Source organism: Apodemus sylvaticus, chromosome 5 (genome assembly GCF_947179515.1).
Source record: "Apodemus sylvaticus chromosome 5, mApoSyl1.1, whole genome shotgun sequence".
Lineage (NCBI taxonomy): Eukaryota > Metazoa > Chordata > Mammalia > Rodentia > Muridae > Apodemus > Apodemus sylvaticus.
In genome coordinates, this window is record NC_067476.1 from 46818029 (window position 1) to 46962207 (window position 144179).

Genomic DNA, 144179 nt, shown 5'->3' on the forward strand with positions numbered 1-144179 from the left:
ATGCAGCAATATCAATATTTATACAAATAAATATATTAATACAACTTATTGAGTTTATATAGTCTTGCTTGTACTTATATGATGACTTGGTAGCTTCATATCTGGGGAAGACTAATAGTGCTCCCTCAGCAGTTATTGAATACCTATAGATCTTTATCTAAGGTTTAGACTCTTTGGTATTTCCCCTATTCATGTTGACACACTAATTGATATTATGATTGTTCAGATTCTCTTCGGATAGCCAGATTATTGAGAGTTCATGGGTGTAGCTTCTCTGTCATATTTAGAAAACAACCTCACAGACAGACTTCTTGGTCCTCTGGCTCTTAGAGCCATCCAATTCCTTCTTCCACAATGCTCTATGAACCTTAGGTGTAGAAGCTGTTTGCTAGACTTAGCAACTGGGGCAGTGAAAAATTGTTCTGTGTATTTTGTCCTGGTGTAGCTTTCTGTAAAGGTCTTTTTTTTAATGTAGAAAGAAGAGTCTTTGATGAGATATAGAGCTGTACTTCTCTGTGAATATACAGATAATATTTATAATGCTGTTAGGAATAGTTGAGGAAGGCAGCAAGCTGGGAAGTGGTGGCACATACCTGTAATCCCAGCACTTGGGAGGCAGGGTCAGGTGGATTTCTGAGTTCGAGGATAGCTTTGTTTACAAAGTGAGTTCCAGGACACCCAGGGTGATACAGAGAAACCCTGTCTTAAAAAGAAAAGAAAAGGAGGCAGGAGTAGTGGTTTCTCCTCTAAAATTTATGATCACTCTAGCCATGGGAGGTTGGCTGAGTTCATAGTACCAGACTTGATTATCTTCCTGTTGAGCAACCCCTAAATCCAATCGGACTGCCGTTGGATATCTCTGAGACATAAGTGCTGCTATTGAACTTTTAGGAATATCTCCCCATGCTGGACATTATTGTGGTTCTTAGGCATCACAACTGGGTAAAAATGTCAGTCGCCTTTCTCCTTTAAAAGTATGAATATCAATTGCAATACTACAAAAGCTAGTCCTCAGGGAGTGGTTTCAGGTCAGGTCCAGCTCCATTCCTTTATTCTCTGCTCTAAGTGGTTGTTGTCTTCAGCAAAAGGGATATATCTTCAACATTATGAAGGCAACAGAAATAGTCTATATTGTTTGAGAGTCCCTTGATTTCCTCTCACCAACATCCCAAAAGCAAGCATTATCACCCAAGTGGCATCATGACATTTAACACAAAAAATAGTTGATACATTGTAACTGTATGTCTCATAGGAGCAGCTTCGCTCATTCACTAGCAGTATGGTACCATCTGAGCAGCAGTCCTGCTCTGGTTCTGCTAGGTTGAAGCTTTGAAAGCAGGGAAGTGGGAAGGGGTGGATGGAAGAACAGGGGGACAGAAGAGGACTTATGGGACTTGCGGGGAGTGGGGACCCAGAAAAGGGGAAATCATTTGAAATGTAAATAAAAAATACATCAATAAAAAAATGGAAAAAAAGAAACTGAGGTCAAAGGGTGTAAGAAAAAAAAGAAAGCAATAAGACATATTACTCATAAAAATAAATTGTTCAAGTAGTCAGTTGTGGCTTTGATACTATGGAAATGATTTTCTCAGGAAAGGACTCAGGTAACTGGAAGTTGAAGTGAGAGAAGAAAATGAATTGTAAAAGTTGTCAAAAACATTTTCACTTTAATCACATATAGATATTTTTGATGTGGTCAAAGACTGGGTCAAGTTCCGTATGCTTTCAGCACAGCAACTGTAGCATATGTAATTCCATTAGTAATTAAGGTCGAAATATTTTTATATCACTTTCTTTGAGGACTGTTGCGTTTACTGGATAGCAACTGTTGAGGTGAGAAAATTTGTTGTTCATAGGTTTATTTGTTGGTTGGTTGGTTTGTTTTGTGGCTGTTTAAATCATTTTAAAACCCAGTAGAAAGGGGAAGAGCCAGAGGTCACCAATAAAACAAGGCCCTCTAAATCAATACCAGTAAAGATCCTATGAACTCACAGAGTTGAAGTCAGCATACACAAGGCCTATACAGTTTGTACCAGGTCCCCTGTGTGTATACAGTTGTTGGTAGTTTAGTATTGTTATGGTATTTCTAACTGTGTGCAAAAGAGGTGATATGTGATTCTTGAGTCTTCTTTTTGACTAATTTGCTCTGTCCATTTGTTCTGTCCAACTCTGATCTATTCGTTTTTGTTTCATTTATAGCACATTGCAGTACAGTATAGTATAGTATCTTATAGTTCTTTAGAAGACTATTTGTTTTATAAGTGAAACAGAAAGCTGGAGAGGTGAGGAGGTAATGAGAGGAGTAGAGAGAAGCAAAATCATAACCAGGCTATATTATGTGAAAGCATATCTATTTTTAATAAAAGGAAAATCATTTTAAAAATAAAATAAAACAAACCATTGAAAATATATCTCAAAAAATGTGATTCCAAATAAGAAAAATAATAACAGGTTTATTGATATGGATTCTGTTGATTCTATTCTGCATACATTTTGATATATAAAGTTCAGAAAAAATGACTCCATGGTGGTATTCTACAATGAAGAAGTAATAACAACCCATTGTAAACACTTTCAAAAAGTTATATACAGGGAATATTACCAAATTTATTTTTATGCCAACATTTTCTGATATAAAATTAAGACATAGTGCAACAAAAGAAAATTTTACATCAATGTCTGCAATTAACATGAATGCAAAATTCATCATTGAAATATCAGCAAGCTTAGGATGGTCACCACTGGATTTATCATGGAAAAAATCTATGTTGAATCAACATCTCTTTTTCTGTATGACACACCAGATCAAAAGACCAAAAGTTTAAAAATTATATTTACCTAAGTCAATAGTTACAGAAAATGCATTTGACAAGATTCAACACCCTTTTATAAGACCCTCTAGAACTATGAAATATATGGAAGTACAATGAATACCATATGTGATAAACTTGCAATCAACACACATTTAATGATAAAATGTTGAAAGCATTTTATTAAATTATCTGGAACAACAGAAAAAGAAGCATTTCACCCTCTTATTTATCACATAACTGAGACATCTAGATAGGACAGGAAAAATTAGACATCAAAATAATAAAAGAAATAGCAATGTGTCTGTGAAAACATGGCAACTGAATCACAATACAATTCTGGAAGCTTGTTGTTGATTTTGTAGTCTGTTAAGTAAAGGGGATCAAAGAGCATTTGTTAAAATTTAAGACTTAAATAAAATCAAAATACCGTTAAAAAAATCCTACCCCAAGCCAGAGGAATCAAGGAAGTTCCCTTTTCTTTTGTTCAATGATAGAGAAAGCAATTTTGAAAGCAATGCAAGGCTACAGGAAATGTTAAAAAGGTTCTTCATGTAACTGTGTGATTTTAGTGAATCATTTCAATTACTGCAGCAAAATATTTTTATTTATTAAAGTAGGGTGAGCTGGAGGAATATTGTTTTAATTGTAATATCACGATCTTTGATAATAAGTTCACTGTGTACATGTGTCACATGAAGCAAATCTTGTTTCATACAGATTGATGTTAGAGTACTTAGTTAAGAAATGCTAGTGTATGTGCCGCATTGTGGAGTGGTCATCATTGCTCAGTTCCAGATGGTTTCTCTTTTTTATTATTCAATATATTCTTTATTTACATTTCAAATTATTTCCCCTTTCTGGATCCCCTCTCCCCTAAAGTCCGATAAGCCCTCTTCCCTCCCCCTGTTCCCCAATCAGCTCCTTCCCACTTCCCTGTCCTGGTATTCCCCTACACTGCTGCACTGAGCCTTTCCAGGACCAGGGCCCTCTCTTTCCTTCTTCTTGGGCATCATTTAATATGTGAATTGTTTCTTGGATATTCGAGGTTCTGGGCTAGTATCTGCTTATCAGTAAGTGCACACCACGTGTGTTCTTTTGTGATTGGGTCACCTCACTCAGGATGACATTCTCTAGTTCCACCGGCTTGCCTAAGAATTTCATGAATTCATTCTTTTTAATAGCTGAGTAGTATTCCATAGTGTAAATATACCACATTTTATGTATCCATTCCTCTGTTGAGAGACATCTGGGTTCTTTCCAGCTTCTGACTATTATAAATAAAGCTGCTATGAACATAGTGGAGCATGTATCCTTATTACTTGCTGGGGAATCCTCTGGGTATATGTCCAGGAGTGGGATAGCACAGTCCTCCAGTAGTAGCATGCCCAGTTTTCTGAGGAGCCACCAGACTGATTTCTAGAGTGATTGTAGCCAGCTTGCAACCTTACCAGCAGTGGAGGAGTGTTCCTCTTTCTCCACATCCTTGCCAGCACCTGTACTTGCCTGAGTTTTTGATCTTAGCCATTCTGACTGGTGTGAGGTGAAATCTCAGGGTTGTTTTGATTTGCATTTCTCTGATGACTAAGGATGTTGAACATTTCTTTAGGTGATTCTCAGCCATTCGATATTCCTCAGGTGAAAATTCTTTGTTTAGCTCTGTACCCCATTTTTAATAAGGTTATTTGGCTCTTTGGAGTCTATCTTCTTGAGTTCTTTGTATATCTTAGATATTAGCCTTCTGTCAGATGTAGGGTTGGTAAAGATGTTTTCCCAATTTTTGGTTGCCGTTTTCATCACTTTGAAGGCAGCCCATGACCATTCCCAGCCATTCCCCTTTCTCTGTAGAATTTCTAGCTAACTCACTGTTGTTAGACTCCAGATATTCTCATCTAGAGTGTTTCTACAAATGAAATAATGCCATATGTACTGTTAGTGTGAAGCTTCTTTTATTTAGTCTCCTGTCTTAATGTTGTACTCTATGTTGCTACTTCAGACACTTTTGTTGCTGAATAATTACCACTGTATGAAAATAATTCATTTTACTCACCCATCAGCTGATGAAGTTAAATCATCTCTATATATTTATCTATTTTAAATAATGGTATTCTAAATATTTATGAACAAAAATGCACAAAGTAACTGCATTTCTTTACAATAATGACAACTTGTATGTAAAAGTTAATAGAATTCAATTCCATTTACAATGACAAAATATTTAAGTGTGAATTTATCCAAAGTGCTAAGATATCCATATACCATAGACTGTCAAATACTGCTGAAATATTTTATTATAGAATATATTACATAATAAGTGAAAATATTTTTATGGATTTAAAGAATCACAATTTAGTAATTATTTTAAAAATATATTTCCATATAAGAGGCAATTAAAATATTGAAATTATCCAAAGTTTTCTACAAATTTAATGTTATCACTACTATAATCCCAATGAAAATTTCTATTGAACTATGTGCAAAAAATGCCCCAAATTTCTATGAAACAACAAATATCATTGAAATAATCTTCAAGGTTAACATGAATAAAACTACAGAAGCTGGAAGCAGCCTACTACCAGATCTAAACATCTAGTAGAATGCTGGCAAAAAAGTATCCCACCACTTTCATTTTGACATGACATTGTGATATATAAATGCCATTTGTCACAAACACAGATATCCTGGGATGTATGCAGTTAATAGACTGCAGGTTAGATATACCTGTTAGTGATCAAAATACCTTATGGATGGCATAAATATTGACTAACTGACAAAAGACACATTATAGATAAACCAAATAAACCCATATTCTTATGGTCAATTGATTTTTGTCATAGTTGCCAAGAAGACACAGGGCTATACAGGGAATTCTTTATATTAAACGAGATTGGGCAAACCAAATAGTCACAAGCAGAAGAACAAAAGTGAACCCTTATCTAATGTAAAACTCAATTAAAAATGAACTAAAGAGTCAAACATAAGACACACACCATTAAAACTAGAATAAAACTTATGTGTCCTATGATAAAGGCATGGCCAGAGTACTTGAATCTGATTCCAAAACATAGGCAATAACACTAATCTAACATTATCTGTAAAACTTTATCCAAAATGCATTAAAGAGTCAACTATAAGACACAAACTGTAAAACTAAAACAAACATATGCCAATATTACACAATGTAGGCCTGCACTGAGTTCTTATGACTTCAAAGCATAAGCAAAAATGATAAAAATAAACAAATCGGATTGCATCAAACTAAAATCTTCCTCCATAGTAAAAGATTCTGTTTTTATAGAAAAGTGCTATTGGATTGAGAGAAAAGATTTGAAACTGATACTTTATAAGAAGCTTTTTTTCCCAAATATGTAAGACACATAAGCAACTCAGTAGAAATGAAACCATTCCATTGAAAATGTGCAATGGACCTCAAACAATAGTATCACAAGTGATAAATACAGCTAATACATTTATGAAAAAAACATTTCACTATTTCAGCAAAGGAATAGATACAAAAAATAATGGACATCACCCTACAACTGTTAGAAGGTCTTTTGGATGGTTCAATATACAGAAATCCATCAATGCAATCCACTACAAACTCAAAGAAAAAAACACATGGTCATTTCATTGGATGCTGAAAAAGCATTTGGCAAAATTCAGCATCCTTTCATGCTTAAAGTCTTGGAAAGAACAGGAATTCAAGGCCCATACCTAAGCATAGTAAAAGCAATATACAGCAAGACGGTAGCCAGCCTCAAACTAAATAGAGAGAAACTTGAAACAATCCCACTAAAATCAGGGACTAGACAAGGCTGCCACCTCTCTCCATATCTTTTCAATATTGTACTTGAGTTACTAGCTAGGGCAATTAGACAACATAAGGAGGTCAAAGGGATAAAAATTGGAAAGGAAGAAGTCAAACTATCACTATTTGCAGATGATATAATAGTATACTTAAGTGACCCAAAAAACCTCCACCAGAGAACTCCTACAGCTGATAAACAACTTCAGCAAAGTGGCCAGATATAAAATCAACTCAAGCAAATCAGTAGCCTTCCTAAACTCAAAGGATTAGCAGGCTGAGAAAGAAATTAGGGAAATGACACCCTTCACAATAGCCACAAACAATGTAAAGTACCTTGGTGTGACTCTGACCAAACAATTGAAAGATCTGTGTGACAAGAACTTCGAGTCTCTGAAGAAGGAAATGGAAGAAGACCTCAGAAAATGGAAAAATCTTCCATGCTCATGGATTGGCAGGATTAATATAGTTAAAATGGCCATCTTGCCAAAAACAATATACCGATTCAACGCAATACCCATCAAAATCCCAACTCAGTTCTTCATAGAGTTAGAAAGAGCAATTCTCAAATTCATCTGGAATAACAAAAAACCCAGGATAGCTAAAACTCTTCTCAACAACAAAAGAAATTCTGGGGGAATCAGTATCCCTGACCTCAAGCCATACTACAGAGCAATAGTGTTAAAAACTACATGATATTGGTATAGTGACAGGCAGGCAGATCAATGGAATAGGATTGAAGATCCAGAAATTAACATAAAGATGAAAGATAGTGTTGGGGAAGGTGTGAGCAAAAGGGAACCTTTGGGGTTGCTAGTAGGAATGCAAATATAATTATCATAGGGAATAATATGTTAAATTTTCTGAAAGGACTAAATTTAGAATTAGTATTTGACTCTCCAATCTCATTTCCAAGTACATATGTATCCAAAGGAATCAAAAATATTCCATGTAAATTCCTTTACTCTTGTGCTCATTGTAACATTATTCATGAAAGCCAAGATATAAAAGTATCCAAGTATGTCTATCATAAATGAATTTAGAAAATGCAGTAAGTGTATTACTGTAATACTTGTGGTGGGCTATTATTCATTTTACTGTTCTAAAAGTTTACTAATTCAGATGAATCTGGACAATATTACATTAAGTGAAATAAGCCATGAACAGGAAGAGAAATGCAGAGTGGCTTCTCTAACATATGATATCTAAAAATGTAAATGGACAGAACAGAATTGTGGAAGAATCCTACTAAGGGTGGGATAAAGGTATGCATAGGAGCAATAAGAAATACTCAAAGTGTACAGAATTCTGTTAGATAGCAAGAATAAGCAACAGAAATGTATTGAAGAAGATGCAGACAACAACAAATGATAATGTAATTTAAATGATATTTAAATTACTAAAGATTTTTAAATGCTCTCATAATAGAAATAAAACTGAGAGCTAGATTTATTCGGTAGCCTCATTTCACATTGTAGGCATATATAAAATATATTACACAAAACTAACATTTATAATTACTGGCATTAATTAAAAAATTAAATTTCAAAGGAAACATATTTTGTGATATTCCTTGGTACAAACCCATAATTTTTAGATTTTATTAATTCATTGTGAATTCCATGCAACTTAATTTAACCATTTTTACCCCATTTTTAACTTCTCTTGGATCCAACCCCACTTCCTTAACCATCCAAATTCTTGTTTGTTCTTTCTTTATTAAATCTTTCCAGTTGTTTGGTTTGTTAAAATACTCTTGAGAGTGGGATCTGTCCAGTGCATGGGGTTATACTTGCAGAAAAATGACTTTCCTTCTCTCAGCAGCTATCAAATGTCAATACCTCCTCTGTTAGGTAGGATTTTGTCGCCTCTTCCCTCCCTCCATTCTTGGATTTTGTCTCAGTTTATTTTGCACAAGACTAGGTTCCCTCTGTAGCAATCACCATGTGTTCATATATGCAACTAGCTTGTATATCTGAAAAACACTGTTTGTTTGTAGACTTACTCTATCTCTAGTACCTATAAGTTTTATGCTCCATATACCTCAATGATTACTGAGCCTTGTGAGAAAGAGTTTGATATAGATGACCTATTTAGGAAGGAGTGCTCTGTAGTTTTATATTCTCTGTACACTGACCAGTTGTAAGTGTTTGTGTGGTCATCTGTTACAAAAAGAAGCTTCTTTAAAGAGAGTTGAGAAGTACATTCATCCCTGAATATAATGTTAAGTCATTAGGAGCCTGGTTCATATTTCCACCTATCAGAATAATTGCAGTAAATTTCCCCCTAGATGGACCTCTAACCTATCCAGAAACTCATCCATAGCTCCAATTACAGTGCCAGCTTTCAATTCCATTTCTTGGAGTGGTCCATAAATCCAATGAGAAAGTGTTTGGTTACTCCTGTAAGATTCATATCATCACTATTACAGCAGTAGTTATATATAGCAGTAGTTTCCAGGGGAGTCATTATTGTGGTTTAATAGTGTTTGTTCCTTTTAGCACCATGAAAGCTACCCAGTATAGATGAAGCACTTGTTTTATTTCCAACGTTCTTGTCAAATTATAGAGTGTAACCAAGAACAGAAACAATAGTGGGCAATATTTGGAAATATATAGATCTCCTCTGGCCAACAACTCCAAACCATGATGATCCTTTACTAGAACTAAGGGTTTTATTTGGTAGTATATATTACCTTGGGGTATTTTTCCATCCTCGATTGCATAGTAACTCCATTTAGACTCCTTATATAGATGAATATGTATATGTTTGAGGAAGCTTCTACAGTTGTAGATTTCCATATGGCTTTTGCAAAGGTCCTCTTCTGGTTACATGGTACAATGATGGATTCATATCTTTGGCCTTTTATTTTACCCTTGCCATCCTCTGCCATTTTCCTCCCATGTAAGCAAAGAATAGTTTTTCTTCTTTTTAAACTCAAGTATGAGACAATACGAAAGGAAAACAGTGCCCATGTTTTTAAAAATACAGGATTTCTCCAACAATATATAAGATTTGAATGCATTTAAAGACTGAAGGGAAAATCTGAAAAGGCAGAAGATGAACATAATCTTTACTTCATCAGACTAAATAAGCTGTTCTTTGTGTTAAGTATAGGAGAGGGAGCTGGTTTCTTTTCAATGCAAAAGAATAAGAAATTATGCATCTGATAGAGGATTAGTATCTAGAATAAATACAAAACTGAAGAATAATGAACATCAAGAAAACAAATAACCATATTAAAATGGTGTGCAGAGGTAAACAGAGTTCTCATGATATGAAATAAATGAGTGAGAAATACTTTATAAATATCAAGTTGGGTTAGTGGGGAGGTGGTAAAGATATGTGAAAAGTTGTGGGAGAGGAAACTGTGATTGGAAAATATATTTTTCAATAAAATTATAACAGAATACATTTTTTTCAAAAAAAGAAGGTAGTAGATGCAGAAGTAAAAAACCCCAAAGGGGGAAAAACCCTAGAGAACAAATAATCTCAGTTTTCAGTGCTAACAAATCTCTAGGTAAATCTAAATGGTTGAATATACCAATTCAATGAAGTCTTCTTATCAGAAACTTCCAATCCAATGGCATATGAAATTAGTAATAAAAATGTTCAAAAATAAGGAAACGATTCACCAAACCAAACTTAATTCTTCAAAAAGAGCAGTGCAGATTATATTATGTGCTGAAGTCAATTTCAGGAGAAACATTTATGAGGTGAATTACACAATGAGAAAAATAAAGGCTTATCAGGGCAAAAATAGCCATCCTTAATATGAATGTGTCAACAACAGCCCTCCAAAATGAAGCAAAAGTCATTGAAAGGAAGAACAGGAGCATGAGAATAATTCCCTCTTGGAGATCATAAAGAAAATCAAGAAACATCAAATCAGCAAAGCCACAGAGGATCTGCACAGCCTAGCAAGTGAACAGCATGCAAGCACACACAGAATACTCTTCTCAACCATGACAATGCACAGGCTTTCAAGTGCCCATGAACAGCTTCTGAAACAGGCCAATACTTGGTCAACAAATGAACCATGACCAAATGAATCTAAATGACATGCTACATGTTCTTAGGCCATAATGTATCTAAATTATATATCAACAACATACAGGAAAGTTCTAAACATGGAAATAAAAACAACAATTCAGGGATCAAAAAATAAGCTCTAAAGAAAAATTTCAAATATTCAGAATTATGGTCTACTATAAATGAAGCACAGGCTAGAAGAGTGAGTCTATATAAAATAGAATGCTTTAAATGATATATAAATGAAACACTCTTAGTTCTATTTATAAAACATTTTATTTTGCTTATTTTAAGTATGTGTGTATGTGCAAGTGTGTGTGTACATGAGTATAGGTGCCTACCTACAGTTTTTAAGTATTTCCCTTTTAATTTTTACCTAAACTTCATGGTGATCAGAGAACATGATCTGTGTGACATTCATTCTTTGAAATTCACAATGATCTATTTTTAGAGACCAGATGGTCAGCTTTGATAAATCATCCATAGGTTCAAAGACAATGCATGTTCTGAACTTATTGGGTTGTGTCCTATGTCACACAAATCAAATTTATTTAATAAAGGCTTAGATTTTTGTATGTCTTCTAAAAAGAAGACAGAGAATTAAATTACAAAAAATGCAACACATTAGCATGTTAAGGGCACAAATAAATATAGAAATTGTTTTTTAAGACATATTAATCATGAAGGAATATGAAAACTAACAACTTAATTTTCTATTATATAAAATTGAAGATGAAGAATGGAACAATAGAAAGAAGGAAATCCTAACAATAGGATATAGAAATAGGATTTCTACAATACAATAGTAGAAATCAACAAAAGTGAGGAAAAGAAATGAGAAAACCAATGGAAAAAATATTGTATGCAAAGCTCTTAGAATTGGTTAGCCTCTACCAAAAACTGATATCCATGCTTTATTAGTGGAACAGAAGACTAAATTTGGCAACGATGCTAATACCCAAATGAATCTCCAAGTCAACATGAGTGCTATTAACATCCTAACTTGCTCTTTCATAGATTTGCTAGCTGATCATATACTGATATGTAAGCTTCAGAGATCCACAGGCAGCCTAACAATTCTCACTCTTGGGTTATGATGATGAACACATGAACAGATTTCTGTGTAAATATTGTTTTAAAAATTAACAATTCATATTTGCCAACGTGGCTTACAAAATAATAATATGAAAACAAAGACCAAGTATGTTTAACAGGTTATGTTTATTATTTTCTGTGGGATTTCAAAAGGAGGACATTCAGCAACAGTCGATCAGAAATGAAACTTTCTACTTTTTCAATGGCTATTGCTTGACATTCTTTATAAATAACAGCAAAATGATTTTCCATCCCAGTATGTTGTCTTAATGGGATTTATGGAAGCAAGTCATGATTTAGTCTTACTCTCTGTAGCACTTTCCTCATTAAGGCATTCCCAGAAGTTGGAAAACTGAGATATTGAGGTAACAGGGAAGCTGTCATCATGTCAACAGTTAAATCTCCCATGCTTCTCTTGTCTTTATCATATGACAGAGAGTGAACAGTGAAGGGGAAATACTTTAATAAAAACCAACCAACCAACAAACCAACCAACCAACAATTAACCAACCCCCCCAGACTCTAAAATTTCATTTATTTAAGTGATCACCCAAGTCAAGTTGGTAAAGTCATTGAGTTTCTGAGGATCAGAAGTAGATTATAGGAGTTAAGGCTCAAGTCCATGCGTCCATTATAAAATACAATCTCTAGGAGATAATGGCATTGAGTTTCATAAAACCCATTTAAAGCTTCTTATCTAAGTTAGTTGAATATATATATATTCTAAATCAGTAGAATATATAAATATATGTATATATATTTTCTTTTTAATTCTGGAGGACGTCATACACACAGGGAAATCAGTTTTTATACAAATGGAGAAAATATCAGATTCTCAAACTACATGGATGGGCATCAACAATTTTGTCAAGAAATCAAAGCTATTTATATTAACAAAAATAATACCAGTAGTTAAAACTAATGTCTGTTATTTTATAGATTCTCAAATATAAAACATTTGCATGAGTACTTATATGTATGACAAGATATAAAACAAATAAAGTAAAATATATGTGATCACTAAAACTAATTTGTATATAATGATGTTATAAAATACCAACCTAAGTTTCACCTGTTAATTCATAACCCCTATTGTCTGAAGGATCGCCTTTTTCTTTAAGTTACAAGAAATACAAAGTGCAATGGAAAGAACTTTCAAGTGGCCAGTTTCCTAATTAAGGGTCAGGGCACTGAAAAATCCCTAAACATGCTGGTTGCCCTCCACTCTTCTAATTTAAATGACAGCATGCACCTGCTATAGATAAAGCAGTAAAAAATACATTAGTTTTTAGAATAAGGTAAAGCTTCAGTCCATTAACATTTATCTCTATTTTATCCTCTTAGTAAATGTATACTTTTAAAAATATATAAATGTGAATCAAATACAGAAAATGTAGTCATATTAAGTGTGGTTTCATCTATGCTTCTTGCTCTGGAAATCTCAGTTGTTGCTGAGCTAGAGCTCATGGAGAGATTGCCTAGCCTTGAGGAACCAGGAGCAATGCAACAATGTCGGCATCTACTATCCAAAACTAAAGAAAGCAACAAAACAAAGCAAGCAAACAAACGCAAGAGGAAAGAAAACACAAAAAGGCAACAGGAAGAAAGCAAAAAAAAAGGGGGGGGAGGGGGAGTAGGGTTTCAGTTAAACAATAGATATTGTAATTTAGCCCAGGACTGAACTGAAAGGCACTTTCTGAACACCTGCACTTTCTGCCCCCTCCCACTCCCAGCATTTATGCATGTTTGTGAGTTAATGCGGTCCTTCTGTGCTTCTCTTTTTCTGAAGCACAATCACACTTTAAGGAAGCATCTCATATCAGCAACAAAACCCCAAGGATGGTGACCTGAGCTCTAAAATTACATATAAAATATATAAAGAAAACTGTTTAGCTGTTGAGATTGATTTCCCTTCCTTCCCCTTTTCTCCTACACATCTTCCCCTAGAGGCGATGCTAGACAAGCCAAGTAGAAACATTTTAAATAGCTAAATGGCAACAGTGTAGCTACCTGCAGCAAGGCTGGGCTGCTGTCTTTCCTGATGCATTGGATGACTAGACAAAAAGCTGAGCTTGTCATGGAGATGTGTGGGAACACAGATGTGATCATTACGTCTAGTCTCTGATCTCCACCTTCGTTAAGCATTTAGAGTTTGGGGAAACATGTAAAGAAAGTAGAAACAGGAAGTGCCATCAGATCTGGGTCTGAACAGACGCCTTCTCCTCAATTTTGCCAGAGCGAACACCTTTAGAAGTAAGATCCTCTCTGTCCTCATCTATTGAGGGGATATCTGATACATTCTTGTCATTTTGCCTTAGGCGGTAACTTTTGTACGCTCGCTGGATGATGGTTGCTGAAACTGCCTCTTGTTTGCGTTTCAAAGTAGTTGTAATTGGCTCATATGTGATTTTGAAAGGGTTCGCTAACATGAACCCTGATTCTATCTCTGAAAGGATCTTCTCCACCCTCTCATCCTTTCCCATTACTCTTTTCGTAAAGGCAAGTAAAATGTCAAGGCAATGGATTCTGTCTCCTGCAGCCATGGGGAGATCCATGGCCACAAGCTGGCCCTTGTTTGGTTTTGCCATGAAAAGTGGAGGATCGAGAGCAGCTGCAAAATCAGAAAGCTTGCTAGAATCTATGTACTGTGTCCTATCAGGGTCAAACCTGTTCCATACCTGGAAGAATCTCCTAAAGTCATCTTCACTCAAGGTCCTGGCTTTTTTCTTAGAAGGAATACTTAAGAACTCCATGATCAAAACAATGTACATGTTAACAATGATCAACCATGATATGAGGATGTAACTGACAAAATAAAAAATCCCAACGGAAGGGCTCCCACAATCTCCCCTGACCTGAGTCCCTGGATTAATTTTATCAGGATCGCAGTCAGACCACTGACTGATGAAAATGGCATCCAGCATCCCATCCCAACCAGAAAAGGTTGTAACTTGAAAGAGACAGAGCATACTGCTTCCAAAGGTCTCAAAGTTGGACACATCATTCATTCCAGCTTCTTTCTTCACGTAGGCAAAATTGTACATTCCAAAGATGGCGTAGATGAACATGACCAGGAAGATGAGAAGACTAATGTTCAGCAATGCTGGGAGTGACAGCATCAAGGGGAGCATCAGATCATGGAACACCTTTGGTCCTTTCCCAGGACGCAGGATGTGGATGACACGAGAGAGAAGTATCAGCTGCACAAGTGAAGGAGGCACAAAGTATTGTCCAATTGTCAAAGGTACCAGCAGTCCTTGTGTGACAGAAATACAAGGAAGAAACAAAATTGTCAAAATGCGACTGTATATAGAGAATAAAATTAATTTTGCAAGTGATCTAGTTTTGTATTGTTCATGACTCTACTATTACTCGATCACTTAACCTATCTCATGGAATGGCATATTGAACATTTGTTTAGTTAACTATTAATTGTATCAATGATCAGGTTGTGTACTAAAATTTAGAATAGAATTCTTCTGTGCTATTATTTTAAAGTAGTTTTGAAATCACAGATGACCAGATCCACATTATAGGTCAATACTCAAAGTATTTCTAACATTGTTGGATTGAGGAATTTTCCACAGTCTCACTAATATCCAATACCTTCACAATGCATCATGTAAATATAAAAAGATGGATAATAAGATGCATCCTCATGCTCACTACCAGGAAATTAAACCACTTATCTAAACTCTGACTCTGCTGATGACATTATTTTCCACATAACACTTTAAAGTTCAGAGTGCATATTCTCTCCCACTGTACATTTCTAAGGCAAAAGGGCAGCATATGTATCCTTGTAACTTTCCAGGGAGACTCCTGAGCACATTGTGTCCAATCATTTTTTATTTAAAGATATGACACATTTATGGATTATCTGTCTAACTCAATTCTTTCTTATCATTCACTTGCTCTGTGATTCACACTGCCCTCATCACCTACACATTGTTGAAGACTTAGCAAGTGGCTCATGGTCTCCTTGTTCACCTCAGTATCTTCTTCAGTCTTTAACCATCTCAACTTAGTAACGCTCATTATTTTAGTTCAGTTGACTACATCAGTGCCTTGGCCAGATGATTGCCTCAGAAGATTGGAAGTTCGAGTTTAATTGCCTTCTCTATGACTGCTTCTGTTATTCCTGCTCACTCTAACTCCTTCCTCAGTCCCTGTAGGTCTATAATTCACTTGTTGCTTTCCTGTTGCCTCTTCCTATCTCCATATACTTTCTATCAAGCTTATAGTTTTCTTTCAATAATCAGTGACATGAATTCACTATTCTACTGAAAGAGTAAAATTTCTGAACTCATAGTAGGCAGGTAGTTTATATACATTTTCTCTTAACAAATTTCTGGTTGATATAATCAACTTTGAATTTTTTCTACTTTTTGAGATTATAATAATATAATCCCACCAGATTCCCTTTCGTTCCTTTCATCTAAACCTTTCCATATACCCTTCCTCCCTTTTAATTTTATGGTTTCTTTTTACATTAATTGCTGTTATGTACATATATTTATACATGTATATATGTAACAATGTATATATACATTATATGCATAAACACAGGCAAACATTTGTTCCTTAATATGTAAATACAACCTGCCAATTCTGTGTTATGTTATATATGTGTGTATATATATATATATATATATATATATATATATATATATATATATATGTTTTCAGGGTTGACCATTTGGCATGGGATATCCAATTGGATTTGCTTTTCCCTGGAAAGATTATTTCTCCCACTCACAACATTCTTTGCTTCCTGTAGTTATTTGTGTATGGTAGAGATATCCTGGGCTTTCCTTGTATCATATCTATCATCCTTTTTCGCCTAATGTTTATACAGCCACATTGGTGAGACTTCATGGGTGTAGCTTCTCACATTCTTAGGAGACACAATCTCACAGCAGTTTCCCTGGTTCCCTGGCTCTTACATCCTTCCTACCTGACTCCTTTCTGCAATAATCCCTGAGCCTTAAGTGCAGGCATTGACATCTTTGATTTTTAAATGCTCCTTACTCTCATGGAGTTCATAGCTTGTTTGTACAGAAGCAAACACTAAAAAAAGTCTTTATTCCTGATATAATTTTGCTCTAAATCTATTGCCTGGATATGCCATTACCCAGTAGGTCTCTGCTTAAATGTGCTTCTTTCTATTTCCTTTTCTTTTCTTGGATATTTTCTTTACATTTCAAATGTTATCTGCTTTCCCTGTTTCTTCTCCACAAACCCCCACCTCATCTCCACACCTCCTGCTTCTATGAGGGTGCTCACCCACCCATTCATGCCTACTTCCACTACATTGGGTCATTGATCCTCCACAGGTCCAAGTCGATTCCGTCCCATTGATGCCAGATAAGGCAATCCTCTGCTACATTTGAGACTAGAGTCATGGGTCTCTGGGTCCCTCTTTGGTTTGTGGTTTAGTCCCTGGGTGTTCTGGGTGGTCTGGTTGGATGATATTGCTGTTCTTCCTATGGGGTTGCAAACCCCTTCAGCTCCCTCAATCCTTTCTTTAACTCCTCCACTGGGGACTCCCAGTTACTGATAAGGTCCTCTTTTCTTTGCCGTATGCTATGGTACTCTGTGCTTTAGCACATATGACAAAGTTCTGCTTTGCATATGTATGCCCTGATAGTCTTTAAATGATATGTATATAGAAATTTTCCTAACCTTAATATGCAGAGTTCTAACTATTTAGCAAGAGGATAATGTATTTGTCAACAAATGTAAAGTTACTCAAGTAAGAGAAAACCATAGATAAATTCAGAGACTGGTAACAAATACCTTTGAATACAAAAATGTTAATGCTGAGAAGATAAGGAACATTTAAAAATACTTAAAAATAAGGAATCTTAGTGAACTTTAAAAGTTATGCATTTTAATACATAGTGCTCCTTCTCACGGTGTCCTAGAATGTTACAGATTACAGATAACCAAGCACATTTCATGTATTTACAACACTTAAGTTTCTAAATACATAAAGTATATTTTATTATCTAAAAAATAGTGATATACATATATATTGCCAATAGTGATCTATCTTTTGGGAAAGAAAATGGTCTCATTATTTTGCTTCTTCAAGATCACTGTCTTGGTATATATTGTGACAAACTTAATACTAGAAAGGAAAAATGACAACTGCCAACCCTACCTGTAATGGAGAAAATGACCACCATGAAGTCATGAACATTCCATGCACTGGTGAAGTAGTGGCAGTGGAAGGCAGTGAGCTTCAGTATGCATTCCAGAGTGAACAGCATGACAAAAATGGAGTTCATCCAGAAGACAGCAGCTTCCATTTGTGGACTCTGCTCATCGTTTTGTATCATAATGGTTGTTGCTTGGAAACAGATAAGAAGTATGATGATAACATTAAAGACACGATGTGTTACTAGATCAAAAATGAAGCCTTGGAACTTGTTCTGTAGGTGAAGAAAAGGGCAATGTCTATTAACAAGCTGTTTATATACTTGTAAGCATACTTACTGGATTCTACAGCTTCCATCCTAAAATAACACAAAGACAGCACTCGAATCCTTTGTCAAAGAGTGTACTTTGTAGTTGTTAAGAAGCAGTCGATCGCCCTGACCCTCCACACAGAGTGAAGACCAGCCATTGCTTCCTAATACTCCTGTCTCCTCTTCCCACCTTCTGGGATTACAGGCATGTTTAATTACAACAAACATATTTTAAAAATAATAATAGAAAAACACATTTATGTTACTTATAAAGTATAATTAGATACTTTATATTTAGTTTTTTTAAAAGATATTTATTATTTATTTCAGGGGCTAGGGATTGAACTTAGGACCTTGGATTTGTTAGGCAACCATTCTGCCATGAAGTTACATTCCAAGCTTGAATAAAATGAACACTTTTTGAGATATAAAATTATATTTTCTTACTATTGGGCGGGGTGCTGGTTTTTGAGAGTCTGCATATAAGAGCTTCTTCAGTGCCCGGTACTGTTTTTTCTGTTTTACTGTTATAAAGATATTTGATCCTCCCTGGTAAAAAATAAATACATAAAAAGATATGAAAATTGCATTTCACCCAAATTCTTCCATTTATGCATGTGCACTTTAGAAAACTAGACTTTATTCTTTGTACAATCAAGTTTTCATATTTCTATATAAAAATCCATATTAAATACACTGAGTATATGATAATCAACCATCTTTATTGCATGTTTTTCTTTTCAGTTAGACAGACAAGGAGACATAGTGGAAGACATGAGAGGCTATCATGACAAACTGAATTTAGTGGATATGGTTTGTGTCTGTTACCAAGCAAAGGTAATTAAAATTAGAATTAAATAGTTTTTGCATTTTTATGAATTTAAAATATGACCATATTTTACAAGTGCATTCATAACATTAAAAAATTAATTCTGGAAGTATATCGCATTTATTGAACAGCACTTTCTAGAGCTGTCTTTTTGTTTCTAGTGCTAATTTGTGTATCTCATACAGAATATCTAATGTGTAGAGTGTCTATTTGTGAAATAGTAATTGCTTATGTTCCAATAATAATCAGAACTAGAAATGACATGAATCACCATTATGAAGCCCAGAAGCTAACAATCCTAGGATGCTACAGCATCAAGTTAAATCATACATCATCCCTTGGCTTTCTGCATTCCTTGCATAGAGGACTGTACTGTTAAGCATTCACATGGCTTGGATTTATGAGGTATGGCTTTCTTTACTTAAAAAGGCACTCTCTAACTTAGACTGTACCTATGCTTATGACTCTGGAGGCTTAGAGTATATTGAAGTACAGAACTCTTCTGGGGCTAGGGAGATGTCTGATGACAGTGTGCTAGCCTTGCAAGCAAGTGGAACTGAATTTGATTTTCAGAACACAGGTAAAGGTCCTGCATGATGACCTCACAGGGGATTTTAAGGCTGGTGAGACAGAGTCAGACAGATCCCTGGAGTGCACTGGCTAGCCAGACTAGACGACTTGATGAGCTCTAGGTCAATGGCTACTAAAAGAAGTTGTCCCAAGCAAGCAAACAAATGAAAGGGTAAATGTCACACCTCTGGAATGAAACCTTAAGTTGACCTTTGGTTTATATGTGGATATCCACTTATATATACATATATCTGCACCTACACACATATACAAACACACATACACACACACACACACACACACACACACACACACACACACACACACATACACTGAACAGGATTGATGATACCTGTGGATGGAAGCACAAGTGTCTTAAAATTGAGTCATTCTGAACCAATTAGAACACAATAATTTTATGTGTAGCAGAAAGATTTAATTGTCTGTAAATTATCAAATTTAAAATACATTTAATTTCTATATGTCATCATTTACATCCTGTGCCTAACTGCAAAAACTACTATGATTATACTGTAAAAATGCCTTGAATTTATCATGTGCCTACTTCAAGGAATAGTGAGTGATACCTTATTTAACGAATAAATTTTTTTCTGAACATATACATGTGTGTATAGACGCAGTAAAATTTTGTTATTTGGTTTTAATTACACTATTATTTGCAAACAAACATAAATGCAAAAGTGTTTTACCATTACCTCTTGTTTGAACGTACTTTGAATATTGCCGATACAATAAGGGGGGCACTTTTTGGTAATATTTACAAAGTACACAGCATTAATTATTGCTCTATTTCATTTGTACCATGTAGAACTGACATTACACCATACAGACAATCCTAGGAATATTTTGTAAAGACTGATTTTAAGCATGCAGAAAGATTATTTATACTTATCTTAATTTTCTGCTTGTTGAAATTACTAACAATAACACCAATCAGCATACATAGAGGGATAAATAATCCAAACATAACGAAGATGATAAAGTAAGTGTACATGTACAGGTTGTGCTCGAAACTAGGCTGCATATTTACCTGAAATAAAATGCAAAAAATATTAGTAAAGTGTAGATACTAACTTTTTAAAATACAAGACTTGGAAGACAAATGATGACAAGAACACCGGTTCTGATAACTGAAGTAAATGCTTTCCTGGCTTCTTGGTGCTATGCTCATTTGAGACGTTACAGGTGTTTACTTGGCTTAGTTATGGTTTAACAAGATGATAATCCTTCAATCGGATTAACCAAGCCTTGATTTTTATATTTGTTTTTGGAAGGAAATTCAGGGCCAATGAAATACCGTATGTGAAAAAAATAAGTGATTTAAACTACATAAATTACTATTGAAACCCATGCTTAAATTATCACTTTGACAATGACATTGGGAATGTCAGATACTTACACCAACAGAATCAATTGCTGAATTCATAATGCTGATCCATCCATTAAATGTTGCCTGTTGAAAGTAAAACATATGTGAATCTTATAGAAAACTTTTTATGGTGAATAAAAAGCAAACCTTAATTCATTTTTGTTTAGTACTCTAAAACACTGAATGGTAGGGTTGGCCGCACTTCAATATACTGTGCAATTAAGATATTTAAAGCATTTATTGTCAGATTGTTATTTTTAACCTCATTCATTTAAAATTCATAAAATACTTAATATGGTTTCAATAGACAAAGAGAGACAAAGGAAACTGATATTAAAATTTTAACTACATGTTAATAGGCATCAAAGCTGTACTTGTCATATTCATGTGATTCGGATGGTGGACCCTGCATATCTGCTGGATATAAGAATAACCATCGCTCAGCATTTTAAGTGATGTAAAGACAATAACTATCCAAGCCAGACTGAAGGGCTGTGAGCCTGTGAGCAAGGGTGGAGATCGTCAAGTCTGGGCATTTCCTCTCCTGTGTCTGCACTGTCACCCCACTTGCTTCTCCCATAAGAGACTCTACCTCACTGGATCTTCAAAGAAGCCTAGAACAGCCTGCATCTTGTAAAAAAGGTGTGACTATCAGTTAATAGTCACACAGCTATTTTATAACCAAATCTGTTCATTATCAATATTCTGTTCTAGATGCAAGCTTGGACTATAACTTGAATATGAATTTAATTTTAAATAGGTGAAATAAAGTATACTCACTACTTGGAATAAAGAAAGAAAACCATTTCCAACATTATCAAAGTTCAATTTTGCATTCTCCCATGGCATAGATTCATTAAATACCAGGTTTTCACACTGACTCTTATTCATAACTTCAAATACAGAGAATCTTTCTCCCCTTGTTGGGTCAATGCATTCATAGAACTTCCCAGCAAATAAATGCACTCCAATAACACTGAAAAGCAGCCAGATCATTAGGCAGACCAGCAACACACCCACAGTGGGTAATGTGGTTTTTATCAAAGCTCTCACGACCACCTGGAGTGTAAGAAAAGGAGCATTTTAGGTAAGAAAAGAAAACCATTTTAATTTCTAATCAGATTAAAAGTACTAATTGATATAGTAACATATTGAGTCATATATAGAGTTTGAATACTTAATATTCAAGTAGTGGAACTAATTCGACAGTCATTCACTTTTTTTTAAATCACACTTTAGAAATATCTTTATTATTAAAAATTTTATACTTGTATACCATCAGATATAGTTGTACTAAGCCCATTTTTCTCCCCTCCAGCTCCCCGGATTCTTTTTGTTTTTGATAGCCCAATAAGTTATCAGCTCTGCTAACACACACATAGCATCAAGTTATCCACCAGTCTTCATAGCACTGACACTATGGAAGCTAGCCAGCAAGGAGTTCAATTCCAGGTTAGTTTAGGAGTGACTTATTTCTCTATGTCCTGTAGAAAAACTGTGGCATTCTCAACAATGAAGTCTTATCATGAAGTTGTTATAGATTACAAAAATCAACAGCCCCAGCCTGTGTTATTTTGGAGACCTTAAGGGTCTCTGTGACCAGTAACTCATAGAGAGGTATCACATGCCCAGTAGTTTGATTTTCAATTAATAACCCATGTCTTCTAGAAGGAACATTGTTCAGCCATACAGGGTAAGTTCATTGGAATCTGTTGTTGTTATTGTTGCTGTTGTTTTTGTCATTGTCACTTTATTTTGAAGTTATATTACTAACTAGCAGGATTCCATAAAGCTTTTTCATATATACATAAATCATATATATTCATATATAACATATATCCATATATCATATATATCCAAGCAGCCACTATGTCCTCCTCTTGCCTTCCACTCTTCACCCTATTCTGCTAAATTCTTTAACTCTCAGCCTACCTCTCCCTGCCCTCCTTCCGTTTCACATGAAGGTTCTATCCTTCAGTTGCATTCTTTTCTTTTTTTTCTTTTTTTTATTCAATATATTTTTTATTTACATTTCAAATGATATCCCCCCTTCTGGCCCCCCACTCCCTGAAAGTCACATAAGTCATTCACTTTTAATAAAAAAGTGTACTATAAGTCAATATTCCTTTAAAAATTTGCCACATCAATAACAGGCAACAGAACTGACTAGTTTAAATGCTCCACTAAATCTTTATTTCGGTTAATTCTATACTATCTTAAAAGGCTAAGATAACATAAACTCAGTTCATGAATTAGATTATGTGTAAATATATAAAAGGGATAGCGCATAGGAGAAGAAGTGACTTGTGATGAGGGTCATGAGCTTTGGAAGGATGGATGGACTTGCAAAGGAGACAATAAAGGAAAGGCACAGGAAATATGAAGCAGCGATGGATGTATTAACAAAGGTAAAGCAATAGATTGGCCCAGGTAACGAGGCAGCTCTAACTCAGACTCTGCTCTCTGCACTGAGCTATGCTCCTAATGAGCCAGGCTGGGTGAGAGGTTGGAGAAATGAATCCACTCCCGTTGGATGCAAGCCACAGCCACAGTTTGCAGTCACTGTCTTCCTTTTCTCATCTCCCTTCAACATCTCATTCTTACTGTCCCGATACTTTTGCATCAAAATCAAACTGCTTGCTATACCCAACAGAATCCTTTCAAACGGTAGCAGTCTGCTTTGCTCTTCCTAGGAATTTATATTTTTATTTCCTTTTCACCCTGGAAGCACTGACAATTCTGTTTTCCATCATCAGTCTAAATATTTTTTGTTTTCTCTTCTGATCATTATTATACTTATATCTTTTCTATACTTCTTTGCTTATGGGCCATGAATTAATGTTCTTGGATTAGCATTTTGATTTAAGGTATATTTTTGATTACTTTGCTGTAACTGTAAAATGAAGCCACAGGACTTTTGCTGATATTGTATGTATTTGGGCATTTATATAGTTGAACTCATTGGTTATCTTTATATTGTTCAGGGAAGTCTTTAGCATCCACATGGGGAGAAAGCACAATTAAGAATTTACTGTGTGTGATGTGTGACTTTAAGTGAATTTATTTATAAAAAAGCAAGGCTCACTTTATTTAGTAAATGATATGCATACTACCCTAGTTTAGTTTGAACATGGAAAAAGCATAAATGTCTGTCAACTAATGAATGGATAATTAAAATGTGGTCTATATACAACGCTTTATTCAGATGTAAAGAAAATTGAAATTATGGAATGTCTATATAAATGGATTGTGCTATTAACAAGTTAACTGAGACACAGAAATACCAACCTGCATGTTACATATCATTCGTATGTGATCTTAGCATTTAATCATTGTGTTAATGTGTTTACTTTGAACTGAAAAGGGACCATTGGTGGCAAAGGAGGATAATGATCTTATGGGGAGAATAGAACACTGGTGATATAAAAGACAGTAGAAGAATAAAGAGGAACAAGGTCTAATTTGGGTGGGGCACAGATAGGAACTGGGGGGAGGAACAACTAACATGAAAGACATTTCTAAAGCCTATGGAAGCCTACTATTTCATAAGCTTCATATATATGATGTATGCATACATGTATATACATGTAGTGTATAAGTATGTATGAATGTGTGTGTTGTGTGTATGTGTGTATGTGAGATTGAAGACACCCTGCATAGGGAATGCAAATCATTCCAAAGCCTTAGATTGCTAAATAAAAAGACTATGGCAAGTGTGCAATACCCCCTTGAGTTGTTGGTCAGAGATGACCCCAAGGTCCCCAGTAAAATAGGGAGTACTCTCATTGCTTTGGTCTTTTAACAGAATTGATGATAAGACCTTATTGCTGAAGACACCATACACATTGATCACAGAATCTGGAGAAATCAGCCTGGTACTGACGAGGAAACTGCTTCCATATTAGCTTTCCTAATACCACAATGTGCTAGGTAGACTGCTGGTGTTGGGAAAGTCTTCCAATGTCTTCCTCAGCTGTGAAAGCTATGAACTGCAATAACTACTGCTGAGATAAGATATGTTCAAGGTGAAACAGCTGCAAATGTGATGAGAATAAGTATCTGATTTTTGGTTGGATATAAGGTGTCCTACTCAGGAGGAAAAAAGATTCTTGCTTGGTACTGCATAACTGGTTTAAAAAAAAACATGGTTTGGGAGTTAACAAGTCCTAGGTATACATTTACTGCTATTATTTTGATAAATGGTCATGGTACCAAACTATTTCATCAATTTGTGTTTATCTTCCTGTAGATTAGTGTAATTCTTAGACATCATCAGATGTTCCTTTCTGCATTGGGAAATGGTTAATGCAGAAAATATGTGAAAGTCAAGAGCATGAATAAGTGCTCAGACAAAAATGGAACATTTAAATCATTCTTTCTCCCTAAGGTTCAGACCATGGCAGAATAAGGGGCAGAAAAATTGTCAGAGACACAGGTTAGAAATGACCAGGTTTAAACAGTGTATTTTAGACATGACAAACACCTGCACTCATGAACTGACAGAACCCGTGGTTACCTACACAGATTAAACAAGTCAATATTTCAGCATGGAGTTGAAAGGAGTTCCTGAGACCCTATTCCCAGCTGAAGAGCCATGAATAGTAATGGCTTCTGTGAGTGAGACTCACTGTTCTTTGAGGGTATGGCTCCATTGGATCAACTATATTCCAGTAGATTTCTCACACCCAGAAGTATATGGTCAGTACATACTAGAACCAATGAGCATTAAATAAAACAGGGAAAGAAAACATGATATTGGTATGAGATATAAGAAGGTGGGACTTGATCTGGGAGAAGTTAAAGGTAATTTGCTGATAAATATGATCAAAATACATTAATAAAATTAATTTACAGTTAATTGAAATACTAAAATAGTTGAGAAGCTGGTGTTTTCCTGATATTCCCCCATATATGCATACACATTTATATATTATATATAAAATAGAATACAATTTTAATATACAAATATATACATATATGAGAGTAAGACATATATTGTTTCTGAAACTGTATTTAACCTCTCATCTTTTACTTGTCTTTACTTTTGTTAGTTTTCATATCTTATTAGCCATAGTTTCCAAAAAACACTAAAAGTGTGACTAGCAAAAGCTTTTCTATTTCTATGTACTGGAAGATATGCTATTTGTTTAAAAATAACCATTTACAGCAAGAACAAAGCTTGTTAATTCATGGAAATCTAGTGGTTTCTAGGAAACCACTAGATTTTTCTAGGAAAACTCACAGCTAAATATTAAATCTATCTTACCTTCATTCTTTCAAACTGAGACAGAACTCTTAGTGCTCGAAGGAACTTTATGGACATAAGAGGGTTCAGATCTTTCCGAGTTTTGCCTATTAAGCTAAGACAAAACACCTGCAGATATGTACAAAGAAGAGTTAATATGATCATCACATAAGCATACAGAGATGGAGATGCAAAGAGCATTGAGAAGAGCTGCAGTGTCCTTTGGGATCTCTTATGGAGTAGTCTAATGATAACATTTGACTTAGAAGATAGAGGTCACCTACTGCAAGTCATTAATTATGTGCAGAAAAGCCTCCATAGTTGTTCATAGTATAGATAATCATTTTTTCATTGGGAAAACATTATAAGCTATATGATATGTCTTGAAGGCGGGAAGAATAATGTTCAGAAAATCTCTGTCCTAATAAAATTTATCTTTAAGTATGGGAAGTCAAAGTATACTTGCCAGCAAGTGAATAAATTATATATAATATCCATAGGCATTAATATATTAACACATATTATATATCATATTATATTATATATAATTATATTATAATATATCATATACTATATTTATATTATATATTTATATTATATATTTATATTATATATTTTATTAATTATATATTATAATTTATTATATTATATACTATATTAATATATAATATCCATAAATATAAACCAGAAAGTGAATAAATTACATAATATCCATAGGCATTATGGAAGTGAAGGAAGATGACAAGAAAATACTGGCGTGGTTGTAGATTTTATTAGGAAGCACAGGATGATGGGACTTCAAAGGTTTCATTTCAGCTATAACAAACACTTGCAAACCAGATGATAGAGTGACTATTGAGGCAATAAGTCATACTGACTATTTTGAAGTGCTTCAAAAGCCAGTGCTAGTAGATCATCTACTGAATTGGCAGGGGTAGAGAATGGGGGTGGGTGAGAAGTAGAGTGGCAGATCTCATCACATTAGGTTGGTCTCAAACACACAGAGATCCATCTGCCTCCACCTCCTGGGAGCTGGAACTAAAGGCTTGCACCACCACCACCCCATCAAGAGATACTTTTAATTATAAGGTTGGCTTTTGCTCTGAGGAGGATAGATTGTTATAGGGTTCCATGAAGAGAAGTGCATTTACTGACATCCACTTTTGTCTTTTTCTTCTTGGTTCTGTGCAGAAAAATAACAGAAGCCGCATCTCAGCAAGAACAGGAATGTTAGCATGAAGTCTACCCAATGATCGATAAGAGAAACTCTGATACTGTAAGGATGGTTTTCATGCCAATAAATATTCAGATTGTGGATACATTGTTTAAATGTAAATCAATATAATTTAAAGATTTTTGGTGATTTTTTTACATTATTATTCAATAAACTGTTCTGTTATCAGTTATTCAATGTGTGAATTATTGTAATAATCTAGAATTAAAATATTGGATGTGCTAAATTGTGCATTGACAGGGTATGATCAGACATTAAATATTACAGATGCGGAAATGTAGAAAATGAGATGTTTGTGTGAAGGTTGTATAAATTGAAGAGAGAGCAATAACGTCAAAGAGTGAAAATGAACAGAGGAGAATAGTGCTTAAAATATGTTTGATAACCCTGTGGTTGCAGTATGAAATGCAGGAAGAAGCTGAGGATGAGGGTCACCCTATAGCAAAACCAGCAGTCTCAACTAATCTGGACCCTGGGATCTCTCAGACACTGAGGCACCAACCAGGCAGCATATACCAGCTTATATGAGGTCCCTGACACATATATATACAGCAGAGGACATTCAGGTCTTGACTCAGTCAGAGAAGATGCACCTGAGAGACTGTGGGCCCCTGGTAGTGGGGAGGACTGGTGGGGTAGGGGTAGGGACATTCTCTTGGAGATGGAGGAGGGAGGAGGTGTGGGATGTGGAACAGTTGAAGGATGGACCGGGAGGGGGATAAATATGGACTGTAAAAAAACAGATTAAAGAATAAATAAATAAATGTGAAAAAGGAAAAAATACATACAATAACGACCATGAAGTCCAGCTTGTACCAGTTGTTAGAGAAAAAGGCTTTAAAGCCATAAGCCACCCACTTGAGAAGCATCTCCAGAATGAAGATGTATGCAAATATCATGTCCGCATATTCCAGTAAGATTTTAATGGTTTTTCTCTGATCAATATATATGTCTTCAAGAGCCTGTAATTAAAATTTTACATGGTAATATACAAAATATTCTAGGAACTCTGATTATATGGGATCAAATTCAACTTCAAATCTGATGAGACACAAAAAAGAAAATGATGAAGGACATTTCATAGTGAAAACTGTGTGTCTTTCACACATCCCTGTGTATAGGTAATAGCAGGTTGTGTATAAACATACTTTGAAAAATATCACTAAGATATCTAAAAAAAATGAACTGTAGCAGGGTAATTTTACACATATTTTTTTATACGTAGTACCTAATAGACAAAGTGTTTTCCATCTTAGCACTAACCTGGACTGACCCTGCATAGCTTCTAAGATCAGTGAAAGCACGCAAGCACAGTTTGCCAAGACCATGAAACAAAAATCCACCATCCATCAGCAAGAATATAACAAGCGAAGCCCAAAGAATTAACAAGTGAAATAATTGCAATGAATTGCACCCAATATATATCATGACACCTACTTTTTACAGTACTTATTGAGTAGTACAGATGATTCTACAATTGTTATCTGAAGCTCTCTATACTGATCAAATGTAATTCCACAGAAACAAAGAATGTTTCTAGGTAACATGACTGAAACTTGCTAGCAAAACAACTTGGTCAAACAGGAACCCCTCAATTTAAAGACAGTATTTTAACTATTACAAGGACATATCTCAATCAGCTGCCATTGGACATACACATATATATGAGAGACAACCATTTTTCCCACTCAAGGTGGGATTCTGAAGTATTTTTGAACTACAGAGTAATTTTGTAATATTCACTAAATCTGTTTCTGCTTGAGGACCATGACAAATTTTTCAATAAGTAAGGTATCTTTTTTAAAAGGACACCCTTTAAAAGATCTAATTTTACCTACTTCCTGGAGGCCATTAGTACAAACCAAAGCCTTTTTCAAGTAGCTAGGGGATTAGTAAAGGAAAGAATTGTTACATTCTGAAAGCATGGCCCACATGTAGGATATTGTAAGAATTGGGAGAATAGAATTGGGAATGAATCCTAAGGGAATATTTAGTGTGCTCACGTAGTTGGTGTAAAGATCACTGCAATTTGCTGTCTGAGAAGTAATAAATTTATGTTCTTATAAGTCTTGAAATATGATACCTGTAATTATTTTATATGAAAATCAGTATCTGGAGAGTGAATTTTCTTTGTTTTTCTCTGGTCTTGTGACATCTTTCATCTTGAAGGCATGCCACTACAATCTCTACTTCCATCTTCATTTAATAGTGCTTTCTTATCCTTCAATAGTGCTTTGGTTTTAATTCTTGCATCCTGTGTCTATAAGGACCATGGTGCTTAATTCTGATTCATATGGAGAACCTAGGATCATCGGCTCTCTTCAAGATCCTGAATTTAGTCACATTGTCAGGGACCTTTTGTTATTTAAGTGAGAAGAGATCTGGGCCTTATCATATGGACACAATTAGGGACCATTATTCAGATGGCCATTGAATCAAGAACCAGGGCACATGGCTAAGTAAAAGGACAGATACATTGCTATGGAGTCACTTTGCAGTGATACAAAGATGCACCCCAACTTAACCTGTTATATTATGATGTCCTGTAACTGAATATTGTACATAAACAAGGAATGACAGATTGAAAAGATGCTTGGGGAAAAATGCACTTTTTGCTATTAAGAAAAGACAATGCTCGCTGGAGCACTTCAGGCCCAAAGGCAAAATTCTGTGCTTGAGAGTACTGGTCTAACCTATTTATAAGGTGACTTGAATTACTCATTTCTTTTCAGTTGGAGCTAGTGAAAGAGGGGTGATCTAAAATTTTAACTACATTCTTTGTAGCCTGCCCATTTGAGCCATAGGAAGATAATATGGTATCTTCAAAAGGAACTTGTGATGGAGAAAGAAACTTCAAGGAGCACCTAGCCATCCTCCTGGGGGATGTCCAAGCCTTCTATACCCTCACCTATAAGATAATTGACTTGGTAGGTGTTTGTTCCTGCACAGAATAGAACACTGCATGTCGTAGTAGGTATTCCATACAAGCCGAGATGGCATTTGACTGACATTTGGAGTGCTTGTAGCAAGAAATTATAGATTAAAAAAAGAAAGTATTTACCAGGCAAACAGGGGTGACTGACACTTACATCATCATTGCAAAGTGATTTGCTATACACCAAAAGGAATGGGGAGGAAACACATATGTACAACCTATTGGAAGAATTTTATGAAGATCAAAAAGAATGTATAAAGTGAGGAAGAAATCCACAAATGGATGGCTACCCACAGAGAAATTTAATGTGTTTAGTCAGAATATGTTTGGAGACTTGTGATCTTTGTTAGCAATCATGTCACAGCTACCTGGACTTATTCATTTGTTTATTCCCAGACACCAATTTTCAGTGACTTTTCCCACAATATTAGAAAAATATTATATACCAATTTGGGGGTGTTAAATTGTTGAATCTATTAATGAGTACAACTTCAATATGTCCCCTAATCAGTCCCTAATCAGTAGAACCAAGTATATATTTTCACTCTCTTTTCCCATTACAATCTGTACATTTTGAAATTATTGTTTTTAATTTTGTTACTTAAATATCAATATTAAACAGTTGTATATATTATAAAGTTTACCATAAATACACCATTGATAAAATTTAAATAACTTAAAATACCATTGATATTAAATTTACTATCTAATCATCTGTAAACAATGTTTCTAATAAGGCATGATGTACTTTCTAATTCTAACAGAGTACAGAGAATGAACTCTGGTGCTATATTGAGCATTCTGGGTAAAGTCATTTGGCATACTGATAATCTGAATTGCTAGTCTCAAATAGTATTTTCTCATGACATTTCCTGAGGCTGAGGGCTCACCAGAGTGCCTGTGCAGAGCAGAGTGACCAGGCCAATGAAACACTCAAACCAACTGTTCTCTACTATCTTGCAGCAAGTTTTCCTGATGTTCTTCCAAATCTTTCCATTCCTAGATTCTCTACTGACTTGACCAGTTGAAGATTTGCGTTCATAACCTGCCAAGAATGGAACTATTAGAGACACCCATTTAGGAAACTCACAAAGGATAAACATCTCAATTTTAGATGCTTTACTGATGACCTACTTACTGATTCTGAGACAGATGCTCTGTGATTCACAGACATTTGGCTATTTACCACCACTCAGTGGTCTGTGATCAGTGAGGAAATGAGAAGAACTGAACTTGTGGGTTTGGAAGGGGAAGAAATGAAATGTACAAGGCAAAAGAACAAAATGTCCTTTTCCTAGAGGAAAAAGAACTAATGTGAATGAAACCAGTTCACTAATGCTACCTTCAGATGTGCACACATGTGTGATAGCTTGTCAATCATGTTTTGAATACTTGGTATAATCATTAAGACACAATTACTTATATTGACATATATAATAGTAAGTCAACACAATTTTCCTGGAATTGATTTTTAAGTAGCATAGAAATGGAGAACCTAAGCAAGACAATTTACAGAGGTAGGCAGGAATCCAAGTACTTCATGGGTTGAGTACATATAGCTGTACGAAGCCTGACTTCTTATCAGAGAGTTAGCACAAATTTGTAGCTTAGTACATCAATGATTATTGGAGTGTGTGAAAAAATGGGTGCAGGCATAGGATGATATTAAAAAAAATTTTAGTATGCTTTTAATGATAGAATGTGCTTCTTTACTAAAAACGGGATTTATTTCAACCATTGTCTTAGTTGATTCATGTCCTTGAATTCAAGTTGCTGAAAGGTTTGTGTGTGTGTGTGTGTGTGTGTGTGTGTGGTGTGTGTGTGTGTGTGTGTGTGTGTGTGTGTAGGGGTGCACTTGCCCATGTGGGTTCTTGCGAAGTTGATGCAGGGATAACTTTCTTAATTGCTTCAACATCTATGTTTTGAGAGAGGTCTCTCACTGAACATGGAACACACTATTTCCAGTAGACTGGCTGGACAGCAGGTTCCTGGATCCACCTTGTCTGCTTCACCAACACAGGGATTATAGGCATGACTGCCAGACTTAGCTTTTATGTGGATGCTTGGGATTCAAACTTTCATCCTCCTGGATTGTATAGCAAGCACTCTATTCATATCATATTCACTCTGAGCCATATTTTGGGCCACACATATTCTTATTTTAAAGCTTTCAATTGAGCATTTTTGGCAGTTAGTAATTTAATGACTGCAATGATTTCAAAAGGCTTAACCTTTAGTAATTTATTAATCTTACTAGTAAACAAATCTGAAATATAAATCACTGAGAAGTATACATTCTATATGTAGTGTGCTAAAATCTCATTGAAGTTGTATATTTTACATGTACTAACTTATATAAATATATAGACATACAATTATGTTTTATTTTTGTATGAAGTATGTAGAATATTAAATTAATGCAATTCATGAAGTCGAAATTATTTTACTTGCAATCAATATAGTCTAGTCTCAATTTATCTAAACTTTCTTGCTCTAGTATAATTTATTCAGTTGTGTTAATTACAAGTATGCAATTAAATAAGAACTTTCAATATATTATTAATATTATTTATACCATGAAATGTGCATCTGAGTAAACTCTCAATATTATTCCACTAATCACAAGTTCTCAGAGTTCCTTTCTGTATCAACTATGTCAGTCACTATCTCTACGGGCTGAGTCAGTGCGTTGGATGCTGCTGGTGCTGACATTACTGAGTGCTGCTATTCTTTGGAAAAGGTTATCATCTAGGATTGCACACACAAATGGATACCCTACCCCACAAACATAAATTTATTTTTGTAACCATTTTCTGAAGTTTATTACTGTTTAGATCAGAAGGCAGTGCTGGGAATAGTAAGTGGACAGAGAAACAGACAGACAGATGAAATGAAGCTGTTTATGTCAGAGACAGCTTTTAATTACCACATTATACTGGACCAAACAGATTCTTTTTATCTTCCCAAAGATGATTTTTTCTTTATACTTAATGTATCTATTAACTTATAGGTATGTTGATATGCACGCATTTCAACATGTATGTAACTTTTTAAAAATTAAGTTTCAGAGTAAATATTCCATCATTATTGAAATTCAGAAAAATAGTCTATTTTAGAATAGTTACTAAAGAAACAGCCACTTGCCATTTTTACGAAGCTTCGACTTTTCATGTTCATAGATCATTTCTTCTTCTTCAGAAATAGCAATATCAACTGTGCTGCACTCAGATGAACTAGATTGCTTCATTTTCTAGAAAAAATTTAAAGTCCCAACAAAGAGTTACAGCCAAACTTCAACTTGTTTACTGTAGGTTTGTTCCATTTTCAGAAGTAAATATGATATACAAAAATATTATCAAAGTTAAGAGACATCAAGGTAGTTGAGGCTGACCTGAAATGAAATTCACTATGTATAGATTTGCTTGTTAAGTTACTTTGAAATACTTAAGTGAAAATAACTTTGGATAAAATTAAAGTTTAGGTATGAAACACTTTACTTATTGTTTATAAAATAATTGGGTTCTGAGTTTTAAGGCAATTCAAATGGGGCATATATGTGTTGTTTTAATTAGGCAGATACATCATAATAATTCATTCTATTACTTAGTAGACAATAAATTTCATTATAACTGCTTAATCCAATCCAGATAGTTTTGGGCTTGTCAGTTTTGCACATGAGGTTATAATAATGTGGAAAGAGAAGCACACACAGGGAAGAGTACACACAGAATGGGGGCAAGTGGTCAAAGCCACATCAGAAGATCCTGGGGATAGCGAGGTTCATCATTACCAATCGCTCATGACTGAGGCTCAAGGCTGCCGAGTTGAGGTGTTGATTGCTTTGCGTATGTGGTAAACACTTTGGTTTACTTTGAAGTGGACACAAACATACTATCCTTTAAATATAACAGAATCCTATAAGTCAGTAGCACCGAAAGATATTTCCTAAGTTAGACAAATCACACACGAATATATAAAAATGTTATTACTACACGATTATTTAGGCAGATTTTTGGAAAAAGAACTTATTGATATTTGGTCATTCCTTGTGGTCTTATGCACAATCAGTCCATGGAAACTTTTCTTTGCTTTAGTTTTCACATGGCCCGTTCTCATCTCAGTGAAATGTGTTGCTTAAGCAAAGAAACAAAGTGGGCAGAGGAGTATTGTTTACATAAATACTTGCATACTTGCTATAGATTTTATCAAATACTTGTCCATATGGTATTTATATGATCTTTCAACAGCTTTACTTTTAATTATATCACATAGAACTCAAAATATAAATTATGAATTATTTTAGTAGGATACTTAATTTTATGAAAAATGTATTGTGATATAACACTAAATTTTTTAAAAGTTTCATAATTTGATATGTAAATTGATCAGTCTTATGTACATACATGATATTTTAATGGAATGATGAATGTGCATAAATAAGAATGTATTTCTTAAATTAGTGTTTTTCATTCTTCATTTTTGTATTTTTTGACCAATTAAATATTCTTCGACTACATAATTAACAAAATGCCTAATTAAATATATAACTAAGCATATACATGAAGGAATAAATCTTTGAAAAGCTATTTATCCAAATATAGGCTTCAATAAGCACACAATATTATTGAAAGATTCTGAAATTCAGTACTTACATCAAATCTTTCATTGTTCTTTTATTCTGTGTTTTGTGCTTTTGGAATTTCTAATGATATTATCAAGATTTTACAATAAAAAACCCAGTTCTATTCACTACGTGAAACGGAAGATTTATGGAGAGGTGCATGAAAGCCGAGTCTTCAGAGAAGAAAGATATGGGAATATCTGAGGAATAGGGATTCCCATCATCTTGTCATTAAGGATAAAGAAAGCTAAGACTATTGACACGCTCAGAGGGAGGCTGAGGAGCTACTGGTTACTGATCCTGAACTTGTGTCAGAAGACATATTTGGGGCATTATAACAGACCACATGTGCCTAACCAGCAGAGGTTTGAGGAACGAGATGCCAGGCACAATGGGGACATGGAAAAGACATCATCTGTCCTTCTCGCGTGCCTTTGAGATGATGTCCAATAAGAGTCAGAGCTTGAAGCTGATGGAGCACATAGTGTATATCACATAGTAAGAATGGCTTTTACTAAACCTTTTGATAATGCATTGTTATTTCCAAGTGGAAATGATACAACATTAAATATTTTAGAAGCTAAGTGAACAGCAATATCTAGCCTTTTAAATTTGTTATTCTTTCTAAGTCAGGAATTTATAAAGTTACTAAATAGTAACAATTCAAATGCTTGGCTTTTATTTTATTTTATTTTATTTTATTTTATTTTTTAGACTCATTCAGAAGATACAAATGGACTGGGCTTTCATCCTTAGCAACTAAAAAAGAATCATGTTGCACTCTTTTAAGCTATTCTCTCATTTTGAAAGCCATAATGCACAAGGAATTTGAATCTCCCAATCATACACATTGATTTTTACAAAGGTATGTATGTGCTTAGAAGATGATTTTCATCACCACAAATAGGTTTACCTATTGATTTACAGAATTTCACATTTAACCCATCTTATGTTTCCCAAATATTACTTTAGTGTAAGCAAATTCTCTGTGCTACTATGGTAATATCTCTTACTTCTTCTCTCACAAAGAAATGTATCTTCATTTTCCGACGAAGAAACAAAAGTTTGGACATTAAAGCAGTTTGGTCAAAACTATGAAGTCCAGGAGTTAGGGAAGGTGGAGTTAGGATCAAATGTACAATTTAACTCTGTAACATCAGTATTGATTTACTTCTTTTGAACAAAGCCACAAATCCACACTAAATACTGAATACAAAGGAACACCTTACCTCTCTACTGCCTCCATTCCCAGACTTGCTCCGAGTCTCCTTGTTACACACATTTTCTACATCAGATTCTCCTGAAGCAATCGGCACAGTTTCTGAGGCACTGGGACTAGCAGTCAGCGACTGGCTCTCGGACTCAGTGATTGGAGTTTTCTCAGTGCCGCTGCTCTGGTCCTTATATCCGAGGAACGTTTGGGTGTTGCTCAGTTCAGAAAGAGTATGGCCAGAAATATTCTCTTTAACGCTTAGATCACATGTTTGGTCTGTTGCTTCTGTAGGAACACTTCTTTCTGTGCACGACATTTTAAGAACCACAGAGCTTATTCCCGCCTTTATCCTTGCCGTGGCAAGCTGAAGGTTTTTGGCTTCTTTGCTCATTTCCGTTGTAGCATCATAGGAACTGAAAGAGCTCACCAATGCCACAAAGAGGTAAAGTATCTTAAAAAAAAAAAAAAGGAAAACGACGTTTAATGTATCTTGCTTGTTTTGTTTGATATGATAAACAACAGACCTCTAAAAGTTCTAGTCTGAGACACAAACAGTTGTTGTTAAGAAAAAATAAAGGCAACTAATATTTACCAATAAATTTCCAATTAAAATGACCATCATGTAAAAAGGAATACACCAGGCCTGGCCTGCAACCTCCATACACTCCCATAATGTCTCTATCCACTCTCCACAGAGGATCCGGAACACGGTCATGTAGGCATGCAGGAAGTCACTCATGTGCCAGCGTGGGCGTGGACAGTCTTGATCTATGCGGCAGACACAGTCTTTGAAACTTTGACCGAACAGCTTCAGGCCAAACACGGCAGAGAAGTAAACAAATATGCCGAGCAACAGGACCAAGTCTCTCAGGGTCACCAACGCACTACCAAGGATGCGCATCGAATTCGAAAACGGTGGTCCATATTTCCCTAGTTTTATAAATCTCAACTAGTAGATAAATATAAAATAAAAAGCAAAAAAAATCAGCAGAAGGTAAGTTTTGGTTATGATGCACAATTAAAGTTTCATCAGAATTATGTAGTCATTTACATTAAGGTCATACCAATTTCAACATTATTGATAAAAACAAGTGACTATTTTACATCCATAATAAATCTTGCACATTTTACAATTTTATTCACTATCTGTATACATATGTTCTTAACCTAAATGTTAATTCATAGTCAATATTGTACTTTTTTTATTGTGACAGGTTTGAATTTTAATCACTGGTGGGCATAAACATCCACTCTTTGTTTTAGTTTTTCTTTATAACTTATTTGGTTTTTCTTAACATTGACATTCTCCCACATTCATGTGCACTGAAAACATTAAATATCATTTTCAGGATTAAATGAATTTTACAGAGGATCTAATATTTCCATTTTAAAATATTTTAATATTGTCCTTTTATGTTCAAGAAAGTCAGATACACTACAATACAATAAAAATTCAGTCTTGAATTCTACTTACTGGGATTGATATAAAAACAGCCATTCCTTCAGCACTTGCTAGTAAAGTTTCTGTTAACCCCAAAACCACAAGTATACTGTCAAAAATATTCCAGCTTATTTGGAAATACCCATATGGATGCATAGCAATTATCTTCCAAATCATTTCTATTGTGTAAATTCCAATAAAAACCTGAAAGGAAACCAAACATAGTGTAAGAATGTTTCCCCAGTTGTAGCTAACACTCAACACACAAGCCTGTAACGTTCAGGGACCTCCACACTCATACACAGGCCTGTAGCATGCAGAGACCTCCACACTCATACATAGGCCTGTAGCATGCAGGGACCTCCACACTCACACACAGGCCTGTGACATGCAGGGACCTCCACACTCACACACAGGCCTATGACATGCAGAGACCTCCACACTCACATTGAGACCTGTGGCATGCAGGGACCTCCATACTCACACACAGGCCTGTGACATGCAGGGAGCTCCACACCCACTCACAGGCCTGTGGCATGCAGGGACCTCCACACTCGCACACAGGCCTGTGGCATGCAGGAACCTCCACACTCACACACAGGCCTGTGGCATGCAGGGACCTCCACACTCACACACAGGCCTGTAACATGCAGGGACCTCCACACTCACACACAGGCTTGTGTCATGCAGGGATCTCCACACTCACACACAGGCCTGTAACATGCAGGGACCTGCACACTCACACACAGGCCTGTGGCATGAAAGGACCTCAACATTCACACAGTCCTGTGACATACTGGGACCTCCACATTCACACAGTCCTGTGACATGCAGGGACCTTGATATTCACACAGGCCTGTGGTATGGAGGGAGCTCCACACCCTGACTTCCTACACAGTTCTTTTCAGAAACCTTGTAGGTTTAGGGTCTGTATTATAATAAATTCATAGATTTTCTTTTACCTTCTATTTCAAGCCCTAATGTATGGAATATGACAATTTACTAAAAGCTAATCTTGAGGAACGAATATCTGTATAAACGTGATTATATTTGAAATACTTCCTTAGAAATATAAGATATATATTAAGACACTTAGTTATTCAACTCACAAAAGGATGTAAGAAGTACATATTTATGCATATGCATATGTATGCAATGACACTTATTGAAAAAAATAGGCCGTAAATTTGATGGGGCACGGAAAAGGTATATAGGAATATTTGAGAGGAGGAGAGGGGAAATGCTGTAATTATATTATAACCTTTAAAAAGTACATACATGATCAAGAAAAACTCCAGAATAAACTTACAGAAATGGTCTTTCAAAAGTTATGCTGACAGTGATTTCTAAACTACTGTTTTAACAATTTTATTTATTCATTAAAAATGTGTGTGTGTGGCAGGGTGGAGGTTGCATACACCTTTATTCCTAGCACTTGGGAGGCTGAGGCAGGTGGATCTTTGAAATGGAGGTCAACCTGGTTTAGAGATTGAGTTCCAGGGTTGCACCAAGAAACTCTGTCTTGAAAAACACTGCCTTATTTATAATAGCCAGAAGTTGGAAAGAACCCAGATGCTACTCAAAAGAGGAATGGATACAGAAAATGTGGTGCATTTACATGATGGAATACTATTCAGCTACTAAAAACAATGAAATTCTTAGGCAAATTCTTAGGAAATTCTTAGGTAAATAAATGAACTAGAAAATATTATCCTGAGTGAGGTAACTCAGTTACAAAAGAACACACAAGGCATGCACTCATTGATAAGTGAATATTAGTCCAAGAGCGTGGAATACCCAAGATAAAATTCACAGACCATGTGAAGTTCAAGTAGGAGGACCAAAGTGTGGATGCTTCAGTCCTTCTTAGAAGGGGTATCAAAATACAGGAGGAAATATGGAGACAAAGTCTGGAACAGAGACTAAAGGAAAGGCCATCTAGAGACTGCCTCACCTGGGGATCCATCCGGTTTAGTCACCAATCCCTGACACTATTGTGGATAACAGGAAGTACTTGTTGACAGGAGCCCTATATAGATGTCTCCTGAGAGGCCAGAGCTGGACAAATACAGAGGCAGATGCTTATAGCCAACCCTTGGACTGAGCACCGGGACCGCAATGGAAGAAATGAAGGAGCTGAAGGGGTTTGCAACCCCATAGGAAGACTAACCTGATTCATGAGAGCTCCAAAGAACTAACCCCTGCCTCCATCAAAGAGTATATACATGGAGGGACCCATGGCTCCAGCCGCATATGTAGCAGAGGATGGCCTTGTGGGACATCAATGGGAGGAGAGGTCCTTGGTCCTGGGAAGGCTCCATGCCCCAGTGTAAGGGAATGGCAGTGCCAGGAGCCGGGAGTGTGTGTGTGTGTGTGTGTGTGTGTGTGTGTGTGTGAGCACCCTCATAGAAGCAGAAAGAGGGAGGATTAAATAGGGGGTTTCTGGAGGGGAAATCAGTAAAATCAAAAATATTTGAAACATAAATAAAATATCCAATAAAAAATCACAAGAAAAAGAAAAACAAACAAAAGCCAAACTGAACAAACAAAAAAATCCCAACAGCCTCCCCCAAACCAAAATGAAAATAATTTGTCTGTGTGTGTCTCTGTGTGTGTGTCTTTGCGTGTGTGTGTGTGTGTGTGTGTGTGTGTGTGTGTGTGTAAATGCATATGCATGCTGAGGTTAAAAGAGTCAGATCTGCTTTGAAGCTGGGCAGTTGTGAGCTGCCTGATGTGGGTGCTAGACACTCTAGGAACTGAAGTTAGGTTTCCTCGCAAGAGCACTATGTCCACTTAACCACTAAGCCATCTCCTCAGCCTCCCGTTATTATAGTATCAAGTAAATGTATAATTTGAAATGGATTTGCTCGTATGTTTATATGCTGATTTGCTCTTTTCACAATATACAAGCGGCACTAAATTGAACCCTTCTTTAAATATAATCAATAAGAACATTAAGTTTAAAAAAATAGAAATGGACTGCTGGCTTGTTTTGTATATAGTAGTTAGCAACTAAATAACAAACTGTAGTTAAAAAATTGAGCACTTGCTTGAGTGTTTAATCCATAAAAATTTATTTTATTTTTGTGTCATATTTGAAAAACTACACATGCATCTCAAAAATACCCTGTTAAAATGATAAATAACAATCTAACATAAAGACAGATGAAACAAATGGGTCCATGTACTGCTGTAGTCAGGATTCAGAATGCAGAAGAAAGCTACTATTGATATTACCATACCCCTGGTCTATGCTCATTAAAGGATTCCATACCTATAATGTATGTTTGGGAAGAATTACATAGTAGATCATTTCCATTTAATTTCATTGCCAGGAGGCAGGGTAGGATTCCAAATTTAAACAATAGAATTTTGAATTTTGTCAAAATTTTGTCTTTATTGATTATATTTAAAGAGAGGTCCAATGTAGTGCCACTTGTACATTGTGAAAAGAGCAAATCAGCACATAAACACATGAACAAGTCCATTTTGTCAAACTTGGTAGTAACACTATTCACAATGTAGGGACTGAAGTGAACATGGTATGAATGGTATTGGCTGTCTTACCCAATACCAGAACGATCCATGCTTGCAGCAAGATAGTGGGGTTATAAAATTAACCAATAAGGATAACAATTACAAAATTACAACCCCCCTGAAACTATGAATGAAAACAATGAATGATGAGTTCTTACCATGTTTCCGATGTGAAGGAGAGACATGAGCTCCTTACTCATTGGAAAATGTTCTAGGGCCAGGAAGCATATGTTTAAAAGAATGCATATGACAAGAAAAAGATCAGCCAATGGGTGTGTTATAATTCTATCAGCAAACTCGCTCAGTTTCACCCAACAGGGAGAGCATGTCCAGATGAAGCAGGTTTTAGTAAACTTATGCCAACATAGTGGACATTTCTTCCTGGATGTTTCTGGTTCTAAAATGAAAAATGAAAAAAGTTAACTATTGAAAAAATGTTTTAATTCTTGATAGTAGACAAATTTAACACTTTCGTGCAAAGAGCTCTGCAGAACTTGATTCTGCATGTGTAATTAGCAAATACAAATACTCAGTGCTAATACACAGCAAAGTGAAATCCATGTTTTCTATTTTATTTGTGAATATTGTGCTAGAAAAATGTAATGTAAATAAAGCCAACAATGTATTAATAGGAAAGGATAAATTTCTCATAAACCAAGTATGAGTGAGAGTAAGATGATTTTTAATTTTTAGATTTATATGCTTTATATTATATCAGCTTTTGAAATTGTCTATGATAAAGAAACACTGGTTAAATGTAAAAAAAAAGGATGACTCTAAAATACTCCGAGATATTGTGATTATACAGGTGATCTTTGAAGAACGTGAGATAGGACAAAGACATCTGCCACCAAAGGTACAGATCTATTTTCCAATCCCAACAGAAGTACTAAAAGTCTGAAGCTGTGATGAGATTTACTAACATAACAGTTAATTAACACATTCTTTATATTTTATATATTTTATTTGTGGTGAAAAAAATCCATGAATCATGAGACCTGCAATCAATAAGCAATTAATTAGAAGACCCTAAATGACTAGCACTCCATGGACATTCAGAAGGCATTCAAGCTTAGCCCATTGCAACAGCAGCAGGAGGTGACTACAAAATGCTTATGCTAACTGCTGAAATTAATATCATACAGCTGTTATTTAATTCCAACCTTTTACATCTGTGTCTATAACTTTCAATTGCAGCTGGTACCATATAAAGTCTGTGAGTGTACCTTGCTACCTTTTTTGTTTGTTTGTTTATATATTTATTCATTATTTAATTTTTTAATTTTATTTGATATATTTTTATTTACATTTCAAATGATTTCCCCTTTTCTGGTTCCCCACTCCCCAAAAGTCACATAAGCCCCCTTCCCTCCCTCTGTTCTCCCACCCATCCCTTCCCACTTCCCTGTTCTGGTTTTGTCTTCTACTGCTACACTGAGTCTTTCCAGAACTAGGGGCCACTCCGTTCTTCTTGTACCTCATTTGAAGTGTGGATTATGTTTTACATATTCCAGTATTCCAAGCTAATATCCACTTATTAGTGAGTGCATACCATGATTGATCTTTTGAGACTGGGTTACATCACTTAGTATGATATTCTCCAGCTTCATCCATTTGCCTAAGAATTTCATGAATTCATTGTTTCTAATGGCTGAATAGTACTCCATTGTGTATATATACCACATTTTTTGCATCCATTCTTCTGTTGAGGGATACCTGTGTTCTTTCCAGCTTCTGGCTGTTATAATAGGGCTGCTATGAACATAGTGGAACATGTATCCTGGGGAATTACATGCTGGGGAATCTTCTGGATATATGCCCAGGATAGCTAAACCTATTCCTTGCTACCTTTTAATAACATGTTCTAATGTTGAAGATACCTTATTCTGAATTTTCATAATAGTGCTCATTTTCATAGCCACATAGTGTTACTCATATTATGCTTGTCCTTCCCTAGACTCCAAACGGACTGCTCAATGATTTAAGAATGGATTTTGTAAATAGTTCAATACTGAGAATTGTTTAATACTATGTAGTATTCAGGTAGTGTTTTCACTTTACCTTCTTTGTGTCCAAGGGCAGTGTCTTCTAGTATATCCAGTGTGGTGTTTATAGAAGTTGGCGATCTTTTCTTCATTTCTATTTGTGTAGTTTTCATCTAAAAGAAGGTTAGTGTATTTAGTGGTAGCTAGCTGTCCATCATCACACCATTGCAACATGACATCAACAGAATATAAAACTTGACCTTTACAACTTCTTGTTTCCAACAACTTTTTGTGTCCTATTCCTGGCCCTTTCTGTTGTATTGGCTGTACTAGAATTATTTATAATTAACCTGAAAATAAATGCTAAAATTGGAAGGCAATCAAATTTTTCACTCTGAGCTGAACAATAAATAGAGCAGGATGGTAAATGTTAGCAGTACTATTCACATACAAAAAGCAATTTAAAACAGTTCCCAAGTTATTATGGAATATTCATTTGACAAATATGCTTCTGTGTAATGAGAATATTTCCCTAAAAAACAATATTTTTGTTCAAAGATACACTAACTTTATAATGTGGCCAATTCTATCAATATATTAAAATTATTTGGAGACATGAATAAATCTTGAATAATCTAAGGTCGTGGAATGGATTTAAAGGGTTGTTTGGATAGAGTATGCATGGCAGGTAATGAGTTAAGTGGTCTAACTCCACAAATGAATCATTTCTTCAGGTGCCTCATAACTCTTCAGTAATGTTTTCAACATATGCCTTCTTTCTTTGCCTTCTCCATGTATTACGTTTATTTATTGTTTGTGTGTGTATACTTTCTCTCTCTCTCTCTCTCTCTCTGTGTGTGTGTGTGTGTGTGTGTGTGTGTGTGTGTGTGTAACATTCTTACATTTTTTTCTAGACTTTTTTTTTTATTATTCACCAGGTGGGTCCCTGGGATGAAAGTCAGGCCATTGGGTTTAGTTGCGTCTTGAGAATCTTTTAAATAATTTTAAAAGAGTTCTTGCAGTAGAACATTACTCTAAAATTAAAAGCTTTGGTGTGTATGCTTCAGTTTTACCCAACTGTAACATCACAGGAAGAACCAAAGAAATCTCCCATGTGAGTAAGTTGAAGTTCATACCTAGTCATGTTAAAACTGTCATGGGAACTACTGTTTAACAAATAAGCAGTCACAGTTCCAATATCCAGACTCTGGCTTGCACAATCTGCTATTTGACAAATTCTGATATGTACATCTGATGTGGTCAAATAGAGATCAATGAAATCAGTGCATTAGCTTTAGTATCAAACAAATTTCATAGCTAGAGGCAGAGGACATGAAGACAAACTATATCACATGCTGAGTTTTATCATGAGAATGAGATACATTAGATCTACTGAGCTGCACTTCAGTTCATTAATAGGTTAAAATGTAATGTAAAATTTAGGAATTTCCTATTAGTTAATTAATCAAACTGCACGTATTCAAAAAAATATTTTAGTTGAAGTGCAATGTTATATATAAAATTGAAGTTACATCCTATAAATTTCTAAGACACAAAACCCAACAGAAGTGAAATTTATTTCTATGATCTGACAAGGATTTCTCAGGTAATCATCTGCATAAAGATAATATTTTCTGATGTAGTCCATAATATTTTAGGCAACCACTTTTGACAAAGGATTTGGTCTTCATGGAGCTGTTTTAGACAATAAAAATTTGTTTTGGACAATAACAATCACACCAAAGCGCAGTCAGTTATGATAATTGTCTATGTAGGATAGGAAAGAATTGGGGTGACTCCAAACCTAGCCTTAACAATTAAAAACATATGACAGACTCTAGTTTTCACTTTCTTTCAGTTTTCTGAAGCTGATGTTATTTTCTGAAGATATTATGTTATTTTTAAGATCATTTTAAAGGAATACATCACAATTCCAATTATCACAACCTGTAATAGTAATTTCTTAACATTATCTAAACCATTTCCAATTTTTATATTTAACTTTCTCTTTTGTTCAAAAACAGTGTATTATAACTGGGCTGTTCCAAGCCAAATATGTATGTTTCACACATTGCACTTAACTGATAGATATTTCAATTACTTTATTAATTTAATGTATTTTCAAATGATTTATGTTAAAGATATTAAATCACTTATACTTTAGAACTTTCGATAGTGTTGATTTAGCTTCTTTAGTTGTAATTTAATCTATGCCTCTCTCAGATGGTCCTTTGATGCCGGGCAATTAGATTAACAGGCACATTAGACCTAGCACAGTTTCTGGCAAGGCGACAATATGTATAGTGCCATGGTATTTCCTGGTAATATCAGGAACTAATTTCTTTTTTTCTGGAGATAACTCTGGGCTTCTGACAGACTCATAATTTTTCTCCTCATTAGGCCTATTTGTAGACATAGTTTTGTGTAAATATTACACTGCAATTACATTTATCACACTTTACCCCCAGTATTTAGAGAACTATCAATACTGATTAGATTAATTAGATAAATGTTATAGGGTTGTCAGGTTAAAGGTAGCCTCCACCTTCTAAATTACTTTCATTTTACTCTGATATTGAAGTATTCCATTCTTTTCTCAAAGTTTTGCCATTTACTAATGGTGTATAAGAAAATTACTTATATAAACTGTGTCATTTTAAAATCATACTGCTTTGAAACTGGGCCATAAGAATCATTAGATTCCAACAGATTACAGGCCTTTTAGGTTGAGCTAATTCATCATCATGGGATTTGGAACACATCCCCAATATCCCTAGTAACATGAAAGCTTCACAAATGACCTGTAAGTATTTAAAATACCGAATGGAAATACCACAAAGGTGAATCACAGCTGCTTTAAGGCTCATCAAAGGGACCTGGAGAGGAAGACCAATAGAGTAATCTAACCTGGAACTTTGGGGGCTCTCAGAGACTGAACCACCAACTAAAGAGCATGCAGGGGCTGGACCTAGGTCTCCTGCACATATGTAACAGATGTACATCTTGGTCTTCATGCAAGTGCCTTGAAGCAGGGACTGCCCCTAAGTCTGCTGCCTGTCTGTGGATCCTGTTCCTCTAACTGAGTAGTTTTGTCTAGACTCAGTGTGAGAGGATATGCTTAGGCTTGCAGAGGCCTGATGTGCTAGGGTGGGGGTATAGCTAGTGGGGTCTTCCCCTTCTCACAAAAAGAGAGGTAGGGATGGGGAAGGGCTATATGTAGGGGAACCTCAAGGAGGCAGGGGGACGCCGTAGGGATGTGAAGTGAATAAATAAATTAATAAATGAAAAAAATGTATAACATTTTCTTTTCACTTTTTGTATCTAGTTCAAACTTCTACCTAATTTAAAAGAGCATGATTCTTTTTCTGTGTATCCACTCCCCTTCTCCCAGCAGTTGTTGAGACTTATATCTTTTCTTGCTTGTTATTTTACTTTCAATCAAACTGACCCAGAGTTTCCTTCTAGATCTGCTTTCAATTTCTGTTTGTGTCAAAATGATATTAGTACTGTGTGTATGTGTGTGATGGTGCATGTTGAATGCATGCATGCATATGTATGTGTGTGTGTATGTGTGCACGCACCTCTCTGTACAGAGGTAAGAGGACAGCGTTGTGAGTTTGGTTCTCTCAGTCCACTTTCGTTCTAGGGCTCAAACTCAGATCATCAGGTTTGTATGACAAGGACTTTTATGTGTTGAGTCATCTCACTTTCCCTGCCTTTAAATGTTTTATTAATGGAATTAAAAATTCATTTGGGAACACAATTTGCCTTTAAGAGAACTATGTTGTTAAGTGATGAGAAATGGCTTCAACCCACTGGTAAAAACTGTCTAGTACTAGTGTGTGATCGATGTTTGTGGCTGTCAGTCCTCAACAAGAATTACACTGGAATTCAATAGTACCTATGAAATGATGGGCATAGCAATAACTGACTTTATATGCTGCCGTTAATGTTACTATTAAACTACAGCCAAAGATGTAAGACTTTCACATTGGTGTGCTTTTCTCTATTCATTTGTTCTGGTATTCTCTTTCATTTGTTCTCTATAGTCTCTGATCTTTTATAATAATTATAATATGAGAATTAAATCTGATTAGGAACAAATATGAGCATTTATAACATGTGTGGTTTTATACCATGCTTCATTCTATACATGATTCTTGGAGACCAGCCTTCAAGTTTTCTCACTTGAGATTTTGGAAACTCTATCTCAAGGTACTGGCATAAATATAGTGTGGCATAACATATATTAAGCATTTTTCAAAGAGGTTAGCACAGACTTAATAAATCCCTCATAAAATTAACACTATACTCTTATGAACTAGTTTACATTTACCATGAAGAGTTTTTGTCCTATAAATGTTATGTATTGTATCTGAATGTGTTGGTTTATGCCTGTAATTCTTGCCAGATAGAGCAGGGAGAAGGAGGTTGAGTTTATGAACTTCTTGGGCTCCATGATTGAATACTAGGTCAGTCTCAACCACATTGTGAAACCAAAACAACAACAACAACAACAACAACAACAACAACAACAACAAAACAAAGATCAAGTAAGTGTTGGTAGTTTGCTGATTATGATAAATCAAAGCTCTTTTATAGCTCTATGAAACTGATGATGACCTTACAAACATGTGTTCTTTTAAGTTTTTCCCCACACTGTGTTTTGTTGATGTTTTATTTGGACTTCCCATCACCTATATGACAGATAATATAAATGGTCAATATTTTAGATAAAGAAGCTGATGTTTCCCAAGACTGATAGAACTGATGAATATCATGCATATGTCAAGTGGCTAAACAGAACTAAAGTTCACATTTGTATGATTGTAATACCATACTCTTAGTAAACAAAATTCTCAGAGTTCCTACTGTATGAGAATTTGTCCCGTAGTCCATCTCTTGGTAAGTCCATATTTTGAGTTTGAACTTGTCCTAATTTCAAAAGGTCATTCAATAATTGAATTCTTCTCTCCTGACATGGTTTTTATGTATAAAGACCAAAGGAAAAGAAAAGAAATCTTATAAAAATGGATTTTATTCTCATTTTCCAGAAAACTGTACATGAGAAATATTTTAGGATTCTTATAGGAAAGAAAGTATAATTGCAAGTTTTTAATAAACACCAGGAATGCTTTATTAAAACCAAATTTTATAAAGTGAAAAGTATATTAGGAAATACCAAAGCTCTTTCATAATCAGAGCTATTTCATAATCAAAGCTAATAGAACATTTCGTCTAAGAATAAGGGAAGTATTGTTAAGCTGTTGGGCATAATGGGATGTTGTGACAAACTCTTGAGTTTCTGAAATACCACTTTAAAATAAATTACCCAGTCAACATTTCCTTCATACCCTTCAAGTTCAATCTGAAGGACAGATTTTTTCCCATACTTTTCTTTCTTGCATTTTACTTATGAGAGATAAAAGCCTCTTTTAGGCATGTTTTGTTCATACAATCCATAATTGCTTCTTGTTCAAAGGCATGCATGTTATGGGCACAAGAGCCTATGAAGTCACTGGGTACAATCCACATCCTGTTATTCAAGTTCCACTTGGGCTACTTTTATTTCCCAGAGCCTGTTCAGTGATAACTACATGGATGGAGGGGTTAGCCTTCAGCTGCTTTTAACTAAGAAGGAATTTTTTGTATTAATGAAGCTCAGCTTTCCTTTCTACAATTTCTAATTAAGATATAAATGCTTGTTACCACTGTATTTCATTTCTTCTGCATTATCCTTGTTCTATAAAGTACCTCTCAAATTTATGTCATCTCTGACTTTTTTTTTCTGTCTCCATTTTGGCTGTTTTCCAGTCTTCTGAAAGAGGCATGCTCACTTGCAGTGCCAGAAGCTACTTCTTGTTGCATCCCTCTGTCTCCTTATTCTTATTCAAACATGTATGGTTAATTCAATTTAAAAATGGTGTTATGCAATCTTCTAAACATTACTTCTGCTGATATTTTCAGATTCATAGACTGAATTTTTATAGAAGGCTAACAATCTGGAAATTATTTAAGTATGAGACTAGAAGATTTAAAATTACAATAAAATATTATAAATGAAGTAAATAAAATATATAAATAATAAAATACTGTTAGCTTTATTATCATAGATTTAATCATCCATGGATAAAATAATTCCACATATTATGATGACCTTTGTTTCTTGAGCAGGCCAGAAGACTTATTTCTTTTATCTTTCCTTTTCCTTTCCTTTCTTTTCTTTTCTTTTTCCTTTTTTTATTTTACTTTTATTTTGTTCATTTTGTAACTTTAGCATGGTACTTTTAAACCATTATTTTAAGTAATTTAAGGTAAAAATTGAGGAGGACATTATTTACATTTGAGAACACTTTTCGAAGCTAATTCTGATGTGTTATCAAAAGCATGTTTGAATTAATAAATAAATAAATTTAATCTCTATTATGAAAATATCAAGTTATTAGACAAAGTGTATCAAGACTTTCTCAATAGTACTAATGCAAACTTGGATCAACAACCATACATACGAAATATGTAAATACATTGGTCATTCTTAACATACTATATAAAAATAAGCCAAGTATATATAGGAGAATAAAGTAAAAAAGAAAAAGTAAGTCTATTTTAGTGTAAGCATTATAATTTTTTAAACTAAGTGTTCCTGTGTTATTGTGTATATGTGTGTTTGCATGTATGCACACATATATGTGATTGCACTGTTTGTGTTCATTGGATACATGTGCATGTGGAGTCCTTGGAGCTATAGTTACAGGAGATTCTATTGACTGATGTGGATACTGTGTATCACTCTGACATCTACAAGAGCAGTGTATGCTCTGATCTGAATAGCGCTCTTACCTGCTCCAACAAAAGCACTTATTTTTCTGATAGGATACCATGCACAGATGTGATCATCTGTCAGAAGACCACACATTCCACGACTTTGAGAAGTTCCTCTAATGCTATGAAACTTTGAAGCACAAATTTATACCTCAGCTGCTCCATTTCCTTCCTCGAGTTCCTTCACAGTCTGTTGACATTTAGGATCCATGTTTCCAGATTTCTCACAAGCTCTCTGTTTTTCCTTTTCATAGGTCATAGTGAGTATGCCCAAGAACAAACTCGCCATATAGAAGGCAAACCAGAAACTGATAACAACAAAAAAGACCATGTAGACCTTTCCTGATGCATAAAGGATCTGCAGAAAGGTGGGACACAAAGACATTATTATTATGCATTATTATCTTTCTCTATATTTTCCTCATTTAAGATGAAAATAAATTTTTTGTTATAAAAATTACTTAGTCAAAGGGAGGAGAGGCCCTTGGTCCTGGAAAGGCTCCATGCTGCAGTGTCAGGGGAATGGTGGGACAGAGAAGTGGGATAGGGTTGATTGGGGAATAGAGGGAGAGGATATGAGTTATGAGACTTCCGGGGGTGGGGAACCAGGAAGGGGGAAAACATTTGCAATGTAAATGATGAACATATCTAATAAAAAAGTAAAAACTGAAAAAATATTTAGACAAAAATACAATATAATAGAAGCATGATTTATACCTTTAGGTATTTAAAGATTAGATTTTAACATATTACAATATAGGGTAAAATAAAAACAAAATATCTTCTCTTTTAAAAGAGAGGAGATATTAGACAGCCCAGCCCAGCTAGCATCAAACTTAATATTTTTCTGCTGCAGTAACTGGCATTATACTTGTGCATCACCTATCCACACTAAAGATATACATTCTTGTTAGCATATAATAATGAGGAAATTATTGTTTTATTAGGGTTCAGTATAAGATTGGCTAAGTCTAGAACTGATTTCATAGTACTTGCATGAGGAAGCAATGTATAAACTTTGCACACACCATATCCACAGATAACTTTAACTATATTGTTAATTTCAACACTCTTCATGAGTTTTTCTACTGATCCTCAAGGAATACTGGGACCAAACAAAATATTGCCTAAGATATGAAATGTACTATTTGGTAACAACTACAAAATATCTAAGCCTTGATCAACTGAGTTTATGGAAATGCTAAGTAAAATTTATCAAATTAAAGCAATTATTGTACAATAAAAATGCAGGAATCAGAAATGAATGTCAGAAGTAGACTGCAAATCTAAATGCCTCCCAAATTCTGTTCCCTCTTTAATTGAAGAGACATGGGGTTAACTTTAAAACAATCCTAAATAGACAGTTTTATAACATACCCTTGAATGTATATAAAATAACAAGACCTTCTTCAGTATACAAATTGTTGTAGATTACACATAACTGTTGTTGTTGTTCTCAAATTAAAAGAAAATCCTTTGGGGGAAGTTTGCTTCCTCATGATGGAAATATTGGAACAAATACATAAGATATCCCATCATGGGGATAAGTGTATACTGCTTTCGCTCTGAAATGGTTGAAGGAAAGTTCAAAAGTGAATATGACTCTTGATATGACAGAAGGAAACCTTAATTTTTCTGGAGTTTAAAATAGACATGGAAACAACTCCAAGAAAAGACCATTGAGAAAATGTCTTAAGAACACTGAATCATATGTAGGGGCTTTGAACGAAAGTTCAAAGACCAGAAAACTAAAAATAAAAAGGATTTTGAGGTAGTATAATTTAGTAAAACATCAAGATCCTTTTACAAATCAGAAGCTCTGACTGCTGCATAAGAAGCACAGATATATCATAAATCTTAGGGAATAAAAATGTAAACACTAACATAATGAACATAGAAAATCAGTTTACACAACAAAAATATGTTACAGCCAACATTTTCATAACTTTCTTTTGGCACACTATTTTAATCTCAGCATTTAGGTAGCAGAGACAGGCCATATTTTCTACACAGAGAGCTTCAGACCAGACAACTTTGTAGAGAGACCCTGTCTCAAAATACAAATCAAAATAAAACCAAACAAACAGCAACAATAAAAGAAAAAAAAGAAAAACAAAGAAAAATCCCAGAATACAATTGCACTTCATATACAAGCTTGATTTCCATTTAGGAATGCATTATCAACAAGGGTCCATGACAAAAATAAAACACATCATTCAAAAAATTTAAATATTATTTTTAAAAAGTTTTAGTTTCCTCTCTGTCTCTGTTTCTATTTTTGTCTCTGTCTCTCTGTCTCTCTGTCTCTGTATGTGTATGTGTGTGTGTGAGTGAGAGAGAAAGAGAGAGAGAGAGAGCAAGAGAGAGAGAGAGAGAGAGAGAGAGAGAGAGAGAGAGAGAGAGAGAGAGAGAGAGAGAGAGAGAGAGAGCATGTGTGTGTAGTGTGTGTATTTACACAGTGCTTGGAGGTACATACAGAGATAAGGAGGTACCAAGTCCTCTGAAGCTGGAATTTCAGAGGTACTTAAAATACTTTCAAAGGTGGTGGAATATACAAATTTATGTCCATTGAAAGAACAAGAAGTACTCTAAACCACTGAGCAATCTCTGAAGACTGTTCCATATCTTTTAATGATCATACAGGCATCACCCATCACAGTGTAGTCATAGTAGAAGCAAATATATTAGGTATGTGACTTGTTACAGAAGTCTATTCTTCAAGCCTTTCTACTGTCATTTTCACCAAACCATGAATGACCACCTGCGATTGAGCCTCACTATCAGACCTATTGACTATTGACATGCCCTTACAAAATTAATAGGTAAGGGCAGTCATTGAAATCTCACCAGAGACCATAGCCATTCTCTATTGTACTATATATAAACACACCTCACATAATTCTGCCCCAATGGCATGTGGCCTAGTAGGCTCAGGAGGTTGTACAATATATGAACTCTAGAGGGTAAATCGGGGTGATGTGATTCATTTATACAGCTACAAGGATGTCATCACCCATGTTAAGGTGAGATTTTAATGGCACAACTTCTTTGAGGTCACTTATACTCTACTCTGTAACTGGCAACCATTATCTATAGAAACCTTGGTGGCACTGGATTTTGGCCTATTATTGTTACCCTATCTCAGGGGAATGAGGGAAGAGCTCTCTCAACAAAACACTTCTTTTTAAAAGGAATACCCTCAACTCAAAAGCCTTTTAGAATTTAGAGTAGCAATTCTTTGTTCTAACATCTTTTTATATTAACTATTCTGCTTTGATAATAACTTTACATATTTCGTTGTAATGGAGATAGTCTTTAAAGGGACTCCAAATCTCTATTGTAGCAAGTTTTATCCTTCCTGGGAGACTGCTATACAAAGGTAGCTATGACACAAATTCCTTTGTCATCACACCTGAAGCACTGTTTAATATTTAAGTAGAAAGCATTAAATAGGATAAAAGGAAATAGAAGCTTTCATTTAACATATTATTACTTAATGTGTTCTGATCTGATAGGCCCATAATATTTTTACTCAATAATTAAATGCTCAGTGTATAAATAACATATATCAAACAGGTCATCATCATGGCCTTTTGGAATAAGAAAGTGAGTTCTACACATAAAAATTTGAGATGTTATTCAATCCAATCAAATCTTATATAAAATATAAGTAAACAGATGATCTTTAAATTTATATGGTATTATATCTCAATAAATTTATGTTGGGCTGAAAGCATGTTAGTTGCATATGCACGTACTGTGTGACTGACCACGTAAATAACATAGCTTAGCATTATCACACACAAACCCAGCAAATCGCTGCTTCCAAGACTGTGTGGCTGGTGGTGCTGAAGCTGGTGCTGCTGTCCATTGTTGAGGAAATATATTGAAAGCCAATGAGTAAGATCAGAATTAAAATCTGAGTGTCACTACTACTGAATTCTATCACTGTGCTCTAAAGTTGAAATGTTCAAAGTAAAGTCCTTATAAACCAGGCTCTGTGCAATGACCTTGAAGCATTATTTTAAAGATTTAATATCAACAGCCAAACACAGTCAGTGATAGCAGCTAATGGAGTGTTTCATCTTTAGCAGCTACCAGCCTTGGCTTCTGTCTCTGAATTCTTCACACAATCCCGCCCCCCATATTCTATGTGTATGTGGTCACAATTTCTTTTTGACAACTTGACGTACATTTTAGCCTGCATTTTGCAAAGGTGGAGAAGCTATCTTTATGATGTGAAGTTCAAAATATCTCTTCTTACCTGGTGATAAAGTGATTCAGGGTAATCCTGCGTCATCAATCGAAACATAGCAAGTAGGGCCCAGCCAAAATTGTCAAAACTTGTGAAGCCATTGTCAGGATTTGTGCCTTCTTTTACACACACATAACCTTCTGGACACTGGCTAAAGAAGACAAAGAAAGGAAGAAATGTGTGCTATCAAGTAGCTTTCAGGCAACGGGCCAGTTATAAATTCTATTTCCCTTCTGCCCAAGAGCACAGAGAGAGCCCCTTGTATAAAGTCAATCAATTTTCATTTTAGAGAAAACACTAAAAATCAGTTATATTTCAGGTTGATGCACATGAAAAGTGTTGAAAGAGAATACAAAGTACCTTCAAATTGGCTTTCAAAAAGTCATTGTTCAATGATTGACAAAATGTACATATTTATCGCTATGCTTTAAATATTTATACACGGTTAAGTGCCTAAATTAGGCTAATTCATGCATGCATCATTCGCATATGTACAATCGCCATGGCAAGAAGACTTTGCAATTTCAAGAGTATGATGTATTGTTATTATTTATAATTTTGCTGCTCAAGATCAGATGGGAAAAGCTAAAAGTATGACTCAGTGGTAAACTGTTTGCCTAGTATTTTGAGTATTTGAGTTCAAGCTATAACACAGTAAAATAAAAAGATAGGAGGAGAGAGGAGGGATAGAGGGAGGAAGAGAGAAAAAGATGGAGAAAGGGCAAGGGTAGAGGGACATGAAACTCTCTAAATGTCATAGTGAAAGAATAAATTTTAGAAAATAACACTGATAAAAATAAACTACAATATTTGAAGACTTAATCTTCAAGTGATCTCACCTCAGACCCTTAGTTCCCATTATTTAAGGGTGAGAAAACATTTGTCACATTAATAATTGAAAAGCAGAGCTAGCACTTGAGGGAAAAAGAGCACATTAAATATTTATTTTCTTCCCTTTCAGGGAGTTCTCAAACTTTTATCTATGTGAGGTTGGAGTAATGTGGCTCATTATTATGGTATTGGCTCAATAAATCTACTTTCTTCTCTCCAAGGCTTTGTGTAGTTTCTCTCTCCACATTATTTTGGGGTTGGCCATGCCACAGGCCTCAGACACATAATGGAAGAAGTGGTTTAAAAATGCTTGTGCAGGAAGACTTACTAGACAGAAACACTAAGACTCAGAGCAGAGGCATGCTGGGTGTTATATTCATCTCCTAATATGGGGAAGCTTACTGTGCTGATAACTATGGTGCTGGAGGTCAAATACCATCTGGCTTCTATTAATCATGTTCTTAACATGCATAGCCAGATGCCTTCACAGGGAATACAGAATATATGTAAAGTGAAGGGCTACTGAATAAGACAGAGAAGGACCCAAAGGCTGGTTTTGAGGATAGAATGGAAACTAAGCAATAAAACTTACAGTCACCCAAAGTTGTTTATAAACTATACAAGAGTACCTTATCTTCCATAGGGATGTAATTAATCCCCAGCATGTAAGGGTTAAAAACCAAAAAAGAAATGAGACTGTGAACAACACGTGGTACATCATCTCTATACTGAGAGCAAAGCAATAAAGCAAAGCATCTAGGTCAGCAAGTCTGGGCAGTGGCTTGCTGCTATTTTCTTATTTGTTCCATTGTACTCTGCAGGACACAGCCAGTGAGAAGGATCAGAGGGTTAAGTCACTTGATGCCAGGCCTGATCACCTATGTTCAGTTCTCTAGACTCACATGATAGAAGAGAGAATCAAGTCCTGCAAATTATCCTCTGATCTCCATGCATGCCATGGCACATATACAACCGCCTTCCTTATTTATATGTATTAAAAAGAGTCTATAGTAGTTAACACATGAGAATAATGTTACCTTTCTGAATAATTTTATTAATTGTTTTAGAAAATTAATTTTATTAATGTGAAATATATATATAATACATGTAGACACTCAAGTAAGTAAAATAACTGTAATTCTATAATATACCTTTTTTAAAAGCTCTCAGCCAAAAACCGATTTACATTATCTTTTTTTAATTGTTGGTGCTGGGATGCACTGAAAATACCATATCTTTGCTGTAGTTCTAGCCATATGGTGACCTAGCTTCTTAAACTACAATAAGCTACTCTAAAATCTGCCTATTGCTTTTCTAGAAAATTGAACTAATGATATTTCATACTATATATTTCTGCTTTGACTCAAAGTAGATATATTGGAATTATTTTTATTGCATATTTTATCTATTTACATTTCAATTGTTATCCTTTTTCCCAGTTTTCCCTTCATAAATCCCCTATCCCAACCCTCCTCCCCTGCTCCTATGAGGGTGCTCCCCAATCCACCCACCTACTCGCTCCCACCTCACTGCCCTGGCATTTCCCTACACTGGGGACATTGAGCCTTCACTGAACCAAGGGCCTCTCCTCCCATTCATGCTAGATAAGGCTATTCTCTGCTACATATGCAGCTGAAGTCATGGGTCCCTCCATGTGTACTCTTTGGTTGGTGGTTTAGTCCTTGGTCTACCTCAGGGTTATGTTAGTACCAGATAGGGCTCTTAATGGCAGACTAGACCAAAATGAAGCCTCCTCATGTGTGGGGTCTAGTCTGTCATTTTGTATAAATCTGAGACGCATTGTCCCACTTCCACTATGAGAATACAGCAAAAAAGGCATCACCTATGAGCCAATAGAGCTAATCTCAAGTCTGCCCAGCTAAGAAACACATATTGTTTCTGAGACTTGCAATCTGCAAAATTTTGTGCGAAACTTCTCAAAAAGAATAAAAGAACTCCCTTGCATAGCTTTGATAACAAGGTAAGAAAACACAGGCAACTGAGAATAGTAGTAAAACAAATACTCGTTCAATGAATGTTAAAGACATGCTAGAAAGACGAATTGGCCCTACCTACCCAGCATCTGTCCTGTTTCCACATAGGAGAGCATACCTCGCGCCTTCCATATAGTAGAAGTTTTCTCTTTCTGAAAAAATAAGAAAGAAATAAGGTTCTATGTTTTATCTTGCGTCAGCCACATGAAACCCATCTGTATTTCCATAGAAGATGCACATCTGCCTATGTCTTTGAGAGAAAAAAGAGCAGACTCTTGATCTTCATTCTGCTACCTCATGCCCAAGTCAGGGACCTTTGAGAACACAGGTGTCTTGCTGCTCTGGAACTGAACGTGCTGAGCACGGAAGGAGGAGCAGGCACATCGAAGACAGAATCCAGGAAAAATGAATAAAACAGCCACATGTGAGAGTATTGCTGAAGAGACACACCCAAGATTACTTAGCAAGCTGAGGACTGCTTTTCCAAGGTTTGTTCCTGATGATCTCCCAGAACTGAGGCCAGAGTCCTTGGTCTCTTCCTAACCTGAGCCAGCCTTTGTGTACTGAGTACCTAGTGGCAGGGACATGCTAATTGCAACTGTAAACTTTGCTATTATTCTTCATAGTCTACATAATTTATCAACACATGCTAAATGCTATTAATAAATATAAATTTTGATTATATATATATTATGTACTATAGTTAGGAATATGCAGGTTTAGGAACATTGCATCATCTGTTCCAAATTCAAATCTCAGAATCCAAACTATGGAAGAAAAGAAAAGATCTCTCTCTCTCTCTCTCTCTCTCTCTCTCTCTCTCTCTCTCTCTCTCTGTGTGTGTGTGTGTGTGTGTGTGTGTGTGTACACTAAAAAAAAGCATGCATTACTCCAGTTTAACATAATGTTACTTTATCAGACTACCTACAAAAATTCTAGAAAAATTTAAGGCATAACGATGAGGAACTATTTGTTGATTTTTTTTGAGTGACAGTCAAATTTGACTAAATGAAATTTAATATCAATAACACTGAGTGATAGTAAGAATTCATTGAGATGAAAAAACTACACATGGCAAGTGGGTTAAAAGTATTTCATAAATACACTCCATCCTGTAGTTCTTAATATGTCATTGATGAAATGGAAATGATTGACAGGCTTTATATTGGTGTTGTACTAAGAAAGGTTTTAAAGCCACAATATTGTGCTTTAAAAATGCTGAAAAGAACCAGAGTACTGGTTAGTTTGTTTGGTTGTTTAACTTTTTAAATATCCAGTGAAGTAGCAGTACTTGGTCACCTTAAATAATAGTAGATTTTAGTTTTTACATTGAGAAGACCAATGGGTGTTTCATTGAGGATTAGGAAATGTGCACCTCCCTTGATCTTCTGTTCTAAATTTGGCTTTGGGAGATAGACATATAAGAAATGAAACACATTAGCATGTTCATGTGCTTACAGTTCACATTGTAGCATAGTCACTACGCAATTGGCCAAGGAGCTCAATTGTTAGGATTTATTCTAGTGCTGATGAAGCATGAAGTATAAGCAAAATTAACATAAAGACCTGTATAACTTTAAAAGATTAAGTATTTTTAATAGACAAACACAGACACATTTCCAAATATTGTCAACAGGGACCTAACAGGAGAGGAGTCCAGTATGAGTTTATTGCCAGTTAAAGGCTATATGAACCTAGCTTGGCTAGAATCCTAGCTTCCTTGCCTAGCAGTTATAAAACCTTGAAGCAGCATCTAATTCTTCTTTCTTCTCATTCTGTTGCTGATGGCAGCACAGTCACTGCTTTGTCTCTTCTGAAAAATTATGACAAGCATATGTTTATTTACTGATGTCTAAAAGGTAAGAAATTACATTATTATTTATTGTTTTATATTTCAAATGACTGATTTTCTTTAAAAGATAGAACTACCAAGTGTCTTAAAGGCATACTGGTAACAAAACTATAATGACTTTATTTCCATACAAAGGTGACTATCTGACTTTTAGAGTAATATCAAACATTGTAAAATAAAAAGATAAAATAAAAATGTACACTTAAATAAACAATTATTTAAATAATGGCTGAAAATAACCCCTGATGAACTTTAATCTTTCTGGAATCAATTTAAATATTAAATTTACATTGTCTTACACAATTTATGTTCTCCTGCTTAACTGCCTGAAAATTGGGAAATTTGTTCCTTAAAAAAGAAAGAAAAACAGATTCAAATTAGTTCTCTATGGATACAGAAAATGTGGTATATTTACACAATGGAATACTACTCAGTAATTAAAAACAATGAATTTATGAAATTTTGCTTTACAGAAACTTTGTAATTTTATGAGGTCCCATTTGTCAATTCTTGATCTTAGAGCATATGCTATTGGTGTTCTATTCAGGAACTTTCTCCCTGTACCGATGTCCTCAAGGGTCTTCCCCAGTTTTTTTTCTATTAGCTTCAGAGTGTCTGGCTTTATGTGGAGGTCCTTGATCCATTTGGAGTTGAGCTTAGTACAAGGAGATAAGGATGGATCAATTCACATTCTTCTGCATGCTGACCTCCAGTTGAACCAGCACCATTTGTTGAAAAGGCTATCTTTTTTCCATTGGATGTTTTCAGCTCCTTTGTCGAGGATCAAGTGGCCATATGTGTGTGGGTTCATTTCTGGATCTTCAATCCTGTTCCATTGATCCGCCTGCCTGTCACTGTACCAATACCATGCAGTTTTTAACACTATTGCTCTGTAGTATTGCTTGAGGTCAGGGATACTGATTCCCCCTTTTGTTGTTGAGAATAGTTTTAGCTATCCTGGGCTTTTTGTTATTCCAGATGAATTTGAGAATTGCTCTTTCTAACTCTATGAAGAATTGAGTTGGGATTTTAATGGGTATTGCGTTGAATCTGTATATTGGTTTTGACAAAATGGCCATTTTAACTATATTAATCCTGCCGATCCATGAGCATGGGAGATTTTTCTAATTTTTGAGGTCTTCTTCCATTTCCTTCTTCAGAATCTTGAAGTTCTTGTCACACAGCTCTTTCACATGTTTGGTAAGAGTCACCCCAAGGTACTTTATACTGTTTAAGGCTATTGTGAAGGGTGTCAGCTCCCTAATTTGTTTCTCAGCCTGCTTATCCTTTGAGTATAGGAAGGCTACCGATTTGCTTGAGTTGATTTTATAACCTGCCACTTTGCTGAAGTTGTTTATCAGCTGTAGGAATTCTCTAGTGGAGTTTTTTTTTTGGGGGGGGGTCACTTAGGTAGACTATCATATCACCTGCAAATAATGATAGTTTGATTTCTTCCTTTCCAATTTGTATCCCTTTGACCTCCTTATGTTGTCTAAATGCCTGAGCTCGGACCTCAATTCACGAAATTTTTAGGCAAATGGTTTGATCTGGAAAATATCATCCTAAGTGAGGTAACCCAATCACAAAAGAATACACATGGAATGCAATCTCTGATCAGTGGATATTAATTAGCCCAGGAGCTCTGAATACCCAAGGCACAATTAGCATAACAAATGACTCCCATGAAGAAGTAAGGAGAGGGTCCTGATCCTGGAAAGGCTTGATCTAGCATTGGAGGGGAGTACCAGGACAGAGAAAAAGGAGAGAGGTGATTGGAGAATGGGTGGAAAAAAGAAGGTTTATGGGACATATGGGGAGGGGGGAACTGAGAAAGGGGAAATCATTTGGAATGCAAACAAAGAATATAGAAAATAAAAATATATAATTAAAAAAAAACAAAAAGCAAGATTTGTAATTTGCCCTAAAATGGAGTGTTGATTTCTTTAAAGGCTTCTCTGTAATCAGATCGTGTGACTCTCACCTGGAATATAGTACTGGCTTCCAGTTCTGTTGTGCAGTGTGTCATTTTCATTGTCTTGAGGCCACCGCAGACATTTGTGCTTCAGGTTGCCCATGAACAGACCCATTCCGAGTAGTGAAAACACAGTCAGAGAAAACAGAGCTAGGGCAATGGCACCAAAGAGTTTCTTCAAACAGTGGACCAGTGTCCCCACAATAGACTGCAGGCCTGGAAAGAAAGACATGTCTTTTTAGCTATAGAAGAAAAGTATTTTCAACAAAGCTGCATCAGAAATACCTCTCCTGTGGCAAATGCCTGTCCGTTTGAAGCCAATAAATCTGTCTTTCATTCTAAGTTCTACTGCCAGGGTCTGGCAAGCACTAAGAGCCAAGGTCACAGCTAGAGGGTTCTGTGCCATTGCTAATTATGAGATACTTAATGCTGCTTAATGAGATAATTCAGAAATATTATTTTAGGTGGGTGTCAGTTTGAACTGCTAGCTTGTCAATACCCAGGCTGTTAAAATAGTAAAGAAAAGCAAATCAATACTGATTTAAAATACTGTGTTTGTTCAGTCTCCCATCCCCCACTTTCCCCAGTTCTCCCTATACCTGATCCCCACCTTACTCCTGATCCCCACCTTACTCCTGATCCCCTCACCATTCCCTCTCACTGGGTGGGTGGGGCATCTCTAGGACATGCGGGTCCCCCAACAACTAGAGCAGGAGCTGTCTCAAATTCTGTTGCTTGTCTGTGGATCCTGTTTGACTAACTGGGCTGCCTTGCCTTGCCTCAGAGAGACAGACAGACAGACAGACAGACAGACAGACAGACAGAGAGAAAGAGAGAGAGAGAGAGAGAGAGAGAGAGAGAGAGAGAGAATGTTCATAAGCTAGCAGTGACTTCATGTGTCAGGGTGGGTTGGAACCCAGGGAGAGGGACTCTCCCATTTCAGAGTGGAAGGGGGATGTGGGGGATGGGCTGCATGAGGGTGTGGGACTGGGAGGTGAAGGGGGGCTGACATCATGATGTAAAATGAATAAGTATATAAATTAATGGAAAAAATACTGTGTCTGAGTTATCTAGCCAAAGTATCTTTCTGCTTTTAAAGGCTTCCGTCAGTTAAAAACTCAAAGTAACACATCTTGGGAAAGCATATATTTGTAACTACTCTGATGTTTTTTTCAAGATCATCATGCAGAATATGGAATGCAGTTTTCTCTCATTCATTTATGAACCTCATCATCAGATGCAACAGAACCTCTTTAGTCTTCCTTCAAACTCTGGCTTTGTTTGACGCATTGATAATAATTACCTATATGACTACTTAATATTTATACATCCTATCATAATTCATATTACTTTATCATCTTTAAAATGTATGGACATGTCTAATTTATCTAAATTTCATATTCTGCCTGACAGAATCTAGCATTCTCAACCCAACTGTGAAAAGCCTCAAAATCAAACTGGCACAATCTGGTACACATCTTGGGCTATTAAACACAGCTCCTGAAATTTTACATATGCAAAAGCCATCCCATGTCCTATTGAAGGCCAACCATCCATGCATATATAGGGGGCACCAATTGGATTCAAGGTTGTATTAATAACACAAGAAATGGTGGCATGGGAATGGAGTGGGGCTGAGGTAGTGGTGGATGGGTATGAGAGATAAATGATAAAAGCAAAACAAAATCTGAAGACTAAAAGCAGCTTTAAAAGTGAATGAAGCCATCATTCCAGGTTATTTTTGTTCTTGTGTCTATCCATTATACTTCTCTCCCTGTCTTCCTCTATCAGTTCATACAGCCCATATTGCTAGCAGGTACCCTATTTTCGTTGGACAAGGAAGAGATACCCATAACACGCCTACTCCCAACTCTAGAGTCTTATTTTTCCTGATTTGACTAAAACTTTCTAATCTCTCTTAACAATTCCTCTGGCAAAGATGAAAATGCCGTCATTTTATGGTCTTATTGTTCTCATAGTACAAAGCTTTATTTAAAGGTGTTTTGTTTCCATCAGAACAAAACTATATAGTACTTCTCTGGCCTGGGTTGAGTTGCCTTGCCGAAATACTTTTGTTAAGCATATTCATTGACTTGTAATTCATAAATCTTAAAAAACATCCCTCCTTAATGTGTGCTGTAAATATTGACATGTTGGTTTTTGATTACATTACCGCTATAGTCTACTGATCTTGATGGCTCAGCTTCTATTTCCAGTTCATATTGTGGGCACATCTGTTTTTCACAGTGTTTTGACCAGAAAAATTACCTCTAGATCTCATTTTTGACACACTGTATCTAGACTTGTGTGTTGTCAGTGAAGTTGCTAGACTGTTTTCTTCTTTCCTTCCTTCCTTTCTTCTACCTTCCTCCCTCCCTCCATCCCTCCTTTCCTTTCTCTCTTCCTTTCTTCATATCTTTTGTTTGTAATGATATGTTGAATCCACCCTTGGGCATCCTTACCTAATAATTTCATAGTGATGTATGATTTACAACAGCCAAGTGAACTTGCTATACTCTTGATATATTTATTTATTTTTTTCATTTTCATTTTAAGGACTCATCAAAAGGTACAGGTCAGCAGAGCATCTGCCTGCACACTTGGAAATGGAAACTGTCTAGTCATCACTATCCTCCATTGACAGGACCACTGATCTCTATCTGTGAAAATATCCCTGACCAGAACATTTTGCAATACCCACTTAGTACATACTGAGAATTAAGGGGATTGTATTAGCTGAGATCAGGCTAAACCTTACTCTGTCTCAGATTATGTAAAACAGTGATTTCTCAAGAGACACCTTAGCCAAGAAAGACTCCATGTCATAAGCAGTTTTGTACTACATTTTGAGGGTGGAGATAATTGTGGTCCTAATAGGATCTGTAAACAATGCCATCTGCCTGGCACTCACAGAATAAAAGATGACTTATCCTTGGCAGCATAAAGTATGTCACCCTATGAATTTACCTGGGTCAATTGAGACTGTAAGACATGTATATGAGCATATTAAAATCATATCAGGATAGCCAGACCCAAGACTCTACAGAACGTGCTAGACTGAGGGAAGGGTGTAATTCTATCACTAGATCCTATAAAGCATTCAGCATCGCATTGCCATGGATACCTGGTGTTTGGTAAGGACGACAGAAAACTCCTGATAATCCCTGCTGCTTCAGCTAGGCTCAGTTCTTCCATTACTGACACAACACATGCTACTGGCATCTGCCTGGCTCTGGTCTCACTATCTGGCTCCAAACCTGAAATTTCCAGTCTGACTCAGTTTCTGCCCTTTTCCCTCACAGCTAGATTCACTCTGTATCCTGACCCTTCCTATGGCCTCAATAGCATCTTCTTCCCTAAATCTGTCTTAGATTCGTAATGTTATCAATAAAGACTCTGTGTACATTTCTCTCATCTATTTCCAAAACTTCTTGAGCTCTGCTGTATCTTTTCTAACTTGTAGTTGTTCTGTAATTCACATAAAATATTTACATATATTTACTGTGTGCTACATGTTGTGTGATATGAGCATTAATATGAGCAATGAAGATTGGAATAAATCTATATTCACCTTGGCCAGATTAACAAGGTAGATGGGATTCTCTGGTAAACTTCTTGAATTGTAGCCTTTTGATTTGTGAAGTTATTGTACTTGACTCAAATGTGACACTGTGTAAGGTCACAAACTTGTTCATCTATGTTTCTGACACAGTATACTAATACTTATATTATATAATGTTCATTAATTTAAACTGGTTTCTTAGTGAAATGAGGGGAAACAGAAATAAAAGAAGCATACTAGAATCTGTCTCTGTTTTCAATGGAGTTTATAGAATAAAAATTCTTTTACAATTAGTAAGGATAACTGAAAATGAAGGCATGACTGATGTCTATCTATATTTTTGTATCACAAGCTGTGCCATCTAACAACATTTAAGTGTATTTTTCTTCACTTTCTTTGTTGACAAATAAATTAAAGGTTTAGATGATGTTTGCATAGCTTGAGAAGTAGAGATATTGTTCAATTTAATGTCTTTTTTCTAAGTAATAATAATACAATTCAAGTGGTTCCATGAACACACAAAAAACACAATGGAGAAAATGAATCCAATAGCATTTCTTACCGTGGTTCAAAGGAATAATCTTCAAAATTCTCAAGGTTCTTACAGTTTTGAGCATTAGAAGGGAGCTTAGAGGTGAAAACCTTGTGATAAGCCTGTGGGAGTAGATGAGAGTTAAAGTCAGTGAGTCAATGATCTTTGAAAGTTACTATGAAATTATATTTCTGAGCATGCCCCCTGCTCCTATGACTCCACTCTGGAAATAGTTTTATTATTGATTGACAGACAAATTTGCTCTGGGCAAGGTAGCTGAATATAGTAGTAGTTTACATTGAGTTTAAAAACTTTTACTGGATGCTGTGTTCCAGTTAAACAACAAACTATAATATATCCAAAAATGTTATCTCATTACAAAAATGACAATGAATATAAAATAATTTGCTAGCTGTTTTTTAATAAGAATGATTCCTCTTAAGTATTTAATCTCCTTGTGCTGCAGAACTTGATGTTGAACAGCAATGAGAGCAGGGCGTGTCCTGTGTAAGTAAATCTCTCTGGCCAGAATGCCAACATAGAAATAATACCAACTGTTTCCTAGCTGTGTGACAGGATTCGTGGTTAATATATTGTGCCACTATTACCTCACTTGTGGATAATCTTTCCTTATTTAAAGAAATTTTAAAATTTAATGGAACATTGTAATCAGACTTCGTAGATATATGCAGGCACACAATATATGCTCAAAGTTAGCCAGATTAGCTAAGTGTTAATGGCAGCAATAAGAAATCAACAAATAATAGTAATAGTAATGACAATAATTATAATTATACAGTCATTTCATTTTATTCTTAACCTATGGTAGACACTATTACTATTTATAAAATATGTTTAAGGAAAAGTAGTATCTCTTTTGAAACCATTTTAACAGAAATTTGACTCAACTGATCATTTCCATATTCATGAAAAATAATAGAATCAATGCAAGCACTGAAAAGTGAGATAAGAATTAGTATTATACATAATACTCCAGAAAAGTCTGTGAGTATTTAAACACTTCATTCAGATATGTAGCATATTTACTGGTCTCAAACCATGAACTACATAAAATGCTTAAATATTGAGCCTCAAGTCAGCTAGATACTTCCCCTAAACCTTAAGGTCATCCTGTACTCTGCAGCAAAAAGAAAAGCCACTTACAATGAATGATGCTAAGAGATTTTACTTTTCTGCAAGTCAGCACACCACCCATTCATTTGATTTATAATGATCACCAAGAGACAGTTGTCTGAAGGACACATGGTAACTGAAATCATTAATATGTTTACAACTTGAAATATTACTCACTCGAACAAAGTTACACTGAAATCAAGCCAGTTCCAAAGATCCCCAAGGAAGGAAAACGACCCTGCCCAGATACCTCTTGCAATGACTTTTACAAGTATTTCAAATGTGTAAATCCCAAGCAAAGTATTCCTGCAGAAAAAAATTACATAAATATTAACTGTCAAAGGTAGTGTATTGTCAACTCTGAAAATCTATGTCCCTTATTGTCATATGGAATATAAGTTATCTGGAAAGTAAAATTTGATCAGTTTGGTGAGATGGAAACAATCAATCAGACAATAATCAAATAGGCTGTTCCCACAGAAACTTAGCAAAGACCTGCTGAGAGTGCTTCAGTGATGTCTGTGTGGTAGCATTAGATACTGAATTCAATGAACTACTTCCATCAGTTCTGACTCAGAGGTTATATATAAGTTTTTATAGTACATAAGTAAGTTATATTAAATATACCCTAAATAGGGAAGTTATCATAACTAATTTGGAAGTATTTAAACCCCAACTGAATAAAATGTGTGAGAAGAGAGACACACAGATAGTTAAAAAGACAGACAGACAGACACACACACACCACCACTTCCACCACCACTACCACCACCAAGTATTTTTTATATTTTTAATTTTGATGAGTTGTGAGACCATGAAAGGTAGCTTGGTCCCCAGAGCCATTAGTTCTTCCATGTGTACTCTTTGGTTGGTGGTTCAGTCCCTGGGAGCTCTGGGGGGTCTGGCCAGTTGACACTGTTGCTCCCACTATGGGACTGCAAACCCCCTCAGCTCCTTCAGTCCCTTCTCCAGCTGCTTTATCAGGGACCCTGCTGTCAGTCCAATGGTTGGCTGTGAGCATCTGCCTCTGTATTTGCCAGGCTCTGGCAGAGCCTCTCAGGAGACAGTCATATCTGGTGCATGTCAGCAATCAGTTCCTGGGCATCCACAATAGCATCTAGGTATGGCGACTGTATATGGGATGGATCTCTAGGTGGGGCAGTCTTTAGATGGCCTTTCCTTCAGTCGCTGCTCCACACTTTTTCTCTATATTTCTTCCTGTGAGTATTTTGTTCCCCCTTCTAAGAAGCACTGAAGCATCCACACTTTGGTCTTCCTTCATCTTGGGCTTCATATGGTCTGTGAATTGTATTTTGGGTATTCTGAACTTTTGGGCAAATGTCCACTTATCAGTGAGTGCATACTGTGTGTGTTCTTTTGTGACTAAGTTACCTTACTCAGGATGATATTTTCTAGTTACATCCATTTGCCCTTGAATTTCATAAATTTGCTATTTTTAATAGCTGAGTAGTATTCCATTGTACAAATGTACCACATTTTCTGTATCCATTCCTCTGTTGAGGGACATCTGGATTCTTTCCAGCTTTTAACCATTATAAATATGGCTGTTATGAACACAGTGGAGCATGTGTCCTTATTACATTTCAGAGTATCTTCTGGGCATATGCCCAGGAGTGGTATAGCTGGGTCCTCAGGTAGTACTATGTCCAATTTTCTGAGGAGCCGCCTGACTGATTTCCAGAGTGATTGTACCAACTTGCAATCCTACCAGCAATGGATGAGTGTTCCTCTTTTGGACCCTGTCACAGTTACAGCTCCCACAATGCCCCCCCTCCACACAGGAGATGTGTGTGACTATCAGTCATATAGAAGCAGCACCAAGCCTTCCCACATGTAAATAAGGTTTCTCCAAGCTCTCAGTCCAAGCCAATGAGAAGTACCTGCTGTCAAACCCTGAATCATCCCCCAAACAGTATAGAACTCTTCTGTCATCTGAGAGCTTCTGTCATAAGAGCTGTAATAATTAGGGAGAGATTTGTTCTTCTGAAACACCACCAGCAGCTTGGCTGTAATCCTCCCTGGCTTGGTGGCTCACCAGTCCTGACTCAGCACAGGGCAACTTGGTTAACTAAGAAGGTTGCATGGTGGAAGACTGAGGTGGAACCAGATGGTGGATGCAACTTCCCCTACCTGCTCCCCCTCCTTCCCTCTGCCCAAACTCTCCCATCCAGCTGGGCCTCTGCCCCCCACAGTCCCACAGATATTAGCCCTCTATCAGATGTAGGAATTGTAAAGATCTTTCCCCAATCTGTTGGTTGCCTATTTGTCTTATTGACAGTGTCCTTTGCCTTATAGAAGCTTTGCAATTTTATAAGGTCCCATTTGTCAATTATTGATTTTAGAGCATAAACAATGGTATTCTGTTCAGGAATTTTTTTCCCTGTGCTCATGTGTTTTGAGGCTTTCCCCCACTTTCTCTTCTATTAGATTCAATGTATATGGTTTTATGTGGAGGTCCTTGATCCACTTGGACTTGTGCTTTGAACAGTGAGAAAATTATGGATCAATTTGCATCCTTCTACATGTTGACCCCCAGATGAACTAGTTGAAAATGCTGTCTTTTTTCCCCTGGATGGTTTTAGCTTTTCATAGGGATCTGCAGTGGGGAGCCATGGAGAAGGTCTTTGCCTATAGAGCCAGTGTCTAATCTCCGTCTACTCTCCTGTAGAAGGCCTTTCTGTGCTCCCAGCCAAGACCACCAAACCAAGCCCAAGCCAACCTCTGACAAGCAAAAACTACTAAGAACCAGACTTTTTATGCTTCCATGGACACTGAAAAGTATAAAACTGGCAATATATTAATGAATGGAAACCAATAAATAAAGTTTTGAATCAGAAAGGAAACAAGCATGAGGTGAAACCCCATGCATATGAATCCGTGATATATACATATAGCAAAATACCTAAATATTCTGATAAATATAATCAATTGATATAATTAAACCTTCAGTCTATATAGAACTGTAGACATTTAAAGTGGCAATATGAAGTCTTAATTCTAGGATTCAAGAGTCTGGGACAGGAGTCAAAGGCAAGTAAGTGATGTGCAGCAAGAATATGAATTAAATAAAATAACACTAACAGGAAGCAAGCAAGAAGAATGAAAGGGCAAAAAAATTAAAACCCCCAAATTTAGAAAATTCAGTCATAGTGTCCATATTACTATGCTCCACAAAATTAAGAGTATATACTGGATAGAAATTTTAAAGTGTGGTTTGTCTTCATATGTCTATAGTTTGTCTACACATTGGGACCTTGATCCCAATCATGGTGAGGCAAGAGTTTATGGAACCTTAGAAGTGGAGTCTACTTGAAGTTTCTTGTGGCTCCAGAGTGCTTGCCCACCTGTTTGCACAGGACTCACAAGTAGAGACAAGAAAAGCTGAGACGGGCTTATGGGCTTATGGTATCAAGATATGAATTGCTGCTTCTAAAAGAGCTTCTCCTGTTTCCACATGCCACAGTTTAACTAGGTGAGAGGACCTAATTGTCCCTGAAACTGAACAGCAGAGGCACAGTGCTCTTGAACCTTCAAAGCTGTGAATGAAACAAACCTCTTATCTTTATAATTGTTTTAAACATTTAAAATTTATTAATTTATATTAATATAATTTATATTATATTAATAATAATAAATATTATTACATTTTAATCTATAACATTTTGTAATTTAATGTAATACAATAAATGTTAAAAATATTAAAACTAAAATATAGTTATAGACTATATGATATATAGCAAAACTAAGCAACTTACTCTATTGCCAATATCCATTGCGGTAGATTGCTCATGCACATAAGTACGCTGTCAGTGAGAACGCTAATTAAAATCAGCAGGTGGAAAAGGGTAAGCTGTGGTCAAGGATAATGGATAAGAAACCATGTTGCAAAAGACCTATTTATATAATTGCATTTGTAGATACAAGTGACGAGATTATATTGTAAATATTGAAAATACATGTCATTCTAATTGAAAAATAAGGATTAACATTTATTAACTATTATTACAACAGGGGTTGAATAACAGAACTTCAAGACTTATTTTTAGCATGCTGAAGACACAGCCAACCACCCTTAGAAAGGATATGGATGCACCAAAACCTTGATAGCTGCTCTTCTGAGAGAGCTCAAAGGAGACAATGTGCAGAAGATAGAAACTGCGTTGAACCTGAAGATGACTCTGCTTCTGTTTAAGACCATGAAAGTCTGTAAGAAATCACAGTAGATAGAGTTAAGTAAGAGTGGAGGACTTACACAACACATTACCAATGCTCCCCAGTTTGAAAGTCAGTCATATTTTCATTGGCTTTGATATTTAATTGTTTTTGAAGCAAAGGGAGTAGTTTTTACTTATATTTAGACTTATCTGATAGCTCATGACTCATTTATTTATTTATTTATCTATTTATTTATTTATTGCTGGTTGTGTAATTAAGAAAGTCATTATGGTGCGATCACATTTTAAACTGATATAACAGAAACTCTTCAGGTGGTGTGTGGATTTGCACTTAAAGGTATCAGTGGGCTTTTATCTCATAACTTAATGAATGTGAAAATTTTAATTTTAAATTAAAATTAAAATGAATTTTAATATAAAATTAGATGAAGTGTTATGAAAGCAATAGTCAAAATGTTTTGAAATCTCACATAAATTGTTTATATTATTTATGAGGGGAGAAGAGTATAATTTATGTATTAATTCTATTTTTAAATAAATATATTAGAAATAAAACAATTAAAAGGTAAATCCTAAAAATTAATGTTTGTAAAAAAACTAACTTATTTAATATTATTGACATGAGCCTATCTAAAAGTAGTAATCTATATAATACAAACACAAGGATTTTGGATACTAAAGCATTAAATCTTGATCATTATAGTAAGAGACAGAAAAATCCTAAAACAGAAATTGCTCCACATATATGTAGGTGAAAGGGCTTATTTATACATATGTACATGTGGCCTTGTGTGCATTCATTCATATGTGGGCATAATTTTATATTTGTCCACATAAATTAACTTTATTATAATGTATATGATATATATTGTATGTGGTAATTGAAAGTGCAGATGTATATATATTCACTACATATGTCCTTTCAGAGAAAGTATTAATGTGGTGTGAGCACTAACATGTACTGTATGGTAATGTAACTTGAAGACAGTGTTTGCTCAGCCTTCAGCAAACTTGGGTTTGATCCAGTTAACACTGAAAAAAAATGTAAGTATTCTAAAAACTATGAGATAAAATGCCATGTTTTACAACACAGCAGTATATAATGAGATAATTGTAGTTATAAATAAAAATTATGTATTAATTTTTCCCTCTTTAAAAAGGATTAAGTCAAGGGCCTCACATGTGCTAGGCAAACTGTCTTCCACTCTTTATCCCGAGGCTCTCTAAATTCTTTTTCCTTGAAAATGGATTTCGTTAAGTTGTAAAGGCTGGCCTTGAACTCACAGTTTAACCACAGAGGACTTGAATCTGCAATATTTTAGTCATTTGAGAATTTCACACCTTGCCAGCATGCCTTGCTTAAAAATAATCATATATATATATATATATAGATATATAGATATAGATATAGATAGATAGATAGATAGATAGATAGATATAGATATAGATAGATAGATAGAGAGAGAGAGAGAGAGACTATATAGTCTACTTATAGTCTGATAATAATATAGGGGATATTACTTTTGCTCTTTATGTTGATGGATGCATATGGAGAAAGAAACTTTAAGAAGATGCAACCACTAACACTTCTCCACCCATGTCAGTTCTAACTCGAATCTGCTCTGGGTCTCTATTCTTAGGTAAGTTTAGTTTAACGTGTAACTGCTGTGAGGCTTTGTTCAGCTATTTACCTACCCTCCTAGCTCCACTGAAATAAAACAAAAAAGACACAAATAATACACCTGATTGCATGAGTTCTGCTTTCCATGGTAGCTTCCAAAACAGTGGCAAACTCCACGGGAAGTTCAACATATGTGTATGCCATTGTGAAGGGATGTGTGCTTTCAGGGTCTCTCCTGATTTCATATGTTTTCTTCATTTTATGATTATTTATCTCTATGCCATATGGAAGAGAGCAAGGCAAATACAACCCAGATATTTAAACGGTGTGACATTACTGAGAGCAGTACTGAGTGCCTGAGGTCACCCTGGCAGGCTTCAGAGCCCATGTGGTCACTCATGCAGGCTTCAGAGCTCATGAGGTCACCCTGGCAGGCTTCAGAGTTCATGAGGTCACCCTGGCAGGCTTCAGAGTTCATGAGGTCACCCTGGCAGGCTTCAGAGTTCATGAGGTCACCCATTGTAGGCTTCAGAGTTCATGAGGTCGCCCTGGTAAGTTTCAACCCAGGGGCCTCAAAGCAGCTAGGATCCTAAATCACTCGAAATCTTGTTTTATTTTGAGTTTTAGAATTATTTCACATGTATTTAATTTTTAAATTTTATAGTAAGTTTTGATCATATTCTTTGTCCTTTCCCAACCCCCTATCCACTTCAGATTTCATCGCTCTTTCTCAAAAAAAAAAAAAAAAACCAAAAACCAAAAAACAAAAAACAAACAACAAAAAACCTAAAAAAAAACAAAAACAAAAACAAAAGCAAAAACAAGACCATAACAAGGTAAAAGGGTAATTCTTGTCTCCAAACATGCCACTCTGATACTACTGCTGGACGTAGGGCCTATCATAAAGTATTTGTTTTTGTTTCTTAAGACCTTTGATTTCATCTTCAAAGGCAGCATTCCCAGGGCTAGCATGCCTGCACACATTACTCAGAATTAAGATGGCTGCAACAGTGACAGGCAATCCTAAGGCCCATTGTCAGCTCAGGCACACCGCAAAGTGAGTCCCAGAACAATCTAAATGAGGACAGAACTTACATTTTAACTAAAATGCCCCCCAAATAATTCAAGTGACACCAAGACAGCATTGGAGGAGCAGTTATGCAACAAACATATTTTTGTCTGTAGAGATTTTCATTCACTTTGATCTCTCCATTAGAAATAACATCAGTGAATATGATCTATGAATATCAAGATGCTAGTAGATAATCCTCATATTCCCCAGTTTAATAAACTTTATTTCACTTTTTGTCATTGTATCTTTACTCTTTCAAGCTATAAAGGTTGGCATTATCTATCAGCCATATCCTGCTGCTTCTTTTCCTGACATAAGACACTGAATTGCAGGATCTCTCCACCCTTTCTACTTCCTTCCCCTTCTTTCCCGCCCCTTCTCTCTTTCTCCTACAGTGTAAATATTTTATGATTATTTAAAAATAGATAATTAGAAGAAAGTAATCATCATATTTCCACAAAAGCCATTTATAAGAAGGGCTATCAGTACATACACTAGGTTAATTAACTGTAACATACAAGTCTCTTCCTCCCCTCTCCATTTCTCTCTATCTCCCTTCTCTTCCTTTTCCCATTCTCACCCTTTCTCTCCTCCCACATCTCTTTCCCTTTTTCTCTTCTTCTCTACCTTCTGTTTCTCCCTCTTTCATGTTTTCTTCTATTTTCTGTATTGATCACTTCTCTTCTAATTAAGAAAGATGTCAGCTTAGTTTTATTGACCTTCCACATTCACCCTGAATGTCCTTGACCACTATAGTAAGTCACTTTTGACATCTCCACTGTCTCATCTTTGCCTCAGTCAACAACAAAGCTGAATTTCCAGTAATAGCACCGCCCTTTCTATGCCCACTTGTCCATAAACTGTTCTCCCTTGGCTTTATTAAAATTTCAAATATTCTGTAAGCTGTAAGTAAAATTTTATCTCATTTCATGAACATAGATGTTTTTACTTCATGTATATGTGAACTAAGTGTGTTTCTAGTGCTCACAGTGAACAAAAGAAGGTCAATTCCTCTGGAACTAGATTTGCAAAGAGTTGAGAAATGCTGTATAGGGACTGAGAATCAATCTTGTGACCTCCAGAAGAGCAGCCAGTGTGCTCTTAAACACTGAGACCCCCTATTGTATTTTTGAAACAAGAACTCTTCTATCCACATTTCTATCTTTTCTAACAAAAATCATTCTCATACTTACTTTGTACTTGTTTTGAGAGTGTGTACTTGTGTGTGTGTGTGTGTGTGTGTATCTGTGTATACATAATTTGTAGGTCTCTCAAGTCTTTCTGGAAATGAGATGAGTTTGAATTTGTAAATTTATGAATGATTACAAATAAATGAACTATTTGACTAGTAAGTTATCAAGGAGTTTGAAATTTCTGTTTGGTTTTCTACTGTTCAGTGAGGATGTTAGGCTCTAGCAACATGTCATTGTATAAAGAAAAATGAAAGTGTTGTAGTAAAAAAAAAAGAAAGAAAGAATTTTCTGTCCATATTCTAAATATTTCATGATTGTCTTAAAATTGATAATCAGAAAAGGGTAATTAGCATATTTTCACAATAGTCATTTATATTAAGGAATAGCAGTACATATACTAAGGTCATCAACCATAACATATTACTCATATATTTTATCAGGTTTATTAACTATTTTGAGTATGTTGACCCCACATAAAATACATTCTCTATTAATGTTCTTTGAGTCTTATCTCAATTACATTTCAAGTGGGTGAAAATAAATGATGTAAAATATAGTTTCAACAATAACAGTTAATACTTACATTCCTTTTAACATAGTAGTATGGATCCACATCTTCCAAGGGCTCTGACACGGTACCTTGAGGAAGGGTTCCATAGGTAAATGGAAGATTCTTGCCAGATTCTAGCTCATGCCTTGGTTTCGAATCTTCCTCTTCCTGCTCTTCATTGCATTTCTTAGCAATGTGATTTTCTATAAGTTCAAGTGATTCTGCTGTAAATGGGACAAGACCCTTCGGCTCTGGGGAAGTCAACATTTTCAACTTTGTACCTGTAAAATAGTAAATATATAAAATTTGGTCATGTGTAAGATCATTCTATCAGTAAGCTGTCACATGCTCTTTGAACTCATTGGGAGATCTGGAAGTTGGCCTCTCCCACGCCATTTCAGACTTAAGAGCAATTATGTTAAAGTATACTCCAGGGCCCCTGGTGTGGGGAAGAGCTGCCCCCTTAACTCCATGGTAGTGAGTGAAGAGAACAGCAAAACTGCCCAGGAGTGAAAATGTTTTGTCCTTGACAACAGATATAGGATGAATTGCTTCAAATAAAAACTACATTTTTAAAATTGTGTTTTATGAAAATATTGGAGAAGAGAAGCCTGAAATTCTGTCATCAAAAGCATATCCATGAATATGTAGCTTAATAAAGCACTTCAGCTATATTGCCTTAATCTCCACTGTTGAAGGCCATCTTCCACAGGACAGGGTAAGTTAAGGTGAAGTCCTAGGATCAGCAATTGATCACTCAGCAGACTTTCTCTGTACGAGTAAAGCTTGATTATCTGGGGTTGATAAAAAAGGAGGGTGGAAGAATCACACACACACACATAGACACACACACTTGGTGGATGAAGCAAGGTGCTCCAACAACCCCACACATACATACATACATAAACACACATAAATACCTACATACACACATATATACATACATATACACACATGTACACACACATTCACAAATTGGATGAATAGAGCAAAGATCCAACCAGTTTAACTACATACACATACAAGTACTTATGGATGGATGGCGCAAAGATCCAATGAACAAACTTCAACAACCCTATTTTTTCTCTCAGGGCTTATATAGAATTCTTACCTGAAGAACTTCAGATGGCGGAGAAACATCTTAAAAATGCTCAACTTCATTAGTCATCACGGAAGTACAAATCAAAACAACCCTGAGATTTCACCTTACACCAGTCAGATGGCTAAGATTAAAAACTCAGGAGACAGCAGGTGTTGGTGAGGATGTAGAGAAAGAGGAACACTCCTCCACTGTTGGTGGGGTTGTAAATTGGTACAACCACTCTGAAATCAGTCTGGTGCTTCCTCAGAAAACTGGGCACGTCACTTCCGAAAGATCCTGCTATACCACTCCTGGGCATATACCCAGAGGATTCCCCAGCATGTAATAAGGATACATATTCCACTATGTTCATAGCAGCCCTATTTATAATAGCCAGAAGCTGGAAAGAACCCAGGTATCCCTCAACAGAAGAATGGATGCAAAAAATGTGGTATATATACACAATGGAGTACTATTCAGCCATTAGAAACAATAAATTCATGAAATTCTTAAGCAAATGGATGGAGTTGGAGAACATCATACTAAGCGAGGTAACCCAGTCTCAAAAGATCAATCATGGTATGCACTCACTAATAAGTGGATATTAGCCTGGAAAACTGGAATACCCCAAACATAATCCACACATCAAATGAGGTACAAGAAGAATGGAGGGGTGGCCCCTTTTACTGGAAAGACTCAGTGAAGCAGTATAGGGCAAAACCAGAACAGAGAAGTGGGAAGGGGTGGGTGGGATAACAGGGGGAAGGAAGGGGGCTTATGTGACTTTCGGGGAGTGGGGGGCCAGAAAAGGGGAAATCATTTGAAATGTAAAAAAAAAAAATATATCGAATAAAATAAAAAGAACCTTAAGAGAATCACAAATCTAAACATTTATGTAAACATAAATTAAATCACATCAGGACACAGAGGGTAAAAAATGGGCCCAAGAAATTATCAGTTTGATCACCAGCCCAGCTTCAGTAAAATGGTCACATCGGTCCATGCAATTCAGTCTGCCATTGTTGTTGTTCCCTGACCTTAACATTTTTTTTAGCTCAACTATAAAAAGTGAGTCTTTCTGAACTTCAAATTGTTTCCTAAGATTTTCTACATCAGAGCCTCTAGCAAAATATCTTAACCTAACTTCACTAACACTCTATATCTCCAATTTTTTTCCAAAGGGGTTGTCATTGTTAACAAGCTACAAGTTCTTTCCAAGGATTATTGATGAATCATTAATCTGCCCTAACAGCAATGCTTGAAATACCCAATTATTAATATTATAAGTGCCAGTGACACTGACCTACAAGGGCCTAGAAGCCCTCTTCAAGTTTTCACAGAACTCATATGTTATGAGGGATGTGGTGTGAGGGGCAAAAAGAAGAGCAGGACTCTACAACAGCATGAAGCCCTCAGGACAGAGTCCTAAGGGATCTGTCTTTCTAAGGCACATCTATCATGGATGTGTTGCTGGTGGGATGCATCCCATGAATTCTAGTTATTTTGGTGTTCACCTGCAAGGCCATCAACAGTCCACATTTGGTTTCTGCAAGATGCTGTAAGCTCATTCTGTGATGTGATGTCTTTGCATAACATTATGGCTTCTAAATTCAAATTTAGACATTAAGATATAAAAATTTAGAGACTATCCCAAACTAAATAGGTACATTTAAGGAGATCATGTCTCAGTTTTATAGAACTATACACTATACAGAATTTTATTATATTTAATATAATGGAATATATTAATAAATGGAATTAATAAATGTAATAATTAATAAATGGAATTTGGAATTTCATCTAGTCCTTAATAGAATTCTTTTAATTGTATTGGTATCTCTGCTTCTCTATTATAATAGATAACTTTTTATGAGATATTTTAATGCTCAAATCTAATTATATTCTACATACTGCATATAGCCATCAACTGGTCTTTTCTTGTATACATGGTCTTCAATCATTCTGGATCCTATTTTTCTTGTGTTTAGATGTGGATTACTTATTTAATCCCTGCATTACTTTCCATCATTCTTACTTTTTAGTGGTTCAGGGGTAAAAGCAGAGCTGTGCTCATACTTGGAAAGTGCTCTTCCATTGAGATTTATCCCCAGGAGTGTAGGTCAAATCTCATTGGATTTATTAACACCGATACCCTTAAAATTGTGCCTTTATCATATGTCACATAAATGTCTTGATGAATGCACAGGAGTTGTAGTAATCTCTGTATACCAGTATCTACCAACTACAGTTCTAAAATACTTTCTTCTCTTGGATGTATTTGTGTGGAAAGTTCAGCAATAAAAGCAACAGGAAAAAAGTTTTTTTTTCACAATTATGGCAAATACCCTGTAATAGTTTAACCAGTTTTTGTTTTTATAAAAAGAAAAAGAGTATGGAGTTGGGAAGGTAGGGAAGTGGCAAAGATTTGGGAGAGTTGGAAATGAGGAAATTGGAATACATTGTATGGAAAAATGTAATTAAAATGTAATAAAGGAGCTGGAGATGTAGTTCAGTAGTTAAGAGTAGAGAATGTTCTTCGAAGCAGAGAAGCCAGGCTCAATTCTCAGAATCCACATGGCAGCTCAAAACTGTCTGTAACTCCAGATCCAGGGGAACCCAACACCTCATACAGACATATAAGCCAACGAAGCACCAATTCACATAAAATAAAAATAAAATAATAAATTTTAAATTACAGACAAAAGAAAATGCAAAATAAATAAAACAAAATTAAAAAACAAAACCATGAATTTATGACTAGGAAAATTACTCTTGACATTTTTCTCTGTCATGAACCTCTCTTTAGGTGACATGATTTATTTTTAAGATTTATTTATTTTATGTATGTGTACACTGTAGCTGTCTTCAGACACACCAGAAGAGGGCATCAGATCTCATCGTGAGCCACCACGTGGTTTCTGGGAATTGAACTCAGGACCTCTGGAAGAGCAGTCATTGCTCTTAAAAAACTATATTTGCAATGCTCTCTTTGATACAGTTTGGTAATGTCAGGTATCAATTCTGCTGTTTACCGATGTTAACCTGCTCTGTTAGACATGGGAAAGTGTGCCTTTCCATCAATTCACTGCAGCATCAGTGTTTTCTCGGATAATCTTTTTCTTGACACATACAAGTGTGTTATTTTAAAGAATACACGTTTAGTTTTATTTTATGTGTATAAATGTATGACCTTCAGGTATGGATGTGCTACATAATATCTGAGACAGTCAGAAGAGGAACTTGGATGCCTAAAACTAGAGTTATAGATGACAGTGAACTTCCACGTAGGTAATAGCAACCAAATCTGTGTCTTCTGAAAGAGCAACAGTGCTCTAATCACATAGCCACTTCTCCAGCCCAAAAATGTGTTTATATTATGTTTGGTGACAGTCTAGGTCTTGTAAAAACTCTTAGTATCAGAGGAGTTATTTCCCATTATTAATTTGCCCAATCTATCTTTATAAGTTTATTATGGACATGAAGGCTAAAGATTGTGTAATTAATAATGCCATAGATGATAACTTTATATTTTGCCTCCCAGTGGACAAATTCCTTTCAACATAATTTTAAAAAATAGAAATCTCATGTAACATGGTCACCTCCAGAGTTTTCATTTCTGTATCAACTGTGATATAATACATTAACTTGTTACTTAGCATCTAAGAAGGAGAAGAATATAGTTATAATTAGTGTGATAGGACTCATTGTAAGAATCAGACTTCTAACTTAAGGCAACGGTGATTCTAAGACCATGTAAATATAGGACTCATAGTCTCAGATTTCTAGAGAGAAGGTCTATGTCTGTGTCATAAGTGCTCACAGAAAAACATCACCGGCTTGACTGCTTGTGTCTTGCACAGAACCTTTATTGTATATTTGTCTTATTTTCATTTTTGCCTCTCCATTGCTATGCTCAAGGGAACTCTTATATTAAAAACCATCCCAAATTTTCTAAGTGTATTCAATAGTCTCTGTGTCTGAATGGATATTTTTTCTTTTAAAAATGAATTGAAATAAAATTATATCACTTCCCTTTATTTGTATTTTCTCCCATCTGATGTCTTCTATGTCCCCCATCCTGATCTCTCTCAAATTCATGTCATCCTCTTTAATTTTTAGTCTTGCATATATAATTATATATTTTATATTTACATATATATTTGTCAATATGTAAATAACACCTGCTGAGTCATTTAGTTTTGCTTGTATGTTATGTTTTATGGATGATCAATAGGTATTGGATAAATAATTACTGAATTAATTACTGGAGAAGACTAATTTTCTCTCTCTTAGTAGTAGCTACTTGCTTGAAGCTCTTCATCTAGGGGTTGGATCACATGAGATATCCCTAAACTGCACTAGAATATTAACTGGTGCTGGAATGGTTCAAATCTTGCTCTGGCAACCAGGTTGAAATGTGCGTGTAGCTTCACTGTCATACCTAGAAAACACAGTCTCAAAGCAGACATCCTAGTCATCTGGTTTTAAAATCTTACTGCCTACTCATCCATGACGTTCCCCGAGCCTCAGGTGTAGGATTTGCACTGCAGATTGCTCACCTCAGGGTGGACACTCCCAAATCAGTTATTCTCTATATTGTGATTAGTTGTGGCTTTCTGCAATGGCTCCTATTGCAAAAACAAGCTCTTGAAAATGAAGAATATTTACACTTATCTATGTGCATGAGGATATTTGAAATGTAGCTAGGAATTATATGGGGTTACAGAAGTGGCAGTGGTAGGTTTTAGTCTAAGATCCGTGATCTCCATATCCATGGGTTATTGACTATGAATCCAGTACCAAGCATGGATAACATCCTGTTGAAGGGTATTTAGGTCCAAGTAGACAGCTGTTGGTCACTGCTAAGATGTGCCACTATTGCAGTTTTAGGAGCATCTTGTCCTATTGGTCATTGCTGTGGTTCATCCACATCACTCCTGTGTATGATTGTTATTGGCTCAACCCCTTACCATTTTTCATGACACCTTCCAGTTATATCAAAGCTTGTCCTTGAGGAGAGTACTTCAGGTTAGAACCAGCTTGAATTCCTTTCCTTCAGTGTCTGAAACACATCATGTCTTCTGGAACAGGGACTTGCTTTCAACCTTTGGAAGGCATCCATGGGAATCAGAAATAACTTATAATGTTTTATGAGTCTCTTGGGTTCTCCTAACCAAAGACTTGAAAGGATTCTTATGCCTAATACTGAGACTTTTGTTAGATCGTCTATGGTCTAGCGAGGCATATCTGTCTGTCTGTCTGTCTGTTTGCCTATTTATGTATCTATTTATACATATGTATACACACACATACACGTGTGTGTATTTGTTCATTTAATTTTAGAGAATGACTCCATGAATTAAACACCCTTAGTGCTATTTATTTTCCCTACCTCTCCAGCTGTATTGTCCTTTTCACTAAAGCCACCCTCCCTTTTTCTTTCAGTTTTTCTCATTCACCTTTCATATCTCCTGTACTTTGCTATTTCCCTCTCCATACTGCCCCCATCATGGTACGCTTTTTTACTCCCTTGTTTTTGGCTGTTATTTCAGGTTACGTACTTATTTCTGAGGGCTTGGAGCTAGAGCCCAAGAAGAGACACAGCATGTGGCACCTTTTCTTTTTATGCCTGGGTGATATCACTCAGCATATTTTTCAGCTCCACGCATTTACCACAAGTTTTTCTTTTTCTTATGACCAAGCCGTATTCCATTGTATTTGTAGCATACTCTCATTACCCATCCACCACCTCAAGGGTGTTTAGATTTTCCCCTTTCCAAGATATTGTGCACATAACTTTTCCGTGTACATTTATAATCTATATTTCAAAAATATGTAAATGAGGTGCTCTATTGTCCTGTCTTAGCCTTTTTTCTTGAAGTAGCTCCTTGTGATCACAGAGAGATATAACCACATTAGTGATTGCCTACTCCCAAGTCCTTATAAAATTCTCATGGCCTAAGTGCAGCGCACCTCCAAAGAGAGGACCCTGGGAAGAAGGTGAGCTATAGCTCTGCAGATCTCTCATTCTATGTGAACATTACAAAATTAAAAAATTGTTCACTAACATATCAAGTATTTTCCAAAAATGTTGTTCAGTATAAACCTAAAACTGACTGATACGCATTAAAATCTTGTTAAGATTTTCTACATGAACAACATATGCTTACACAGATTTAAGCTCTGCACACAGAAATACTTCATATATTGAATTTTGATGTAGAACATCAAAGTGCTTTGAGTAAATGTCATTTATTCTACAGGGAAAGTTTTCCCTTGATATTTTTATTATACAATGTTTAATGAGTTTTATAAATAATACTCCACACAGTCATCTCTCCTAAATGTTTTATTGGTGACTGATACTTATAAAAGTAACATTCATTACGGAATCATGATGTAATACAGCATGACCTTCAAGCAAATGACTAAATCACCCTTTTGTGCATTCAATTTCCATGCATTTCCTCCCACAGTCATACATAATGTGTTATTGTCCTAATGTCTCCTAATCATCCCTTTTATTTATAAAGTGAAAAACTAAAATTTGAGGAGTGAATATATGTAGTTACTTACATTTATGAATCAATAAATAAGAAAAATTCAAAAGACTTTTTCACATTCACATACACTGTTAATGTTTGGATTTTACCCATACGCCTTGATTACTTAACAATGAAACAAAATATAAGATAAAGTAAAATTATAGCACAGCTCAGGATAAAAACATACAAACTAGAAAAGGACCATAATATGATATGTGGGTAAGGTTTCTACAAGACCACTCTGACAAATGATTATGACTAATCAACCCCTTTTATCCTTTGTGAATTTTAGACTGCAAAACAACTTAGGCTGCGGTGAAAAATGACCCGAGAAGAAATAAATAAAAATATAAAAATCACAAAGCTTAAAACTGGGTAACACAGGAAACTGCATAACTATTTTATTTAATAGAAATTTGAGTATAAGCTACATTTAAGCTTGAAATTGTTCCTATTGTTTACAGAGATCTCAGTCAAGTTAATTACATATGTGAACTTCATTTTTTCAGTCTCACACCTGAGATTCCTCCTTGAACTAGAGATAAAGTTACACACATTGGCAAAAGTTCCATTACAATAACAGGCACATAATAGATAAGAAATTAATTATTAATTATAATTATTGAGATTTAAATCTTAGTTCTATTTTATATGTATTGGTGTTTTTTTTTTCTGGAATTGCAGTGCCTGTAGTGTCCAGAGGAGGGCGATGGATCTCCTCAGAACTGGAGTTTTAGATGGCTGTTAGCCACCATGTGGGTCCTCTGGAAGAGCAGATGGTGAGATTAACAACTGAATCATCTCTCCAGCCTCTTATTGCAAATTTTGTTTGTGATAAATTTGGTATGTAGATCAAAGATAATAGAACTATATCTAATGATAGTCCACATAGGAATCAGATACCTGTACTAGATATACTGATCTACACAAGTATAACAGGAAAGAGATATCCTTTGTAACACAGGAAACTGCAAAACTATTTTATTTAATAGAAATTTGAGTATAAGTCAATACCAGTTTCTTTTGCCAAGAAAGATAATATAACCTTAGCCTGTGTTGACAGAAGACTGAGAAGGAATGCACCTCTATTTGGAATGGATAAACTGGACAAAACATAATGAATTTTTTCAATTGAAATAAAATGTAACTATGGAGAGTCTGGCTAAAAGAATGGAGGTGTGACAGTGACACAGAAAAGGCACAGAGTGCAACTTTTTGCTTCCAATTATCTGAAAATTTTTATGTAGAAACACTATATCTGTATTATCAAAGAGGAAGAAATAGAATCAATGAGCCAATAGAAGAACAGACTTGCTTTTAGAATAAAGTGTTTTCTAATATTGAATGAATTGATGTGGGCACAAAGCCTCACCTTAAGTAGCTATAGGAAGCATAAAATTCCTGGTTGTTGGGTGAGACATTTGCAATGTATACAAATATTGATTGGTAATGTCAATATCATGTAATCTTAGAACAGTCAAATGTTAAGATACTTTATTGAAGGTTTGTACAGCAACACAAGATACAAAGGTTGGTTGAGACTGCGTAAAGAATAGCTGGACTTATGACACTGTCATACCCAGCCCAAAATGATTCTTGTGAGTAGAGACACTTAAATGGCTTGCCAAAAATGTTAGGGTCGTTTATATTAAAATTAAATTTATTAGCACTAGACATGGAGGAGGAGATGTTTCAAGCTCATTGTAAGATGCTGTCATCAGAGGAAATAGTCTAGACACAATTCATTGAAATCTCCAGATTCAATTTGCCAGTCTAGTTGTGTTTTGTTAGTTGGTTTTTATTATACAGTCGAATATAACCTCTCTTTTTTGGACTACTCAGTAAAATAATCTAGTGATTCCTTCTTTTATTATCTAATATATATGAAACATCAGTAAAATTCTCAGTGCCTTTCCATATATGTTAAATTGCAAATCCTTCATGTATACAGAATATAAAATACTATAAGATTGAATCAGATAATGCAGAAACCCTGAGTCACACTAGTCTTATTGAGACTCCTTCTTTCCCTCACTGCAACAATTTATTTCAGATGACTCTTTAAGTAGTTATTCTGACACTGAAAGAAACTTCATCCAGTTGGTGACTCAAAGAATGAATGTACAACAGGCATTTGTCTTCTCTGCACTAAAAAGCAAAGCAAACATTTATCAAGTGAATTGGCAGGCCTCTGACTTTTAGACGGTGGAGTGCGGATGAATTATTAATCATTAAAACATAATTCAGTAAAAGCATTTCTGTGGGGACTTTATATAACACGGTCCAGGCACTATGCTTTATGTTGAGCCATCTTAATACAGCATCAGTGCCTAAGAAAATAAAGATTAATAGTTAATCTGTCCATTAGATGGACTTTCTAAAAAATTGAATAGCTAGAGTAAGGTTTTGGCAATAATTATATTACAATTGCCACTCTTGACAAGTTGCAGTTGTACAAGTGTTCAGTAAAATGGAATCCATTTCTCTTGAATAATCAGAAAAGCTATAGAGTATAATCATACAGAAAAAGTTATTGAATTTAAAATTAATATGGACAAATTTATCAAAAAAGTGGGGTAGCTGTAATTATGAACACTCTTACTGAATTACTGTCATTCCTAAGATATATTTGTAAAGTTCTCTTATTTTCATTTATATTGTTATTGTGAGTATTATTTTTCAAAAGAGGAGGTGTTTCTTGGTCTCTCCCATGACTGCTCTATCATGGTGCAGCTGGGTAATTTGTGAAGACCAAGGCTAACACAATCGTGCTTATATCTCAGTTTGGAGGTGCTTAAAATATAACCTTCAAATAAACTAAAGATAGTTTCTGCAAATGTAAACTACTGATATGCCAGTATGGTACTTTAGAAATGTCCAAAACAGAGATAACATTGAATCACTTTACAATGGACAAGCTAATGGCAAATGGGCACATCTAGGAAAAGAAAAGCAAGAAAAGTAGACATTAGTTTGGAGAGGACAATAGATTGCTATCATGCAATCCCCTCTCTGGATTTAAGAAATTTGTAGTTCTATAAATCATGTTAGTATACTTACTGAACAACTGAAAAGAAAGAACTGGGTAATTGGGAGAATGACTTATCTGGTTTATTCTAGATCTGTTATGAAAAATGATCTGTATGCTTTGGGAAGTCAAGCAAGTATAACTGTTCAAGATTTTGAACTTGGATCCAAAGACAGCAAGCAGGGGTGGGGCGGGAGATTATTGGTAATCCATTTTTGAAGATTGCAGAGATTTTGTGGCAATGTTCAGCAGTTTAGGAGGCAGTAGTAGGGACAGAGCCTTACACAGTATCCAGCACTGTGTGTCTGACCTCTTGAGGTTGAAGAATTATGATTGTTCACTAGAATGGTTTTCCCTAATTGATATTGACTGTGGAGTTATCTGGGACTTACTCTCCTTACTGATGTAAATAAGAATATTTAAAGGTTACTTTTAATCTATCATGCAATTTTCTGTTTCCAAGTGCTACCCTTGGTATGATCATTAAGCATAATTTGAACTGTTGGCAGGTTGTAGATATGTAGATATTAAAGAGTGCCTTTCAAACCTGAGTGGAAAATTACAATTAATCAAAGAATGGTAATAAAACATGATTTTTTTCTTCCAGTGTTTTTGCATACAGGGGCCATCCTCCCTGTCAGTCATTCCTTTTACTACTCCACTAGCAATATTTTCAGTTTTGCTTTCCATTCACAATTTTAATTAAGATTTAGGACTGAGATACAGTGCACGTGGCCCTAGCTTCACTGTTTTTATACAACACTGGGAAGTTTGAGCATTTGCTATATATGTTTTATGCCTACAGGGGATTTCTGTGTAGTTTTAAGGACTCTCTTTGTCCTTCTTATGTTTGGAGAAGCACTTATAGCAAGATGTGGAACCGAGAAGTTCCCATTAACCCAGTTCATGCAGTTTTATAACCACATCCATTTCTAGATGGCTTAATTATTCAAATGTAAAAATATGGTGTGAATTTAAAAAACTGAAAAAGATCCTCAATGCAAGCATGAATTCATTTGTTTATAATAATTTAAAACTGAGAGGCTGGAAAAATGTCTCGTTGTATGAAGTACCTGTCAAATAAGTGTGAAGATGGAAGTTCAGACCGCCATAGGAATGATGGCTCCTCTATAACATCAGCACTGGGAAAGGAGAGACAGGGCGTTCCATGCACAAAATGGCTAACTGAAATAGCTAAATATATAAACTGTAGACTCAGTGGGAGTCCCACCTTGGTAAAGAAAATAGCAAGCAACCTAGGAAGACATTAATGTCTATCTCGGGCACACACACACACATGCATGTGACATACATACATATGTGTATTCATATACATGCAAACACATGAACACATGTGCACATGGATATTCCATGTGATAATTAAATAAAAAAATAAAAATCTTAGTTTAACGAACCTTTGACTAAGGAAGCATACTAGGAAACACTTGGTAGCACAAGTCATTACAACCTTTCTAGGTGGCATTCTGAGTTGGGGTATCTCAGATGCATCCTCCAAAACCATACAGGTAGGTTTTTAATAGAATCTTTATACATGATTAATGTTTCCCAAACCACAGTAGTATTTTTAGAATTTTTAAAAAATAGAAATAGGTGGTAGCTAGATGATAATATTCTCTCTAATATCCTTTAAAGTTTTAAATGCTAATAGTTGACTTCTAGGTCCAGGTAGAGGCAATAACAAAAACTTTATAAGGTATATAAGATTTGGAAAGTGATCATCATCTATTTATAAAGGTATTGTAGAACATGGGAAATTCTACTTCAAATACTAGGAAAGGGATAATATTTTTTTGAATTTGAGATACATCTAAAAATGGAAATTCCATGAGAAATTATAAATATAGACCTGAAGGGTGATAAAGACAAGCAAATTCTATTGGGTGCATGTGTTGTATATACAAATTTGAATATATTTGCATTAGCAAGCATGCATATACTCTGTATGATGATACAAATCACTGAAACCTGTTTAAATATAAGATCATGTATATTGACAAAACAGATGAATCTCTTTTTCTTAGTTTTTAAAAGTGGATGCTCATATGTAATGCGCTCCTGTATGCCTGAATATTATGTGTGCACATTTTATGTGCATAGCATATTCATGAGTGTGCAAGTGTGTGGATGGGTACTCACACTTGTGTGGGTATATATGGAGACAAGAGGTAATATCAGGATGTCTTTCCTCAATAGCTTTTGTGCCTTCATTTTTAAAGACAAGAAATTCCTATTTCAGCTACAATGAATGGCCATGGATTCCCAAATCTCCTTGTAGCCCACTCCAATGTTCTGGGATCCTGAGTATGCACAAAGCCTGGCTATTACTTAGTATTTTGTCCTTGTGCTTGGTTATCAAGCATAATACCTTACAAGCCATCTTCCCAGTCCGTGAAATTTGTTATAAAATAATTTCAAATACAAATGCATAGAAACAATACCTTTAGAAAATAACTGCAATTTAAAAATCAATTAAGAAGTAAAAAATTAGTCTTAATGTTTAAGTAATATAAATTAAATATTAACAAGGTATATAATATCCAAATCTTGAACACAATTAAGAAACGATGACATGTGTGTAAGAAGACAATAGCAAGAGTAATTACTGAATTCTTCTTAGAGAAGTGGAAGCCAAGACAAAGGATAACATTGCTATTGATGTATACAAGGAAAAGCAATTGTAAACCTCCAGTTCTAAATTCAGCAAAGATCTTCCTGAACAAAGAACATAGGACAAAGATGACTTTATCTTCAGGTAAATATTTAAATATTTAATATGAATAAATGAGGTTAAAAAAGAGATATGTTACATGAATATAAAAATGAAAAAAAAACTGACTTAATTACCAAAACCTGGAAACAATCTATCAAAAGAGATTAAAATAAAAATACTGGTAGTATTTTTATAGAATAAAATTTGTATAATACAATGCATTGCAGCAATACAAGTGGTGAACTACCAGTAGACATAATGAGCCAAAACCTCACCTTGAACAACAGACACAACAAGGATTATATACTGCATAACTCAACTTCTAAGAAAAGGTTAGGCATGACTCAGTGTAGTAATGTTCATTAAGGAGAGCCAGGATTGGTGGAAACGTGCAAATCTCTTAGGAATTTCGAACACACAGTTAAATATGCCTATCAAAGTGACACTCAGAATCTTTGGGAAGGCATAAATTACTGTGATTCCCATTTAATTATTACACCAATAAAGAATTCTTATGAGTCAGATACAAGGTCATTTAGACATTGTTTTGAAAGACATGAAATAAGAATTAAAATTTGGTTGTGTAAAATGTGCAGACGAATAAACACATGATAAAATTGGCATTATGTACACAGTTACTGTTGATGATCACAAACTCTTGATCTGTTTAGTTTTTCAACATGTGTGAAAGGTTCAGTAGTTCCTATCTAGGCTCTATTTTTTAGTTAAACAATTAGCTAAATTTAGTTAATTGATTACTTTTTATGTGTATGGGTATTTTGCCTGAATATATGTTTGTGTACCACGGGTGTAAAGTGCCCTTACTGGACAGAAGAGTGTACTGGTTCCCCTAGGACTAGAGTTACAGCTTATTGTGTAATGGAAATCAAACTCTGGTTCTCTAGAAGAGCATTCGGTGCTCTTAAACACTAAGCTTTGTCTCCATTGTTGGGTTATTAATTTTAAAATATTGCTCATTCGTTGTAAACAGTTATGCAATTTATAAACCATATTTTCTTCATCTTTGACCTTAAACAAGGCAATTCACCTATTAACACCTTGTTTTTCTCATCTACAAGCATAATGCAAGGCATTTAGAACAGTGTCTGCCAGACACTCTAAACTGTCCTTATTTTATCCTTTATTACTATTTTAAATCTTTTAACACATACTGTTTTTGCACCTACTTATTATTTTCAACTAATCAATTACCTAATATATTGGAATTTATAAAGACAATGTTCAGAAGACAGTATAACTCATTAGTGGTAACCAATAACTAATAGCAGAATAAATTACAGTGCTCAACTGCAATACAGTGACTTTCTTGAAGAGCTTCCAAGACTTAGTGAACTTTTTTCTACTTTATGTATATTTCTTTTTATAATTAGACTTCCAGCTTGTTACTATTTTTAGATTGTTTGCTTCTGTTTCCTCTTCCAATATTTGTCTATAACTCATTACAGTTGAGTATGATAATGGAAATAGCAGGCTATAAAAAGCAGCCTATGACGGCCAATGGAAGAGCCAACCAGGCTATAAATATTTTGACTCTTTAGATTCCCTTCCCTCCTCTGTCTCACCACACCCAAATGCACTATTATTTTCTTGGTCCCAGCTAAGTTTGAAGGCTTGAGATTGATGGAAGATGAGCCTGGTCAATGAACCATCACACACAACTCTCCAGTTCTGAAGTTCCTGGTCAGATTTAAAAGGAATAGTTGATTTTGCATGAATAATCTAAGTAGGTTGCAATTATTCCAAAGTGACTGTGAAATTCAAGAGTATAAATACTTTACCTGAAGATACTAAAAGGATTCAGCTGCTCAGACTTATGTATAACAGAAAATGTGGATGTCCATCTGTACAGAACTCTGGCTTCCAAAGTTGCCTGGTGTTTATACCATCATTGCACACTTTGCTGGACACTCTTGTGTTCATGTGTTTTCACGTCCTTAATGCAAAATTAGCATTCTTTATTACAATTCTTCTACTTGATACTGAGGGCAAATAGTATTTTGCTTATTTTTTTCTAATGTAAGCCATTGCTGATTTACTCATGGCTCTTATTTGGGGGGAGGGGCTGTTTGTAATTGTGTTTTTCTCTCACAGTTCAGCAAGTTTTGGCTAATGCTTCCAATTTAACTTCCTGGGGAACAGTTAACCTAATCACAAAGAGATCAAGTATGGTTCATATTTGCTGGCTTTGTATTTCCACATTGCTTAAATTTGTTATTCTTTATTTCTTTTGCCTTACCATACTCCAGATCTTTGGATCACATTATTGAAATTACATCTTAAAGAGAACATTTGAAAAGAAAGGAAGTTCTCTACAATACAGTCCTGGTCATGTTAAAGACAAAATGTGTTTTGTACAAGTTCTCATGAAGTAGCCCAAATTGGCTTTGATTTTGCAATATTTATATTTTATATTCCTCAGGATTGCAATTGCACATGTTTGACAACATGCTCAGTCATTATCTTTTATTATTATACTGTAACATTTTTTTTACTTCAAATACAATAAAGTGAATTTAAACTTTACAAGAGACTGCTCATCCATTTAATAGTCCTAAGTGACACTAAAATTAACCATAGTGTCATGTATTTCATGTGTGTGTGTGTGTGTAATATATATATATATATATATATATATATATATATATATATATATATATATATATATATATATCTTGTACTTGCAGACAGGAGTCTACCATGGATGTCCTCTTAAGAGGCTCTACAAGTGTTCACTTAGACAAATGCAGATACTCACAGCCAACCACTGGACTGAGCTCTGGGAAGGACTGAAGGAGCAGAAAGGGATTGCAACTTAATAGGAAGACCAAAAGTGTCAACTAACCCATATCTCTGAGAGCTGACAGAGATTTAGCCACCAACGAAAGAGCATGCACAGGCTGGTCTGAGGGCCCCTGCACATATGTTGCAGACAACTCTCTTGTCTGACCTCAGTGGGAGAGGATATGCCTGATCATGTAGAGACTTGATACCCCAGGGAAAGAGGATGGATGACCTGACTGCTGCCCATGGAAAAAAGAAACTCAGAAACAAGAACTATCTCTAGAGTGTTGGAGAATCTCCTACAGTCAGCTGAGTTCCTGTATCTTTCTGATGGCTTCATTCTGCTAGACTTCTTTGCCCATTCACTGTTGATATCTTCTTAACAAAGAAATCATGTAGACTCTAATACAGCTTTCTCAATTAATGATCAGACAGAGTAGTTTTCCTATGAGTTCAGCCCTAAGCCTCTAACATCTTCTCTGTCTATGTTACTTTGACATAGACCCAAAACCTTCAACAATGTGCTAGCCCCTACGTGGGTGATTAGAGGCAATGGTGTTTGATTTGCATTTCAGGAAGCCTGTAGTATCTGAGAGGACTAAACATAAATAAGGTTCAATAGCTGATTTGAACACTGTTGAGTAACATGACCCTATCAGTATTGCTGAAGGGAATCATATGTACAGCTCTTGGCTGTATGTCAGCATTCTCCCCGGGCCTATCTATCAAAAATGAAGAATCAGCGGTCGAAGCCAGACAACTTCAGAATATCTTGGTTGCAACTTTATGAGGTAAAGTTGACACAGACAGAAAGCTATTGGGCTCTGCTCAAACATCTTCACACAACCCTACAGCATGCACAACATTGGATTTCATTTTCTGCTGTTTTAATCTTAATAGACATTATTGAAAAGATGGATCAAGTATAAAGCAAAATCAGTGGGGAAAAATTAGCTGCTTATCAGCCTCTGCTCATACAGAAGATTCCCATTATTTGCATCTCTTTGGGCATCCACTTTCCCTCAGCTGTACAGTTTTTCATCATTTTCTGAGTATGTGATGATGGACTTGTCAGGGTCATATTCAGGTAATAGAAGACCTCAGATATCTGGACACCAAACCTGGAGTTTGAGAACAAACTTATGGGGACCCCTCTTGCACTGTATTGTGTTTTTAATTGTTGCCTAGTTACTAACTTACTACTTTCTCCTTTTTCTTCATTTTTTTTCTTATCTTCCTAGGGTACCCTATCCCATCAGTGGTGGAAGAAAGCCCCCAACATTTTCTTTAAGTCCTAAAAAATTCTGACTTAGATTATTAATTACATAGCCACCTAACCACTGAGACCATACCAAGCTCTGCTGAACTCAGCTCACTAGGTTAAGCAAGCTTCAGTAGGATTTTCTGCCCACAACTGCTGTTCCATGTTAGAAATAATGAAAGACATGGAAAAAAAGGAAAGTTATGGTCGATGTTTTATTTCTTATTCCTATTTCCAATTCCTCCTCCTATCCACATGAACACCTACCTTTTCTTCAATGGATATCTAGAGCAAAATCTGCAATGATGCAGGCAATCCACACAGCCAATTATTTCTCCAGAGCTCTTAGGTAACCACCCAGTAGTGCCTCTGCATGTATGTTCCTATTTTAGGACATTGAATCTATTAAAATGTAAATAATTAATCAACAAGCTTTCTGGAACCTGGAGGAGTTTATCAGGAAACAAATGTTTAGGTTAGTTTTGACAGAGAATTATAATAGTTATCACATGTATACATCTGAATACAGTTATACATATTCACATTTCCAATGAGCTTCCTAAATGTTTTAGGCTAGAAAATAAAGATATCGAGAACAGAAAAGGAGACTAAAAATGACAAATAAGGAAAAAGAAAACCAACAGTTTAATACAGTGGATCCATCAAGTAAAGGCAGCATCTTAGATGCAAGTTTCAGGCAGTCATAATAGTATGAAACTATCTCTCATTTAATAGTTGTCAAACTCTTTTGAATGAATGATGTTCAACATCAGACAAGAGAAATACATGACACCATCACACCCATGCTATAGAAATAGTTGTTCAGAAGTTTTTTTTAGAACAATGATAGTTATAAGTTCACCATTCTATATTAAATTAAATTTGTTTCAGACTAGAAGGTGCCACCAGCTTAGGTAAAAGGCAGAGAAATGAAAACATTGAACAGGATATGAATTTTTGAGAATATAAGAAGCCAACTGCTAATCAATTTAGCCATTTAATGGTCAATTTAGACTGATATTATTCTTTGGTTGTGGCTGTCTCACTGCACTTAGTTGATGTATTGTAGCTTATGTTTCATCTTTGCTGCATTCTGGCATGACTCACAACTGAACCATCTGATAGATTCTTTTCACTCAAAGCTCTCTGACTAAAATCTGTTTTCCCCATGGAGTATTACACATAAATCTTATTTAGTGCATTGTTCTTTTCTTTTTAAAATTGGAGTATATGAAATATATAATCATTGATTTTTGAAAGCAGAAGCTTACAAGGAAAGATGATTGTAGGCAATAAAATTCTGAGAAGCCTCAATAAAATTATCATAATCAATAATTTTAATGGTGAAACTCTATAGCAACATAAAAGAAACAACTCAGTGAACAGCCTTTGGTTGCCTGGCATATGTGGGTATGAAATGCTCACTCTGATATATTTGACATCGGAGTATATATTTCTGTACACATCTGAATACAATTATACATATTCACATTTCTGATGAGCTTCCTCAATGTTTTAGGTTAGAAAATAAGGATATAGAGAACAGAAAAGGAGACTAAAAATGACCGATAAGGAAAAATAAAACCAACAGTTTAATACAGTGGATCCATCAAGTAAAGGCGGCATCTTTGATGCCAGTTTTAGGCAGTCATAATAGTATGAATTTTTTTCTTTAGGGTAACATACTTTTCAGTTGGTATAGATTGTGAAAACCCAGAAATTGAAATGTCATACAGTGAAAATTTGAGAATGAGTGTATCTTGACTGAGATAACACCAGTCTGCCTGTAATTTGGCACCATCTGGAACACTTTTGTTTAATCTCCTTGATGCTCTATTTTTCCTAAATCTGGCTTGGTTATTGCTGGAATCTGCTTCCCAGTCTGTAACTTGTTCCTAGAATTTTATCTAGCCTGATGTATGGGCATTTTCTACATTGTCTTTGGAAGTAAGCTTTGAGATTCTTTTCTGTAACCAGGTCAACTAATTTTGGCTTTAAGCATCTCATTGCATCATATGGAGGCATTAAATTAGGTGTTCTAAGTGGCCTAGGATTGACTTATTATAGATTGGAAGATATGCAGAGATAAATGAAAACATATGACTTGATGTAAGAAACTTAAAATTCTACAGATTTGGGGACCCATAAAGGGATCCTGAAATCAAGCCTCTATGAATACCAAGGTGATATTTAAGCTAACGTTGCAAAATATATTTCTGATTCATGTACATTCTTCTCTCTCTGTCTGTCTCTGTCTCTCTCTGTCTCTGTGTGTGTGTGTGTGTGTGCGCGCATGTGTGCATGCGTGTGTGCGTGTGTGTATGTGTGTGTGTGTGTGTGCATGTAGGAACTGTGATCAGAATTTTTTAAGAGATTTTCAGCATGATCATTTTAACTATACCATTATTTACTACAAGAATAATACAGAAGGAACCTCAGTGACTATCAACAGAAGAACTGGTAAGTCAGATATATAAAATTCAGCCATAAAGAAAAAGGAAATTCAGTTATTTACATTCTTTTTAGTTTGGTTGTAAGTCTTAAAATCTTAATTGAGTTTTTTTCATGAATTATGAGTTATAAATATTGCCTTAATAAGTGAGGAAGTGCCAAGAGAGGCTGAAGTTCAGACTTTATCACCATTTTAAGAGACAAATTTCGCAGGGCGATGGTGGCGCATGCCTGTAATCCCAGCACTCTGGGAGGCAGAGGCAGGCAGATTTCTGAGTTCAAGGCCAGTCTGGTTTACAAAAAAAACAAATCCCCCCCCAAAAAAAGACAAATTTTACCTATAGTCTAGCAAACAGATTTTAAAATGCCTCAATTTTATTACCAGGCTTCATGGTGTTTGAATATGTCTTGTACTGAGGGAGGAGGAATTAGAGTCACCAACACTCTGAGTGGTATAGTCAGCTTAATTATAAGAGCAGTGACAGGAGACACTCTTGAATCACTACCAGTGCCAGGGGTTTATTGTTCAGAATTATTGCTCAGAAAGGTCCCAGAAACCACAGAACAACACACATGATGGCCATTCCTTTCAGCTGCCACAAGAACTACATGGTGGGAGCCTATTGTAAAGCTACACACACACACGTCTGTAGGACAAAGAGAAATCACACTTAAAATAGAAGCTTCCTGCCTGCTAAGTAGATTTCATATTTGTGAAAGTTACTACATAGACAGATGGAAGAAAGAAGTCATGAGATATCTTTCCCAGCTGTAGACTTTGAACGCTATTGTTCTGACCTGACAGGCAAGATCTGCCTACTGGTGAAATAGTGAGGACTATTACTGAGTAGTAATCCCTTTATGATTAGATTGGAGGTTTGTCTTACAGGAGGGAATACACAGCTGATAGACATGCCCATGGCTACTGGAGAGATCATATATCCTGTGGGATACTTAAAATGATGCTTTTGCTAGAGCAAAATGATGTAAAACTGATCTTCAAAATATTATTTATTTTTACTATAGATTGGTTGATACTCTCATCCTTGATCAGAGAAGTGGCTTGCCTTTCAGTTAAATAGAAATGAATGCAGAATAGCTGCTTAAGGTGCAAAGAATAATAAATAATAAATAATGACTATTTATATCAGTGGTTCTCAACCTTCCTAATGCCCTGACCCTATCATAGAGTTCCTTATATTGCAGAGACACCAGCCATAAAATCATTTTCCTTTCTACTTCTTACCTGTAATTTTGTGACTGTTATGAAACATGTAGATATTTTTGGAGATAGAGATTTGAACACTGTTCTCTGGCCGTGCCACCACAAATACAGTCTGTGCCACTTGAGAATAAATGGTGGAAGGGTCATTGAAATCATGTACTCAGGAGGTGTGGTTTCCTACACTGGAATTCGCAAGACAGCCAGACAACATTCAGTCATAGTTGTTCTAGTCATCAGATGAAAGCGTCTTCACAACCTCAAAGGATCCATCATTACCACTGGGTTGTGAGATCTTTCTTACCTGATATTGTATAACCCAGGAGATACAGAAGATGATCAAGACAGAGAAAATGAGAAGACGTGTATTTCTATAAGTTAATTCAACAAAAAGAAAGATATCAATGTAACTGGGAAACTATTAGGTATTAATAGGTGCTGGTGCTAGGAAAATGGCAAGTCTCCTTCCTCCCACCCAGTAGTAACATCTATTGGTGAGTCCACCATGCTTCAGTGGATTGCCTCACATCATGCCTTTTAGACTGAGCCTTGGATAGATTGTTTTTAAAATCACAATGCAAGATAAAAACCAAAACCAAATGAAGTAAAATGCCATGACAATGGGAAGGAGACCCTCAGGGAGGAGGGGGGACTGGGGCGGAGGTTGGAGAGAAGGGGAATAAGAGAGTGTAAAGGGAGGTGAGTATTGTCAGGATGAATTACATACACTATGAAGTCGTTGAATTCTAATCTTTATTTTTTTAAAGAAGAAAAAATACAATCTAAGTTGAATATAAATTTGAATGTCTGCAAGGACACATAGGGTATCAAGTCTGTAGAAGATGCTGTCAACACAGTGAACTTTCATAACTAGTCAGACAGTGTAATCATGGGAGAACTCCAGGCACCAGAATGAAAGCTGTTCATGTCACCATTGTCCATTTGAACATTTCTATGTCAATTTCATGCTTCCCTAGGAAGGTCTCCTACTGAGATTGTGAAAACTACCATGCTGTGCTTGTCTCCTCTACAAAACAAGCATATTGGGGAAAAGCCAAAAGCCTTCAAAATTAAGTATTCTTACAAGACTAGTCTGTCAAACCCTTGACCAGAAACAGCTGGCCAGAGGCCATTTAAGACCTCAAAGGAAAGGAATGCATTCTTGTCTCTGTTCGAGAAATAAAAAGGGATTCAGAAATGAATGTAGCTTGTACAGTCCCCAGCAACCCTAAGACCTTTTGGACAATAGTGTTAGATGCCAATAGATCTATGAAATGTTCTTAAATCCAGATTGGAACATTTCCTGGAAGCCCAAAGAATTCTTGGGACTGCCTCTTTATTTCTCTTCATAGTCCTGAGTCTGCCTGATATTTTATAAATCCTCCCAAACCATGCTAGGATTTCAAATATGAAAACCTGAACATAATAGCTGCCCACCAATTTCAAATTGGAGAGCAACAACAGAGAAAGTTTGAAATAAAATTGAGCTGAATGACAATGAATTGGTTTTTAATCTCACTTTGCACTGGGCAAAACCATGACCAACTGAGGGCTATATGGTTAAGGGAAGATGGAATCTATGGACCAGAGCCAAAGTGGCAACCTATAATCTGTGATTCAGACAGTGAGGACTCTGTTGAACTAGAAGCTTCACTCTTTATATTTAAAGTACAAAGGATAGAATATTCCACTGGACACAGTTTATTCATTCAAGAACTATTGTTCCCAATGAATCATCATCTGGTGTTCTAGTTGAAAACCAAATATCCTAATAATAGACATTCTGAGTTTTTTAATTTTTATGAGTGGCACCCTGGCAGCTCCTCTTTCAATCAAGATCTTTGCTACCTACACAATGAGGTAGATACCTAACTCTGCTATGGAGCTATCCCCACTAATTCTCAGCTATCATCAATAGAGTAAGCTGGGTCAAAAAAGCTTCACAAACAACAGGGAGATGTAACTGCTTAGTAAAAGAGGACAGAGTACAATAAGAGAGATCCTGGTTTAGGAGGAAAGAAGCAGTAGCCACATAAATACATGCAAATGAGAATCTTAACCGAGTCTAGAGATATGACACAGCATATCCATAGCAACCATCATGTGAAAGCTTTCTATTCAAAGCCAAAGGCTCCATCTTTCAGTGTTTGGGAGGTAATACTTTGCTTAGCTAATATTGTATCACCCAGGAGATACAGGACAGAGAAAGATAAGCCAAGGGAAATGATGACTGTTTTGCAATCTTATGGGGATCTTATGTTTAATCTTATGGGAAGAAAGAATCTTTGCTAACAGTTAGTGGAGGCACATGGAGGTTGTAGATAGTCTCATGATCAGTATTAATATTGGCGTGTGAAATTAATAGACCAGACTCCCAGGAATGCAGCAATAATTAGAAATAAAGAGATCATGAATTTTTAAGAAAGCAGTGAGGTGGGAAAAAAGTAATGAGGTGAAAATGAGGTAAGCAAAGGAGGTAAAATATTGTAATTATATTATAATTTCAAAAATTAAATATATATTTGAAAGAATAGCTCTTGTGAACTAAATATCCTACCATAAATTCTGAAGACAAGGTTTAAATAGTGGCTAGAGAGTAGTGTGTGAGTCTCTGGGTCAAGCTCTGCCATGCAGAGCTTATTCCAGTGACGTTTAGAATTAGAAGCATCAGCATAATTCTTATCCAGGAAAGGCTTGGGAAAGATACTGGCCCTCTTTCTTTCTTTCTTTCTTTCTTTCTTTCTTTCTTTCTTTCTTTCTTTCTTTCTTTCTTTCTTTCTTTCTTTCTTTCTTTCTTCTCTCTTTCTCTCTCTCCCTCCCTCCCTCCTTTTCTTTCTGTTATTCTGTGTATCTCTTATATGTGTGAGTAAGAACATATATGAATGACATATATGAAGAACAAATGACGACTCTCCAATTCTAATCTGATAAGACATGCTTCATCTCAACTGAGCAAATTTAATCATAGCACATATTAGTTCCCTTGTCCATTTATTTGCTCCATGAGAACCAAGAGACAGAATGTCCCCTTCCCAAGTGTTTGATTCTTACTCCGCTTCTCCAGGTGAGACTGAGAAGCACCTAGAGTGGACAGGTCCCTAACTTGTCATCCAAGGCTAGACAACCACTATTCCATAGCCTCATGACCAATTTCAGTTAATTCTATTATTTTAAACATATCCTTGAGTAAAGGAGAGCTCAAGATACCCTATGCTGAACTGAAAGACTGAATATCTGCAACCAAGGATTTTTAATGGTTGAACTTGACTACATCCATAATAATAACTATATCAAATATATTCCAAATGGTCTATTTACTATGTTTAATATTTTTAACTCAGAAAGTAAAGGTATACACCAAAGACAAAATTTGAAATTAAAAAGAAAAAAGGGTAGATCATATTTATAGAAGACCCAAGAGAGTTACAATACGAATGGCATACCATTTAGAAGGATGAGCTTTTACAGGTAATGATATCCTTTCAAGGGTATGCATGGTGAGAGACACAATGACTTATTCTTCCTCTCCTAATTCTAGAACAGTTTGTCTAAAGACTCCATTGTCCCATATGGATGCTACACTTCAAATGGGAGTCATACTGGTGAAGTAGAGAAAGACCAATAGTTACACAAAAGTTGGCTTTCATAAAATAATTCACATTGTGTCCATTAGTCCTTAGGAGGGATTGGTTATATATCATTTTTTTAAAAACCAGGAGAACAAATTTTAATGACATTAAATATTAATAATTCATAGTGTTACACAAAATGCAAAAAATGTATTATAACTCTAAGTTCCCCAAATTTTGTGGCTATGATTCTAGCTCAATCAGTAGATATTGCAATAACTCATCACATTATTACTTAGAGTATGAAAGCAGGAGGGTAACTGTAAAGTGAATGAAAGAAGCCCACAGAAGGGGAAGGGGGTTTTTATTCCTCATGGGTCTTGTCTGTACTACTTGTAAAGGTAGCAGCAGATAGTAGCACCTAAAGGCTAGTCATGGGAGGCAAGGTGCCAGGATTCTGAATATTCCACAGTAGGTCTCTTCTAGTGTGCTTTACATTTTCTCCAAATGCCCACCAAAATACTTCCACACTTTTATTTCAGATTTTTCCTGACCGGAATCCACATGGCACATTGAACAAGTCCATTAGCTGAGGCATCCAAATGGACCCAGAATTATTAGTACTGCTCTGATAATCTTGTAAGTGTTGGAGGTAATGCAACCAGAAGAACATCATCAATTTTAATAGGAAGCAGACATCTAGAAAGGATATGCTTGAGAGATCACATAGTATAACAAATAAAACATAAACTATGTTGAACCAAAATAATGTCAAACTCCAAGCTGTTCAAAAGAAACATACCATTTCCAATAGCACTCTTTATCTACTTTAGTACTGTGATTGTCACATCAAGAGTTCCATTCTTGAATGCACAAAATTACCCAAAATATAGAGTTTGAATTCCTTAATAGTATAGTCCAAGTAGCACAACCTCCTGCTTCACCTAGTCTGACCATCCCTTCCTAGGGAGTTCTAGAAAGTTTACAGTAGCAGATGATCTCTTGCTTTCAGCTTACCTGGGAGATATAACTAACCACATATGCAAAGCAAACACCCACCTTGTTAGTTCATGTTTAGATATCACTGGTCTTTTTGCTTCTCAAACATTTCCCAAAGATTGTGCATGGGGTGGGGTGCATGGAATGGGACAGAAAAGCGGGGTACAGCCATGAGCTATCCCCATCCTGGGATCGTCCTTAAAAGAAAAAAAAATGCACTTACTTGCTGGCAAATGATAGTCTTCACTAAAACTCCAGCAAGAACCTCAGAAGGAAGCCCTTTGCTCTCCTGGTCTTGGCTTCTCAGATGCCTGCTTCGGAGGCTGTCGCACTCTGCTTGCTGTCCACTGCTGCTGCCCCGTAGCCACTCCGCCACCTGGCTGGCTCCACAGTCACAGACCCAGAGACCACCTACAGACAGATGCCCAGTAAGCCTTGAAGCCTTTTTTGTTTCCTTTGCCTTCCTGCCTCCCTTCTCTTGGCCACTCCCCCACCGTCATCTCCAGGCCAGTCTGTGGCTTTAGAAGCTAGATAAGCGTGGGCGGCTGATATTGACAGAGACCCAGCTGCAGAGGCAATAACAGCTTCGGCAGTGGCTTCGCATCCTCCTGCTGCTTGGGAAGGAGCCAGTCAGTCAAGGGGGACTAGGATTTTGTGGAGAGGCAGAGTGCTGGGCATAGGCATGAAGAGTCCAAAACCTGGGAGAAGAGCAAAAGCAGGATGCAGCTAAATTGTGTGTTTGTATGCCTGTGCCGCTGAGTGTGTAGAAGCAGAGGGAAATTTTAAGAGGAGGATGGTAAACACAGGGTCCTGATCAGCAGAAAGCTTCCCCTGCACAGGTCTGGCTGCCCAGTGGAACACACGGGGCTAAATGTCAGCCTGGACTGTCAGCCTTCAGGATGGGAACCTGACACTGCAGTGGGTGCTATTCTGGGCAGGTGTGCAACTGCTTAGGAAATACTTCATTAGAAGACTAAAACCGTTGCATATTTGTGTACTACTCTTGCTATTGGAATATGAGTGAAGTACAGAGGAGACTGTTATTGTTCATTTTAAAAATTGGTGTGCTCTACATCTACGTGTGTTCTGAGGGTGTAGGGAAAATGTACTAGATTTCTTTTTTTTTTCTGAGATGGTGCAGAGATTTTGAAACAACATACAACATTCATTGTATAATACTATTTTGTCCAAATTTTATAAAAAATATGATTTATTAAAATCAGTATATATTCAAGAATAATTTTTTTTACAGAATTTAGCCTAGTACTATTACTAAACCTAAAAATAAAAGTAGCAATTTTGCAATGGCAAACATCCACTTGATTTCTTTCTCAGAGGTGGTCCATGGATTTCCAGCTTTTCTCACCTATGTTTTGTAATGCTAATACAAATACATTTCCTAGTGTAGAAAGTTTTCCCTTGGGGCAATCTGCCATGTTTACCATCACAATCCTATGTATCTTTCAGCATATCCAAACATAAAGTAAACTCAACAAATAATTTTGTAAAACATTCTCAAAGCTAGGCAAATACCATACGGAAAATTTACTATACCTGTGCGTGCATGTGAACATGTGTGTGTGTGTGTGTGTGTGTGTGTGTGTGTGTGTGTGTAAAATGGAGTTATCCTATAAGGGGGGCTTGCCTTCCCCAGGCATCATGCATTCATAAAGCAAAGTGCCAGCCATGAGTTACCAATTTTTAAGTTGTACATCAAGTTTCAGAAACAGCATTTCCAGCATTATACACTATTGCTATTCAACTTGGTTGGCCTTAAGAAATTGACCCTATTCCTGAAGACAATGTATACTTGAGTCACAGAATGGGGAAATAAATCTAACATACACCTGGAAAATTTGCTCTTACTGGTTAGCTTTCATAGTGCTAGAGGGTCCCATATAAAACCTCCAGACCTGACAAGATATACCCACTATTGCATTGCCCCACAAATGTTATTAGAATATCCAACCACTTACTGATTAGACCTAAAATCTGCTCCACAAGACAGAACTCTAACCTCGTATTGTTAACTGGGTCCCAAACCAGCACCCAACTAGATCATAGACACTAAGAAAGAAACATTTTGCTTCATTATGCTGAATGAACAAAGTAATACACTTCGCTCTAAGTTCCTTTTAAACATAAACTGGTACATTTCCAACCCTGTTCAAAGAAGTTTTTTTTTTTTTTTAATTCACTAAATAGATTTATGCTGCAGCTAACAGTTGCTCAACACAAAGGATTTGGAATGCTTAGTTCTAAAAAGGGTATATCACATCCTCTCCTCCCAAGGCTCGGGAATCATTATGGAAAGAGGGAAAGAAATATAAGAGCCAGGAGTACAGGAAATCTACAGTGAAACAGTATTTGCCAAGGCATGAACAGACCTTGGCACACAGGAATGCTCAGCTCTGTGGCTGTATGCACAAGTCTGGTACAAGAGAAAGACAACCAAAATCCAGGCACAGGTCAGGGAAGAGCTCAAATATCCTGCCTCTATCTGAGCAGTTATTGGTGACTGTTAGAAATTTGGGGAAAGGGCCCTGAATGATTGCCTTGTAGCTATAAACATTAGCAATGCTATATGGACCTAGGGGGTTAACAACAGAGGGGCATATAAAGTTTGGAGAGAAAAATGGTCAGAAAGGGGAAGCTTAGAAACTGGGGGGAGACAATAAGCTGTGAATTTGGTTAAGTTGACATTTGTATGACATTCTTTAGCAATGCCCATCTGATACCTCGAACATTTAATAAGTTATTTGAAAGGATCACGAACAAGGACAATTTTACGTATTGGGTGAAAAACAGGCAGCTGTAGACCAGGTTGGCCTCTAACTCAGAAATCTGCCTGCCTCTGCATCCCAAGTGCTGGGATTAAAGGCGTGCACCACCACAGATCGAACAAGAAATAAAAAGAAATTAAATGAAAAAAGAAAGAAAGAAAAACAGGCAGCTGCAAACATATGATCTGAAAAGTGAAGCGTAAAGGAGAGCCTTTGGACTGGGCTTACACCAAATGGTATAGAGTTTGGTTTTGAAACAGTATATAAACATTGTTCTACACAAATATCAGATAATACTGGTAGAAAGTGAATTTGCTGAAGTATTTTTACATCTATGTTCCAAGGAGTAAACTAAACTGTCTCTCTGCTTTTCTCAGCAGAAAGATGAGTGGAAGGTAGACTATGCCTTACATATATTGTTCTGAACATTGTCTAGACTTGTCCATAATATAGTATAGTATAGTATAGTATAGTATAGTATAGTATAGTATAGTATAACACAACACAACACAACACAACACAGCATAACATAACATAATATAATATAATTAATATAATATGATTGGCCAACTTATTGTACTTTTAAGTTGTTTTTTGCCACATATTCAAATTTCAGAAGCTGTGGACCTATTATTCTGCCTCATCAAGACAAACATACTATTTTTAACAGCCCCCTGACCTGGGAGCACTATTTTTCTTATAGCTTGTGTAAACAGGGGATGTTTGTTCTAACGCCAGCGGATCAGTATCAGAAATGCAGATGGATCGGGGCTTCATTTTTGTCTATATAACCATCTGAGAATTTACATAAGCCTGAGTAAATAAAAACACAGTAAAATATCAAACAATTCTTCCAAACACAAATGCTTCTTTTTTGAAACTACACCTTGGGTTTCACCTGTCTTCTGTAAACTTCATCATATATATATGTATGTTTATATGTGTGTGTGTGTGTGTATATATATATATATATATATGAGTGTGTGTGTATATGTATATATATGTATGTGTATATGATGTATATGTATATGATATATATGATGTATATGTATGTGTATGTGTATGTGCATGTGCATGTTTATATGTATATGATGTATATGTATATGATGTATATGTATGTGTATGTATGTGTATGTGCATGTGCATATGTATATGTACATTTATATACATTGTGAATATATAAATATTATGATTTTATACACACACACACACACACACATATATATATATATATATAAACAGAGACTGAATTTGAAAGAGAACATTGAGGAGCAATAGCAAGGTACATAGAAAGATTTGGGGGAAGAAAACAGAGATTATGATGTAGTGATGTTTAATTTAAAAATACACCTAAAAATAAAATAATACATTTATTGATTGATAGTATCTTCTCCATTCAAAATCTTGATGTCACTTTTAACAACTTTTACAGCCATATGCAGAAGATACTTAACAGAAGAATTCTAAGGTTTTTCCCTAATAGAGAATTCTCTTCTCTATACCACATCAGTTAGAGAGTCTCAAAATCACTCTTTTGCTGCTGCCCTTGGTTTATTCTCAGAGATGGAAGACACCATGCATTTTGAACAAAGAACTTGGAGGATTTGAGCTGGATCCTACGTAAAAGGTTCTTCCCTGAAGATTAGGTTATTTTTATTTATTAGAAGATCATATGAAAGCCACGAAAGGAAAGAAATACCTAATATTCCTGCCCAGCTCTGATGCTTGTGAACCAATACAATGACTAGTATGTTATGATATCCCTAAATGTGCAATGTAACACTCATTTCTGGGTTTGAAACAACAGCTGTCTAATCCAATTTAAGCCCCTTTCATTAGGAGAAAAACTGTATATGTTACTAGAAACCTACTCAACTACTCAGGGGGTAGTAAGGTCGTAGATAATAAAAGAGAACTTGTTCCATACTTTACTAAGCCAGCATAATCCCTACCTGTACTCTAAAAATTGATCTTTACACCCACAGAGAAAATTTTCTTTTAATTCCCATTGAAGGAGCTTCTCTTTGGAGCAGACAGATACTACTAAGAGGAATCAAAAACTCATTAAAATGAAATGAACAGCTGATTGTGGGATTTCAATTCTCAATGGATACAGATACAATGCAACTAACTCTTGCATCTAAGATTTAGGGATTATCCTGGAAGGATATGAGGGAAATTGTAATAGCCAGAGATCAGAAGGTTTCCTATGAGGTCACATATTCTAGAACCAACAAAGAAGCTACATTTTTGATAATTCAACAATATAGATGCTTAAACAAATCCTGAACAATGCCAACTCCAATAGACATTATAATTTGGAGGAGAACATCTTACTGGGGCCCAACCCTTTGACAAAGTTTCCATATCAATAAACTTCTGAAAGCAGGAAAAGGAAAGGTGTGGTCCTCCTAATTAATTATCCAATATGAAGTGGCCAGCCCTGTATGCAATTTTGCATACACTAGTGAGAATATAGGGTTTTAGCAGGTTGCATATATGTGTGTATATTTGCCAGGAGCCTCCAGCCCTGGAGCAAATTGAAAGGAGACATATAATAGGACTCTGGTATGGCTTTAAAGACTGATGGTCTTTGGATGTTCTAGCTCTCAAACTATACTGAATGTTGATGATAATTTCAAAAAAGTCCTAAATAGGACTGAAACATCCACACTTTGGAGGATAACATTTGAAATGTAAATAAATAAAATAACCAACAAAAATGTCCTAAAAACTTTCTTGCTCATTCCAAGGGTTCAAAACCACTGATTCAGGTGCTGGAGGCACTGTCCCCGAGCCCAGGCCATTCTGCAGCAGCTGCTGCTTGCCTGTCACCCCTCATCATGCACTAGCAGTCTCAAAAGATTAAAAGTCCAAGATGGCAACTCTCAAGGATCAGCTGATTGTGAATCTTCTTAAGGAAGAACAGGTCCCTCAGAACAAGATTTCGAGTTGTTGGGGTTGGTGCAGTTGGCATGGCTTGTGTCATCTTAAGGAAGGAATTGGCAGATGAGCTCGCCCTAGTGGATGTCATGGAGAACAAGCTAAAGGGAGAGATGATAGATCTCCAGCACGGCAGCCTTTTCCTTAAAACACCAAAAATCATCTCCAGCAAGGACTGCAAACTCAAAGCTGGTCGTTATCACAGTGGGGCCCTTCAGCGAGAGGGAGAGAGCCTACTCAATCTAGTCCAACTAAATGTGAACATCATCATTCCCAACATTGTGAAGTAAGGAGCAGTGGAAGGATATTCACAGGTGGTTGACAGTGCGTAAGAGGTGATCAAGCCAAAAGGTTATACGTCCTGGGCCATCAGCCTCTCTGTGGCAGACTTGGCCAAGAGCATAATGGAGAATCTCAGGCGGGTGCATTCCATCTCCACCATGATTAAGGGTCTCTGTGGAATCAATAATGATGTCTTCCTCAGTGTCCCATGTATCCAGGGGAAAATGGGATCTCAGATGTTGTGAAGGTGACTCTGACTCCTGAGGAGGAGGCCCACCTGAAGAAGAGTGCAGACACCCTCTGGGGAATCCAGAAAGAGCTACAATTCTAAAGTCTTTCCAATGTCCTAGCATCTCACTCTCCAGGCTGCAGCAGGGATTCTATGGAGACCACACACTTCTCATCTGAGCTTTGGTTGGTAGTCTGGGGAAAAACATCTCACTTCCCACAACTCTGCCCTGCTGCCAAATGGTACTTGTGTAGTGGTAACCTGGTTAGTGTGACAGTCCCACTGTCTCCGAGACACACTGCCAACTGCGTACAGATTTTGGTAATCCTGTGAGCCTGCTGCAGTGCTGCACTGCACACCCTCACCAAGCATGCCTTAGCCAATGAGTTTCCAGTTAGTGATAACCTGGCTCCAGTGTATAAGTCCATTATGCATATCTTGTGCATAAATGTTATACAGGATATTTTATGTATTATATGTGTGTGTAGTGTACAGTGCAATATTATGTGAAATGTAAGATCTGTGTATGGATGATGAAACCAATCACGCAAGTGTCATGCCAATGAAACCACCAAATATACCTTGAACAGTTGATTTAGGGGATTCACACCAGTAGCCTAACAATGGGGGAAGATTAAATACTGTAGCCTTTGTTCTGCCTCTGCAGGAATTAGACAGCTCTAACTTTCAGCCTGCTAGTTGAAGTCCAGGAAGAAAAGGGGACACTTTAAAAAAAAACTAGCATTTATTTCTGAGTTGTAAAAAGTTACCTATGAAAGCTCTCTAACAAAAAAGAGAGAAAAGTGGGATGGGAATGATCATGATGATCCTAAGCGGGAAAGGGGAAATTTACATTCCTCTCTTTGTGATCGCATGGTAAAATGTTCACACGTTTACACATAAATTCCAATCAGAAATTGAGTAAGAAGTTTACAACAGTGAATGTTTACATTATCTGGATAAACATTCACCACCTGTCACAGATCTACAGATTAATGGAGAGTTATAAAAACATAACTAGTTTATTAGTAAAGTTTTGTGTAGATAAAGCAACCTATGAGTAATACTTGACAGAGATGTGGAAAATAGTACAGGTCTATATAGTTGATATGAATGTAAGCACATGCATTGTGGAAAAGAGTATGGGTATTTGAGTATTGTAGTATTTGAGTATAATACTACAAATAGTATTATAATTTGATCTAATATCATTTCTCAGTAAAATTCCAAAGGAATTGAAATTGTGACAATCAAATAGAGAGCTGTATTTTCATTACTTAACTATAGCGTCCACAAACACACTGGTGAGCAAAGAAACAGAATATGTGCACACTAGAATACTACAGGACCATAGGAAACATGAATCCTGAGATTGGCAAAAGTACGAAATGTGCTTGTAATGGTATAGAAACTAAGCCACACCCAGAAAAGCAGGTACTCTAATGATCTTACCTCTGTGTAGAAGCATCCAAATGGACATTAGAAAGGAGAATTGCACTGAGTCTTTCCAGAACCAGGGGCCTTCATTCTTCTTGGACATCATTTAATATGTGGATTATGTGTTGGGTATTCAAAGTTGCTAGGCTAATATCCACTTATCAGTGAATGCATACCATGATTGATCTTTTGAGACTGGGTTACCCCACTTAGTATGATGTTCTCCAGCTCCATCCATTTGTCTAAGAATTTCATGAATTCGTTGTTTCTAATGGTTGAATAGTACTCCATTGTGTAAATATACCAATTTTTTTTGTATCCATTCCTCTGTTGAGGGACACCTGTGTTCTTTCCAGTTTCTGGCTAGACTCAGTGCAACAGTATAGGGGAATACCAGAACAGGGAAGGGGTAGATGGGGGAACAGGGGGAGGGAAGAGGGCTTATGGGACTTTCGGGGAATGGGGAGCCAGAAAAGGGGAAATCATTTGAAATGTAAATAAAGAATATATCGAATAAAAAAAAAGAAAGGTGAATTTCAGCTGGAGTCGGGGAGAAGAGAAGATGAGGATTCCAGCCAAGTTGTACAGATATTTTGGTGTGTAAAGGAAATATTATTGTATATGTCAGAATTACCTAGAACCTATTATTAAAATTCTCACCACTCACACAATAACATTAGTGACATGACAGATAAGTTAATTAGTTTGACTATTTTCACAATGCATTCAGATGTCAAAACAATACAGTGTAGCTCACAAACATACCCAATTGTTTATTTTCTCAATTAACAATACAAAAAAGAAGCTGTTTCTTCAACATGAATTTGTAGGGTTGATACTCTGCCTAGTCAGTATCATTTCTTTATCTTTGCTGAGGGAAGATAAGAAATACATATGGCTTTTGGACTGTTGTCAAAACCAGGACAATAGCTTTTAAGGGTGAATGAATTATAAATCATACTGTAGAAGTATGTCTTCCTTAGGGTTGGCATTTTGTATATCCTTTAATTTGAACTGTGGGAGGTTGAGCCCAGGTCTTCTCTTATGCTATGCCAAGCACCATAACACTGAACTATATTGTCTAACCAAGAATTTATAATTCTTCTAAATTCACATGGGTTTTTTTTTGCAAATGCTAATTGATTCTTCAGGTGTAGGTCAAAATGTCCTACTAGAAAAGTCTTCAATAGTTAGTCTTTACACACAAAAACAGTATTGTTTTCCTCTCATGCATTTTTATACATAGAATTCTATAAACAACACTATTTATAAACTTGACTTCCTTGGCATTGCTTCAAGAAAAACTTATCACAGTCTTCTGTCCTGTCTACTGTTCTGTAATTGTTGGAATGTGGCTCTGGTTGCTGAGTAAAATTGGAAAAAAATTGACACTCAGAGAGATAAAAGTAAACAGCCTATATCACAGATTCTCAGATATGAAAGACAGCCTACTACTAATTCCAGCTATTTGAGTATCCTTATAAGAGTTGATTAGAAACATTAACCAGAGGTCAAAAAAGATTTTAAACTGATTCTAGTTTCTTGGAAACCCTGAGATATATAAACAATAAACACATTCTTTTAGTTTGAGGCCCCAAAAATCTTCTAAATATAGATACAATCAATAAGAGAATTAGAAGAAATTTAAATTAAATATTTAAGCTTAGAAAAGATATTAAACAGTTAAAGAGGGAACTTCTACTCATATAGGATTTTTTATGCCTTCCTTTATTTTCCAGTACTGTCTTGATCCTAGGAATCAGACTATAAAAGTTATTAGCCTGTCTGAAATTCATGTTTAAAATGCTCCTAACCACAATTCATTCCAGTTTCAATTTTAATTCTAGTTCAACAGCCACCTGCAAGTATTTCCCAGACAAGCTTGGGAGAGGCCCAGAGTACTCCAAATGATAAAACTAAAATAGAAAGCATAATTGATAAGTTGTAGCTTGTTGTCACTTACTGGAAGTTATATTTTCACTGCCCATGTAAGCGAGAAATCATTAATATGTTTATACCATGTACACAAATCAGATTTCAGCACTATGATCTCTTAACATAAGAGCAACTGAAAAACAGCAGAGTTTGTGTCTCTCAAACAGAGTTTGAGGAGGGACACAACATTCCAAAGAATTTGGCTTACTCAAAACATGTTTACTCTTTGTCCTTTGGACTCTATCCCTGTTTCAAGGATGTCTAATGACTGTACTTGCTAATAAAACATCTGAATGTAATATTACTTTCACATAACTTGGAACTATCAGGGGATGAGTACAAAATAAGGTCATAATTAATTAATAATAATAATTATTAATTAATAATTAATTAAGTACATAATGAGGTCAGCATAGTAATAGGTTTTCATTAGTCTTGCAAAATGATTAGTTTTCCAAATATTTATTTCAATTTACTTATTTTATTTATTTATTTATTTATTTATATTCGATATATTTTTTTATTTACATTTCAAATGATTTCCCCTTTTCAGGCCCCCACTCCCCAAAAGTCACATAAGCACCCTTCCCTTCCCCTGTTCTCCCATCCACCCCTTCCCACTTCCCTGTTCTGGTTTTGCCCCATACTGCTACACTGAGTCTTTCCAGAACCAGGGGCCACTCCTCTGTTCTTCTTGTACCTCATTTGATGTGTGTATTATGTTTTGGATATTCCAATTTTCTAGGCTAATATCCACTTATTAATGAGTGCATATCATGATTGATCTTTTGAGACTGGGTTACCTCACTTAGTATGATGTTCTCCAGCTCCATCCATTTGCCTAAGAATTTCATGAATTCATTGTTTCTAATGGCTGAATAGTACTCCATTGTGTATACATAACACATTTTTTTGCATCCATTCTTCTGTTGAGGGATAACTGGGTTCTTTCCAGCTTCTGGCTATTGTAAATAGGGCTACTATGAACATGTTGGAGCACATATCCTTATAACATGCTGGGGAATCCTCTGGGTATATGCCCAGGAGTGGTATAGCAGGATCCTCCAGAAGTGACGTGTCCTCAATTTACTTATTTATCATTGCATGAATATATGAACACACACACACACACACACACACACACACACACACACTTGCCCACAATGGAAGAACAGGTAAAAACTGGTTGGTGTCATTTTTTTTTCTTTTCTACATCAACTTTGGGGATCAGAATCCTTGTCATCAACTTTGGTTCCATGTATGTTTTCTCACTGGTCCAGTTTCTTCACTGGACCCATTTCTTTCTTTTCTACCACTCTATTTTTGGTTAGATAAAATCAGCTGAAACCCATTTCTCTATTAAAAGTGTCAAGGCAAAGAATACAAATATCTTAACTCCTAAGGACATGTCCAGTAAAACTGTAAAAGATCTACAACACCAATCCCAGCTAGTGAAAGTGGAGCACACAAGACTAATGATAAATGACTCAGGCAAGGAATAAAAAGCAACTCCAAATTTGCTATCTGTAGAAAGTGATACTGGGGAGAATCAAGTGAGCTTTCTTTTTTAGACAATTATTGTGAAGATATTTTGTCACAGTGCAACTAGACAGACAAGACTCTACAAACATTCTCTGAGAATCTTAAGTCAGCAGAAGTTCAATTCCAACACATCCTGCAGCTCCTTTTGCACTCAACTTAAAAATGGGGGAAAAAGGTACTCTAGAAGTTTTGCATCATAAAATTTTTGAATCTGGAATAATCATCAATTAAAGATAAAGGCTTGACAGAAGCCATAGCACACCATCTCCAAGTGGTGCAGGAAGCCAACTTTACACCCAGGCAGACTGCACAGGTGAGGCCAGCCCTGCAGATCTGAGGATCCTGTCCTGAGACCTCTGGCAGGAGCCTTCCTGTTTTCATCTCATGATCCAGATCATCCCCAGCCACAGCATGCCATCTCCTATTGGCTCAGGAAGCCAGCAATACAACCATCAGCGTAGAGGAGACAGTCAGCATGGCCTGCATCCAGAGTTGATCGGGGCCACCCAGCTATATACCCAAATACTAACAGAAGTTTTGGACCAAATGGATTTAATAGATATGTATAGAACATTTCACACTAATTCAAAAGAATATACCTTCTTCTCAGCACTTCATGATACCTTCTCCAAAACTGACCATATAATTGGTCACAAACAGACCTCAACAGATATAAAAAGATCAAACTAATCCCATGCCTCCTTTCAGATCACTATGGAATAAGGGTGATCTTCAATAGCAACAAAAACAACAGAAAGCCCACATACACATGGAAGCTGAACAATGCTCTACTCAATGATACCTTGGTCAAGGAAGAAATAAGGAAAGAAATCAAAACCTTTTAAAAATTTAATGAAAATGAAGGCAATACATACCCAAATTTATGGGACACAATGAAAGCAGTACTAAGAGGAAAACTCATAGCTCTGAGTGCCTCCAAAAAGAAGCTGGAGAGAAAGCATACTCTAGCAGCTTAACAGCACACCAGAAAGCTTTAGAACATAAAGAAGCTAATACACCCAAGAGGAGTAGAAGGCAGGAATTCATCAAACTCAGGGCTGATATCAACCAAGTTGAAACAAACAAACAAACACAAAACTATACAAAGAATCAACAAAACCGGGAGCTGGTTCTTTGAGAAAATCAACAAGATAGATAAACCTTTAGCCAGACTAAACAGAGGGCACAGAGACAATATCCAAATTAACAAAATCAGAAATGAAAAGGAATAAATAACAACAGAAACTGAGGAAATTCAAAAAATTATCAGATCCTAATACAAAAACCTATACTCAACACAATTAGAAAAATCTGGAGGGAATGGACAATTTCCTAGATAGATACCAACTACCAAAGTTTAATCAGGATCCGATAAACCATCTAAATGGTCCCATAACCCCTAAAGAAATAGAAGTGGTTATTGACAGTCTCCCAACCAAAAAAGAGCACAGGATCAGATGGTTTTAGCGCAGAATTTTGTCAGAACTTCAAAGGAGACCTAATACCATTACTCTTCAGACTATTCCACAAAATAGAAATAAGGAACATTACCCAACTTGTTCTATGGAGCCACAATTACACTGATACCAAAACCACACAAAGATCCAACAAAGAAAGAGAACTTTAGACCAATTTCCCTTATGAATATTGATGCAAAAATACTCAATAAAACTCTTGACAACCGAATCCAAGAACACATCAAGATGATCATTCACCATGATCAAAGAGACTTCATCCCAGGCATGCAGGGATGGTTCAATATACAGAAATCCGTCAATGTAATCTGCTACAGAAACAAACCCAAAGAGAAAAAAAAAACACATTGTTATTTCATTAGATGCTGAAAAATCATTTGATAAATTCAGCATCCTTTCATGTTAAAGGTCTTGGAAAGAACAGGAATTTAAGGCCCACACCTAAACATAATAAAAGCAATATACAGCAAACTAGTAGCCAATGTCAAAATAAATGGAGAGAAACTTGAAGCAATCCCACTAAAATCAGGGACTAGGCAATGCTGCCCTCTCACTCCATATTTATTCAATATAGTACTTAAGTTCTAGCTAGAGCAATTAGACAACATAAGGAGGTCAAAGGGATACAAATTGGTAAAGAAAAAGTCAAATTATCACTATTCGCAGATGATATGATAGTATACTTAAGAGACCCAAAGAACTCCACCAGAGACCTCCTACAATTGATAAACAACTTCAGCAAAGTGGGTGGATATAAAATCAACTCAAGCAAATCAGTAGCCTCCATATTCTCAGAGGATAAACAGTCTGAGAAAGAAATTAGGGAAATGACACCTTCTTCAATAGCCACAAACAATATAAAGTATCTTGGGGTGACTCTAACTAAACAAGTGAAAGACCTGTATAACAGGAACTTCTAGCCTTTGAAGAAAGAAATCCAAGAAGACCTCAGAAGATGGAAAAAATCTTCCATGCTCTTGGATTGGCAGGATTAATATAATAAAAATGACCATCCTGCCAAAAACAATATACAGATTCAATACAATCCCCATCAAAATCCCAACACAATTCTTCATAGAATTAGAAAGAGCAATTATCAAATTCATCTGGAATAACAAAAAACCCAGGATACCTAAAACTATCCTCAACAGTAAAAGAACTTCTGGGGGAATCAGAATCCCCGACCTCAAGCAGTGCTACAGAGCAATAGTGTTACAAACTGCATGGTATTAGTACAGTGACAGGCAAGTCAATAGATGGGATAAAGTTGAGGACCCAGAAATGAACCCACACACCTATGGTCACTTGATCTTTGACAAAGGAGCTATAACCAACCAGTGGGAAAAAAAGATAGCCTTTTCAACAAATGGTGTTGGTTCGACTGGAGGTCAGCATGCAAAAGAATGCAAATTGATCCATTCTTATTTCCTTTTACTAAGCACAAGTCCAAGTGGATCAAGGACATCCACATAAAACCAGACACACTGAAACTAATAAAATAGACACTGAGGAAGACCCTTGAGGACATGAACATAGGGGAAAATTTCCTGAAGAGAACACCAATAGCTTATGCTTTAAGATCAGGAATTGACAAATGGGACATCATAAAATCACTAAATTTCTGTAAGGCAACGGACATTGTCAAAAGGACAAAATTGCAACCAACAAATTGGGAAAAGATCTTTACTAACACTACATTCGACAGAGAGCTTATATCCAAGATATACAAAGAAGGAGGAAGAGCAAAGTAAGGATCCTTGGGTCCTTTGTAGAAAGGGAAAAAATACCCACATAATGAGATACAAAGACAAAATGTTGAGCAGAATTTGAGGGAAAGACCATCCATAGACTACCCCACCCAGGGATGCATCCTATATACAGTTACAAAACCCAGACACTATTGTGGATGCCCACAAGTGCTGGCTGACTGGAGCCAGATATAGCTATCACCTGGGAGGCTCTCCAAGTGCATGAAAAATACAGAGGGATCCACTCTCAGGCAGCCATTGAAGTGAGCACATGGTCCCCAGTGGGGAAGCTAGAGAAAGGCCCAAGGAGCTGAAGGGGTTTTCAGTGCCACAGGAGTCATCCAGTATACCCAAAGCTCCCAGAGACAAAACAATCAACCAATGAGTACACACGAAGTTACCCATGGCACCAGACACCTTGGCAGCAGAGGATGGTCTTGTTAGACACCAAAGGAATGAGAGGCCCTTGATCTTGGAAAGACTTGATGCTGTAGTGTAGAGGAATACCAGGACAGGGAAGTGGGGGAGGGTTGATTGGGGTAGGGGAGATAGCTTATAGGATTTTCAGGGGAGGGGGAGCCAGGAAAGGGGACAGCATTTAAAATGTAAATAAAGAATATACCTAATTTTAAAAAAAGATAAAAAAAAAGTAAGAAATTGTAATTGAACTAGAAAATTGAACAAAAGGGATAGAACCCAAGAGAAGGCACAATAAACAGAGAACCATTAATTTTCACACTCAGGAATCCCCTAAAAACAGTAAACAGGAATCCATGATATACATGCAGAGGACCTGGTGTAGATCCATGTAGGGCCTGTGTATCCGACCTCAGTCTATGAATTCATATGGACTTTGAGCATGTTGATTAAAAAGTCCATCTACTCTGCCCCTTATACTCATTCTTCTTTCTCTTCTTCAGGGTTTCCTGAGCCATGAGGGAAGAATTTGATGAAGACATCTTGTTTAGGACTGAGTGTCCTAACTGCTCTTTCTATCTAATGTCTGGCTGTGTATCTGTTCCCATCTATGATAGGAGCAATCTTCTCTGATGATCATAGCAGAATATTATTAGGACTCATTTTACCATTTGTTTGTTTTGTTTTGTTTTGTTTTGTTTTTCAGATCAATATTGTATAGTTTTACACTAGATCCCTGCACTATTAGTTTCTGGTTCTAGGTGACCCAAACAATATTGGGTATGGAACATCTTTTCAGTAAAATAAGATAATGATTTTGGTTCCTCCAAAAACCTTAGTGCTTCCATTACATTATCATTATCTTGTGGTCAGGGTAAAATTGTAGATCAAAGGGTTTGTGTTGGCTTTGTTTTTACATTTCTCTTACCATCCCCACCTATACTATATAATCAAAATATACATATAGCAAGATAATTTCAAAAATACTATGGTAGAAAATAAAGATGATACCCAAGGTTGCCCTATGGTGTCTATATATTTGTAGACTCATACATGTTGACATACAAGTGCACAAACACAAAATGTTGGCAAAACTACTTCTTTTTAAAGGTGCTGAAGTCATAAGAGGTGAGAATACATCAGAATATTAAAACAGGCTGGTGGATGGCACAGTGGTTTAAGGCACTTGTTACTTGCACAGAAGACAGGTGTTCAATTCTCAGTAGCAACATGGTGTCTCACAATCATCTAAAATCCAGTTCCAGGAGATCCTGCCTCTGTAGGCAGCAAGCACACATGGGGCATACATATACACAGACAGACAGACAGACAGACAAAACATTCATAAATATAAAATAAAATAAATAAATGTAAAAAAAGAATATAGGTGAAGAGAAAAAGAAATTATATATAACATAGATTTTTGAAATCAAAACAGAAATAATGGAAATGAAGTGATTTATTATTCTAATAAATCTATATATTGAGACATCAGGAGACTGGGCTATAAATGATATGAGACTTATCAGTATCAGCATGAAAATACACTAGAACATAAATATGTACATTTCAAATTTTTAAAATTTTTTTCCAGTCTAGTATTCTATATAGAAACAAGCCACCATACACAGATCATTTACAGACACAGAAGTTCCCAAAAATCAATTTTGTATGCATTTAAAGCATCTCATATGCATTCTTGCTTACGAAGTTACTAAAGAATGGCTTATTCTCACAGAGAAGCAAATATATAATTTCCTGAACTGAGGGAGACACTTGGGACAAAAAAGCTTTGATAACAAGCATGAGGCACCCCTAAAGCAAGCATTACTTTCTTATGGTCAGAATGGATGGGGCAGATGGATAATCTGTTCTGAGGGCACACAGATCAGGCAACAGAAACAGTATACCCCTTGGAACAATTCAAAACAGGATAAAATGAGTTAAAGTTAAAATATTTAGAAGCCCTTATAATATTAACTCAAACATATATAACAAGTTATTTTTATATACTATGTGTTCTCTTTTGCATTTAGAAGAATCATACTCATGAATCTTACTGCTGTGGATTATAACAGTGACCTGTTGACACACTGACTTCACAAAAAGAGAGGAAGAGTATGCTAACGATCAGTTTTCATCTTAGAAATGGTAGAGATACTGTCAGAAACAGGTGGGTCACTAGGAGTCAGCATCAAACTTCACCAGCAAATCGGTAAGATAAAATAGAGCTAAATTAATTTAAAACTAAATGACAGCTAGAAAAATCACAAGAGTTTATCATCATTTCAAAACAGTATTTAGGAAGATGAGTTGGTTAATGAAAATATGAGTTTTTAAACTATGCTCATGTTTGCCTTAATAAAACAAATTAAAAATAACCAATGTACAATTTTAAGGGAAGTTATAAGCAAGTATGAAGTTATACTAATGACCTACCTCTTATAAGGACCATTGCTTTGCCTAAGTCACTTTTATTAAAAAAAAAATTGTAGTTGCACCTTTTATAGAAAACTTATTCAAGAAAAAACTGAAGGGATAGAATTCTCTGTCCTTTCCCTTGATCAAGATGAGGGGAACGTCTAGGAAAGCTGCCAGAGTTCTATATGTTTTCTGCCTCCTTATATTACATTTATAAATGTAGCCTGAGACACTCTCCCTGGCCTTCCTTCTACCTGGTCTACAGGAAGCCCTCTAGACTGAGATCTCTGTTGGTCACTCTCAAAGACACTACTTTCCTTTCAAAAGCAATGAGAAGGTCCTTTGAGACCCATCAATTAGCAGTGTAGTTAGTGCATAAAACAAATCTTCAAAGAATGTAAGTTGAATCCAAAATATAATGCTTGGGGGGGATGGAAATGTTTGCGGGGTCTGTAGTGGCCACTTTACACAGTAAAATTTAGCTCCAGTGCAAAGTTAATTGATATGGGGACCAAAGGACCTGGAAAGGGGGTTAGTGGTAGGTAGAGACACAGGACTCTGGGCTTGCTTCAGGAATTAACAATTATTTTTTCCAATGCTAAAGATAGAGTTCAAGCAGAGCTTGAATGAGTGAATTGTCTCTTGGACTCCTTCGCCACCCTTGTGATCTAGTTTTGTCCCTGAGAACATTCTTCCTGGGCTTTATCTAGTAACTACAGTTTTCCAAAGTCATGTCACAGTCACATAACTCCAACTCAATTATGGTTTGTGCCTGAGAGAGAAACCACAGATCCAGCTGGGCCCCAGCAGTTAGTTGTCAAAATGTATCATGTTGGCATGTTTACAACATAGTGTAAAGATGTTTCTCTCTCTGGCATATTATATAAATCTGGAAGAAATAGCTATCACTTGTGAGGCAGCTACTTCTCAGTAGTGAGAGTATGTGAGGCAGTAACATCTGGCTGGTATGTCTCCTTCTTTACTCCCCTTCAGGTGTTATCAGGCATGTATGTAAGAGTAATAATAAGAACTCCTTTGTTGTTTCCTACTAAGAAGTGACAGCCTATTGCAATTACTATCAACAATGTCGTTATTTACTTAACCGAGACCTTCTTCCCAAAACATAATTCCCAAGGAATCAGAGAACATGCCTCTTTCTTGTCATAAGTGTCTGCTTCTAACAAACCTGTAAGTAATTTTGCTGCTTTGGTAGTCTGAAAATGAGAGCAAATAGCAGATCTTCAGATACCCAAGAATTATTGTATTTACTAAGCTACCTGCAAAATATGATAGTGTACCTATATCCAAAGTTATGGAGATTAAATGATTGCTCCAACAAGAAGCTTTTGAATAATGATTACCTAAGAGTGCTAAAGGTCTGCCGTTTATTACTGAACAAGTAGAGCAACAGTATGATCAGAGATTGATTGCATATACCTGTTTTACTAAAATCACGATGAACAGGTTAAAAGTAAAAATGGCACTGAATTATAAATAAACAAACTTCCTTGGAATGGTGACTGCTTATTGCCAAGTACAAGGAGGACTCTGGCTATGCTGGGGAAAGGGGTAACATAAATTATGTATCGCAAATAGCAAAGATAAAGAAGATTCTCAGATGTACTAAATATTTAAAAATCGTTTGAGTAATGCAGCAGCTCTGCCTTTCTGAACATTTCTGATCTTGGTACAAATAAGTATGTGCAAGAATAATTTTAAAAGTGCTGACCTCTATGAGCTCATAGTGGTCCAATTGATAAGTGTTGGTAAGTTAGTTCAAAATCTAGGTTGTAACAGACACAATATTCTTCACCACAGAGATTACCTTAGCAATGGTGTGTGGGAAACACAGCGTGAAATGGAGAAGAAATGCACAGCCCTGAAAAGGAAGTTGCAGAATTTCTTGGACTGATGGATGGTTCAGGTTTTCTCCCTCACCTTCCATTTAGTGAGCAGGACTGAGGATTCTGTGGTCCTCAGTGGACCACCCACAATTCCTTTCTTTATCTGTTTTCTGTTGCACTAGCTTATATCTCTTTTCACTTCTTATTCTTGATTTCTAAATTCTCCCATTCAAGTGTAGATATGTTATGCACTATTCCTACAGAAAAGAGGCACAGGTACAAAACCCTAGAAAACTGAATATTTATTTTCCTACGATTTATGAACCATCAATTTTTAGAAGGGATGTTGAAATGAAACTTCTTTGATCTCTTATTCCTGTCTTTTTTTTTCTACTACATTCTTAAAAGACTCTGTGTGACATTTTTATCCCATTCCCTATTTTGTGTTTCTGCAAAATTTAACCTTAGATTCTTTCTGTTACCCTGAAATGATCCTGTCAGGGCCAACTATAAAAACATCTTGCAGGCATGAAGTGCCCTGCAGGGGTACATGGTAGTAGTTGACACCATCATAAGGTGTTCTCCTTGTTTCTATTCTCTTTTATGTTAGAATCTTCACACTTTAAACAACAAAAAATTAACATTGGAAATGGCTATAGATAATTAGTTGATGCCCCGTGATGTCTTAAAATTCAGTACTCCATTTACTTGAAATATTGGTCCCACTGTAGTTTATAACATATTATTATAAAATACTGGAAGCTTGGAGACTTTGTACAATGTTTACAAGGCTGTTCCATAAATGTCAGAGCACAGCGCTGTTGAATCACTCCTTCCTTGAAACTTTTCCTTTGTGTTTGCTGACACCACACTTTTCTGATTCAATCTCTCTAGCACATCTTCTCAGAAGATATGGTTTTATATTACCTTTGGCTGTGGTATCCAAAAGAACATTCTGCAATGATGAAAATGTCTGACTAACAGAGTAATTAGCAACTGCGTATAGCTATGGATCATTTGTGTTATAGAGAGTGAACTCGAATTTAATGCACTTTAAATGCATCTGATTGATATATATTATTTATTAATGAATTTCCTCAACATTGTCTCCAAGGATTTGCATACAGTGGCATTTACTAAATGTGGGTGATTGAAAATTTCAAATTAAGAATTCCTAGAGGTTGTATTCTAAAGAAGAAAATACTCTTCTGCCCCCTGGTGTTTGAATATAACCTTGCATGCCACACAGAACAACTACTGTCACATAATTTGGAGATAGAAGGCAGATTTATTTGAAATGTAGCTGTAAATTTTAGGATGATGATGATGAAGATGATGATGATGATGATGATAATAATAATAATAATAATAACTTAGATTTTAACTTTTTGATGTATGTACTTGAAATTATTCCAATTGCAAATTAACGGTCTGGAGCTAAAGATTCAGGTTGATTGCAGAAATTTGTCTAGAATGCACAAAGACCTGAGTTCAATACCCAACACTGAAAAAATGACATTTCATAGTAATGTGTGATATGGTGCATGTACCTTTTATCCTAGCACTAAATAGGTTGATGCAAAAAAAAAAAAAAGATTTTAAGGCTAGCCTGGGTTACATAGCAAAACTCTAGTTCTAAAATAAGCAAAAAAGTTAAATAAATCTGGAGGATAATAGGTCATATAATTTCTGTAGATAAGATATAGATTCAGGGGTTGACTTTTCTAGTCTGAATCCAACTCTAACGGTAGGCAGAAGCCAAGAGTGTCAGCTCAAGATTTTTATCCTTTCAGCCTATTCAAAGATAGAGACAGCTTTTTTTCTTGTTCATCCTTCAACACTTTGGATAAGAGCTCTCTAGACGTCTAGGAGAACAATTTTCTTTGTCAATCTACTGGCTCAAAAGTTAACCTCTTTCAGAAACAACCTCATAGACACAGTAAAACTAATTTGCCTTCAAATATCAGGCTCCTCCTGAGTCCACTCCACTTGACATAGACTTATCTCTATACTTAGTTTATGAAAACATCTATGAAAATCTGCAAGATGTATCCTTTTTATCTCCTTCCAAATTATAGTATGGATACAGCAAGAAGATTTTGCTGCACTTTTAAAGCCAACAGTGATCTCAAGGCAACATGGGCTGTGTCTCATTTCAACTCAGGAGAAGTTTACAATAAGGAACATTAGAAATAGTATAGCTCCTGCTGCAAATGTAGCAGAGGATGACCTTGTTGGACATCAAATGGAGGAGAGTCCTTAGTCCTGTGGAGGCTCAATGCTTCAGTATAGGGGAAGGCCAAGACAGGGAATCTGGAGTGGGTAGGTAGTTGAGCAGGGGAAGGAAAGGGGTGGGATAGAGGGGAAACCAGGAAAGGGGATAACATTTGTAATGTAAATAAAGAAAATATCTAATAAAAATTACAGAAATCCATGAGAAAAGCCACAAATACTCTGTTTCATCTCAGACATTTTCCCTTGTAAGTTACCCTTGGCAAACAGGGAGAAGTTTTATTATTTCCATAAACAAGTATTTGCAAAGTGCCTACTATGTGCCATACCTTGTGGTAGACAAACTACAAACCCTTTCTACAGCCAAATGTAACATTGGATAAATATGTCCTATATTAAAAGAACAAGTAGAAAATACAATGGAAGGTTGAAGCTGGAGAGCTAGGGCTGGGCACGTAGCTCAGTGGTTAGGAATGTACGCTGACTCTTGCAGAGGACTCTAGTTTGGCTCTTAACTCCAGTGTCAGGTGGCTCACAGCCCTCTGTAATTCCAGTGCCAGGGGATCTGATAGCCTCTCTGGACTCCAAAGATTCCTGCACACACATTTATGCATTTCCTCCCAGGTACACATACATATGCATATAATTTTAAAAACCTTAAAAGTAACTCAGACAATTGCAGAAGTGACCATAAAGCTTTAGCCAATGTAGACATTTAAAAAATGAACCTGTATCTGTAGAAATTTATCATGAAGCACGAAGTAAGAGAAGTCCACATTTGTTGAAGTGGGGATTAGTGCTTAGAGAATAATACAAAGGAAATAATACAGACTCATTCTCTTCCCAATAATGAACTAATTCTCATAGCACAGTCATAAAAAAGATAAGAAAATGGAAATAAATAAGTTGACAATAAATAGCATCATAGACATTAGAGCGTTTTAAACCGTTATAATAGGAAATATTTCCACTAATGTGCTTCAGGGGGAGAATCGTGTTTTGAAATTCCAGGTAAGCTAAAAGGAAAGGATATGAAATCAGTGTCAATACTTTATCTTGATAAGATAATTTGTTTGGAAAAGTCAGAATAAATGAAACTCTTTGCTATACTTTTGGGATGAATATTTGACAGCAAAAACAGAGTTTTTATATTGGATCCTAAGGGAAGAAAAAGAGAACTGCATGTTTGACACATTTCTTATTAAGAAACTTGCTTTTAAAAAATGTATTTTGCATCTTGGTAGTAATTGCAAATTTACCTTCAAAGAGAAGCAAAGCTTCAGATCTTAGAACTCCGACAAATGCTATAATTATAACAAAATGAACTTTCTACAGATAATCGATCGTAATTGCCTTTTGGCTTCCACGCTGAGTCATTAAGAATAAATGTCAGTATTTATAATGGTACAAAATGAGTGTTGCTGCAGTGGTAATGATTTCCAATATTCTAAGAGCGAGGATGGAAAACTGAAAATGTACTTGGAGGAGGAAGAGAAATGTGAAAACAAGTCACCAACACCACCCTGCTCATCTCTGAGCCTCTGGGACCGGGAGACCAGAGGGGCAGCTTGTCTGAGGACTCAGCAGTTGTTACTGGAGCACAGTGGGATCATTTGTGTAGAATCACTTGTTTCAAACTCTTCTTTATAAATTTTAAGTTTTATCTTCATTATTGTACTCACACAACTCACACTAAAAGTGCTGCTACTTACTAAATCCTGAAGTACTCCGGAATACATGAATAATGCAGTGTATTGTACTCTTAAATTTGTTTGCTTTGTTTTATTGGCCACATTATTTTTTAGGCACTGCTCTGTCCTCCCCTAGATCCTTGGTCCCTCCATAAGCCGAGATATCATTTTTCTCAAGTTGTTTTTTTTTTTTTGAAACCTCAGCAAAACCAGAATGACTTAACGTAGGTGTCAATTATTTGACAGTGTTCTAGTCAATGTCAGCGGTTTGTCTGACATGGAGTCATCTGAGAAGATCTCAACTGAGAGATTGCCCACATCAGATTGGCACAAGGCTGTGTCTGTGAGAGATTGGCATAAGAGATATTTGATGTTGGAGTGTCCAGCCCACTGGGCGCTATGCCTAACCAAGTGGGTCTGAGTTGTATTAAAATGCTGACTGTGTATGAGCCAGTAGGGAGGCAAGAAAGTGAGTTATTAATCAGTGTTCCTCCATGATTTCCACTTCCAAGCCCTCCCTTGAGTTCCTGCCTTGGCCCCCTATGGTGGTAGTGTGCAATCTGTAAGATGAAATAAAACTTTTCCTATCTAACTTGCTTTTGGTCAGGATGCTTTATCACAGCAAGAAAAAGTCGCCATAATAGATAATTGTGCAGATTAACTTCTCAGACATTCATCACAACTGAACAGAGATGCTCTTGAAGGACTATGTACTTTCTTGTCTTTTGGAACATTAAACCATAATGACCAGATAGTAGACTCTTGGAAAAACACAAAATACTTCATTTTGTTCAGTGGAGCACGGTGGGATCATTTGTGTAGTGAATGCATCTCTCAGTCTGTGAATTTATGACCCCACTAATCTAACCATTCAAAGAAATCATACAAGAGACATGGATTTTTTTAAATAGCACTGAAGAGTAATAGTGCTGATAACCTTGACCCTTCATTTGGTGATTCTCAGTACAGACATTGAGTGAGCATGTAACTTGTTAACATGATGAAAGCACATTGTTACCCCAGAATGACTAGTGACTTCAAACAGACTCATTCTGGACTTTGTGCCCCTCCTGATCTGGGGAGAAAAATCCATGAGCCATTTTATTCTCAGGGCAGTTTCAAGCTTCAGTTTGCATTTTGTGAATCCGAAGTTGATAAAAAATATATTGTACATATGGAAAAGGATCCAGGACTTTAACACATAACTATAGAACTGAGACAAATTTTATCCACACTACATGTGCTACTAAATTGGTTTAACATACAGTAAACTTAATAATGGGGTGACTCATCTAAAGGAGCTCAACCTGTTTGCCTGCTAGCCTTTGGAGGAGGCAGATTTTCATTCTTTACTTCCTGTCCCCCACTAGCTGCCTCCTGCATCATTGTCCTGTGCCAAGCAGGTCAAGCATCTCCCAGGGACTTTACTTTAGTAAAAGTACTTCTCTTACTCAGAATGGCCATGACCTCTTCCTAATTCTTTCCTAATGTAGCTGTGTTGACCAAGAACTGACGTCTTAGAATTTTAGGAGTTGGAAGAACATAATAATCCTCTTGACTCAGTGGGACTGCAGAGTGCAGTGTTGAGAAGCAAACCCCTTCTATGCTTTGCTAAGAGCTAGGAGTGCAAGTCAGATTTGTATGTATTTTCTAAATACCACTAAATAGAGGCAATAGCCATTCCTTACGGCAGTAACATAGTTCTCAGCATTGCTACAACTTAGCAGTAAAAAGACAAACCTTAGAACAGCCTAAAAAAATCCAATTTTGATGTTGCTCATTTTTTCCTGACTTATTTGTATTAAATCAGTTCAACTTTGGCTGGTGTGAACAATTATTTCACAGCATTTAAACTAAAACATACTTGTTTTTTTCACCACCTCAGGTTTATAATGTATTGGACACACACACCACACTAAAGAATTAATGAGTGTATGAGAAAGCTATAAAAGCAAAGGCTTATGTGAATGAAATTGTTGATTTTGTCAAGAGAACCATCAGCATGATTCATAGGAGTTTCTACTCAAGAAACTTCTGCAAAACTAATTAGTAAGTGTATTATGTGGGTATACTGACAAGGATGAGTACTAGAATGCCTGAATGCTAAAGGTGTAGTAGTATGGGATTGTTATAAAACTGAAACAGATTCAACGCAATCCCCATCAAAATCCTAACTCGGTTCTTCATACAGTTAGAAAGAGCAATTCTCAAATTCATCTGGAATAACAAAAATCCCAGGATATCTAAAACTATTCTCAACATAAAAGAACTTCTGGGGGAATCAGTATCCCAGACCTCAAGCAATACTACAGAGCAATAGTGTTAAAAACCGCATGATATTGGTACAGTGATAGGCAAGTGGACCAATGGAATAGAACTGAAGACCCAGAAATAAACCCACACACCTATGGTCACTTGATCTTCGACCAAGGCGTGGTAAACATTCAGTGGAAAAAAGATAGCCTTTTCAACAAATGGTGATGGTTCAATTGGAGGTCAGCATGCAGAAGAATGCGAATTGATCCATTCTTATCTCCTTGTACTAAGCTCAACTCCAAGTGCATCAAGGACCTCTACATAAAACCAGACACACTAAAACTAATAGAAAAGAAACTGGGGAAGATTCTTGAGGACATGGGCACAGGGGGAACGTTCCTGAACAGAACACCAATAGCTTATGCTCTAAGATCAAGAATTGACAGATGGGACCTCATAAAATTACAAAGTCTCTGTAAGGCAAAGGACACCATCAAAAGGACAAAACAGCAACCAACAAATTTGGAAAAGATCTTCATCAACCCTACATCTGACAGAGGGCTAATATCCAATATATACAAAGAACTCAAGAAGTTAGACCTCAGAGAATCAAATATCTCCCTTAAAAACCAAGGAAGTTTCTCCTGAAGAAATTTGGATGGCTGAGAAGTACCTTAAGAAATGTTCAACATCATTAGTCATTAGGCAAATGCAAATCAAAACAACCCTGAGATTTCACCTCACACCAGTCAGAATGGCTAACGTTACAAACTCAGGAGACAGCAGGTGTTGGCAAGGATGCAGAGAAAAAGGAACACTCCTCCACTGCTGGTGAGATTGCAAAATGTTAAAACCACTTCAGAAGTCAGTCTGGCTGTTCCTCAGAAAACTGGGCATGATACTTCCAGAGGACCCTGCTATACCACTCCTGGGCATATATCCAGAGGAGTCCCCGGCATGCAATAAGGACACATGCTCCACTATATTCATAGCAGCCTTATTTATAATAGCCAGAAGCTGGAGAGAACCCATATGTCCCTCAATGGAGGAATAGATACGGAAAATGCGGTATATTTACACAATGGACTACTACTCAGCAATTAAAAACAATGAATTCATGAAATTTTTAGAAAAATGGTTGGAACTGGAAAATATTATCTTAAGTGAGGTAACCCAATCACAAAATAATACATATGGAATGCATTCACTGATAAGTGGATATTAATTAGCCGAGCAGGTCTGAATACTCAAGACACAATTAGCATATCAAATGATTCCCAAGATGAAGGAAGGAGAGGGCCCTGGTCCTGGAAAGGCTTGATCCAGCATTGTAGGGGAGTTCCAGGACAGAGAAATGGGAGGGGGGTGATTGGAGAATGGACAGAGGGACAAGGGCTTATGGGACATATGGAGAGGGGGGAACTGGGAAAGGGGAAAGCATTTGGAATGTAAACAAAGAATATAGAAAATAAAAATAAATAAAACTGAAACAGGGGGCTGTTGTGGATTAACCTGATTCTGCTTGTATTTTGATGCTGATTCTGTTTATTCAACCCCAACAAGGAGTGGATCACATACTAAGGTGATTCCATGTGAACCTTCTCCCCATTTTGACTGGCTCAATAAAGACAGCAGAAGCCAATCATTGGGCAAATATTTCTGAGCAGGATAGGAAGGAGGATGAAGGGGTGGAGAGGGAGATCAGACCGGAAGTCCATAGGAGCTGAGACATGTAAGTTTCTCAGGGCACCTATAGTTTGTGGTCTCTGCAGGCAAGTACAGGAAAGGAAGATGGGACAGGGTATTCTTCGCCCAGCCTTTGAGTTATCTGGTTAGTTTTAAAATATAAAAATCCCTAGTGTTTTCCTTTCATGAGGCTAAAAGGAGCTGGGTGAGACTGGGGCAGATCAGCAGGGGCACCTGCAGGGATGGCCAGTCTGTGAAGCGCGAACAGTGGCTCTGGACATTCTCAGGAGGAACAGGCAGGAGAGGTGTGATCTCGGAGCTAAGTCCTGAGGAGCTGAGGCACTGGGCAAGGAGACCAGGCTTGGAAAACCTGCATTTTTTAAAATTACACGCAAGAGGGGGCCAGTCTATAACTGTTTTCCAGCACTAAATTTAAAAAATCTGTGAATAAATTTGGTATGTTTATTAGCAAGGCAACAGTAGAAATACTCAATGTATTTCCAAGGGTTCCCAGGCAAACAGAAAATATATTTGTATATCTACAGTTAAATATTAGTCGTGCTATAATTTTTTTTGAGACATGTTTTCACTGTATTCCAAGGTGGCTTCAAAGCTGAACTGCTTCTGCCTCAACTTGATGTATTCTTGAATTATGGGTGTAGCTATCATGTGCCCGAGATTGATACCTATTGTCAACTCATGTTTTCCAACTCACCTGTCTTTTCTAACCAGTTGTTGGTCCCAGATTTTCATCTACCAATTTTAGATAGTTTGACCCCAAACGTAGCTGAATGAGCAATGCCACTTCTACTACCCTGCATCCAGAGGAAGTTCTTTGTAGCGTTTGGCAAGGCTGGGTGGACATCACTGGTAGGACTGAAAAATTAATGAGGAACCTTCTAATGAAAGAAAGCTTGACTTTCATGGGAAACAAACAAATAAACCTGATGGATGGAGCCCAGGAGGCCAGCAGTAACTGGAACAAAACTTCTCTGTGTAGCCTTGCCTTGAACTGTTTGTAGAGCACTTCCTCCTCAAAGCTGAAGCTCCACAGCTTCCATGAGAATACTCGGAGAGACAAGCAATAGTCACTCTGGCCACATAGCTATGGCTTCCTCACTTGTGCACTTCCTGTATCTTAAGCAAAGAGTTATTTCTTGTGCTTTGCTGGTGATTTTCACCCCTCAGAGCTGCTCTCGTGGGACTGCCATCACCAATAAACCAGGCGCATTAAGCTTTAACTTCAAATTTATTTTTCTATTATTTGTGCCTGAGCCAGTGTGACTAGATGGGTAGTGTTTAATATTTAATATAATTTTAGCCCTAATGTAATTTTCAGTGAGGTAGGAGTCTGTCTGTTTTCCATTAGAACAGTCATGGATAGCTGTATAGGGCTAACTCCTCCAAGAATTTTGCATTTAAAAATTCAGACTGTAATCCAGTAGGGAGCATGGTGTGCCCAGAACAGTTACTTCCCGGTTACCCAAGTGATACAGAAGCACTGGGAATTGCAGTTCATGGTTTCCTTCATTCTAGGAATAGGATGCCTTATGAAGATAATGGAAAGAAAAACGGATAAGCTGCAAACAAGTTGAAAAATCAGGAAGCAAGATTTTTGAATGGCCATACATGATTCAATAGAATGAAGAGACTTCTATTACAAGGATACACCAACTCTGACCATTGCAAATGTAACCACAGTTATCATTCTATACCCTCTCTATAACACATCAAGTCTGATTTATCAAAATGGAAAAAAACATTTCTCTTATTTTTTGCATATATAATCATGAGATACTGACCAACCATTTGAATTAAAAAAATATTTCTGATTAGTAGGTCCTAGATCCTATGGAAGAAGCCAATTCTTGTAAATGGGCATAGTATCTAAATAGCTCCTAATGGTTTATTGCTGTGTTCATAAATCAGAGCATCTTCTCAATCTGTAAGGCTTCTCAGCAGTAGATGGAAGTGACACCGAGACTCCACCAAGCAGTCACCATGCAGAAAAATGAAAGACTGTAAAGTTCTCAGCCCTAAATCAGACATTTCTATCTCACCTCAAGTCTCAGGGATCTTTGTAAAACATAGGACAGAAGGACCATAACAACCAAAGGTGGTAGGAAACTTCAAAAAAAAAAAAAGTGATTCCAGACACAGCAGGAAAAATGAAGACACAAACGTATAGCTATTGTGGAAAAAAGTCCCAGCGAGGGAGTGGGGGAGGTGGGTACATAATTCCACTATTAATGTGGGAGCCAATATTATTTGGCAGCTGCTCAGAGAGGAAGAGTTGGGTTTTTAATGTTGCAGCCACGGATAGAGTGACAACGCACCAGGCCTGAACCTCAAGACTAACAGCACCACAGAGGAGATTCCATGATAAAAGAAGAAAATGAACACAGTAACATCTCTACCATCAACAGAGACCAGGCCCAGAATCTGAGCCAGATGTCAGCATATCTTTACAGAAAACTAATTCTTCTGCCATAGAATGAAAGTAGATAAAGGGAGGCAATGCATATTTTGTTATCTGATAAAACAAACGTGTTTAGGCATATATGTGTGTCATTGCTGTCATTGTTTATTTGAGGAAAGCAGCATAGGATTACAAGAAAATATGAATGAAGGCTTTTCCCTTCTCCTGAATACAAAAGATAGTTATTTACTAGCCAAATAATAAAATTTGAATTCTTTCCTACTTAACTCAAAGCTGAAGTGTATGATATGGCTTACTTTTTTTTAGCATAAATTTTGTCCAATGTGCTGGAAACATATTTTAATTATACAAAAGTCATTGATAATCATGATTTAATAATGTTCAGATTCATAAATTTGAAAGGGAGGAGGTAAAATCATTTTCATGTGGGTTTATTCTAGGAATTTTAAGTAGGGCAAACTGAAGCACTTACTGTAAAGTAGAAGATGATGGGGGGAGTAATTGGGTTGCCTATTAACAGAGAAAAATAGTATCATTTTTATGTAGAACAAAAGCAAATAGAGTACATTATACACTGTATATTATAACAACCACAAAAATAAGAAAAATGTTCTAAAAAGTGTACAAGCTAAAGTGACAGTGTTTTTGGATAAAAAAAAGTCACACGAATTTCATGCCACTAGATGTTATAATTAATTCCAAAAGGAATCATTATTCCAAAATATAAATTTACTGTACTTCAAGATCAATTTACAAATATAACAGTATTTCAGGGAAATGTCAAACATTTACTTATTTTTGGAGATTTCCAACCAACCTTTAAATGTTTACATTCAAAATGAATGAGTATATAAAGAAAACTAATAAAACAGAGCCCAAGGTTAAATACAACAAAGAGCATATATGATATGTTCCAAGAAATAACTATTCAGTTCAATGGGTTCCCTTTATTTTTCATTTAATTTTCGTTATTAATGCATGCTAGTTTTTATCTGCTTTAACCTCTGGTAGCTCTTCTCTCCTATTTTCTCTGAGTTTCATTTGTTGTTCTTTTCCTACTTGCTTCTTTTGTAAAGTGAAGCTATTGATTTGAGATCATTCTCTCTGTCTTTCTCTCTGTGTGTATATGTATATGCATGTGTGTGTGTGTGTGTGTGTGTGTGAAAGATTGTAATGACTTTGCTTTACTTCCTAGAGCCTACTTTAACTACGCTGTTCACACAGTGCAATTTCAATGAAAATCTCTGTATGACATTGCTTGCTTTGTATTTAACTGACAAAGCAGCTATAAATTTATGTTGTAGTAAATAGCCAACAACAATAAAATAACTGTGACATGAAAGGATTTATGGTGTAAGACACAAACACTTATTTTAAAGGTACACAGTCATGTGAGGATAGACAACTCAAACATCTATCACAATACAGCACTCCCAACTCTAAAGAGTTTATTCAAAAACTGATATATGATTCTGTATATAAAGAATAGTCTGGTCAATATGTGATGTTGATTTAACTGGATATGCATATGGAGAATATAAATTCACACACACAAATATGGAGACTTTTACAGCCAGACACAAATATAAAATTATCACGAAGCATAACTATATGATATATAATAACATTATACATATTATAAGAAATATATTACATATATTATAATATAGAATAATGTTTTAGGAAATCATAGAATATTTCTTTTTTATTTATTCATTCATATGTACTTATTTTTAAAAAGATATTTTAATTTATTCTTTGAAAGTTTCAGACTTTAAAACAGTATAATAGCACTCATTTTAAACAGATATGTAAATTAAGCTCTTTAAAGTATACTGCATACTCTCTTAGGTAAAAACTTACAAAGTAAGTAAAAGTCTGTACCTGTAGAAAGATAGAAGACTCAGATACACATACCACAACACTGTTATTGAGATACAAGCAAACATCCTCTCACCGCAAGTAAGGAACTGACCTCAGACCAAAGGAAGAATATCACCAAAGTCCAACTTATTGAACCAAGGATTTTATTGGGGATATTTGCAGAAATATGGGCAAGAGGGTTATGTACAGGAGCAGAAATGACTCTGAAAACTGTATTACTAACCAATCCACAGCATAGGTAACAGTTTAGAAAAGCTGAAAACCTGGAACACATTGCACAACTTGTGGGCATCGTGTTAGAAAAGGGGGTTATCTCTTTCAGGCATTCTGGTTGGTCTGAGACTCTTCTAGGAAACCCATCTGATCTTTGCCTCCTCCAAGCAGCTCACGTATCTCTTTCAAGAAGCTCGGTCTGTCTGTTTGTCCAGACACCTCAGCAGGCCTGAGATCCTTTAAGGCAGTTCAACTTATCTGACAATGCCCTTTAGCAGTCCTTACAGCTTAGATATGCTTGAGGACAGAGGGCCTTGGTGAATCTAGTCAGTTTCAAGGACTCTTGAAACTCTTGAATGGCTTACTTCCTGGGCTTAATGACAAAGGGCACAGATTTGAAGGAGAGCAAGGGGAGTTATTTGTGGTTCAAGGAAGGGAAAGAAAATTATGTAATTTTATTATAATCTCAAAAAATAAAATTAAAGAATCACAAAATAGTTGTTTCTTTGGGAGTCAATGCTGAAGAATTTGTTGGGTACTGGTTTGATCTGCAAGTATAGTTAACTGTAAATTTCACTCTCACATGATGATATTTTGTGTAGTTTATTCTCAAGGATACCTCTCTTCAGACCAGAAAACATCTATAATCCTATTTCTTATACAACTAAAGATTCCAATCTTTAAGTTACTTAGATGGTTCCTCATGGTATGCACCATCACCAGATCTCCTTCCATTTTAATACCTACCTCAATGCACTTCAGTGACTCTCTTTATATCATTCTTAGAACAAGCTATGTTACTTGCAAGAATTATCCTTTCTACCCCAGAGAAGTAGCCATTGACTCTCCTAAATGTATCAAACTCTTCTGTTTTGTTTGTTTGTTTATTTGTTTGTTTTTTACCCCTGGAGTTTCTCCAAGAGTCATTTTAATACACTTAGGTTACTTTTTCAGTTAATCATGTGTCTTTTATTACTTTCCAGAATGAATATTAAATAAGAAACTGTTTCCTTATTTTGATAATCTCATCAGCCAATTATTTTAACTCATTAGCAGTTTATGGGATGAATGAATGAAAAATAGTCATGACACCACTATGAAATGAATAAAAGTAACATTGGTAAAGGTACCTATCACCAAGTCTGATGATCCAAGTTTAAATACCAAACCTCACAGAATGGAAGGACATAAATGGTATTCTGAAGCTGACCTCCATACATAGTCAATAGCATGCTTCCTCAATCCCCTTTCTCTACAAATAAATAAACAAATACATACATACATACATACATACATACATACATACATACATGCAGAAGACTAACCCTATCTGGAAAAAAACAACAAGAAAATGGCTTTCTTCTTAGAGAATCAGACAGGATGCTAGTGGTGGGTAGCACTAATTTTGGAAATTCTAACAATCATAAGTATCCTGGTGGAAAGCCAGTGTGTTTGTGGAAATACACAACAGCAATGGAAATCTAATACCTCAATGAGACAGACATAGTTATTTTTTTTCCATTGGAGGTTTTGAAAACAGGAAAAATTAATATTGACTTCCTTGAAAGACTCAAATATTTTACTGCTGCTAAGGCAAGAGCTGACTTAAGCAATTCCTGCAACTTTGAAAAAAAATCAAAGAAATCCAGTTTTGTTTTGTTCTTAGCCAGTGTTTTAGGAGATTTTATTTTCAAAACAGTATTACCAGAGGCAAGAGCTCACCGCTGGGAGGAAAAGATGGTGATTCATGCAGGTAAAGTATATCATAAATTATTGAGCTTGAAATTTATTTAATTTCAGCTGAATCAATTTATAAACCACCCATTTATATTATACATTATGTGAGATTATCAGAATAAAGACAAAAGCAGCACACATTTAATAGTCCGTGCAATTCTGATATATACACCTCACTACAAAAGGGAAGATGTAGAATCGTGTCATTCAAACTTTTGTGGTAAATCAGAAGCAAGGCCAGCCTGATATGGATGTTCACAACAGAGTGAAGAGAAGAAGTAATAAACAAAAATAAGTTTTACATTTTCCTATATTTTTATTGTTCTCTCTCATGCATACACTGAACTAAAATATATCCAGGTATTTCTTTCCCATTCATGTGTATGTGTGTATGTATAAACTAAATATTAATACAGTTCAGAGTTATCTCTATCTTCATATTTGTTCCACACATGATCTCTACCTACCATCTCCCAGCCAGAGCCTTTGCAAAGATGGCTGGAGACATATTTAAATATTAATAATTTAATCTTGATATAGTCCTATATCTAAAGGTAACTTAAACATATTAAAATTCTATATGTTATTACTGATGTCAAATCTACTACCTGGAAATGACTCCATCATGACAGCTGACCTTATCTGTTAAATGCTGCATCATTAACAAGCCTTACTCCTCAGAGTAATTTAATAAAGAACTCTCAACTTGCCAGATGTCAGTCTCATGGTAGTTAAACTTAGGGAAAATGCTCAGAGGCTACTGTTTTGATTTTTCAGTTGTGTGGTGTAAACTGACAGTCTGTGATCTCACTAGATGGTGCCAAGAGAACTTATTCCTACCTGATTGCATGAACACCTAGGTTTCCTGAGCGTGTCAGTTCATTCATTTAGGCAATATCAGCAGAGTCAAGATTCTAAAATGAGAAGACACCATTTGAAATGTCATTGTGAAATGAGTTAGTTCTTCCTTTCACTGTGCTCACTTATTGGCCAAACTGTCACTTAAAGAATGAACCTGCATTCCTGACTTAAATGCTTCTCATAAGGGGATGTACATTGGACAGAAGTAGAATGGGCAACCATTCTTCTTTTATGTGAATGCTCTCACATCAATCATCATTTTGTAGTTGAGCTTCATTATGTCAAACCATTCATTTCAGTGATGACTGCCATTGACCCTGGTAATTCCTTCTACTGTTCTTCACAATTTCCCATTGTCTCATTAAGTTCAATTCTGGTTCTTTTCATGGGCAGACTGCAACTTGCTAGTCTTCCATTAACTTCATCATAGTGAACTATTTAAGGACGCCCTCATAGACTTAGTCAAACAGAATAGGGCCATCCAGTATATTTCAGACTTGCTCTGACTTTGGGTGTACTCTAGGCAAATGGCGAAATTTTTTAAACAACCTGGATTTGCTGTTAATCAGACTCAACAATATATTGTAATTTCTGTGGTTCCCACAACCAGGAAGCCTGAGTGAATTTGCTTAGTTACTCTTTTCATCTTTTGAGAACTCAACTAGTGGAGTCTAGACAAAAGGCCAGTAAGTATAAACATTAGATTCAGATACTTTTACCAATAAAGCTGAACTGAAGATTATGATGGGATCTGGTTCTTTTATTAATTTACTTGAATCAGTGTTTAACAAGCTCCATGAACTGCACATCCTCAACTATAAATGAGTTTGTATGAAACTGGCAATTATCAACATTGGTAGGGTTGTATAGCTGGAACAGACAGATAACACATGACACTCAAAGCCTATCTTTTTTTACTTGCATATCATTAGACAACAGAAGTTTGGACCTTGTGCTAACATCACATAGGGGGTGCTTATACTTGGAACATCACAAAGGTCAAGAGCTTACACACCAAGAAGCAGTTTCAGCAATTCAAGATTAGATGGAAGATCCAAACACTCTGGCTAACATAGCAATAAAAATGTGAGTTTGCTAAAATTACTGAGAATCTCCTGTGTTTGGATTCTCAAACCAGAAATGAAGTTAGGATATTGTTCGAAGCTATTATTTCTTCACAAAATCCTGAGCATGCACACACACACACACACACACACACACACACACACGTACACGTGCATGCATGCACACACATAAGGGCACACACACAATTTTTTCAGTAAATTATCTCCTATACTTCTTCTCAAGTTATAGTACTTATGGCAAATGCAAATCCCTCCTTTATTAATGATGGAATTAAGTTTCCTTCTTGCCTCGATAAACATATCATTGTATCCTACAGTAGGAAATACACATTATTTTCTTTTTATTTGTAGTTTACCTTTGTTTTCTTTAGTTTAATATGTATTTGACTGTGAGCTCATATTATTTCTGAATAACTATGAGAAATTTAAAATCTTTTAACTAAATATTTTATTTTTGAAAGTATGATGAGGCTTTGGAGGTCACAGGTCAACATTACTTACTAAGATGATTTAAGATAATCATCTAAGCTGGCAATGTAGCCAGAATGAGGAGCTTGCCTCTCATGTACAAGCGACTGGCTAGGTTGCCAACTCATCCTCCCCTACACAAGGATATTGATTTTAACTAAGTGCATGACAAATATCCTTCAAAAATTACAATAAAGCTTATCTTTATTTAATGAAATCAAGATTTGCAATATATCATCTTACATATGTAATCAAAATCAATGTATTATTCATAGACTCCATGTCCTTTTTGTGTGTTTTATCTACTATCTCAATCAATTCCAATGTGAATTATTGAAATTTACTTGAATTTAGGAAATAAGAGCAGTAGCATGACTTCATCCATTCATATGCATAACTATTTTTAAAGATGTGTAGTCTCTGGTTTTCAGGTACCAATACGACTTGTCCTTTGTACAACATATTAATTTTTATTTCTACCAAATCAGAACTTCTGTTTCCTTACATCTTTTGTTTCTTTGTATATTTTTCACATATGTGTGCACAAATGTGCATGTGTCAATATGAATTCATATCTGTGTGGCTTTGGAGGTCACAGGTCAACATTAAATCTGTTTCTCAATAGCTGCCTATCTTATTCACTTAAAGTCTTTCACTGAACCCAGAGCTCACCAATTCAGCTAGAGTTGCTGACCAACAAGCCATAAGCATCTTCCTTTGTCTAATTCGGCAGAACTCAGATTGTAAGTTCATGATGTCAAATCCAGCCTTTTTATGTGAGTTCATGGGATCAAACTTATGTCTTCATCCCAGGCCTGCCAATAAGTTATTTAGTGATCCATCTCCCTAGGCCCAACCCTTCCTATTTTTAAAATTGATACATAACTGACTACTTCTCTGAGTGTCTGTAAAACTTTTTACCCATTCCTTGGTTATGAAAGAGGTTTCTTTTGCATAAACATATCTCATAAATATTACCTAGAAATGCAAACAACGTTTCTGACAGGATCTGCTATGTATCCCCATCCAACCTCATGCTAGATATATAATCTCTGTTTTAGAAATTAGATTTTCATGTCTCAGATGTGATTCCACAGTCGGACACTAGGTGTTGCTAAGATCCCACCAACTACTTGTACTGTATTTGATGTGTTTAATAGTGTATTTAACCAAATCAAACCCCAAAGACAAGATTTGTTTGTTTGTTTGTTTGTTTGCTTGCTTGTTTTGCATCGTTTTCTTGAGCCTTTTATAAAGACCAAATCCCACAGATGGCTTTTAAACTCGCCTCCAAGATTCTAAGCAAAAATCTCTGTGCTTCTGAGGAACAGAGAGAGGTAGGAGAGGTAAGTAACCAAGCTCCTATGCACAAGCTCTTGATATGTGACTGTGGGCATACCCCAAGCCTCTGCATAATATCAACTAATTTACGATGGAGCTCGGGTTCTGTCGAACAGTCTCTAAATCTTATAGCTAGCATGGCACAGAAATTTGCTAAAGACAAGATTTTGCTTTGTATAGAACATCACTGGCTTCTTTCAGAACAAGTCCGAATTTCAGCACAGTGAACCAGCTAAGTGATTTGCTCATTCTTTATCTAACGAGTATAATGCAAACTCGATATTGAGTATAAATGTTGCAGTTTTTGAGGGAGTCTGGCTTAAGAATATTTTTATTAGCTAATTATTTTATCTTATTTTAAATTTTAAATTATATCCTCTCATAAATATATCTTTATTTAACCTACAAGTCAATTGTTGATAGTGTTCTAATAAAAAAAAACTACATGGTCATAGGAAAGGTAGTGAAGGTACTTGGACACCTAGGGTAGAACAAATGTCTTAATCTGTTTATTTTGTCTTGTAGGAAGGTAGAGATACTGGGAAATGAAAACAAAACCAAAACACAACAACAAAAAACCCACACAAAACACCAATGAATTATAAGAAAATGTAATAATTAAGAAAGAAAAATACAAGAAATAACAAACAGCATAAAAGAAAGTGTGATGTGTCAAATACAGGACAAAAAAGGGGAAGTTGTTTTGAACAAAAGTTGCAAAGTAACTTGGAGAAGTACTTGTATTAATCAGTTCAAGAAGCCATAACAGAATTAGAGGTGGCTGTACAAGGATTTATTTCTCTCAATTCAGCATCCTCAAAGTCCCAGCCCAAGCCATGTAATGTCAATTTGATGCACCTAGTAAGCACTCTATCTGGACAGGAGAGGCCACTCATCTGTCTGTGGTCTCACATGATTGACATAAAAGAGAAAGATGGGAGCTTTTTATGTAGACCAGCCAGAACCAGTGTGACTGAACTAAAGGAGTAGAAACATCTGCTGAACAAGAGAAGGACAGAAAGTTCACTGGGAGGGGCAAAAAGCAGCAAAAGGGAAAAACTACTTGCCATACTGCTTTGTTGACTGAGCAGCGTGTTATACAATGCTCCTCAGAATCTCCAAAAGGCCAATAAAGACAGCCAGGATTTGTTCTTGTTGGAGAGATGATGATTAAGCAGTTTAAAACTATCAAGTGTGTGTGTGCATGCACATGTGCATGTGTTTGCCTGTGTTTGCCTTTGCATGTGTGAATGTATATGCACTGTGTACTCTGTATGTATGTACATGTGTGTATATATGTGTGTGTGCATGTGTGTACCTGTGTGTGTGCATGTGTGTGCACAGTGCTGACTGTAATTGCAGAAGAGTATTATCTTACGAAACAGCAATAACATGTCTGCCCTTCTACATGATTGGATATATGCATCTCATAGAGATTCTAGGAAACATCTGTACATTAGTTAAGATAAGCCATTTTTTTTCTTCCTCTTGAATCATTTTGGTGAGTAAGAGTGAGCCTATGCTCTCGTACTTGATTATAGAATAAAAATATTGGCTACGATGGTTTTACTGCAGCTTACTAAAAAACACAATCACAAAAACACATTGTATATTTTACAAAAAATATATATATAAGGACATAGACCAGGGTATTGATGCTGAGAAGAGGGAATTAAATGAAATTCATGAAAGAAAAGTAAAACTAAAGGCAAAAGGATGACAGAATGCTTCTTAATTTAAAACTCAACCAAAAGGTGCTATTATAATTAGATAGGAGAAGGAGGCTGTGTGAGACTATTGCTCAGTGGGATTGACTGTGGGGAATGAGATGGTACCCTGGCCAGCACTGCCCTATGTGATGCAACCCATCTCTAACACTGCCCTGTTGTCCAGAACCAGAGACTAGAAAAGCCAGGGACCTAGGGGAAAACCAAAAACTGCTGTTCTGTTAAAGGAACACAGCAATCAAACGAGTCCCCAGGACATTCTGCTACACTCATAGATCAGTGTCTTGTTCAACCATCACCAGAGAGGCTTCCTTCTGCAGCAGACTGGAACAAATGCAGGCACCTACAAGTAGACAATTGGAAGAGAGTGAGAAACCTCTGTACACTCAGTCCTAAATGGGATATCACTATTAAATCCCTCTTATTAGAGCCCAGAGAACTCTGCAGAGGAGTATAAGAGCCAGAGGAGATGGAGGACACCAAAGAAACAAGGACTTTGAAATTCAGTAGAACAGATGCATGGATGAACTCACACAGACTGGCGGCATGCACAGGATTTGCACAGGTCTGGCCAAGATGACATCCCGGTGCTGAGAAAGGAAGAGAACACAAGGCCACATCTGTAACCCAGAACCATTTTCAATTAACAACTATTCACGAAGGAAACATTAGTCTTACCAGGGATATAAACCAATTTTAAGGTCAGGTCCCATACTTATCAGTAGATTGCCAAGACAATCTACTGATTATTTCAACGCCCTTTTTTTTTTGAGGTTCTTTGACTAATAATGATTTGTTGACATTTTTTCCTTATACTACAGGTCTTTTGCTTATATATTATTATTTCTGATTTTGTGTTTTTATGGGATCTCTGTATTTGTCAATGTTTATGTCATAGAATCTTGTGCTTTTTCTTTTGAGAGGAAACTCTTTTCCTTCTGTTTAGTTGGTTTATCCTATTCAGGTTTGTTTCCTTTTATTTTTACCTCATTTTATTGTTGCTTTTTTCTTGTTATTGTTTTAAGTGCTTGTTTGTATTCTAATCAGAGTGTAGGCTTGAGTGGATCTGAAGGTGGGGATGATTTGGGAGGAGATGGGGAGGATATATTGTGTGAAAATATCAATTTTCTACAGAGCACATGGAATTGGGAGTGAAGAAATATAAAATGAAGCAATGGTGAGTGAATCCTTTTCACATATAATTATCTGCATGTATGGTGGATATTCTCAAACAGTATGACATAATTTAAAAATACCAACATGGATTAGAGAGCAGAGTCCAAGGGCCACCCTAAGCTGAGGAAGGGCTCACAGTTGATAACCACAGGGAGAATGAGAATCATTTTCCTTTAGAGATGTGGCCACTGGAAGGTTCCCCTTGTCCCGGGGGGGGGGGGGACATGCTGATGTGCAAATGAGCATCATAAATTGTCCTCAGTAAGAAAGAAAAATAAATAAATAAACAAACAAACAAACAAGAAAGACATGGGGTATAGATGTGGTTTCCTGGGGGTAGTTAGAGGAGAAGAACTGAGATATGGTTATGATAAAGTTATATTATAAACATGTAAGAAATCTTTAAAGAATGCACAATTAAAAATAATGAAAAGGATGAAGTTGAATCTTCATTTGTTTCAATATAAAATAATAAAAATAATTGCTAAAATGCTTCAGGGAGACTTGGTATCATTTTAAAATAAATTGTTTCTTAAACAATGCCTTGAATACATAAGTATATTACAGTCTTCAAGCAGTAATTAAAAATTGTTCTTTTAGACTCATGTGAATTATTTTTTAATCTGGTAGATACCAGTGAACAATTTTAAATTTCAAAATGGAGTAACTTTAGAAGAATTAAGTCATTTTATGAAGCATGGTTGCAAACAGGATTTCTTTATATACAAACTTTAAAGAGTTAGTCAAATTTTCTAAAAAGGATCTATTTTGTACACTAAGCATTAAATATGTGTAAATTGGGTTTTTGTTTGTGTGTTTGTTTGGGAGTTTTCCAGACAGAGTTTCCCTGTGTAGTACCGGCTGTCCTAGAAATCATTCGGTAGACCAGACTATCCTTGAACCTGCCTCTGCTTCCCACGTGCTGGGATTAAAGACATGTACCACCACACTTGGCATGTGTGTGCTTTAGAAGTCATTAATTAAAGTTATTCTCTTTAGGTGAAAGTATAGTTTCATGCTGACTGATGCAAAGAGATATAATTTTGAAATGAATTAGAAAGAACAGCATTTATAATTGTACGTGAATATTTTAATCAGAAAATATGTCTAGTTTGATATTAATATGAAAATTTTACTCAGATTTGTAATAAACAATTTCAGTGTAGATTTTATGAAACAAATATAAAACTAGTCATTATTATATATCATCCTTTTCAGATATTTATAACAAAAATATTCATACCTTTATGCTTATAAAATACTTTTTAGATATATATTCCTAATAAGATATGATAATGTAATATTATCATAAATAATACTCTTGAACAAAATTTTTAAAAATTCAAAGACATTCTACTTTCTATAATACATAATTAAAAGCAATGAGTATATTGAAATTAATTTCATTTGAGAGTTATTAGCTATCTTTTAAGCTTTGAAAATTAGCTAAATCTAATTTCATATATCATTCAATTTCAAAATTGTTTGCTCTATTAGCAAGTTTGTAGTTATACATAAACTATGGAATTTTTATAGTATTTATTTTTAAATTTATCATTGTACTAGAATAAACTTCTAGCCATAAGTTGATTCTGTGAAAAACAAACCTCAATCTTCTAAGAGTTACATTTGAAAAGAGAAGATTTTTGATGCTACCAGAGAGAAATATAACCACCCACACAGCTACAAACTCTGAGATCTACAAAGGTGACTGCATGTATGAATGCTGCATAGAAGGGTCTGAATATGTGTTTTGGGTATACAAGTTACTACCTCTATAACATTAAAGAAGTCACCTCAGTCCTAGTTTTTTCATCTATAAGGTAACTAAGTCCCATGTTTGACTAAAGATGAAATGAGATAATGTGACCATTGGTTTTTTTTACACCTATCACATGTGAAGGATGCTCTGTGTGTGATGACCCCACGAAATATGAAAGCTCCACACAACTCCTTTGATTCCTGGAACCAGAGCATCTAAGGTAGAGTACAGTCTTTTAACATACACACTCTGCTCTTGTTCCTTTCACACAGCTGAGTATCAATGATGTTGTACTTCACAGCAGAACATAAAATAAATGGAGGACATGACCAGCCACATGATGAGAAGCCTCAGATCAAGCCCTGGACCCATCTCATCTTGTCTCCTCTACTTACTTCTCTACAATCACTTCTCTAAGAGGAAAGATGAAAGTCAATATTTTCTTGGAACTTTGTTTATTTTTTCTATTTTCCCAACATACCAGGCAGAATATTAATGTCCTGTTTGCAGAAATAAATCATGACTGACCAGAAAACAAATAGTCACATACTTTAATCAATAATCATTTTAAATTATTTATGTGACATCATTTAGTTTTAATTGCTAAAATGACAAATATAATCCTTAATTCTACATGGATTGCGAAGAACATTTATAATAAAAACTTCCCCGATTTAATATAAAATGGAAATAGAACATTGTCATAAGAGGATGAAAATAGGTATTGTTCCTCTTCTTATTCTCTGTCTAAATCCACATTTTCTCATTTCCACTTGTGTCTGTGGCTCAGCCTCTTTTGTCTTCCCATGTTCAACATATATTTTTTCTTAAGTAGTTCATGCCAGCCAAGTGCCTTGATGTTGGAAGATGTACCTTTTAATCTCCCTGGGTAACTACTCTGTTTGCCTTAGAGGAAAATTTCAGCTGTCCCAGTTTGGGTTTAATATCTTTCCACTTCAATCAAGGTCATAGATCAGGTATTCACACAGAAATGATGACAAGATCTGAGGATCAACAGTTGTTATCTGTGTAGGTCAGAAGAATTTTTACTATTGAGTATTCTTCAAAATATAAATATGTATGATTCATAGAAAAAATCTTGAAATACTAGCAAAGACTGAAATAAAATACATCAAGTCATATCTAACTGTATTTAAAATTTCCCACAGCAGACATCTTATCCCAGTACTACAGAAACAACAAACCAGCCCAACCAAAACAAACCAAAACAACAGCAACAACAACAAAACCAAAACTGCTTCACTCATTCTGTCTAGATGATCAAGAAAGCTCTATCCTAATAAAAGCTGTATACTACTCCGAAAATTTCCACCAAGTAGGTTCTAGTGACTTTTATGATCATTTCAAAATCTGCACTTATGTATCTTGATGGTTGTACATAAGATAATATTTGACAAAGGACTTAGGTTTGCAAGCTAAATATCACATAAAAGTATAATCCAATACGGATGCTGAACAAAGGCCATCACAAAGAATTAATGGCTTATCTGGAATTCAGGTAGAGATTAGAATAGTAAGATGTGACATTCAAACACAAGGAGCAACTCAGAGAATAAAAGGTAATTTGGATCCTTGACACCCGCTAATTCTCTGTGGATGCAAACGTTTACAGAGCCATAGCCAGTATTGTCAACCATTTTGGTTGAAGTTCAGTTTTGAACTTTTAATGAGAAAATATTTTTTATACATTATAATGTTATTATGGTTTCTTCTATAGCAACTCCTTACAGATTCTCTCTACCTGCTCTCCCACTGATATGTATACCTTTTCCCTTCACTCTTTACTACACAAACATAATAATAATAAAAATAATAATTAATACAAAATAAAATTTAACAAGCCACAATTAGGACAAAACACAAATGAACAGAAGAAAACAAGCCTAAGAAAAATTACACACACAAAAAACACATATACGTACAGAGATACACATGTTTGTACACACAGAAATTTAATAAAACAACAAAACCAGAATCTCTGATATATACTTAAAAGACCTGTAAGGAAAAATTGTGTAGACAAAGTATTATGAGACAAAGAACCCCCAAAATA

At 35.9% G+C, this 144179-nt stretch overlaps 1 protein-coding gene and 1 pseudogene across 1 annotated transcript; one reads left to right on the forward strand and one right to left on the reverse strand.

The window, feature by feature from the left end:
• Nucleotides 1-11849: 11849 nt before the first annotated feature.
• Scn7a (sodium voltage-gated channel alpha subunit 7) lies at nt 11850-100963 on the reverse strand. Its single transcript, XM_052182618.1, has 25 exons — nt 100714-100963; nt 74835-75082; nt 70276-70394; nt 69946-70035; nt 66347-66475; nt 65066-65157; nt 60951-61157; nt 57200-57269; nt 54302-54443; nt 50189-50395; nt 43292-43388; nt 41389-41627; nt 37727-37897; nt 36845-37201; nt 36269-36703; nt 33563-33668; nt 31309-31463; nt 28272-28445; nt 26271-26378; nt 21785-22063; nt 21035-21088; nt 20528-20665; nt 18663-18767; nt 17909-18179; nt 11850-14998 (listed from the first exon to the last, which is right to left on the reverse strand). The coding sequence occupies exons 2-25, from the start codon at nt 75066-75068 to the stop codon at nt 13935-13937; spliced, it is 5043 nt and encodes a 1680-aa protein (XP_052038578.1). The 5' UTR covers nt 75069-75082; nt 100714-100963; the 3' UTR covers nt 11850-13934.
• Nucleotides 100964-106151: 5188 nt separating this feature from the next.
• On the forward strand, nt 106152-106506 carry LOC127684764 (L-lactate dehydrogenase A chain-like; annotated as a pseudogene).
• The last annotated feature ends 37673 nt before the right edge of the window (nt 106507-144179 follow it).

What these genes read in the sequence shown, in the direction of transcription:
- Scn7a (XM_052182618.1), bottom strand. Translation starts at nt 75,068, where the DNA reads ATGTTGACTTCCCCAGAGCCGAAGGGTCTTGTCCCATTTACAGCAGAA. An exon ending in TCCTTCACATCGGAAACATG is followed by an intron (nt 37,898 to 41,388) that starts GTAAGAACTCAT and finishes GTTTCCTTTCAG; the next exon opens with GTTTTTATTGGAATTTACAC. An exon ending in TTCTTTCTTTATTCCAAGTA is followed by an intron (nt 21,089 to 21,784) that starts GTGAGTATACTT and finishes TACTTTCAACAG; the next exon opens with GCAACATTTAATGGATGGAT.